The 135,810-nt window shown below is 54.4% G+C and overlaps 35 protein-coding genes across 35 annotated transcripts in view; 25 read left to right on the top strand and 10 right to left on the bottom strand.

Moving 5' to 3' along the window:
- Positions 1–765, top strand: part of CkaCkLH20_05931 (uncharacterized protein) — a gene marked incomplete at both ends in the record, with an annotated part of 8,677 nt that extends 7,912 nt beyond the window's left edge. Inside the window, 2 exons of the mRNA XM_038888648.1 lie at positions 1–234; positions 287–765. The exon at positions 1–234 is cut by the window's left edge and continues 270 nt beyond it. Coding sequence (XP_038745984.1) covers positions 1–234; positions 287–765 — 713 coding nt within the window. The remainder of the gene's footprint in view (positions 235–286) is intronic.
- A 572-nt stretch (positions 766–1,337) lies between these two features.
- Positions 1,338–3,140, bottom strand: CkaCkLH20_05930 (nucleolar protein 12; the record flags this gene model as incomplete). Its single annotated transcript, XM_038888647.1, has 3 exons — positions 1,338–1,859; positions 1,913–2,998; positions 3,063–3,140. 3 exons carry the CDS (start codon positions 3,138–3,140, stop codon positions 1,338–1,340), a joined length of 1,686 nt encoding a protein of 561 aa, XP_038745983.1.
- A 768-nt stretch (positions 3,141–3,908) lies between these two features.
- CkaCkLH20_05929 (transcriptional regulatory protein dep1) lies at positions 3,909–5,998 on the top strand (the record flags this gene model as incomplete). Its single annotated transcript, XM_038888646.1, has 4 exons — positions 3,909–4,854; positions 4,906–4,975; positions 5,034–5,517; positions 5,570–5,998. The coding sequence occupies 4 exons, from the start codon at positions 3,909–3,911 to the stop codon at positions 5,996–5,998; spliced, it is 1,929 nt and encodes a 642-aa protein (XP_038745982.1).
- Positions 5,999–7,824: 1,826 nt separating this feature from the next.
- On the top strand, positions 7,825–10,374 carry CkaCkLH20_05928 (mRNA cleavage and polyadenylation specificity factor complex subunit; the record flags this gene model as incomplete). Its single annotated transcript, XM_038888645.1, has 7 exons — positions 7,825–8,168; positions 8,243–8,408; positions 8,461–8,591; positions 8,653–8,856; positions 8,910–9,261; positions 9,309–10,164; positions 10,229–10,374. 7 exons carry the CDS (start codon positions 7,825–7,827, stop codon positions 10,372–10,374), a joined length of 2,199 nt encoding a protein of 732 aa, XP_038745981.1.
- Positions 10,375–12,841: 2,467 nt separating this feature from the next.
- On the top strand, positions 12,842–14,162 carry CkaCkLH20_05927 (uncharacterized protein; the record flags this gene model as incomplete). The annotated part of the gene is made up of 3 exons (XM_038888644.1): positions 12,842–13,051; positions 13,135–13,778; positions 13,841–14,162. The coding sequence occupies 3 exons, from the start codon at positions 12,842–12,844 to the stop codon at positions 14,160–14,162; spliced, it is 1,176 nt and encodes a 391-aa protein (XP_038745980.1).
- A 1,648-nt stretch (positions 14,163–15,810) lies between these two features.
- Positions 15,811–16,992, top strand: CkaCkLH20_05926 (uncharacterized protein; the record flags this gene model as incomplete). The annotated part of the gene is made up of 1 exon (XM_038888643.1): positions 15,811–16,992. The coding sequence occupies one exon, from the start codon at positions 15,811–15,813 to the stop codon at positions 16,990–16,992; it is 1,182 nt and encodes a 393-aa protein (XP_038745979.1).
- Positions 16,993–18,900: 1,908 nt separating this feature from the next.
- Positions 18,901–20,348, top strand: CkaCkLH20_05925 (uncharacterized protein; the record flags this gene model as incomplete). The annotated part of the gene is made up of 2 exons (XM_038888642.1): positions 18,901–19,487; positions 19,538–20,348. The coding sequence occupies 2 exons, from the start codon at positions 18,901–18,903 to the stop codon at positions 20,346–20,348; spliced, it is 1,398 nt and encodes a 465-aa protein (XP_038745978.1).
- A 4,730-nt stretch (positions 20,349–25,078) lies between these two features.
- CkaCkLH20_05924 (uncharacterized protein) lies at positions 25,079–26,085 on the bottom strand (the record flags this gene model as incomplete). The annotated part of the gene is made up of 2 exons (XM_038888641.1): positions 25,079–25,824; positions 25,878–26,085. 2 exons carry the CDS (start codon positions 26,083–26,085, stop codon positions 25,079–25,081), a joined length of 954 nt encoding a protein of 317 aa, XP_038745977.1.
- Positions 26,086–26,883: 798 nt separating this feature from the next.
- Positions 26,884–27,345, top strand: CkaCkLH20_05923 (uncharacterized protein; the record flags this gene model as incomplete). Its single annotated transcript, XM_038888640.1, has 1 exon — positions 26,884–27,345. The coding sequence occupies one exon, from the start codon at positions 26,884–26,886 to the stop codon at positions 27,343–27,345; it is 462 nt and encodes a 153-aa protein (XP_038745976.1).
- A 1,236-nt stretch (positions 27,346–28,581) lies between these two features.
- On the top strand, positions 28,582–29,739 carry CkaCkLH20_05922 (bnr asp-box repeat domain protein; the record flags this gene model as incomplete). The annotated part of the gene is made up of 2 exons (XM_038888639.1): positions 28,582–29,282; positions 29,343–29,739. 2 exons carry the CDS (start codon positions 28,582–28,584, stop codon positions 29,737–29,739), a joined length of 1,098 nt encoding a protein of 365 aa, XP_038745975.1.
- A 3,418-nt stretch (positions 29,740–33,157) lies between these two features.
- On the bottom strand, positions 33,158–37,282 carry CkaCkLH20_05921 (uncharacterized protein; the record flags this gene model as incomplete). The annotated part of the gene is made up of 1 exon (XM_038888638.1): positions 33,158–37,282. One exon carries the CDS (start codon positions 37,280–37,282, stop codon positions 33,158–33,160), a length of 4,125 nt encoding a protein of 1,374 aa, XP_038745974.1.
- A 7,196-nt stretch (positions 37,283–44,478) lies between these two features.
- CkaCkLH20_05920 (arsenical-resistance protein) lies at positions 44,479–45,821 on the top strand (the record flags this gene model as incomplete). Its single annotated transcript, XM_038888637.1, has 4 exons — positions 44,479–44,773; positions 44,829–44,971; positions 45,026–45,133; positions 45,186–45,821. The coding sequence occupies 4 exons, from the start codon at positions 44,479–44,481 to the stop codon at positions 45,819–45,821; spliced, it is 1,182 nt and encodes a 393-aa protein (XP_038745973.1).
- Positions 45,822–46,539: 718 nt separating this feature from the next.
- Positions 46,540–48,298, top strand: CkaCkLH20_05919 (uncharacterized protein; the record flags this gene model as incomplete). The annotated part of the gene is made up of 2 exons (XM_038888636.1): positions 46,540–46,804; positions 46,854–48,298. The coding sequence occupies 2 exons, from the start codon at positions 46,540–46,542 to the stop codon at positions 48,296–48,298; spliced, it is 1,710 nt and encodes a 569-aa protein (XP_038745972.1).
- Positions 48,299–48,769: 471 nt separating this feature from the next.
- CkaCkLH20_05918 (cystathionine gamma-lyase) lies at positions 48,770–50,026 on the bottom strand (the record flags this gene model as incomplete). The annotated part of the gene is made up of 1 exon (XM_038888635.1): positions 48,770–50,026. One exon carries the CDS (start codon positions 50,024–50,026, stop codon positions 48,770–48,772), a length of 1,257 nt encoding a protein of 418 aa, XP_038745971.1.
- Positions 50,027–56,323: 6,297 nt separating this feature from the next.
- CkaCkLH20_05917 (C6 zinc finger protein) lies at positions 56,324–57,885 on the top strand (the record flags this gene model as incomplete). The annotated part of the gene is made up of 2 exons (XM_038888634.1): positions 56,324–56,392; positions 56,500–57,885. 2 exons carry the CDS (start codon positions 56,324–56,326, stop codon positions 57,883–57,885), a joined length of 1,455 nt encoding a protein of 484 aa, XP_038745970.1.
- Positions 57,886–61,683: 3,798 nt separating this feature from the next.
- CkaCkLH20_05916 (glycosyl hydrolase family 53) lies at positions 61,684–62,797 on the top strand (the record flags this gene model as incomplete). The annotated part of the gene is made up of 2 exons (XM_038888633.1): positions 61,684–62,636; positions 62,698–62,797. 2 exons carry the CDS (start codon positions 61,684–61,686, stop codon positions 62,795–62,797), a joined length of 1,053 nt encoding a protein of 350 aa, XP_038745969.1.
- Positions 62,798–63,318: 521 nt separating this feature from the next.
- CkaCkLH20_05915 (brix domain-containing protein) lies at positions 63,319–64,470 on the top strand (the record flags this gene model as incomplete). The annotated part of the gene is made up of 3 exons (XM_038888632.1): positions 63,319–63,400; positions 63,448–63,514; positions 63,573–64,470. The coding sequence occupies 3 exons, from the start codon at positions 63,319–63,321 to the stop codon at positions 64,468–64,470; spliced, it is 1,047 nt and encodes a 348-aa protein (XP_038745968.1).
- Positions 64,471–69,761: 5,291 nt separating this feature from the next.
- Positions 69,762–70,529, bottom strand: CkaCkLH20_05914 (glutathione-dependent formaldehyde-activating; the record flags this gene model as incomplete). Its single annotated transcript, XM_038888631.1, has 1 exon — positions 69,762–70,529. One exon carries the CDS (start codon positions 70,527–70,529, stop codon positions 69,762–69,764), a length of 768 nt encoding a protein of 255 aa, XP_038745967.1.
- A 1,275-nt stretch (positions 70,530–71,804) lies between these two features.
- CkaCkLH20_05913 (uncharacterized protein) lies at positions 71,805–72,293 on the top strand (the record flags this gene model as incomplete). Its single annotated transcript, XM_038888630.1, has 1 exon — positions 71,805–72,293. One exon carries the CDS (start codon positions 71,805–71,807, stop codon positions 72,291–72,293), a length of 489 nt encoding a protein of 162 aa, XP_038745966.1.
- A 1,768-nt stretch (positions 72,294–74,061) lies between these two features.
- CkaCkLH20_05912 (glutaredoxin domain-containing protein) lies at positions 74,062–75,009 on the top strand (the record flags this gene model as incomplete). The annotated part of the gene is made up of 2 exons (XM_038888629.1): positions 74,062–74,593; positions 74,645–75,009. 2 exons carry the CDS (start codon positions 74,062–74,064, stop codon positions 75,007–75,009), a joined length of 897 nt encoding a protein of 298 aa, XP_038745965.1.
- Positions 75,010–76,381: 1,372 nt separating this feature from the next.
- On the top strand, positions 76,382–77,437 carry CkaCkLH20_05911 (uncharacterized protein; the record flags this gene model as incomplete). Its single annotated transcript, XM_038888628.1, has 1 exon — positions 76,382–77,437. One exon carries the CDS (start codon positions 76,382–76,384, stop codon positions 77,435–77,437), a length of 1,056 nt encoding a protein of 351 aa, XP_038745964.1.
- A 4,607-nt stretch (positions 77,438–82,044) lies between these two features.
- Positions 82,045–82,284, top strand: CkaCkLH20_05910 (uncharacterized protein; the record flags this gene model as incomplete). The annotated part of the gene is made up of 1 exon (XM_038888627.1): positions 82,045–82,284. One exon carries the CDS (start codon positions 82,045–82,047, stop codon positions 82,282–82,284), a length of 240 nt encoding a protein of 79 aa, XP_038745963.1.
- A 1,718-nt stretch (positions 82,285–84,002) lies between these two features.
- CkaCkLH20_05909 (zinc-binding dehydrogenase) lies at positions 84,003–85,169 on the top strand (the record flags this gene model as incomplete). Its single annotated transcript, XM_038888626.1, has 2 exons — positions 84,003–84,914; positions 84,972–85,169. The coding sequence occupies 2 exons, from the start codon at positions 84,003–84,005 to the stop codon at positions 85,167–85,169; spliced, it is 1,110 nt and encodes a 369-aa protein (XP_038745962.1).
- A 1,337-nt stretch (positions 85,170–86,506) lies between these two features.
- On the top strand, positions 86,507–87,565 carry CkaCkLH20_05908 (40S ribosomal protein S15; the record flags this gene model as incomplete). The annotated part of the gene is made up of 4 exons (XM_038888625.1): positions 86,507–86,725; positions 86,894–86,970; positions 87,145–87,441; positions 87,496–87,565. The coding sequence occupies 4 exons, from the start codon at positions 86,507–86,509 to the stop codon at positions 87,563–87,565; spliced, it is 663 nt and encodes a 220-aa protein (XP_038745961.1).
- Positions 87,566–88,034: 469 nt separating this feature from the next.
- On the bottom strand, positions 88,035–89,324 carry CkaCkLH20_05907 (nucleotide exchange factor sil1; the record flags this gene model as incomplete). The annotated part of the gene is made up of 1 exon (XM_038888624.1): positions 88,035–89,324. One exon carries the CDS (start codon positions 89,322–89,324, stop codon positions 88,035–88,037), a length of 1,290 nt encoding a protein of 429 aa, XP_038745960.1.
- A 583-nt stretch (positions 89,325–89,907) lies between these two features.
- On the top strand, positions 89,908–90,598 carry CkaCkLH20_05906 (NADH: ubiquinone oxidoreductase subunit; the record flags this gene model as incomplete). Its single annotated transcript, XM_038888623.1, has 3 exons — positions 89,908–90,042; positions 90,124–90,365; positions 90,460–90,598. 3 exons carry the CDS (start codon positions 89,908–89,910, stop codon positions 90,596–90,598), a joined length of 516 nt encoding a protein of 171 aa, XP_038745959.1.
- Positions 90,599–93,644: 3,046 nt separating this feature from the next.
- On the bottom strand, positions 93,645–94,438 carry CkaCkLH20_05905 (translation initiation factor sui1; the record flags this gene model as incomplete). Its single annotated transcript, XM_038888622.1, has 3 exons — positions 93,645–93,833; positions 94,028–94,095; positions 94,177–94,438. The coding sequence occupies 3 exons, from the start codon at positions 94,436–94,438 to the stop codon at positions 93,645–93,647; spliced, it is 519 nt and encodes a 172-aa protein (XP_038745958.1).
- Positions 94,439–95,005: 567 nt separating this feature from the next.
- On the top strand, positions 95,006–96,779 carry CkaCkLH20_05904 (MYND finger; the record flags this gene model as incomplete). The annotated part of the gene is made up of 3 exons (XM_038888621.1): positions 95,006–95,566; positions 95,622–95,811; positions 95,869–96,779. 3 exons carry the CDS (start codon positions 95,006–95,008, stop codon positions 96,777–96,779), a joined length of 1,662 nt encoding a protein of 553 aa, XP_038745957.1.
- Positions 96,780–96,811: 32 nt separating this feature from the next.
- Positions 96,812–97,756, bottom strand: CkaCkLH20_05903 (uncharacterized protein; the record flags this gene model as incomplete). The annotated part of the gene is made up of 1 exon (XM_038888620.1): positions 96,812–97,756. The coding sequence occupies one exon, from the start codon at positions 97,754–97,756 to the stop codon at positions 96,812–96,814; it is 945 nt and encodes a 314-aa protein (XP_038745956.1).
- A 1,176-nt stretch (positions 97,757–98,932) lies between these two features.
- Positions 98,933–101,005, top strand: CkaCkLH20_05902 (RNA exonuclease; the record flags this gene model as incomplete). The annotated part of the gene is made up of 1 exon (XM_038888619.1): positions 98,933–101,005. One exon carries the CDS (start codon positions 98,933–98,935, stop codon positions 101,003–101,005), a length of 2,073 nt encoding a protein of 690 aa, XP_038745955.1.
- A 780-nt stretch (positions 101,006–101,785) lies between these two features.
- Positions 101,786–103,767, top strand: CkaCkLH20_05901 (tetratricopeptide; the record flags this gene model as incomplete). Its single annotated transcript, XM_038888618.1, has 2 exons — positions 101,786–101,956; positions 102,007–103,767. 2 exons carry the CDS (start codon positions 101,786–101,788, stop codon positions 103,765–103,767), a joined length of 1,932 nt encoding a protein of 643 aa, XP_038745954.1.
- Positions 103,768–106,956: 3,189 nt separating this feature from the next.
- CkaCkLH20_05900 (uncharacterized protein) lies at positions 106,957–110,335 on the top strand (the record flags this gene model as incomplete). The annotated part of the gene is made up of 8 exons (XM_038888617.1): positions 106,957–107,213; positions 107,266–107,704; positions 107,765–108,236; positions 108,288–108,327; positions 109,376–109,490; positions 109,561–109,676; positions 109,742–109,768; positions 109,828–110,335. 8 exons carry the CDS (start codon positions 106,957–106,959, stop codon positions 110,333–110,335), a joined length of 1,974 nt encoding a protein of 657 aa, XP_038745953.1.
- Positions 110,336–110,621: 286 nt separating this feature from the next.
- CkaCkLH20_05899 (polysaccharide export protein) lies at positions 110,622–111,866 on the bottom strand (the record flags this gene model as incomplete). The annotated part of the gene is made up of 1 exon (XM_038888616.1): positions 110,622–111,866. One exon carries the CDS (start codon positions 111,864–111,866, stop codon positions 110,622–110,624), a length of 1,245 nt encoding a protein of 414 aa, XP_038745952.1.
- Positions 111,867–113,600: 1,734 nt separating this feature from the next.
- On the top strand, positions 113,601–114,779 carry CkaCkLH20_05898 (uncharacterized protein; the record flags this gene model as incomplete). The annotated part of the gene is made up of 1 exon (XM_038888615.1): positions 113,601–114,779. One exon carries the CDS (start codon positions 113,601–113,603, stop codon positions 114,777–114,779), a length of 1,179 nt encoding a protein of 392 aa, XP_038745951.1.
- A 5,329-nt stretch (positions 114,780–120,108) lies between these two features.
- On the bottom strand, positions 120,109–123,787 carry CkaCkLH20_05897 (helix-loop-helix DNA-binding domain-containing protein; the record flags this gene model as incomplete). Its single annotated transcript, XM_038888614.1, has 5 exons — positions 120,109–120,607; positions 120,712–121,047; positions 122,202–122,565; positions 122,621–123,607; positions 123,673–123,787. The coding sequence occupies 5 exons, from the start codon at positions 123,785–123,787 to the stop codon at positions 120,109–120,111; spliced, it is 2,301 nt and encodes a 766-aa protein (XP_038745950.1).
- Positions 123,788–135,810: the final 12,023 nt, after the last annotated feature.

Raw genomic sequence — 135,810 nt, 5'->3', positions numbered from 1 at the left:
TGGACATTCCCCGTCCTTCGTACGACCACCTGAACCGCCTGATCGCCCAGGTTGTCAGCTCCATTACCTCGTCCCTCCGCTTCGATGGTGCCCTCAACGTCGATCTGAACGAGTTCCAGACCAACTTGGTCCCCTACCCCCGTATCCACTACCCCCTCATCAGCTACGCTCCCGTCATCTCGGCCTCCAAGAGCTCTCACGAGAGCTTCAAGGTCCAGGAGCTCACCTTCCAGTGTACGTCCCCAATCCCACAAACTTCTGGATCCTAGAGACTGACAGATCGCAGGCTTCGAGCCCAACAACCAGATGGTCGTCTGCGACCCCCGCAACGGAAAGTACATGGCTGTCGCTCTCCTGTACCGTGGCGACGTCGTTCCCCGCGACTGCAACGCTGCCATTGCCGCCCTCAAGGCCAAGGCCTCGTTCAACCTCGTCGAGTGGTGCCCTACTGGTTTCAAGCTTGGCATCAACTACCAGAAGCCCATGGCTGTCCCCGTCGCCGCCAGCGACGGTGGTCTCGCTTCCGTCGACCGCTCCGTCTCCATGCTTTCCAACACCACCGCCATCGCCGAGGCCTGGTCGAGATTGGACCACAAGTTCGATCTCATGTACAGCAAGCGTGCCTTCGTTCACTGGTACGTTGGTGAGGGTATGGAGGAGGGTGAGTTCAGCGAGGCCCGTGAGGACCTTGCCGCGCTTGAGAAGGATTACGAGGAGGTTGCCGCCGACTCTTTCGAGGCCGACGAGGGTGACATCGAGTACTAAGCCGACACCGGACATGTCATTTCTTCGTCATGTGGTATATCGACTGCTGCAACGAACGACGACATACCTGGTGGCAGGCGAAACGAATGCATGAAAAAACTTGTTCTGGCGACCGTTGGAGTGTCGGTTCGGTAGATTTCTCTGTTCTCGTTCTCGCCGAACGGATATGGACGCGAGGCACTGGGTTACCCCCCAAGCCCATGATGGATATTTCGGAGTCAAGCTCGAGTTGATAATAGATGAGACCAAGTCACTTTTTTCTTCACGCGAGTACATACACGTCGTCTTCTGGTTTCCCAATTCTTGAGAACTTGGAACCTTTTACCGTAGTCAAATTGTAACTGGACGTAGCCTGAAACAACTGTCATCGACTTCAAAGTGATCATGGTGATTTGACGTGAGATGTTGCCGAATTTGAAATAATCACAATCATGCATGGATGCCCAAAGTCAATGCAGCGGTATCTAGATTAATTTTTGGACGCCTTTCCGATGCCTTTTATGCCCACAGTGATACCCGGGAAACTTATACATGAGCCAGTCCCTCACCCTTTGTATCATTACACCGCAACTTTACGAAGACTTCTCCTTCTTCCTCCACTCCTGCGCTCTCTTCGCGCCACGACCCGTAGGCTTCGTCGACTTCTTCACACCGCCCTTACCCTTGGTCCGCTTGCCGAACTTGAGGTCCGACGGCCTGCCGTCCTTGGCGCTGGCCCGACGACCCTCGAAGATGAAGTCCTCGGGCGCCTTGATGTCGTCCTTGGGAACGACACCGGAACCGTTGGCCTGACGCGGCTTCCTGTCGCCGCCCTTGCGGTCGCGCATCTCGCGCATGGCGCCGGAACGACCCAGCAGACGACTCGCGCGGCCGGCCATGGATTGCTGCTCGGGCGTGATCTTGGCCTTGTACTTGGTGCTGCCGGGACCGCGGGCGCCGGGACCACCGGCTTGGGGCTTGCCCTTGGCGGAGCGCTCCATGGCGAGGGCCGTCTTGTGAGGGGCCTTGGCGCGGGTTACGCGCAGGATACGCGGGAGCATAGGCGGGTACTTCTTGCCGTCCAGGAGGAGGGCGGCTTCGACATGGTTCGCGTCCTGCGTATTGTCAGTATATTGCGCTTCCGATTTGGGGTCTGTAGGATACTCACGTAGAACTGGACATAGGCGAAACCCTTGCCTACTCTCGTCTTGGGATCGCGAACGACGCGCACGTTCTCGACCTTGCCGGCCTGCTTGCCAAACGTCCTCCACAGACCCTCCTCGATGTCCGCGGGCACCTTCGTCCTCTTCTTCTCCACCCTCTCGCCGTCCTCGCCCTTGGTGACGATGGTCTCGTCGTCGACGAAGCCGAGGTTGCCGACGAAGACGCAGCGGCGGTGGTCGGTCGCAGCGGGGTGGGCGACGCTGTCGACGCGCAGGTGGCGGTCGAGGACGACGGAGCCGTTGAGCTCGGCGACGACCTTGCGGGCGGCGGCCGGGGTGGAGAAGACGACGTAGGCGTTGGCGGACTTTGTCGTCTCCTGCATGATGGAGCTGGTGATGTACGCGGCGCGCTTGGGGAGGGCGCCGGTGGAGAAGGCGAGGGAGCGGAAGCGGACGGAGTCGATCTTCTGCGCGGGCTTGGCGTCCTTGTCGAGGACGCTGGAGAGGTGGGCTTCGAGGGTGCGCTTGGCGGCCTTGTTTGTGACTGCTTCGGCGGCGACGTTGGAGAGGAAGACGGTGCGGTTTGCCTTTTCGATTTCGTCATTCTTGTCCTTGTTCTTGGACTCGGGCGCGAGGGATTCGTGGACTGGGACTTCATCCTCGTCCTCGTCGTCGTCTGCCTCCTCCTCAGCGTCCTCCTCGGATGTTTCTGAAGATTCGTCCTCCTTATCCTTCTTGACCTCCTTTTTGGTGCGCTTCTCGGCGGGCTGTTCCTTTTCCTCGGCTTCCGCGAGTTTGCTCAGGTATTTGCCCTCGATATCGTCCTCCTCCCTCTTGCGCTTGCGCTCCTTCTTCGGCTTCGCGGCTGGTTCTGGGGTAGAATTTTGCTCTGACGCGTCGCTTTCGGAATCTTCCTCGCCATCTTCGTCTTCGTCCTCGCTCCCCTCTGCTGAGTCTAGCTCGGAGAGCTCCTCATCGTCCTCCTCGTCGGCGTCGGGCAGTTCTTCGTCTGAGTCGACAGTTTGGGCCTTTGCCTTTGGTGGAGGTGCTTCAGAATATCTCTTCACTGGCGGCACAACGACTGGACCCGACTGGAATTTTGTTAGAATTTTCGAGGCTCAATTGGTCGAGATATCCAAGTTGTCCGAGACTTACACTGGATGCGAACAGCGCATCAAGGGTGGGGTCGATGGCCTTTGCAGAGGCCGTGATTCTCGATTTACTTTTGTACATGTTAGTCCTTTCAGAATTTCCAGCAGAAAAGATGTATCACAAACCCCTTTGCCATTGTTGCGACAATTCCTTTTTGCTACGTGACGTCCCGATGTTTTTTTTTCTCTGCAACGGGCCTACTGTAGATGCACCGACCCCCCCAAGTCTCGCCGGCAGCAGAAAAAAATCAAGCTCCTCTATCTCTGGCCTGCGCCCACCCCAGCCGATAAGAGATTTTCGGGGGTTCGGAGGCTGATAAGAAACCGGATCAACCAGCAATTGGTGCAAAACGTCAGCAGGCCGCTATTTGCCGAGATCAAGTGCCCCGTGCCCACTGTAGTGCCAGCGCTCACCGCTTTCGCTGTCAGGGCGAGGTTCTGCCGACCGATCCTGGTTCCGCACTGGGAAGACGGGAAAGGCACAGAGAGGGAGCAGGTGAGCGCATCTCTCGCGGAGCGGCAGGTCACTAACGCCTCTCTTCCCATCCCCGAAAACCCACCACAACACCACCATTTCGCGCTCGCCCACGTCTGTTTCCGGGCCCAGGCAATCCCAAGCTTTCATGCTGTCCTCTGCCAGCTTTTATTCACACGACGATTTTGGCAGACACTCTCTTTGCTTCCCACAACGCCCAGCCCACCTCTCCAACCCGCTGCTGGCTGTCCCTCCGCGCCCCGTCCTCGCTCCCACGAAAACTCGTCTCGCCGAATTGCACACCTCCACGACCCATCCTGCCTCCAAACCACCCGACTTGATATCGCACAGCTCTGTATCATCACCTCGTCCTCAATGGCAGCTACGGCGTCAGCGCCGCCTGCCCTCTCTCCGGGCCAGGCGACGCTCGATCACGACGACAGTGCCATTTCCAGCCCGCTAACCGACGGCCCTCTGACCGAAATCGGGGAGGGAGACGGCGCCGAGTCTGTCGATGGCATGCAGCTGGACCCGTCTCTGTCAAATCATGACGACGCGCTCGACTCCGACAGCAATCTGTCCGAGGTTCACGATGAGGCCAACGATACCGAGGCGGAGACTGAGCGTCTTTACGACTCCCCGCAGGCCCAACGTCACAAAGACGTGGTCGTCAATCAGTTCAACGACGGCCAAGTCTTTGAACGCACCCCGAGCAAGCTTAAAAAGACATTTTCCATCGACGGCGCCGACGATGGCGACGACGACAGTCTTTCCGAACGGGACGATGCGTCGATGACCTCCAGCCACCCTGACGAGGCATCTCCCAGCAAGCCCAAGAGGTCCACCGAGCTCCCCTCTACTGAGGACACATCTGAGAGCATTGATAGCAAGAAGCGAAAGAGGTCTCCCGTCGCAGAGTCCTCTGAGCCGGGCCAACCTTCAAGGAAGCGCACCGGCTCGGTCGTTCCTCAAGAGCAGGAGCAACACAAGCATGACGTGGACATGCACCAAGACGAAGCCCCATCCGCAAATTCGCACAGCGGCGATCACTCCGCGACCGATGATAACGCGCCCGAGCTTCCACCTGGCAAGCGTGGCCTGTCGCGCGACGGTCACAGCCCCGTCAAGGACTCGCAAATAACCAAGAAGATTACCCGCAACGGTAGCAGGCGCAAGGGCAATGCTGCCGAGGCCCACGAACACGACAGCCATGACGACCCACGCGATGACGGCCGGGGTGACGAGGAGGTTGGGGTTCACGATGACGATCATGCCGAACATGAGGGTGACGATGACGCGGAAGCGACGCATGACGAAGAACGTAAGAAGCGACACCATCAACCAGGCATACCCAAGCTGACAAAATCTGCAGTAGAGAAGAGGCGTGCAGCCGTCGAGGAATGGACTGACCTGGAAGAAAAGTTTGTGCTCTTCCGTGAGCGGTGAGTCTTGGGTTGTTCCAACGTTCGCTCTCAACACGCGCTGATTGAATTGCCGCAGATTATACAAGGATCGACTAGAGCGCCTCGAGCAGGAGGAGAGTTCTCTGCAAGCCGAACCACCTTCGCACCCCGAGTACCTCAACATGAAGCAGTGCTTGGACGAGAGGCTTGACAAGAAGCTCCAGCACATCAACAGGGAGTACGAGCTCTCGGTTGAGGGGCTCGAGCGACTCGCGGTTGCTCGCCGCGCCCAGATTTGGGATCAATTCTACCAAGGCGTGCGGGAACAGCGCTCCAAGATGCTGGAAGACCTGAACAAGGAGTGGTACGAGACGCAGAATGCCAGGCGGAGCGCGCACAGCGTTCCAGACTATGGTCTTCTGTTCCCCACAAATCCCGCGCAGCGCACGAGGAATGCTGTCGCGTACAACTCGGAGGTCTCCTTCCTCGCAGGCCTTGCCAAACACGAGGGCTTCCCCGCTGTTCCCTCCATGCGAGGCGCCAACATGTCGGAGATCGATGATGATTTGGAGGCCATGAAGGTAAGCCGATGATTTGCCCCTCCCGTGGGGCTTCTATTGACCGCCTTCTTAGCGCAATTCAAAGCCTCGCCAACGATCGATCATGCAACCACTTGAGGACTATCAAGCAGTCGCATTCGGAGGTTCTCTAGGTCCTGCCGGTGAACAGTTCATCAAAGACACCCCTTGGGCAAACCCAAATCACATTTCACACAAGATCAACCCAGGTCCTACGGCGCAGGCAGTTCATGCCAACAGCCCGTCGCAGGGGAAGACGGCCATGGCCGGCCCATCACATCCACCGCCAGCGCTATCTAACGGCCACCCTGTGCCGCAGACGTCGCCGCACACGAGTTTATTCCCCTCGGCATCCCCAGAGATGGTACGGACAGCCAACGTCTTGACGCAGAGCGCTCAGATGAAGCGCGCGGGTAGTCGGGCGTCAAAGGCAGCAAAGGAAACGGCGCCTAAACAAGAACCAGTTTCGGCGATGGCAAGTTAAGGGCGGCATCACCGGGTCACTGACGGCGTTTTCGAGGCTTACTGTACTGTTATGATACCCCACGACGGCTTGGGCGAAGATCGCCCTTCTTTTTCTCTTTTCTCAGTTACGTTGGTTGGGACTGCGCAAGAAGGCGCGGGCTTTTCACTCTTGGGACCGCATAGAAGCGCGGAGACCCTCAGTTTACTAAAAAGTAGGGAGGCTTGGATTTGATTGGGGGCGCCTCGTGTTGCATTGGGACGGACACTTTCTCTCCTGTACCTTGACGAGACATGTACAAAATCACCGCTTGAGGACTTGGTATTTTACATTGATGTACCCCGGCGTAGGAGCGAGTTATGCCTCGCTGATATATATTACACAATGCAAATGCTCATTCGCCTGGAGGAACCACCACTGCAGTACATATCTGCAGCCTCGCCACGGGAACCATTCGCATAATCATCTCTCATTCGTTGCAATTCAGTTGGACTTCGCAGGCTGTCTCGGGGTGTCGGGAACCTTGACGTCTTCGAACTCGTCTTGTCCGACCGCCTTCAGGGTGTACCAGTCTAAAGTGAACATTAGCCACTATTAACCTGCACCGTGATCCAGGACTGCGACATACAGACTGCGCCGGCGAAGCACCACAGGCCAGTACCGACAGCGAGGTTCTTGACGAGGTACGGCTTGCGGGCTCGGATCAGAGCGGGGCCCTGTCGCAGGTTGCGATCGTAGTAGGAGGACTTCTTTGGGCTGTCATTTTCACTTCGTCAGACCACTCATCCGGAGAAAGACGGGGCGAGATCGAGGACGCAATTACATTGCCATTGCGACTGTGTATGTCTTTCGGGGGTGACGAAAAGTCTATCGTGGTCGTAGGAGGCGGGGTGTCGTAGCTTCAAGTGCCCGGGGGCGATCGTGGATGCGCCGTGATGGGAAGTTCGATCTTGGTCGCAAATGATGCAGAGGAAATTCACAAGCCCGAGCATTCCCTCGTCGCTGATTGGTACCTTATCGATAAGGCGGCAAAGGTTCGGTGGAATTGATTGTGACGTAGACTACGCCGATAAGCTGTGACCAGGGACCCTGCCGGCCGGGTGGTGTTTGTTTTTTTGGGCCAGAGCAAGAGCCGCCGCTTGATGCTTCAGCGAGACATTCCTTGCTGCTTTTCTTGCAGTTTACTGAAGTAGCTACGTTTAGAAGCTGCGACGGCAAGCTCAAATCTCCAAGCCAATTGCATTACAAAACAGACGAAGCTTCCGGCTATTTCGTCGTCATTCACGGAGCCAGCTCCTTTTCTCATCACGTTTCGATCCATTCTCTCGCTCTCTTCAGAAAATTGTCCTGCGGCTCTGGGCAGCAAGGACGCTAACCGAATACGGTCATCAAGGAAGACACGCCCCGTCATAATCCGCGTCGCTTGTCACGCAGTCTTTCGACGTCGCCAGACGCTGGAGCTGCCTGCTGGAGAACCCTTCAAACCTACTCTCGGGTAGGGCAAAAACGGGCAATCGCATCTGAGATCAATCGCTTCTGAGTTCGCCCAGTCGCCCACCTCAAATCCATCAATCCTTCCCCAGCGGCTTTGACGATTTCAGACGATTTGCGGCCCTGTGTTTATTTTCGGCGCGTTGGAGGATGGTTATCCAGAAAAGCTTGAGCTCTCCATATTTCGACAAGTCGCGACAAGCTCCTGCCCTCGTGATCTCAAACCCCTCGGCCTTGCCAATTTCCGCCACCATCAGAACAACGACCAGCAATCGCGCCTTGCCTTGATTTCTTGACCTCTTCCGACAAGCATCTCTACCATCCCCGTAGTTCGTCGATTACCCCCGCACCGAACGATGGCGTCCGCCTCTGAGCAGGCGTCCGTCAGCGAGCAGATCCGCCAGCTCAACGACGCACGCAAGCTCGTCCTCGGCGACGTCAAATACTACCCCAACGTCGTCCAGAGCATCCTTCCGATCGTCGGGCCCGCCGCGCGCGTCGAATTACGAAGATGGGGCGCCGACTTTCTGGCAGAGGCCTTTGCGACGCCCGCCCTGCCCGGCAGCGAGAAGGAGACGATGCAGCTTTTCGTGCTGGACACGCTGCAGACCATGGTCGACAACCCCAACGAGGACGCGCATGTTCTGCGCAGCGCCATACAAACTGCAGCTAGCATCTACCCGTACGCGATGCGATGGATGTGCGTGCGAACCCTGGATTGAACTTGAATCGTGTTGGGGTGGGAAGGCCTGGATGCTGACTTTTTATCGGTAGTATCAACAACTCGTACGACACCGTCACATGGGAGCGGATGGTCGCGATCAAGAAGCGCATTCTCAGGATATGGGATGATGCTGAGCCTACAGTGCGGATATGCTGCATCAAGTTTGCGCAGCGAGTTGTACTGGCGCAATCAGCTGCCAACCCACAGGAACCCAGAGTAGGCTCGGCCCGTTGCATCGCCATGCTGATGATACTGACAAACCCGGCAGCGTGGTGACTCTCTGGACATTTCTTTAGACAAGATTCCGCCAAATCATTCGACTCTCGACCCTAGAACGCTCGACGCCGAAGGAGCTGGACTTTTGGACAGAATGCTGAGTGTGTTGCAGGAGAACAGCAGGTAAGGACCGGTCTGGGGGAGTAGACTTGGGCCAAAGCTAACCACAGCGATATCGTGATAGTGATGTCCTCATTGTTGATGCCACCCTCAACTGCTTGTCTGTCTTGATCCGCACCCGGCCTGGCACTGCCAACAGGATCCTGAATGCCGTGCTCAACTTCAACCCACTGAAGCTCGCAAACTCGCCCATGACTCCCAAAACCCGCGTAATGGTCAAGTCCATGGAGAAGACCACCCGTATGCTCTTGATCCATCTGTGCAAACGGTATTCCACACTGTCCATGACCCGTCTACGCCATCACTAACATCGAACCGCAGCGATCCCCACAACCCCATGGCGCCTCGCATCCAGCAGCATGTTGAGAGAATGATGCGCATGCGCAACGAGATCTTCGACGAGGCCGGTCGGAAGCGGGCCTACGAAGCCCAGCATCACGACGGCATGGAGGCGAAACGTCAACGAATGGTGCCTCAAGTCTCGAACGTACCACAAATACAGATTACGCCTCTGCCACCCGGCCCTCACAGCCTGGGTGATGTCTTTACTCTGACGGGTAGTGAAGGCCTGAAGGCTTTCAATGTGGCGACTTTGCCTACTGCAATGGCAGCCAAGATCAGCATCACCACCCTGCTGCGAACAGATCAACAACTCCTCGCCAAAGCCGTAGAGGTAGGTCTACCATGCCGTGTCATGGAACAGTCTTTTAACATTCGCAGGGCATCCGAGGACGACTGAACGCGTTGGCTGCTCAACCGCCGCCAGCCATTAACCCAGAAACTGCTCCCTTGGGCGTTGAAGAGGACGATGACGACTATGAGCCGGACTTCTCCGCAGCCGAGGATAACGAGCAGATTCTGAACAAGCTTGATAATGATAGCGTCACCAAGCTAGATGACGGAGACTTTGGTTTGAGGTCGTTCAAGTTGCCACCTCCCCCAGCGCTCACACCAGAGCTGGCGCTCAGTGCGGGTCAAGGCTCTGTGATGTCTCTATTCCAGTTCGTGAAAACGCTGGAAGACCCCGCCAAGAAACCCAAGTCCGGTATCAACCGGTTAGCGGCCAGTAGCAATGATCGTGAATCATGGATCGCCATCATCACGCGTCTGGCAAGTCGGTCGTCGGCAGGCATGGAGGAGGTGGACGTCAAGGGCGAGGGCAGCAGCTCCGCAGCTCGGCTGTCCCTCAGCAACAGCATCAGAGATTCTCTATACACCTACGTCCTCGAGGACTTCCGTCGCCGGATCGACGTAGCAATCACCTGGCTGACGGAGGAGTGGTACAACGACCAGCTTCAGAAGAAGCAAGAGGGCGACCACCCTCTGCACTACGAGAAGTGGGCGCTGAAGCTGATCGACGGCTTCTCGCAATACCTCACCGCCCAGGACAAGGTACTTACACGCTTCCTGGGCGAGATCCCGGAGCTCAGCCCGGCCATCCTCGCCCGCGTCAAGACTATGTGTCGAGACCCGCTGGTCGTCCCGCTGGCGTTGACGAGTTTGTTGTATCTTGTCATGATGCGGCCGCCTGTCAAGGAGCTCGCTCTAGATACGGTCCAGGACATCTGGACAGAGTGTAAGTTACGGAAACAGCTCTCCGTGGTGTTTATTTAGTCGGCATTGCTAACACCTGATGACAGTCGAGGACGCGCGACCGTTGGCCGCCAAGTATCTGGTCAAGTTTCGCCCGGCCTTCCTGGAGGCCGCCAAGGCTAAGGCCGACGCGGAGAGCAGCAACAACAACAATGCCGCCGCGGCAACCAACAACACGGCGATCGCAACATGAGCATGGCCGCTTCGCATGCGGCCGGCAGGGTCACGCGACCATGGATGATTTCACAAGTACGACCATGCAAACACGGATGTAGAGGGTCGGGCGGCCCAAGACGGGAGACACGGAAGAGGTTGTCGCTACGGAATTCGAGTTTTACGAGAAGGCCAGCTGCTGAGAGCCTCGGTATACCCACACACCATCGAAGAAACCAGAGAGTTTTCGAGCTTCGGAAAGTCACGCACGCGCGGCGGCGGCGGACACAGATTAGCATGGCATTGGGCTGTGGCGTTTTGCTTTTTTGACATCGTAGGACTGTATGGATAACCAACAACTGTACGCATAAGTATACCTCGAGGGGTTAGGACCTGGTCAGGAGAGGCGGCAGGCGAAGACAGGGAAAACGAGCAGAGGTCCGAAAAGCAAGTAGTGGAATTGAAGGTTTCGGGACGGGGATGTCACGCGGCCGAGTCCGCTCCCGCCTGTTATTCATTTTGAATGAAGACTTGAAAAGGATCTGCTGCATGAGAGACGATTAGTGCCCAAGAAGGGATTGAAGATGTGGAACACGCGCTGTGAACGGGTAATACGGATTACGGGAACGACTGGATGTTGGCGACGGGCTCGTTTCTCGACCATATCACGTTGGGCAGCAGTCGTCTGTCAACGAAGACACCGGCCACAAGGACGGTCGGCGCTTGGGCTTGGGGGAGGTGCGTTTGATGGGACGACGCGCCGTTGAGATCGTGGCAGGTACGGGTTTTCTGGATGGCTTTGGAGGTTGTCTGTGTTTTGAAGTCAAGGGTTGAGTTGCCGCGAGGGACACATATCGAGGCCAAGTTCAGAACACCACAAGCTTCTCACTTTGTGTATCAATCTGGAAAGTCGTTCTACGAAACTTGCATTGGATAATCATGAGAAGTCGCGTTTTGCTTTCCAATATTGGTAGTTCGGGGCATGCGCGTAATGACGCGCAGTGCAATACCGCAGTGATGCCTGTGATCTTTACCCGGACGACAACGGTGACGAAGCCGAGGTTGTGACGATGTCTTGCGCCTTGTTAGAGTTGGAGGTCATCGACATACTTTCGGCCGAGGCCTCATTGCGCACCACACGCCAACATCCCTTATGGCACCAAATACCGAGTGCCTCAGTTTCAGGTCCCCGACTTGAACTCAGCATGAACCGCGTTCTCTTTTAGGAAATGCAGTTTAGAAAAATCCAAGTCTCGGGAATGCTTCTGGGTGGTAATCAAAAGACTGGTTATGCGGAACTGGCGAAGGAGTCATCCTCAGGGGAGAGCGCATGAGGCAGGGCGTAGGGTACGTAATGCGCGTGACCGGGGCGTGTTGCATTTTGATGGACGACCGGGCTTCGTTGTTGTTGTTGTTGTTGTTCAGGATTCGAGACAGGCAGACCCTACCGAGGACGATGCGTTGGAGGGCGGGCCGAGGATGGGAGGAACCTTGGTGCTTGGGCGGGATCGAGGGGCTGGATCTGCGCTGGGGTAGGTCGGCTTTTGGATGAGGGGGGGCTGAATGAGGCTGAGCTTGGCTTTTTGGGAATGCAGCTCGTTTTATTGTTCATGGTGGTGGAATCGAAGATGTTGGAAGTAAGTAGGGACTGGTGGGAAGATTGGATTTTGTGACAGACATCTGTACTTCGAGCTTGGATTGCCGGTTTGCGCCCTGGGGTGGGTGCGCTGCAGAAATAGGGGAGTTGCCAGAATAGTGGCCTACCCCGGAGGCGATCCGTCTCCGACTATTCGTGTCGCCTTACCTTAGGGCTGAACTGGGCACCTCACGATGCACTTGGGAGCAAGTCCCGGTCTTTAGGCACCCGTAGAGCTGGTTGGTCTTTACGTGTAATAAGAAGCTAAATGAGTTGGTCGTTGGTTTTATAACTCGTAACAAGCTACGGAAATCATGGGAGTCTCAGTCTCATTCCGCGAATTAGTAAGAGAGATGACGAGAGGAGCTTTTTTGATGCCGAAGCGCTGTGTGATCTTCATTATGCTGAATAACGGCATTGCTGTCTTCTTTTAGATGGACAATCCTATTAGTTGGTAATCCTTCAAATTGGCAAGTTTTGCTTCCGAGATATCATGGGCATACACGGCTTTGACGCGGCGGTCTCGGGCACTAACACGGTGCCGAGTAAGCGGCGTCCGGATGTATAGCGGGTCCAACCCCCGTTGCCGAAACCACTGCCGTATTCTTGACTCCGGCCCCGGGCATCTCAGGTCTGGTCGGTTCATACTGGCAAGACAGCCATGCGATTTTCTTGTCATCTAATATCGATTGCACCATGGATGGCGAAGTGTGTGTCTGGTGATCGTCACAGGGTCGCGATAGGTATATAGGTAGCATGAACATCAGCTTCCAGTTTAGCTTGATTCTTGTTAATGGGCAAGTTGAATCATATTTTACCCGGTTGTGCTTGATATTCATTGAATAATTGATATTGTCCCTTAGCTCTCACCATGTCCGCTATTCCCGGTCTGCTCGAGAGAGACAAGGAATATTACAGACTTGATCTCAGCAACAACTTACCTCCAGGAACCGATACACCAGACCAACTCGACGAGAATCGGAGGCAGCCCCGGCCCCCGGCTCAGCCGAAGAGACCTGTGCCAGAATGGCCTCCCGAAGAGGAGAGGAAAGGCAAATGGATTTCAGCGTATCTCGACAAGGTGAGAAACGATCATGCCGGGAAGCTGGTGGACTGAAAAAGCCGTTGCAACGAGAAGGCTAACCGATGTCCTTTCACTTCCAGCTCGACCCGGAGACCGAGTACGACCAAATCATCAAAACAGCAAACTTCTTCGCCGGCACCACCTTCGCCGTCGCGCTGGGCTACTGCTCGACGTTCGTCATGCTCACCCAACCTCCCGGCGGCGCCGCCGCAATCCACTTCGGAGCCAGGGCCTTTAAGCGGCCCCACCGCCGATTCTACGAGACAGCGGACCAGTTGCTCGACTGGATCTGGTACGGCAGCGCCTCGGAGGAAACGAGACGCGGCATTGAGGCCGTCAACAGGCTACACGGCACCATCTGGAAGAGTACGCCGGGGGCTTTCAGCAACCCGCCCGAGGGTCAGATGTCGGTCATCGGATCGGCCGTGTTCGAGACGTACCTGAGGCGGCTCGTCGGCGCGAGAAAGCGGGAGCCGCATCCGGTCGTGGCGGCGGCGTGGCCCGCTTGGGCGGAGAGGGTGCTGGCGCAGTTTCGAACGGAGCCGGCGGACGGGGGACGGAACTTTGGGGTTAATTTCCCCCGGACGTGGGAGGAGCTCGAGGGGTTTTATGGGTGGTTCCAGGGACTGCCGTTTGACCAGTGGACGAACGAGGAGGACAGAGAGAAGGGACACGCCATCGCCGAGGCCTTTGTGATGCAGTTCAGCACGCTGTGGTTTCCCAAGTAAGTTGAGCTGAAAGTGAAAGAAGCCGACGTCTCGAAACAGAGTTGCTGACTGGGCCTAGACATCTGCACTGGTTCGGCCGCCAGATGCTCCTGACGGTCCTCGCGCCCAAAGTTCGTGAACAGCAACAGCTCGGCCATCCCAACCGTCTGGTCGAAAGCTTGATCAAGCTTGGGCTCAAAATCCAATTTGACGTGATGGACGCTCTGCCCGACCCTGTCAAGCCGGGGCTCTTTGAGGAGTACCAGGCCGTGAAGAGTTGGGGGTGGGCGAGGATAGATGCCGATGTGACGCGGGAGTGGAAGCGAAAGGACCGCATCACCGACGTGTGTCTGATGGTTGTTCTCCTTTTATGCGCAGTTGGGTTCTTCTGGTGTAGATAGAGTGCTCGTAGCTATATTCTGTAAGCTATTAATTGAGCTCATGGCTTTAACTGCTTTTCCCCTTGCCTAGCGCCAGGCACCATCTCGTCAGCTAAGACACCAGGCAAAATTGACAGGGGCGGGCTAACAAAAGCAGACACGCGAAGGGGCCGTGCTGGTCCAGAGCTGCAAGGACAGCAGAGTGACGCAGCAGCGATCTTCGTTGCTGGGGAACAGGGTGATGTCCTGCTTTTAAGTGGGGGAGGACGTCGTCTTTACCAGTGAAATTGAGGGTCATCATGCTGCGGCAGCGGCAGCCGGACAAGCAGGCGTTCGTGGTCTGCTGTGATTTGTCTGTCCAGCGCGCTGGGAGTGACGGGAGTGACTTTGCCCCTCCACCATGAGGCCTGGCCTGCCGATGGTGTTGTGCTGCTGCAGCGGCGCGGTAGTGGTGTTGTTTCTTGACGCGGTGTTGTGTATTGTCTAGGATGTGTGTACTAAATTGTCTTGTGCCTGACTTGGAAAGGAAATGGAAATGGGAATAGAAATGGGAATTGAAAGGAGCATCCACCTCTCTGAAAAAAAAAACCGATGGGTCGCTTCGCTTCGCCTAACAAGGACGGACTCAGCCTGCAAGGAGAACCGCTCTTTCTCTATCGGTCATTTCTCTGATCTTCTGCTTAACCTCGCTAACCCGGCCATTTTCTACACTAATTTATCTGGGCTTTCCCCTTCTCGCTCGACCCTCCTTTCCCACCTCCTGTCAGAGGAAAATGACCTGACCTTGACTTGACTGCCGTGATCTAGGACTGACGTAGCCCACGGCACGGAGCTCACGGCCTCGACACTTCCTGAACATTACGATACCAGCCCTCTTTTATCGTCTCCAGAAGAGGACCGAGATATCCCATATTTCGCCTGCATCGCCATTGCGCTGCATTGCGCTGCAGAGAACACAATCGAATCCCCGGACATCCGCCCCCAACCGAACCAAAGAAAGAAAGAATACCTCATTTCTTCCATTCCATTCATTCCAGCCCTCAAACATCCTCGCTCGACCTCAGCCACACACCTCCAAACGCCGCGCCCGCGACTTCAGACGCACCCGCGCTTCGCCGCGCCGTTTTCGACCACAAGACAATTAAGGAATCCCCCAATCCAAAGACGAACACGCGCCCCCCATCTTTTTCCCTGCCTTGCTGCAACCACCGGTCCATTCACTACCACACACCACACACCACACTCCTACTACCGCCCACGAACTACCTCGACTTGGACCAGCCTACCCGGACTAGATAACCTTAACAAGACGGATCATGGTCGAGAGATATGCCTAGTCGACTCCAAAAACCACAGAAGCAACAGAACCAACGCCTCCCCTCAAATCCTCCCCAGGTCCCTGATTTCGATATCCAGCAAGATTTTGCTCTTGGTAAGGGTCCCCGTCCTTTCCGCTCTTTGCTTGAAACCTCGCCCAGTCCACCCTCCGCCCACTCCTTTAAGCCTCTGATCGGCGACCCTCTCCGTGGTGTTCTACGCCACTGCTTCCAACGGCCCAAAGGGGGCAGATCACTCGGGAGAACTTCTCCTTGGCTGACATCTCTGCCTCGCATTAGATCTCCGCGCCTCATCCTCCACGAACAAATCTTCCCCGACGACATCGACCCCGTTGAACGGTCCCAAATCCAATCGTAACCTCGTACCACCCACAGCAGGCTCCCCTCGCAACAGTGTGAGCACTCGCCTCGACAGGAACGCCAGCATCCCGTCGACGAGCAGCCCCTCCCCGTCTCCCCGAGGCGCCCAAAAGATGGTCCAGACCATCCGCACAGTACCCTCCTTCGAAGCCGCGAGCGACACGAGCTCCGACACCCACTCCCGAAACTCCGCCTTCTCCAGCTCCGTCAACAGCAACGCGAGCAGCATGGCCTCCAACCACCAAGACAGGTCCTCCCCGAACGTCCGGCTAAAACAGACAAACGGCGCCGACGCGACGATGAAGTCCAGAGATGACTCTCCCCCGATCGACGACGAAACCGCAGCGGCGGCAGCGGCGGCGGCCACCGACGGACAGGGCGGCCCGGGATGGGACTCAACGATCGGCAAGGCTGGCCTGGGAAAGACAGGGCGCGTCATCAACAAACTCGTCAGCGACAACGAGGCTCTCAAGCGCGACATCCAGATCGAGCGGTTACGCGCCGACGAGGCGAAACAGGCCGCGAAGCTCGTCGAGGACAAGATGGAGCGCCTCATTAGCGACTACGAATCCCGCCTGCTCGAGGCCAGCGTCACAAAGACCCTCCTGAGCCGCAAGGAACGCCAGGTCGAGTCCCTCCAGGCGAGCGTCGAGCTCGAGAAGAAGCGTACCTCCGACGCCCAGCAGAAAGAGCGCTCCTGGCGCGACGAGATGGAGAAGATGCGGTCCAGCACCACTAAGCAGGTCGAAGACGCAAACACCCACGCCGCTCTCATGGAGGGGAGGTATAACGCCATTAGCTCCCACTGGAAGGACCAGGGCGACGAGGTGAAGCGTGCCCACCTGAAGCTCCGCTCCGAGATCGCCGGGGTGGTCGAGGAGAGGAGGAGAGACGACGACAAGATCACGGCGTTGAGGGACCTCTGTGACCAGCAAGACGGCAACATCAAGGAGCTACAACGGCAAAAGGAGGATATAGAGAAGAAGTTCGCGGATTACAAGGCAGAGCAAGAGGGTGCACTGAAGGGTATCAAGACGAGCGCGGCGGAGAGGGAAGCGGAGCAGGAGCGGCTACTCGAGGAGACGAGGTCGACGTTGGCGAGGTTGAAGTGGGCGCTGAATGTCAAGGAGAACGTAAAAGATCTGCTGCAATGATCTCAGTCTTTTCCCTTGATACCCGAGCCCAGAACGCCAGCCATACCCCAGGCGCACCCACACTTACAATATAAAAGCACACGACGAAGGTTGTGTACACCGAAACACGACGGTCAACCATCCATACGGGACCTCGGATCGAATTTTTACTTTGTCTTTTCTTCTACTTCACTTCACGGTCGACGGCACAAACCCAAAGGAATCGCAACATCCGCACAGAAAGCATCGCAGAAATAGAGACACCGGGCGGATAACGGATACGGGTTTACTTCTTTTTCGTTTTTCCTGGATACAAAACGGACTTGGTCATCTGCATTTCCAACCATTACCAGAAGGGGTGTCGTCTGGAGCATCGGAGACTGCTACTTTACATCGAAAACGATTAGGGAGACCGGAGGAAGCACGTTGCCTGAGAAAGGCCGTCGTCTCCTCACTTGTTGATTGATACACCTCATCAAGATACTACTAGGGATCGGGAGTTTGCGGCGTTGGGAAGGGCGGGTCTGATAACGGGAGATACAGGCCTTTTTGACGTCTGCTTTGTTGTAGTTTCTGGCTTTGTGAGGGATTACGAGAATTGTGGTAATCCTTGCCGGAGCGAAAGCGGACTTTGGATCTGTTACGTTTTATTTCAAAGTGTCAGCGACAGGCTGTTGTCGGGAGACGGCGACTTGCTAGATTGTTGTCGAGAATTAAATCAATTCGAACATGATGGGTGCCGTGGACTTAGCTGTGACGAGTGAGGATGAATCTGAAGTGGAGATGAGGAGTGAACCGCTCTAAATAACGTGACGCTTTCTTAATCCTTCCCAGGCTGCGCTAGGTGTCTAGACTAGTTACATATATTGCTATATCGACTGTACAGGAGAAAGTGAAAAGAGGACGAGCACGACAGATGCGATTCCTGTGTCGTACTTGGGGTGAAGAACACGATGAGAGCAGTTGTTCCGAAAACCCTCAAGCATCTCGTTCCACCTAGCCAGTGTGTTACTACAACCACTAGTTCGAGACAGGACATCGGCAGTATCCTCGGGGTATTCTACGATACACTCAACAAGCCTCCCGGACGACGGCGATGAGCCCGATAATCCCAACTGTTGGTTGGTATCTACGGCCACCCGTCCCGCTTCGTCGACTCTGCCTGCAACACGGACGTCAACGCAGTCGGAATCCGACGAGGGAAGCTCTGGGATTGTAAGAGAAGGACTGAATAACGCCATCATGTTCCCCGTGCTTTCCAAACAGCAAATGTTGATACAAAAGTCGTTTATAAATACGAGGATAAGAGTCATGGAGCAGACTTGCACCATTACTGCTGGCTGTCTGCGTAGAGTTGTCTCGGCGGAGAAAATCAAAAGGGACTATCGGGCCACTGCAAAGGCGTTCTTCTTTCCCAGAGGCTGCTAAGGTGGAAGCGGTTGACGGCCACAGAAGAAGATATCCGGTGGAGATGCCATCAATAACGTTAAGTACGTTGCATTTCACAGGTCCGATCCGGCGGAGAAAGGCTCGGCACGTACAGGCCTCCTTGAATGGTAGTCAAGTGACCCTTGCAGGATCAAGTCGATCCGGCCTTTCGCTCATAATCAACGCAGCTTTACCGAGAGCTAAACCGACGTTGTTGTTCATGGGGCCGATGGCTCCATGCAGACGGCACATCACGACTCCGGTGGGGGTGGGGTCGGCGGCCGGCCATCGCCGTCGGACACAACAACCGAGTGAATGGTATTGGTGCGTTTGGCCCTCACAGGGCGATATGATCCAATAGTCAGAGTCAACTGACTCCCTCAATTCCCATCTTTGTCATGACGTTAGGACCAAGTCAAGAGTATGTTAGTATATTAATGCTGCACGCAACCGCAACATCCTTCAGAATGAGACAACCATGCCCTCCTGGAACTCTTTACCATGACTACTAGGATTCTTTCTCTCGTCGCTACCCTCGTGGGCCTCGCCAACGGCGCAGCCCTTGAACGACGATGGTCACCCGATGCGGTTGCCACCGTTGACCTTGCGATGAACAGGGGCGCACCGCAGCACCTGGCAAGTGGCATCATCTACGGGATACCAGACGTCCCAGACCAGATCCCTGATCACTTTTACACCGACATTGGACTCCACTGGTTCCGCGCCGGCGGCGGGCAGATGACTGCGCCCAACCGCGGCTGGTCCTGGGGCGAGGCCGAGATGGAAAGGAGATGGGACTCGACGCTCAGCAACTACAAAACCGTACGGAAGTACGATGGAAAGTTCCAGCTCCTACTTCATGACCTCTGGGGCACCGACTTTACCGACGAAACTATGAAGTGGCCCGGTGATGGTGGTGACTGGACCGATTATGACCGCTTCCTGGACACCATCATCGGCAGAATCATAGCGAACGATATGCTCCCGGGATTGTACATCGACATCTGGAATGAGCCTGAATGGGGCTTCTGGAAGAGACCTCAGGCACAGTGGCTTGACTTGTTCGGTCGAACTATCAACAGATTTCGGTATGTTAGCACAGCTCTTTCAACGCGTTAATAGTAGCTTACACGAGAAGTTCGGATGATCGTCTTGGAGGGATTCAAATGATTGGTCCCTCTCTCTCACTGCCACCGACAGAAGACAACACATGGTGGTCCAACTTCCTCTCTTATGTCGCCGCGAACAACTCCGCACCGGACCTATACACATGGCACCACATTGAGGCACTGGACAACCCCGCCAACGACCTGCAGAACAGCTTGGCCACTTTCAACAACATGCGATCTGCCGCCGGTGCTCCGGAGAAACCCGTCAACATCAACGAGTACCTCAACCTCGCCGACGAACTCAACCCAGCGGCAACGGTATGGCATCTCTCCCGATTCGAAAGATACGATACCTCGGGTCTCCGCTCCAACTGGCGTGGAGGTCCAGATGGTTCTCATCTGCGCGATTTCCTAGCCAGCCTGGTATGGCGCGACAGCGAGAACCTCCCGTACCACCCAAACGGCGACTGGCAGGCACTGAAGTACTACAACCTCAACATGACTGGCCATCGAGCCGGCTCAACCGGATCCGAGGACCGTATATTCGATGTGTACGCCACTGTCGGGGATGACAAAGTGCGTGCCCTTGCTGGGGTACGGGTCAAGACCGGCACCTGGGCCTTGACTTTCAAGAACCTCAGTGCCGTGGGCCTGCCCCGGGACGGGGAACTGCAGATCCAAACCTGGGGGTTCACTTACCAGATCCCGGAAGCCGAGTTGGATGCTCCCACGGACCGCGGCGTTGTCACACACTCGTACACGAACGACGAGATCACCATAGCGATTTACCAGACGGAAGAAGACTGGAAAACTGCGTGGGCCTTCGAGTTCCGGATCTAGCATGATCTTATGGCGATGATACGTACTGGCTGCAGTGTAGAGGAATCATCCGCATATATGCGAAGAGCGAGAGAATGGCGTTTTTAGTAGGGCTGGTCAAGGGCTTTGGTGTCGGAAATTTCCACGTTTGACCAGCATCGTCGCTGTACATGGTCGGGTCTCGCCAATTAATCCAAACTGTCGTGCTCCAAGATATCTGTAGCTCGTCCATGCGATTTGTGGTTCATTGATGTCAGGCATCATCACTCATAGCAATGTACGTCGGTCTTACTCTTTGCTGCAAAATATGGCCCTCACTTCATACTCAGAAATGCAGCTGTTGGGGATTTTCTTCCAAAACAAAGTCTAATCGCCATTGCTGGGTTTTAATAGCAGTAGAGCAATCTGTGACAGGATATTCTCTAGAAAACTGACCTGCATCGCATTTGAAATTTAGAGGTGATCCATTGGTATGATGTCACATTATCGTTCCATAGCTTCTAAGTTCGTCATCAAAAGCACGGGAATATTCAAGGCCAGGTCAGGCATGGTTGAGACTTCGGATGGCAACTGGATAAGGAAGGAGTTCCTTCAGATGGATGGATGACTGAAGTAAAGCAAAGATGGTCATGATCCAATACCGAGGCCTCGCTTTTCTTGTCATGTCCGCTGCTCCTGGTTGTCTAGTCAACATAGATATCGTTTCTGCGTCATCTTAAGTGTATTGACTTCATGTGCTTCTTAGATTATGAGGAGGAACTAATAAATAAGTCTCGCGAGTTGCATACGCTGTACTGGCTAAAACTCCTTGACAATGCGCACTCACGAAGAGACTCAAGCGGAAGGGAAGTGGTCTTCTATTCTACTACGCCACATATCAACTTTAACAATATAATTCATGAGAACAAATCAGAAAGCATTGCGTAAAAGAGACTGCACAAGTATGCGGGCGGTTTCATCTGTACAATTGAAGTCATCGTGTGGCTTTCCGTTCGGCGCGAAGGTGCTTGCAAAAACTCGGCCTGCTGACATGGATTCCAGGCTCACGTCTGCCGTGCGACATCTTGCAGACCGATCCAATTGTCACGAGATAAACTCGCTTCTTCATTCCCGCTGGTTCAATGGTATTTAGATGTGAATACAAGTAAGCAATCAGCTTGCATAAATACATCAACTGTTGGGCGCAGAAGAATTGACTACGTAGGAGTTGACAGGTGCCGTTCACCTCGCCATCTCTCAGCGATTCATGTCTGAATTTTTCAACTGAAGAGAGTGAGAGGCAATGATATGAACCAACAGCACAACACGTATGCCTGAACTGAACATATTTTCTAATCTTCTGTGAAGTTTAAGACACTTGGCCAAAATCGGGCGAGTTTTGTATTACTATGTTTACAGTTTCCAAGACGCAAATATCTGCGTCGTCGGGAGTAACCGTAGGTAGATGTAAGAGCTGCGGGCCACGCAATCAACCAAACGGAGGTGTTGTCATTAGACAAGCAGCAGCAGATTGGGCCTCCTTCCATTGGCCTCTACGTGACCAGCTACTTCCCCTCCTCGAAGGGAATCCTATTCGTCCTTGATACCTGCCTGCATATGCAGTCTGACAGGTCACGAGATGAGGTTGCTGACCGGAAGCTCTGCGGTCAGTAAGCCTGGGGCACAATCGATGTTACCCCTCTTTGGATTTTACGCATTTTCCTCATATCGATATCTTCTCACCTCCCTAGAAATTGATTGTCATCGTAGCTGCAATACTCTCCCCGATTATCATTGTCTTGCAAAGACTGACAGCTGAGGCGGATGCCCTGCCTTGGTTCGACTCACAGACGACATCGCTGGATGCATCATGATTTGTACTGTCTGTAAAGATGCCATAGAAGGAGTTTGGGACCCGACCAAGACCAAACGCCTTGCACAGAGATCGAGCTTGGCGCACAACGACCGACTTCGTGTCAGAACATACATGCAAGTACCTGAAGCCAGTAGGTCATCCTGAACGCAACGCGGACGTAAGCGCTTCCGGTCCATGCTAAGAACTTTCTCTCTAGACTTATATACCAGCTGGGAAGACATCTACAACACTGTGGAAGCGGAACAGTTTGTCTTTCAACATCATTCCTCTCAAGCGTCTTATGAGGAGTCGAAGCGACAAGGCTGCCAAGTATGTAGCCAGTACCCACCGCACAACCGCGATAGCTCAATGTTGAGAAATTACGCATGCTTCACAACCTTCTGCGTGGATATTGAGAGAAACCCTTATCAACCTAAAGAACACTCACGTGGGTTCAGTATCACCCCCGACTTCTATCCGAACGGTGACTACAGCGTGTTTGTGCCGTGTCCCCGTAAGTAAATGCCATTCTCGAATGATCACTAGACTACAACAGCAAGTGTTGACTGCCGTTTCTTCAGTGGAAGATCGCATCATACACAGCAGTCTTACGAACTCAACGCAAGGCACTGGTACATGGTCCTTGGTTGAGCGTTGGGTGCAAAATTGCGTGTCCACTCACGACGTTTGCTCTGTTGCATCGGGCTATTTACCTACACGATTGCTCAAGCTTGAAAAAGGGACATTTCAACTAGTGTCTAAGGATCAAGTCGAGATCGGATCACGATACGCCGCCTTGAGTTACTGCTGGGGAACCAAGCCTTGGGAACCGCATTTGATCCTCAATCGCAAGAATTTCTCTGCCCTCAGCAAGCAACAGAAACTGGGCATACTCCCTAAGACGTTTCGGGACGCGTTCGAAATTATCCAGCGGCTGAACACCCACTATCTGTGGATTGACCGCTTTTGCATTTTCCAAGACTCCACGGAAGACTGGCGAGCGGAGGCATCTTCGATGCAAGCTGTTTATAAAGGTGCTTTCATCTGCATCTCTGCCTTGGGTGCTGCGAACGACGATGAAGGGTGCTTTTTTACACGAGACCTTCAAGTAGTGTTGCCTACTACTGTGACCCTATCCCTTGATGGCCTCAACCCTCCAGAGGTACACGTTTCAAAGCGTGACCTCGACAGATGGCGCGAACGCGAATTTGGAAGCGAGCCGTTAGTCTCCAGGGCGTGGGTAGTTCAGGAGAGACTTCTGGCCCCAAGAACCTTGCATTTTGGCAAAAGTCAAGTCTTCTGGGAATGCAATCAGGATTACCACTCCGAAACCCAACCGCATTTTGAGTGGTCGAAGAATGGAATTCTTCCACACAGAGACTGGAGACTTCGGCGGCAGCCTCTCTGGAAAGCTCTTATTGGACAAGAAATCCCAGTCCAATACTCTGAAGATCTGGCACTCGCCGAAGAATGGAGCGCCGTCGTACAACTTTACAGCGGAAGCAAGCTTACAAAATCGGAAGACAAGCTAGTGGCAATCTCAGCTGCCGCCAAGGATATGAAGCAACGCCTGGAGAAACACAACTTGTCGAGTCACTATCTAGCGGGTATATGGCACCAGTGGCTACCACAAGCTCTTTTATGGACTGCAAGAAAAGGAGCTACTCGCCAAAAAGCATATCACGCTCCCACGTGGTCATGGGCCTCGATCGAAGGCGAAGTAATCTCAAGGATACAGGATTACTTCATGGGCCATAACAACACGATCCTCATCGCGGCCTTGGAGCGGGTGGAAACTGTCCCTTTGACAGACGATGAAACCGGTCAGGTCGCTCATGGATCTGTTACCCTGAAGTCAAAGTTAGTAGTCGTCAAAGTAGGAAGGACCGCAGTGGAGGAGATAAACGAAGATTCTGAAATATCAGAGCAAATCGTAGGTTTCGAAACAATCGAAGGGGCACCTATTCATTGCTCTATCAATCCGAAGGGGTACTCGTGGGGAGTTCAACTTTACTTTGACTTAGGAGAGGAATTTGCCGAAAGAGTGCTTTTCCTTCCGATCTTGGTCGAATATCCAACATATTGGAGCCTATATCACGGATTACTTCTTTCCGATGTTGGATCTGCATTCATACGAGTTGGGAAGATGGCAGTATTGATCGGAGAGAATAACGTGATGGAGTGGTTGGAAGATGTTCCTGACAGTGAAGTTCAGATCTTGTAGCAGGATATCAATCGTTAGTGCACCTATGCTATTTCGGGGACTCTATGTACTACCGACGCAGGTTTTCATGCAGAATAGGTGAGATAGAGTGAGATTTACGATGCCACGCATGAAGTCATGTTGACCTGTCTTATGGTGGGTTGCTCTCATCAGCCATCGGCTCGTGATCCGTCGTCTTCACGTTGTTACTTGTTCCACGTTTAGCAAGACCTTCAACTTGACGATCCCTCTCGATGAATTGAGTCGACGTAACAGCTAGGTACCCGTAAAAGTTGTGCGTGGCCTGCCATGCATCGACTCAGATCGAATTGGCGGTCTAAGTCTACTACTGCATAAGCACTTAATGGAGAATTCATATATAAATAACCTTCCTCATGCCTAGTGTGACTCAGAAATCCAAGTTGAGAGGATAGTTGGAGAAATATGAGACGAGATCCGGCACAAGGAGAGGAAGCATATATATTCTGGAGAATGTTAGATTCGGAGAGATGGCACAGTCGACGATGATTTGTGCGGAGAAAATCATCTGCAAGTTCAAAGAAATGCGGATCACTTAATCATCAATTAATTATAAATCAACTGTGTGTTATATCGCCAAGTACATCGAGTCATACGGCATCTTTGTGTAGGTTCTGTCCTTGATCAATGTCTCACTCAATCTCTATGCCGAATTCACTCAATCAGCGAAAGTCTCTAAGAGAATAGCTTTGCCAACCCTTCAACTCCAACATTGCCTCCACTCAGTACTAGCCCCAAATCCCAACCTTTCTCGCCGGCCTCTTTCTCGACCAGACTCCGAAACTCTTCATTAAATAAAGCGACAGCTAACGGTACTGCTGCAGCTGGCTCGACCACAACCTTCAATCTCTCTAGAATAAGCTTAGTAGCCTCCAGAATCTCCACCTCAGAAACCGCAAACATCCCGCTGACCAACCTCCTTTCGTATATGATCTCCCAGGGCATTTGCCCGACAACCCCAATGAGACCGTCGGCAATCGTACGCGTGTTGACCTCTGTAACTCTGTTCCCCGAGTAATAGCCCCGTCGCCCATCATCGGCTCCTTCAAATTCGGGCTCCGCGCCAAAGACCTTGACACCAGTCCCTTCGCAACTGAGAGCAACGCCAGAGAGAAGACCACCACCGCTGCAAGGCGCAATGATGGCGTCGAGATTCTGGACTTGGTCCTGCATCTCCAAGCCAACGGTGGCTTGTCCGAGAATCACATCTGGATGATTGAAAGGCGGAATCAGGCGGGCTCCTGTCTCATTGACGATCTGAGCAGCCACAGCTTCGCGATCTTTGGGGCCACAAACGACAACGTTGGCGCCGTAGCCCTTGGTGGCATCGATTTTGTATGGTCTGGTAGTGCTCGGCATGACGATGTGAGCCGTTATGCCATTCTCCTTCGCAGCTAGTGCTAGAGCCTGGGCGTGGTTGCCTTTGTATAGATGTTAACTTCGGCCTCTCCGTTGTGTAAGTAGAACTGTTTACCTGCGCTGAATCCAACTACTCCTTTGCGCTTCCCATCGTTCTCCAGCCACCCCGGCTCCTGTTTCAGTCTTTCGATTGCGTGGAATGCCCCTCTGGCCTTGAAAGCTCCAATTCGCTGCATATTCTCGCACTTGAACCGGAGCCTGATGATTGGCTGTGCGGGCTTACGATTTCCAACTGATGAGGAGCTTCTAGGAGTAGATGCCATTTTGCTGAGGGTCTTGTTTGTCAGCACAGGCGTGTGGTGAATGTGAGACTTTATGAGCTTATGGGCCTCAAAAACCGATTCCCTGGTTAGGGGAGAACATGTCGCTAGATTCGCCATGAGTGGTGGAGTGTTTAGAGAGCAATAGGTCGAAAGAGATCATGTCTCGTAGTCGGCTGATTGTAGCGTTATATGAGTTGGCAATGCCTGCACTGGACCATGGCGTGCTCGAATGACTCGAACTCAGAAACCGGCTTTCCCTTAGATTTTGGCCGATGCCGCACTCTGGTCTATCTTCAGGTGTCATAATGAACGGCGTGAGAAGATAAGCGAGACTTTAGCTACATGTAATCTGCCTTGGGTTCGGTCATTATGCCCGACGTTGAAGGTATCGCCGCACTGACAAGTTTTCGGCGTAGTTGATACGATGCCGAGAATTTGACGGCAACATCGACGACAATCCCGAAGGAGGCAACTCAACATCAGCGCAGGACAGTATCAAGTTCATTAATATGATTCTTGCAAAACAGTTTTCATGGAATTGCAATCGGCATCTGATAAGCCTATCGGAAGCCGTCCCCGAAGCTTGGTGGCCCGGACTTACGTGTCCGTGAAGTTGGACCTCTGTTTGACTCGGAACCATAAGTGCGGCCGTTTCAAACTGCAGAAAAGAGAATGAGCATACAGACTTTCTTCATAAAGAAAGTATTGACGGTCGGACAAAACGCATCACCGAATCGGCACCAGTTCACCCTTCTGTTTGGAAATCAGTTATATCTCTACTCCAGGCGATCAGTCACCATGCCTAGCAACGGTGACGCGATCATTCTTCCTACGGGCACCGTCAAAGGCCTCGCCAACTATCCGCGCGGTCGTCTTGCGCCATCTAACACTTACCGTACTTTGTACATCTCCGGCACTTCTTCCAGGCGCACAGACGGCACTTTTGATGGCGTCAAAACCAACGCCGACGGCCATGTTGAGCTAGACGTACGACACCAAACATCCGCCATCATCCGAAACATAGAAGAAGTAATCAAAAACGCCACTTCGAACGAAGGCGGGCTCCAAAATGTCATCGACGCCACAGTGTTTCTTGTGGACATGAAGAGCCACTACTCCGGCATGAACGCTGTCTGGAACGATATTTGGCCCAATGTTGAGGAGGCCCCGGCTCGAACGACAATAGGAGTAAGAGAGCTCCCCAGTCCAGAAATGATTGTTGAGATCAAGTGCACTGCTGTTGTGGAGGTTACACGGTAGAACAGAACATTGAGGAAGTGTTTGTTGCCAAGAGGGCCTTACCTCCGTATGCTGCATGACGAGGCCATCGCAAATATAGAAGATCACGATCTCATTCTTTTTGCAATTCACTAATATATCATTGAGCTTACGTGATTTGGCGTCCATCAAAAATTCTGTTCTACGCAAATAGCGAGCAGTGACCTCCGACTTTGCATTGGGTGATGGAAGTGAGTTTAGAAAGAAGATGGCTAGAGCGGAGGTTGCTCCCAGAAGCAAAGCTTCCCCATGTTCATTTGTCTCATTCAACTCGTCAATTCCATACCCCATGTCGTTTGTCGTGGAGTATTAGCTGGTGCCTAGAATCCTTCCGTCAGCCGGCATCAGGAACCCGCTACCCCCGGCCGCATAACCAAATTGCTGGGCCCATTCCTCAGCCCATGTCAGAGCAAGATGAATATTTAACCCAAAGCTGGAGGAAATATCTCACGAGACTATCTTGTGTGAGGATGGTTTTTGTATTTGAGGCTCAAGGGAGTTCAGCTGTATCACTCGAGGCATTGTAGATCCCAAATACAGGCCATCTTGCTGTCTAGTCTCGATATCCAGTTGTCAAGCATGTCGAGGCCAGTCTGATCAAGTGATATATAAACATTCCGTCTTACTTCGCCCAAGTGTTATCCAGGGATTCATATCCCTCACCGTCAAATAGCTGGCTTGCACTCATGAGGTTAACTTCGGACTTTGCGATTTCCCCACAGTGAAGGCTCTGACAAGGGTCATCCGAAGTTCTCGATCAGCTTATGGTCACTTTTCAAGGTAAAGTTGCATTGCTATCCTTGAATTTGAATTCAGAGAACCGGGGGTAAGACGAAGGCACAGATAGGGCAGTGCCAACTGCTGTCAGCGACCAGGGGCTATGTGGGCGAAGGATCAAGCGACATGAGCCCAGCCCAGCGCGAACCCAGAACAAAAAGATCTTTCGTCCCTGTCCAGTTTCCACTGCGAAAAGAGCGCTACCTATTTCACAGTCAGGCAGCCGAATTAGAAGGCTAGACAGGAATAACCGTGATCCTCCACCAAGGCTGTCGCCAAACAACCATGTCACCATGCTCGCGCGCTTACAGACATCAATGCCAGAGGCTCCGCCGAATAAGCAGCCAGGATGAAGATCGATACTTAAGAAGACGATGAATCCAACTCGATCTATCCAGACTGCCTCTTCACTCCCAAGTCACAGCAATCACGCCGTCCATCATGTTCAACCTCACAAAGACTCTCGTCGCAACCCTGGCCCTCGCCGGCCTCGGAGCCAGCACACCCGTCTCCCTCGACAAGCGCCAGCCCGGCCGCGTCGTCAAAGCCGGCGAGCCCGTTGTCATCGACCCGAACGGCCAGTACATCCGCGTCAGCCACATGAACGACGGGACTCTAATCGGAGGCTACGCTGCGAAGGAGGGCGACACCAAGATCATGCGTGTCATCCACTCCTCCGACGGCGCGAAGTCGTGGGAGCATATCGGCGAGGTCTTCCGCGGGCCCGTCGCCAAGCACGACATGGACAACGCGTTCCCGATCCAGCTGCCCGGCGGCCGCCTTCTCTACGCCTACCGCAACCACGACCGCACTGGCGCCGACCTGCACTACACCTACTTCCGCATCTCCGTGTCCTACTCGGACGACAACGGCAGGAACTGGAAGTATCTCTCCACAGTTGAGGAGCATGTTCCCAAGGGCGTCAACGGGTTGTGGGAGCCCTTCCTCCGTTTTGCCAGGGACGGCACTCTGCAGTGCTACTATTCTGCCGAGAACGCTGCCAACGACCAGGATAACTTCATGAAGCACTCCAATGACGGTGGTAAGACTTGGTCTAACTGGGTCCCCGTTTCCGGTGGTGACCGAGTCTCCCGCGACGGCATGGTCGGCGTTGCGCCCATCGATGACAACGGTAACTTGATGTAAGTCCCCAGCCATAAACATTCTCATCAAACAATATGAAAAGAACTAACAATTTCCAGTGCTGTATTTGAACACACAACCAGCGGAATCTTCAACGTCGACTACGTCATCTCCCACGACGATGGCTACACCTGGGGAGAGCGCGGAAGCCTCTACACCGCCGCCAACGGCAAGCTCTCCGGTGCACCTCAAGTCTACAACGTCGGCGGCACGCTTGTGGCGAGTTTCATGACCAACGAGGACTATGACAAGGGTAACAACAACGGGTACAACTTTGGCCAAATGAAGGTCGTGACCAGCACAAATGGTGGCAAGTCATGGAGCGGCAGTGTCGTCACGGGCGAGGCCGAAGCCCACTGGCCCGGCATTTTCAACCTCGACTCGACTCACTTCTTGGCTCTGTACGCCAGAGAGGGTGTTGGCGCCGTGAGCCAGCTTTACGAGTTGGTGAACTAGATCTTTGGCGAGGGATTAGGGGTTTACGATGTACATACTTGACGAAAGCGGTCTGCAAATACTTTGTTCGGTTGAGGTTATGAACTCTCCGTTTAATCTGATCAACTTTGAAACTGTACTTTCTATTATTCATGTGCTGAACTGAACGTCATTCTTCTTGGACTTGAATGGTCTACTGGTCTAATGGCCGCAGCTACAACGGCAGGTTGCCATGAATACTTGGGCCTAGAGTCGTGGGTTCAGACCTTGTGTTGCCCTAGCCATGTTGCATGGTGAAAAGGCCATCTAGAGGAGACTATAAATATTCCATGCGCTCAAGATGTTTTGGATCAACAACATGATACCTAATCATAAATCGACATCTTCAAGTACATAAACATCGACACACTTATCACACGAGCTGATTGATACATGGCGGAGCTTCTGGTGAGAGGCAACTAGGTGCGTACCTAGTAAGAGTAGTCTCAACGGCCGTCATCGCCGTTGGTTTAGGTTTATTTCCATGCTGTATTATCATTTTGTTGCTGTTTTGTTAGTTTGACGAGATGGGGCATGAGAGCGTCGATTCGAATCGGATCGGCAGCTAATGCCACCGCCTCAACTTTGTCCCACTAGGACTGCTAGATAGTCTCGTGTTAGATCCATACTCTATTGTCTGACGTTAAGAGAAACAATGACCCGACATGTCTTGTGCACCTTCTCAAAAGCCCTAGGCGATTCAGCATGCTCAGCGAAGTTGTATCTTGCCACCGCCACGCATCTACTCTGATCTTCAAAGCGTGCATAGTAATAAATCTTGATTACTTTTCCACATGAATAACCAAGATGAGTGCCGATGATTTCGTTCGTAGGCACAGATGTAGTTGCCACCCTGTATCATCAGAGCCATTCACATCCCGCCCCAATATACCACAACAGCGGAATGCTTCACATTCCAAGCGTTTACAGCGTCCTTCCACACACGAATATCACTGGAAAGCATGAGCGAAAAGTGACACAGATGAAGGACCAAGAAACTCGAAACCATTAGCGGCCCAACTCTCCTCAACGTCGCCCGACGAATACTGACGGTTATATGGCATGTCAACATCGAAGCTACAAACCAGAAAAGGGTGAAGAGAAAGCATATCCGATTCCCGACCAGAATCTGCTGTGCCGGGTGAGTTATAATCGTTTCGTCATTCAACTCACGTTTTATACGTATCCGGTACCATCTCCTGAGACCAAGTAGCCAGACCAGTCCTCCCGCGATGCCACCATCCATGACCACTCACCATGTCATCTGATCCCACGCTTCCCACAAAAAATGTGAGAGATAAAAGCCCAGGCTTAAAGATTATTAGAATCAAAAGTTGCCAACTTGGTCGATTATCTTCAACAGGTTCAATATGACCATTCCCAAATTCATGCATTCGTCGAGGTCTCCGCGCAGGAGTAGCACACCTCGAGGCCAAATAAGACGTCGAGAAAATAACTCGTCTGCAGTTCCCTTCATCTTCGCCGCTCTGCGTGTATTACCTTAGCCATCTCACTAGCTTCAGGTGAAACGCAATATCGCACCGCGTCTCGTCTCTGATTCCTCATGGCGACCGGCGATGCGAACAAGCAAGCTCACAATCATCTTACTTCTTCGCGGATGATTCCAAACTCCTGATTGTTGCCGTAGAGATCTCGCTCAGAAGACATTGCATGCCATCCTTTTATAAGGAATTTCCAAGGCAGAGCAACGATGTCCCTCAATCCCATCTCTCTCCACCTTCTACATAGGAACTCACAGCTGGGGGTCAACTACTGTTCCGGCCAAATGCCCCCAATTCTTCCGCCGTCTGTCTATATTATAGAGAAACATACGTTTCCCACTGCCCCTCAAGACACAGAAGCAGTTGGTGGGGTCTGGTGTCTTCTTAGTACGTCCAATCGTGCATTGTTGGAAGGCCAACTTCACAACGCCATCAACAAACGTTACAAATCACTTCAAGGCAGCCTTTTGCCTACGTTTGGTCTCCAGTGTAATTACACAAACTAAATACACGCAAAACACCAAAGACGATGCCCAGAAGAGGGGTCCCAGAACTATACATACGCCATCCACATAGGCATCATCAGGACCGACGACCGCCAACACTGAGAGAGCGACAAGATGAGATCAGAACTATTCCAACCTCTCACCGCAATCCCCCTAGGCGCTGCGCACCATTCACAGCACAGAACCTGCATAGACTTTTATATCCTCAGAGCCTAGCAGAGAGATGAGCGGCAGAGGATATCCGCCTACCCCCGTGTCGAAGTTAAGGATACCGGCACGTGTGTTCCTTCCTCAAACGGCCCTCAATGACTCTCAGGAGGAAACGAGTCGAGGCCGATCGGTTACCTGTGGGGTATATATCGTAGCCGGCTTCATCAGCTCTTCCTGTCCTGCGGTGTTCCATGATGGAGCCTCATCCCGTATCTCAGAGCACGAAGACTTCGACCCAGTACCACAAGTCCAGCATTCATCTCCCTCGCCTCGCCGCAAATCACCACCCATCTCACCACGCCGTCATCTATCACCATCCATAACTCATTCCACAAGCATAATCACGGGACACTTTCATACGTATGTGCTCAAAAGGGGGTCAATTCCTCTATTGTATCTGGATATATCCTTCCAAAACAGAACCCACACACATAGTTCACGCAGACACACTTGACACACAGAAAAGCCGTCCCGTGTTCCCCGACTTTCTCAAATAATAACAATGAATGGCGAGGAAAATGAATTTGTTTGTAATCGCGACACACAGAATTCCAAAATAATGTTTCAACCCCCCTGCCTTTAAAACCGAAAACCAATCGCACTTTGTTTGGTTATAATCCGCTCTTCAAGAGAGAGAGATGTATCAAACCCCCGTTTCCCCGGTTTCCTAAAAACGCCTTTTACAGATGGACACACACAGACAGAGAAAGACGAGAAGAAGAAGAAAAAACTATCATTACTTTGATGATGTCTGGAATCAGGAACAATACTGACAACGAAGAAGATTGCTGGTGTCGGAAAAAATGATGTCCTCTAAGCGATAATGGAACAATGGTTGGCAAGCGGCCTGTTGGAACAGGAATCCCAGAGGGAAGAACAGATGGATAAGGGCCGGTTCGTGATGCGGATGATGGAATGGTATAATGCGAGAAGAACCGATTCCCAGAAAAACAAGACCGCCTTCTCTAGGGCGGCAGGGTTGTGGAAGTGGCATACCCGCCAACGCCATACTTTTAATGCTTTTTGCTTGCTTGCTGTAGTCGTCTTCGTGCGGGAGGGGGAGTAGCTCGAGTCCAGCCGTTCTCTCTATCCAGCCCCTCCATGTCGTAACGCTTTTTGGCCGTTCAAACGGAAGAGTATGCCTCAGAAGCGCCAGCGTCTCAAGGTCCCATCAGACGGCGTCTAACCAATCTTTCTGAAACCCTCGACGGTCAGCAGCGGCACCTCGACGTCGCTGAGGCCAAGGACGCCTTCGTCGCGTCTCCGGTCGATGAAGCCGTTGCACTCGGCGACGACGATGCTCCATTCGGCCAGCGCGCGGCCGGTGTAAATGGCGCGCTTGGTGTACATGCCCGCAGGACGCAGAGGCTGGGTCAGGGGCTCGGGGCCGGACCTGCGGCTCTGCATCCGTGATGGGGGCTGATGCGTCGTCTGCTGAGGCGGAGGGGACAAAGGCTGGTGTGGCTGCTGCTCCTCCTCCTCGATCTTGCTGTCCACGGGAGAAGACGCCGTGGAGGAAGATCCGGACGAGACGGACGATGCGGAGGATTTCTCCGCGCCTTCGAAGTCGAACGTCATCAGTTCTGCCTTGGGGTTCTCCTCGAAGTCGAACTTGTTGCTGAGGCGGCGGACGAGAGACGTCGAGGAGACGGCGGTGACTGAGGACTTACGCTCGAGTGTGGGAGAGACCGGGCTGGCGTTCCTGGCTTCGTCGACGAGACCTTTGTGCTTGGCACCGGAGACGCGACGGGTCGGCTCCGGGAGACCAGCGGGGGCGGGCGGGGGATTGCTGCCGCTACGGGAGCGGGCGCTGACCCAGGATTGTGCTGGGGCAGGAAGGCGCGGGCGGGTGAGGATGCGGTCGCGAGGCTGAGTGACGGCGGGAGGTTGCCATGTCAGTGTAAACTTGAAGACGAATTTCTGCTCCATGAAGATGGGTGAGCCTCCAGGAGAGCTGCCGTCCGAGGACGTGGTCACGGTAGAGGCAGCTGAGGTTGAGATCTTGGGCGGCAGGGGCGGGCCTCCCTGGCGTGCCTTTGCGCGAGATGACTTCGACTCCTTGCGTGGCTCGTTGTCCTCGCTGTCAGAGCTAGAACCTGCACCACCAAGAGACAAGACTTTTCCAAACAGGGACCAACGCTTCTTGCTGTTGTCAACCTTTGGAGGGGCAACTTCGGTCGTCTCAGCAGGCGGCGGCGTTGCCACGGATCCTTCTCCGTTCAAGATCTTGGAGAACGAATCAAAGGGCTGGTTGAAGTAGCCCGGCTGTGGGAGATTGACTTCCGTGCGGATGATCATAAACTTCTTTCCTGGCGTCGGCAGGCATGGCGATGTGGAGGGAGGGAGTTTCCCAGTTGCGTCGGCGGTGTTGCGCAGCCAGAGAAAGTGAGCCCAAACCGTCTTGAGTCGGGATGCAGCTGCCAAGAAGATTTCGGCGTCGACTTCGTTGGCGCTGCCAGCGTCCCGACAGATCCGCCAGCACAGGAGGCGCATGTAGTAGCCGCGCACCATAGGACACCAGTGGTTGAAGTAAGTGTCAAAGATCTCTTCCGAGAGCAGCCAGTCCAGACAAAGCACCCTCTTTCTCTGGGGATCCGCGGTGACCGTCTCCCATGTCGAGTAGATGAAGGACAGAAGGCGAACCTCGGTCATGGCGTTGTCGGAAACCAACATTTTCCTGCAGACCTCAAGCCAGAAGGGCCAGTCGATGCTCTTGGCGATGTTCGGGTTGCTGATGTCGTCGAACTGATCGTAGGCGACCAGGGCCTCCTCCAAGAAATCGCAGAGCGTGAAAACGGCGCTGTGGTCGTAGCACGATACCTTACGGGTCGCGGCGCGGATAACAGACAGGAAAGCCTCGGCGAAGGTCCTTCTCGCGGCGCTGATGATTGCTGGTGATTCGCCCAGGACGTCCTTCAGCAACACGATGAGACGGTTCTCTGCCATGTTCTTCAGCAGATTGGCGGGGACGTTCATCGAGGTCGCTGCAGCGTCAGCACCGTAAAATGAGTCGCCTGCCGTAAGCGGGTTCATCATCGCGTCAACCTCGGCCTGTCTGTGGATCGTGGATTCCAAACAAGCCAGGAGCTGTGCCTGAACAAGGACAAATCCTGGCGAGCGTGCCTTCTCAAGCAGTGGCAGACCCTCAGGCATGAACTCCTCCGACAGGATGTGGAAATACTTGCAGAAAATGAAGAAGAGATCGGTTTCGCCGCCGCGCCACCTAGTCACCCAGGGGCTGAACCACGGAATTCTCGCCGCCATGACGGACAGCTTGACCCTCTCCTTGAAGCGCATGCTGATGTACCTCTGCGACTGCCACCCCAGAACACCCAGATTAGGCGGGAAGAGAGCCATGATGTCCTCGCTTTCGCCGCCGTTCTTCTTGGGCAATCCGAACTCATCAGCCGCTCTTCGAATGAGGTCCGGCCGCAAGTCCCAAAGGCGAACCAGGATCTCGGCGACAGACGGGCAGAAGAAGAATCCGTAGGCGCAGGCCTTACCGCACCAATTGACCAAACTCAGGGGCGCATGACGCAGCGACATCTTATCGACCACGATCTGCATTTGCTTCATGAGATTGCTCACGAACATGGTGCGGACGTTGTGCTCGGCGGACTCGGCGAGGAAGGCTTGGCTCGATGCAAGCGAGGAATCCGCCGTAGACTGAGTTCCTGACCGTGGTCGAACGCGCTCGTTCGGTGAGCGGTCGACCAAGGGCATGAAATATGTTGTTGTTTGTCGCCATTCGGATCGCATCATCAGCATCGTCAAAGCCTCAAGCAGGACCGGCCGATCGACACCCGGGAGAGACTGGCCGCCCTGGCCCTCGAGCATGTCGAGCAATCCGCCCCACCATTTGTTCAGCACCGTCGCTCTCCGCTCGACATCCTCGAAGTTGAGTCCCTTGTTGGAGATGTGGTTCATATAGGTCCTCAAAAATGGTAGCAGAGTGGCTCGGACCACCTGCATCCGCTGAGCCATGGTCTTGCTGGGGAAGCCTGCATAGTCGGTGTCGAGTGACCTGAAGGCCGACCAGATTGTGTCCTTATTAGCCGACATTTCGCTCCACGACTCATCCGTCACAGTCGTGTGAGACTCGGTGAAGGACGCTGGCTTAGAAGCCGCCTTCGAAGGGGCCGGTTTCGAGAGGGTTTTTGGTTCAGTATTCTTGTTATTATTAGTGTTGTTATTGCTGCTGGTGCTGTTGCGCTGATCATTCCCAGGTAAGGCGCTGGGCGGCGCCAGGTTGACAGCAGGTGCCGAGAGATTAACCTCGGAATCGCTGCCCGACCCCAGTTTGATGAGCATGCTCGTGGGGCGCTGCTTCATCTTGGTCAGATACGTGCTCGCGCGGTTCAGGGTTCGCGACGTGGGCTTCAGCGAGTCGGTGCTCCGTGACGCGGGAGACTCTGACGTGTCGACGAGGAGCGAGACTGGCCTCTTGCGCGGCTCGGCGGCACCTTTGACGGAATCTTCGTTGCTCGGGGCCCTGCTGCGGGAAGGACGTGTCGCGGGTTTTTGTGCTTGTGTGACGGGTTCTGGGTTCCTCTTCGGAGAGGGGGAGCGCGAGGTAGACATCCATGACTTCTTCGCAAAGGTAGCGAAACTCGCTGAGATGGTCCTGGGGCGTTCGAGCTCTGGTGGTCGCGTCAGCGGTGCCGGCGGGGCGGACGGCAGAGCAGAAGCAGCAGCAGGCGTAGGTGCGGTGACGGCGAAGTCCACGTGGTCTCCGGCATGTGTGCTGGGTCTTTCGGGCAGAGGCGGCTCTTTAACTTTCGAAGGTGATCGCGAGGCTGGCAGCCATGACTTCCGCCGCTCCATCAATGACGCCCTCCTTCCTCTCTTGAAGAGCTTCTCGTCTTTTTCCTTTTGCTTCCCATCTCTCGAATTTTCCTTGTCATCGTCCTTTGGGGCCTTTGACAGCTTCACCGGGTCGGATCGTACCTTGGTCGGCTGCAATTGCGGCTGCGGCTGCGGCTGGGACTGCGACTGCGTTTGTGGCTGTGGCTGCTTCTCGTCTGTTACCGGTGCCGTGGTCGGGGTTTCCTTGGGGCTCTTGACGTCGAAAGAGAGTGTCGTGTCGAAGTCGGGAATGGTGTCGAACGACGGCAATTCGAATGCAGCGCGGCCTTGCTGCTGCACGCTCGGCCTTTGCTGCCGGTTCGTCGGTGCTGGTGTCGTTGTCGCATCGGTCGTGCGGTCTTCGGAGGTGTGTGTTCGGTGCAGGTAAGAACCATTGGATGGTTCGACAACGGCCGGGGCCATCGTCAGCGTCGGGCCATTCATTTCATGGCCAATTCCCATTCGCGGAGTTGTTTCTTTCGATTCCTTCCTTCTTCGACCCGATTATAGCAGCTGCAGCTTGCCTTGGGGGTTCTCGTTGAGATGGTGCCTCGGCCAGCTAGGTTGGAGGGTTGTTTATCGGCGACCTGTGACGACAACGGGCGGCTAGAACATGCGGATGCGCCTGGGAATTAGGTCGAGATATGGCTGAGAAGGGTAAGGGAGGGCGGCCGGAATGCTCGGTGTCACTGTGGCACGACGTCTGCTTGCTGCCCTAGGTGAGGTGCGTAAGGTATGTAAGGTGAAGGTAAAGGTGTAACAGTAGGTGGTTCGGAGTAGTAGGAGAGGCGAGATAAGGTGAGGTAAGGTTGCTTTCTGGAATGCCCCCTCAGTCCGACATGACCATGGGAAAGGAAAAAAAGGACGAGCTGGGGGTGGGCACAGTCCAAGGAACCCAGAGAGGACCACGGTACTTGGTAGGAATGCGGTTGTTGCGGCGCGGTGTTGTCGGTATCTCTGAACCGGCAGAGGGAAACTGGATACCGTTACTGCCAATGGAAAAAAAAAAAAGGCAAGCCTGAAGTTCGTCCTTGCTGAAGCCTGTAGACTTGAAGGGGGGTGTTCGTTCGTCTGCTGTGGAGGGTTGTGGATATGAATAGCAAAGAACGACGAAAGGAAGCCTTAGGAAGGCAGCTGAACGAACGACTGTCGAGACAACCAGCAGCTTTCGTCCGTCCGTGTCTGGGCTGTCCCGGCTATCTCGAGGGCTCTGTCTTTTCGCTCCAGGTGGTTCTGTGGTGTCGGTGTCGGGGATGGTGTGTCGAGGCAGACAGAAAGATGCAGAAAAGGTGCAGCTGCGAGGAATGGTCGGGGAGGGTTCCCTGTCCAAGACTGGAGCTGGAGCGTTTCAAAGAGAGCGATAAAATAGCGGAGCTGGGATATTATGACGAGCCTCCACCTTTTTTTTCTTTCCTATCCTTACTGGCACCCTCTCTGAACAGTCGACTCTCAGGCCGGGGAACGCGCGCCGTATTGCGACAGGACGGAAGATGATGCAAATTAAACGCCTACGGGTCGCCAGGCGAGACAGAAGCTTGTTGTAGAAGAATGGTGAGGTCTGAGACTCGATCGAGTATGTCTCAAAGACAAGAAAACAGGAGACTCTGAGAGAGAGGGGTTAAGGGGGTCAGCAAACAGCTTCGTCTCTTTCTTTCTTCGCTCAGCACCGCAGTGACGGGTTCAGGTCGACAACAAAAAAAAAATGGCGACGAGGTAAGGTAGCGAACGACAGAAGGCCAATGGAAGACTGGCAGATCGAATAATCGGGATACCAGGACGGGGGTACGGGTTGGACGGGGACGGCGTACGGGGGCGTCCACGGACGACAGTAATAATAGAAATCAAGAGGGAGTCGGACACACAAAATACGTCAGTCGGTGCAGGTATTAGGTATTCCACTAGCAACCGTCTCCAGATGAAGGTACCAAGTCCAAAAGTGATATGACACCTCACTACATGGCCAAAGTACCTTACCTCCTCCTCTCCTCTCCTCACCTCACCTTACCATGTGCCCGTACCCGTCTTCAAACAGCGCAAAGAGAACCAACCGCCCGTTCGACATCTCATCTAATAAGTCACCTTAGGTTCCCTAGCCGGGCCACCAAGAGCCAGACCGCCGGGCGGCCACCATGAGATAGGTTGGTATTGGTCGTCCCAGGAAATAAGAATAATCAGATGGTCAGCTTACAACACACAGACACCGTTTCTTCTTGTGTCCGTACCTTTCCCAGACGCGGATAGTCCTGGACTGGCATAATGTTGCGACTGTGACACCGAACGAATACCACCAGCCCGTTTGATCAAATGGCGAGAACCAACGCCGCGGCGCCGCGATACCATCCCGTCCAGGGCAAGGCGAAGAAGCCACTGCTGCAAATCAATAATCACCACAGAGTACTTCCCAGCCTCTCCTGCTCGTAATCATGTACAAGAGGCAGCCCCTAGCGCGATAGCGCTCTGTAGGAGAGAGGGGCGGGCTGCGAGTTGATCGCCCAGGTCGGCGGGGATTAATACGAAAGAGGGTCCGCCTCTCCTTTCTGCCGGCCAAGGAAACAGGAATCCTGCCTTGGTCACGACAGCCCTGCCGGCATGGGAATGAGATGCCTGTATCTTCGCCGCCCGCCCTTCATTCATTGTCTTGTGCTGCAGTGGTTCGAGTGGTGTACTGTAAAGCTGGCAAAGACAAAGGGCCGCCGAGATACCAAAATATGCCAGCCGGTCGCACATCATTCCTCTCTCAGATAATACACTTGTTGCGAACGTGAGGGGGAGGAGCCCCATGATGACCCGAGACCCTGAATATGTATCTCGTCGTCCCTCGTGCCCTCGAATATCTAATTAACTTTATTCGAATCTCTCCCTACGCGCTCACGGCTCCGGTACCTGTTCCCGACCGCAGTGCGGTGCAGTGCACGCATCGAAGGAACCTGAGACCAGGCGTGGGCGATGCGCTCTCACCTCATTCTGGCCCCCCCATACCACCCTCCCATACACGTCAGTCAAACCTTGGTCCTTGGGGATCTACCCGTCGGGCGGCTGCTGGCTTGTCTTCAACCTCCTCTTTCTCCTCCTCCAAACGCCCTGTCCCGAGAAAGGCGCCTCAACCCCTGGCTAAGACTGAACCGTCGGGTCGAGCGTTGTCTCGCTGATCTCAAGCCAGCGCATCGACTAGCGTCGTGAGGCGCCGCAGGCGTTTCTCTCTCGAAATCTCGTTTTATCCTTAGGCTGAAGGAGCTGTGCGAAAAGAGAGCTAGCAGCCGGTTGCTCCAAACCGTCGTCGAGCGATTGGAGAAAATAAGACGTTATTGACACCTGCAAACGCTCGTCCTTCTCGCGCCCCGTCCCCGTACCCGTACCCATACGGCACACTCGCAAAACCATGTCCCTGACTCTCTCTCTCTCTCTCTCTCTCGCAAGGCGCGGGAGGGAAGGAAGAAAGGAAGGAAGGCGGTAAAGAAGGTAAACTCGACCGTCAAGCAAGGCAGAATGCCTGAGGGAGATCAAACCCGGTCGACGACCATTTCCGGACAGCATGTTAATAAACCCGCCCGCTCTCGCTTCATCGGCACTCGGCAGGGTACCGTGGCCCAGCACGCGGCGGGCCAACATTCTTAAACAACGCAGAGGGTGCGCTACGGCATACCCACGACTCGTGGAAATGCGGCGACTCGGCGAGGAAGGGGTCAAGCGCTGTCGCAATGTCGTCTGACAGAGAGAGAAGATTGCGTGCGTGGGGGGAGGGAGACTGATGAGAGTTGAATGCTGAGTGGTGTGGGTGGCCCTGTTAATTCGGCCGACGCTTGTTGAAGTTGTTGTTGTCGCCGCTGCATCTGCATCTACCGCGCCGTATCTGCAGACTGCAGCTGCAATCTGTACGATACCGGGGCGCGGACGTGTGGTGATAATGCACGCGACTTGAACCAGACAAGAGGATACATAGTGATGAGACACTCAGTCCGGCTCATCATCGGCGCGCCCATCGCCATCGCCATCCACTTTGTGTCTCTCCTTGACCAGAAGGGCCACATCTCCGACGACCCGGGCTGTATGAAAATCCCGCCTCCGTCGACGCGAACCGAAACAACTCCTTTTTGTGCCGCCAAATGCTGAAGCGTGTACAACGGCGAGTTTTATACCAAACGCTCGCGTTCCCGCTTCTGGTCAACCGAGAAGCGCCACCACTTCCGTCTCAACGCGGCGACTTTGGCTCGCTGCTTGCTGCCAGTTTCCGGGGCGCGTCGCCGATACGCAAGAGCCGGAAGACAAATTTGTTGGCTGTCTTTCAGCTCGACAGGACGACGCTACTCTCTCCCAAATACCGACCGCCGTTGACGATCAGCAGGCACATTTTTGTGTCAAACCTTGTTCCGGGCGCGACAATTGACTGCTGAATGTCTCGGCTGATAGATATTTCTGCACAATGTCGAAGTGAACACAACGCGTATATATGCTGTCTTGTGCAATGTCCGAAGCGTGAAAGCCACTCTCAGGCGGTGCGGCGCCAATATTCCCAATATCAGCAACCCAGCCCAGCGGCTTGGGCGAGAGAGACACACAGGCCCGACCGGCCTCCTCCGTCAGCTGTCAAATCGCACATCGCAATCCTCGACAATCCAATTGCCCATACCTACCTGAACGCGACCCCCCTGTCCGGGAGTGGGAACCGTTAGCTCGTTCGATAAGTTTCCCACCTGTACGGGCTGTGATACCCCCCGCCGCGGCTTATGCCATGCCATCATGGGCTTCTTTCTTCTTTCAGGGCTTCCCTTCTCAGGTCCTGCTGGCGGCAGCGACTATCCGTCAACTTCTCCGATTCCCCCGATCTCCTTGGGGGATCCTTGGGGTCGAACTTTCAAGAGCAAGGTGCCGGGTTGAAGTGATTTTCCATGAATAGTTTCGCGCCGTTTGTCCAAGTGATGGGACCCGTTCTGGAAAAAGGGTGACAGCTAATTCAACAGGTAAAGCAATGTGGTAGTCGGTCGGAATATGACTCGGAAAGAAATAAGAAACCCCATCTGAGGCGAAGAGGAAAGGCGCGGGTTTTTCGAAGAAATTGGAGAGCGTCCGTGAGCCCCAAATCTCGTGGAGGTCAATGTGGCGTACCAGGTCATTTCGCCCGCGTTCGCCCATTTCGCAATCCCAAAAGAAATCAAGTATCGGGAGCGGCCTCTCTGCCCGAATCTGTCACCAAGAGTCAATAGGTGAGGCCAAGCGGGTTTAGCGAGGCTGGTTCACCCCACCGACATGCTCGACATCAGATCATTGATATGTCGATGTCGGCTGAAAATCTCTGATCTCGCGATTGGCTGTTTGCGGCAGTAGCCAGTAGATAGGCCAATACGCGGACAGCACATGCTCCCGTCCCCAGCCCATGCTGTCGGCCGCAACTCCAGCAGTCGGGGTTGTGCTGAGCGGTGAGCCGGAGAGCCCGGGCGGCGGAGAATGGACTGGGGCAGATTGGTGTGGAGGTTGCTTCATTTGAGCCTCCTGTCTCCGTCAGACTGACTCTGGACGCTGTCAAGCCGCCGTCATTCGGACATTCCCCCCCATGGGAAGAAAGAATTCGCGTTGCCACGGGGAAAGGTCCCGGCCGAGTATCAATTTGTCTCGGTCCAGACGGACGAACCACCATAGAGAAGGGGAACATCATCGACAAATCATGAACATGCTTCACGCGAGTATGTCGCCGGTTCTTCATGCACCAGAGCTATCGAGGAGAAGAGCAACATAGGTGTTTGGTAATGAATTGGCAGATTTTGATCTTGGCACGTTGAAAGTTTCCTTCAGCAAGAATGGCACAGAGAGAGCCCATTGCTGTACACACAAATGCCGTGTTGTAAACCCCATCCCGCCATCTTCGCAGATGACAGGATGCGGGATGATGTCAGAGCAAGCTGTTTGGGATGGTTTGGTTAGCTGCGCAGGTCACAAATCCTGCGTGATGGCGAGTCAGAGATCCCATCGCACTCGCGAGGTGACCAAATGAGCAGACTTGGCAGTCCGGACGGCGACCAGAAAACGTCGTTGTATCGCCCGACAATCCGAAACGAAACCAATGCAAGGCAGCCGTGGAAGTGAATCCGAATGTTTGGATTCGCCCGTTTCCAAGGCAGACGCCGAGCGGCTGAGATGAGAGTGTGCTGAGGTTTGCTGCAGAGACTGCCGCAGAGGGAAATCGGGATTGCTCATCCTCATTTGGCGGCAATGACAGCGGTCGCCTCGTCATCGCGTCGCAAGCTTTGCGGTGCGCTGATATGGGAATGACGGAACGTCGCAAAGATGTAATCAAAGCAGCTTGCGTCGTCGCACGCGAGTGTTTGAAGTGTATTGCGATTGCAACACCCAGATTCTGAGATGATGGTGATGTGAAGGAAAGATGAAGCGAAGGAGAGAGTTCCGCGGCAGAGATTTTTAGCAAAGGACGGGAAAGTGGGTCCCGAGAGGAACCTAGCCCCGCCGCTGCGATTTTTCGGGGCGTGTCTCGGCCCGAACAAAAAACCCACTGGCGCGCTGGGCGTCGGTGGTGGCCCGGTGAGTGCTCCGCTGGAACAGGGGTCTTCCACGTCCCGCTGCCGTTTTCACTCGGAGGTTTCTGGCGGGGTGACGGTGACGGGTTTGTCTTTTCTCGAAAAACAAGGCGCTACAGGAGACCTCTTTTCTCCGGAGTAGAAGGACAGTTGACGGGAGAGACCCTCGATGCGATGATCACTGCACATGCATAAGTCTCCTGGACTCAGCCTCTGAAGATCTCACCTCATCTAAACAACTTGAACAGACGAGATATTACTCGGGCGTTCAACATAGTTCAAACCCATTCTTGAGTCGTCGGCCTTATTTGTTGTTGCTTAGCCATCTCGTTTGAGCAAGTCACTTTGGTCGCTCCAGGGACATCCCCTTTTATGTCGCTGCCCAAGGAACTCGTGTTATGGAAATAGTTCTTCCGTCTTCGTTCTCGCGACAGAGGAAGTCCCTGCGAAAAGTGTGTTTATATATCTTGATTAAGGGGTATTTCGGTTTCAGGTCGACATCGAATCGCTGCCTTGAGTTTCCGCAGCTGAGGTGAACCATCTCGAGCAACGCATGAATGAGGCGGGAGCTGTAGGGCCTGGTCAATTTGACAAGTTCAGGGTCAGCGAATTGAGACGAATGGAACGGTTGGATCTCCTGCTAGCCTCATTCGCATTATGAACAGAAGAATTGAAGGGTACGCGAACAAGATACCGTCGTAGAAGACTGAAGGCCCGAAGAAAGAGAGAGCTTGACGGCACCACAACATCCGATTCCAGTTGTCGTACCAAGATGGGATCTCCTAACAGTGAATGGCGCAGCATATTTCAGATGGGTAGCGGCTGAGGTTTGAGAGCTGCTATGAAAGAAAGCTAAGAGTTGGGTTGAGTTATCTCATCTGTTTCGCGCTTTGGAGATGGACTACAGAAGTTGCCAGGTGGTTGGGGCGCGGAGTTCTGAATGAAATGTCACTCCTTTACTCTGATTGGCCGGTCACGCAGAATCTGCGGGCTTCTCCCCGTCGCCCACCTCAAGTTGACCTGTAGCCGTCCCCCGAACACCATTAATACAAACTGCCAGTGAAGTTGATTTGGAGCGAATCTAACAAGAATTGTTCAATTAATTCGTAATTCTCTACCATAATATCGATCATGTCAGCTCTGTCAACTGGCACGAGCACCAAGTCACACTTGACTCCGAACGGCGGAACTCTTCCCGAGAAGCCAGACGGAAGCGGTGCAGGCCGCGATGTCGAGCAACAACAACCTTCCGAGACTGACTCGACCGGCGAACCCTCGATGTTCAAGTCACTCGGTCTTCTCGACCGGTTTCTGGCAGTATGGATCTTTCTTGCCATGCTGATCGGCATCCTTCTCGGAAACTTCGTTCCCAACGCAGGACCTGCGTTGCAGCAGGGCAAGTTCGTTGGGGTTTCTGTGCCCATAGGTAAGTTGCAACCATATCTGGAACACAAAGCGGCGCATAATCTGACCGACTACAGCCGTCGGATTACTTGTCATGATGTATCCGATTCTGTGCAAGGTACAATACGAGAAGTTGCACGACATCTTCCGCACGAGAGAAATCTGGGTTCAGCTAGGGTTCAGCATCGTGATCAACTGGATCATCGCACCGTTGTTCATGGTAAGTACCGCATAAACCTCTATGTGAACACTCGCAGCTGATACCAGAGCAAAGCTCGCGCTGTCATGGGCGTTTTTACCGGACAAGGAGGGCCTTCGTAATGGACTCATCCTCGTCGGGATCGCAAGATGTATAGCCATGGTGTTGATCTGGACAAGCCTGGTTCGTGCAATCGTCCGCTTTCAAAATCTCCGAAAAGCTGACAGGTTCTTAGGCCAGAGGAGACGGAAACTACTGCGCAATTCTTGTCGCCGTCAACTCGTTCCTGCAAATCGTCCTCTTTGCCCCCGTCGCCCTCCTCTTCATCCGCGTCATCGGCCAAGACAATAGCATCTCCTCGATATCATACTCTACCGTCGCCTCCGCCGTAGGCGTCTTTCTCGGCATCCCTCTAGGCGCCGCAATTCTCACTCGCCTCGCTCTCATCTACACCATCGGCCTCAAGTCCTACAATAGTAAAGTCATTCCCTTCTTGGCACCGTGGTCCCTCGTCGGCCTCCTCTATACCATCATCGTCCTCTTCGCCTCGCAGGGCTCCCAGGTGGTCCACCAGATCGTCTCCGTCGTGCGGGTGGCCGCGCCGCTGGTGGTCTACTTCTCCGTCATTTTCTCCGCCACGCTGCTCGTCGCCCGAAAGCTGGGCTTCCGCTACGGCCTGGCCTGCACGCAGGCCTTCACGGCCGCCAGCAACAACTTCGAGCTGGCCATCGCCATCGCGGTGGCCGCGTACGGTCCCGACTCGGACGAGGCGCTGGCCACGACCGTCGGGCCGCTGATCGAGGTGCCGGTCCTTCTGGGTCTGGTGTACTTTGTGAAGTGGTTCGCCAAACGGCACGGCTGGGAGGACTAGATTGGCCGGCGGGGGAAACGGCGCGATGGTATCAAACCACATGTCCCTGTGTGTCATGAGCCCAGGAGCTGCAGAAGGTTTCTGCAGCTAGCAGAGTTCGCGGGCGAGACCGAGCCGACGGGCTTAGACGGTCCAGAAACCATGGAAGGGATGAGTTGTCTGGCATAAATCTAATCAGTAATTTAGCCTTTTGCGGTTATACGCGACTTAGTTGTCAATCAAACGCACGACGTGGCAGCGTCATTCAGTCTGTTGAGTGAGTTGACAGTGATGGTGGTGTTCCTGAAGAATGATGGATGTGTGAAAAATGTAGGTAGCTGTAGAGAAATTGGAACTTCAGGACCCTGAAGCGAGATGCGGGGACCTCTGACGGGTGAACCCCTGCTCCGCCTTAGCGCACGTTGCACCAAGCTGAAGTGACACCAGAGCCCAAGCTCCCTATCGGACTGTGTCCTACCATGTTCCAGACAAGTCCCGTCCCGATTCCGACCGCTAGTTCTATCGTCACTGGACGGCCTTCCGAACTTGGCCATCTTCAACCTCGAAACTCCACTTGACGATTGACCCAGACAGCACCCTCCGTTGCTTTCCACGTAGGTGACCGGCTCACCAATCGTTCTTTCGGCTGCTCGTGCAGCAATTGCGATACGTCGAAGGCTTCCCGACCGTCGAAGCAGCTCCTCCTCTCGCCGGAGCTTCCCCCCGCGATTCCACGGCAATGGAGTCGCTCCCCCGCGAGCTCATCGATTTGATCCTCCAACAATGCGTCTCGGTAGGCCCCCGGAATAACGTCCTGGGCCTGCGCCTCGTGTGCAGAGCCTTCGACCGCTTCCTCAAACCGTTCGCGTGCCAGACAATCGCCGTCGAATTCAGCAGGTTAAGCAGGACGAGCCGACGGCGGCGGCCCGATTTCGACGCCCTACAGACGATAGGATACCACTGCAAGTCCATGTACATAGACCTCATGGTCCTCCGTGATGAACGTAAGGAAACGACGACAACACTTTGCGCATAGTACCTGACAATCACCAGTGGAAGTCGAGTTCCTATCCACCATCTTCGACCGCATACCCTCCATGAAAGACTTCGTCCGGACCCTCCAGCGCGAATACTGCATGTCGCCCGCCTCCTTCACGACGATCGAATACCGAAAAACCCTCGAAACGATCCTCTTCAACTGCCAATTCGTCTCCTCCCTCCGCCTCAACCTCCCCTTCCAGCTCGTCGGCCACCGCTGCAACGCCGCCACCATGATCCTCGCAAACACCTTCTCCGCCTTCTCCCGACGCCCCGAGGACTCCCTCCCCCTCAAGACCCTCGTCCTCGAGAACGTCTCCGACCAGGCCGTCGTCGACCTCTGGACGAACCCCTCCGACGTCATGGCCATCATGCGCGCCATCCTCGAGCTCGAGCACCTCGTCCTCTCCTTCCGCCGCCACGAGGTCGACCCCCCGCGCGTCGCCTTCTACGGCACCTGCCTCTGGGACCTCATCCGCAACGCCGACGTCCTGCAGACCCTCTGCCTCTCCGGCACCGACGACGACCGCCCCCCGCGCGGCCTCAAGCAGACAAAGGCCTGGAACATGACCCTCGACGAGTGGCGCGCCCGCGCCCTGCCCCCTCCCCAGATCGTCCTGCCCTGCCTCACGGCCCTCGAGCTCAAGCGCGTCGAGGTCACCCCCGAGGTCCTCCGCTGCGCCGCCCGCAACTTCGGCTGCACGCTGTGCGAGCTCTACCTCAACGAGGTCTACCTCAAGACCGAGCAGGGCCAGAACCTCAACGAGGACTCGAAGCAGATCCTCTGGATCGGCCTACCCAACCAACGCCCCGGCCTCGACGACGACTGGATCGCGATGATGATTCGCGAATCCTGCCCCAAGCTCCAAACATGCCGCGCCTCGTTCCTGGGCTACGACCTCTACATCCGGGACGACCTGCCCCCTTCCCCCGCCCCCTCCTCGCCGGACTTCGACTTCGTCGACCCCTGCGGCTTAGGTCGCTCCATCGCCCAGCGCTTCGTGGAGGTCGTCCTCGGCTACGCCCAGCCGCGGCAGATAGACGGCACCCCCGTCTGCTTCCTCCCCGTGCTCGACTCCAACGACCACCTGCTGAACCAGACGCGGCCGCGGACGCGCGCGCTGAGGATAGCCGAGTACGACGTCAACGCGTACCAGACCGCCGTGCGCAACGCGACGAGCGGCTGGCAACGCAGCATCGACGGGGTGTTCCCGAACTGCAACAGCGGGACGCTCGAGGAGCTGCACTACATCGCGGAAACGGCGTGTCAGGGCATGAACGAGATTCAACGGCAGCGGAACGAGCACATGAATCACGGGGAGGAAGGCGGCGGTGACGGGCCCGGGGAGGGGCCCGGCGATGGAGGGAATGATGGTGCTGGAGGAGGCGGAGGAGGAGCAGGCGGCCAAGGTGGTGGTCTCGCCGAGAATCTCCTTAACCTGAATTTCGCAGATAATTGAAGCTGTGCCCATCTGCGCAGTTCACAGGCAAGCAAGGCGCTTGAGACGCGATGCGCCACCAACATTCACATGACAGGAGGTTCATTCGACCAGGTTCTAGACGGCGCAAAAGTGTGTTTTTTGTATTGGCAGCGTAGGCCAGGATATCATGGGTCCCGTTTTTTCGGAGTTTTTTTGTGAGGATATTGACAATACCCACTCCTGTTCTAGAAATTCAATTGCTTATAATGCCCTATGCCCTTCCCGTTTTTTTGTGTTGGCCCTTGGATGAATGATGATGATGATCTGAAAAAAGATGCAAATCTCCCGTCGTAAAAGAAAACCGCGTGAAAGCCCACCACCCAAAATTGTGTCAGCGGCGGCGACATCCAAGGTTTCGCTCGCTATGATAGAATCTTAGATGAATCCATGCCGCCTTAGAAACGTTGATATAAGAAGAAAAATCCCAAAACAAATGCTCCATGATATCTTCTAGTGTCCGTTAACGCCGTTCTTTCCGTTGGTGCCGTTCTGCTCCGCGACAGCCTGCTTCAGGGCGTTGAGGACGTCGCGGCGCAGGTCGTCCGTGTCCTCGATACCGCAGCTGATGCGGACGAGGTCGTCGAAGACGCCGACGGCCTCGCGCTGGTCCTTGGGGATGCCGGCGTGGGTCATGCTGCTGGGGACCTCGACGAGCGACTCAACGCCGCCGAGGGACTCGGCGAGGGTGAAGATCTTCGTGAGCTGGCAGAAGCGCTCGGCGGCGGGGTGGCCGCCCTTGATGCGGAAGGAGAGCATGCCGCCGCCCATGGCGTCGCGGTGCTGCTTCTTCGCGATGGCGCGGTGGGGGTGGGAGTCGAGGCCGGGGTAGTTGACGGCGATGACGTTGTCGGTCGCGGCCTCGAGGGCCTCGGCGACGGCGGTGGCGTTGACGGTGGCCTGGCGGGCGCGCAGGTGAAGCGTCTTGAGGCCGCGGTGGGCGAGCCAGCAGTCGAAGGCGGAGGGGACGGCGCCGATCGCGTTCTGGAGGAAGCCGAGGCGGGCCTTGAGGTCGTCCGAGTTGAAGGCGGCGACGCCCATGACGACGTCGGAGTGGCCGTTGATGTACTTTGTGACGGAGTGGACGACGATGTCGGCGCCGTGGTCGAGGGGGTTCTGGACGTAGGGGGAGAGGAAGGTGTTGTCGACGACGACCTGGATGCCGTGCTGGTGGGCCTGGGTGACGACGGCGCGGATGTCGACGAGGCGGAGGGTCGGGTTGGAGGGGCTCTCGATCCAGACGAGCTTGGTGGCGGGGGTGATGTGGGCGGAGATGTCGACCTCGATCTCGGGAGTGAAGGTGACCTTGACGCCGTGGGCCTTTGCGACCTGGGTGAAGTAGCGGTGGGTGCCGCCGTAGACGTCAGAGACGGAGATGACGTGGGAGCCTGCGGCGAGTGACTGGAGGACGACGGCGGTGGTCGCGGAGCCAGAGGAGAAGGCGAGGGCGTATTTCGCGTGCTCGAGAGCGGCGACGGCCTTCTCGAAGTTGTCGCGGTTGGGGTTGCTGGAGCGGGAGTACTCGTAGACGCCTACGGGCTTACCGACGGCAGTCTGCGCGAATGTGGTAGAGAGGGAGATGGGCTCGATGACGGCGCCGGTTACAGGGTCGTGGGGAGAGCCGGCGTGAACGGCGAGGGTGCCGAAGTTGTGGACAGGAGAGGGCGCCCTCGGGGGGGTCTCGATGGGGTGCTCGGCAGGGACGGTCATGATTGCGGCGGTGATGGTGGTTGTGGTGGTGTTTTGCTTTTGCGACAGACCTGGAGGGGTAATGTTCTGTTGAAGGAAAAAAGTAAGGTGGGGGGAGGGGTCGAGGGTCGACCTGGAGGACCGGGAGTAAGGGGGATGTTGAATCTCTTGTTTAGAACAAAGAAAGAGTTTTGGGAGGAATCTTTCTTTGATCAGATTAAAAGAGAGAGAGAAAACAAGATCCCCGAGAATTATGGGAAGAAATAGTCTCGGCGGATTTGTGCGAATAAAGTCGACGGTAACCGAGTTTGCGGCGCCGCGGGGTCTCGTTGAATTTCTTGTATGTTATAGAAAATCAGAGGACGACTCGTTCGCGCACGACGGGTGGAAATGGCCCCGCTCCCGCCGGCGACTGCACCAGGGAAGAGAAAAAAACGACGGCGGCTTGATGTCGGGGTGCCCCAAGCTCCGAGAGGAATCGATCACGCAATCGCGCGCCTGCTGACCTTTTGTTGTTGTTGGTGAGTCAATGGGCCGGTTTTGGGAGGTCAATTGGCGGTATGACGGGTGGAAGAGGAACGGGCGGTCTAATTGCTCGTTTTCCGATTTCGACTATCGTGTACTTTTGGGTTCGGCGGAGGAGCGGGTGCGACGGTTTGAACGAGGCAAGGTACCTTGAAAGTTGGTTCGCGAGTGGATGTTGAGAATGGCGCAATCCGGAGCTATGCAAGGCACTGGAGGTCGATCGGTTGATCGGGAAGGTCTATTCGACGGAGCGTGGAGAAATCACATTTTATATCTAGCCCTGGATGACGCCTTCGATTTGGTGACGACTCAAAAAAAAAAAAAAAGAAAGAGACACACACCGCCTTCGGTTGGAAGCAGCGAGAGAGCTGAGAAAGCCGAGTTCCATGTTGATGATAAACCGCCGCCGTTTCGACGTGCTTCCGTCATCACAAATCCCGATGATGCACAATGTAGAGTTTGCGCCCTGCCGCCGCCATGTTGGTACGGCTGCAGTCTGTACGCTTCATAATCTGTAAGCTAAGCTGCCTGTTATCTAGCATTGTCTCGGCTGTCATCGCTGCGATTGGCAGCTGCTAAGAAGCAGCGACAAGGGACCTCGGGGTCTTGGTTCCGCATGCCGACATATCGCAAAAGTGTCATGTCGCTAGAATAGGAATTTGGAGCGCGGTAAGGCCGATGGTGGTGGCTCTTGAAGCAGTTCTCATCAGAAGCTGCACTGCTGGACGTTCAAAATCTCGTGAATCGTCAAGTCGCGAGGGCTTCCTATCCCCAAGCTCTCTAACATCAAGCTAGATATAGTCTCCTCGAACAATTGATATATCATCATGACCTCGTTATTGATGTTAGCCTCTCTGTACTTGAGCCTAGCAAACACCGAAAAGTTCATCTGACCCGGATGGACAACGGCACCGGGAGAACTGCGGGAAAGTGGGTCAACGGCCAGCTTCGGCCCTCCGAAGCTGCCAATGTATGACTAATAGCTTCGCTTACATCAGCCTTGGAATGAAAGTCGAGGTGCGTCCCCACCTACCGGTCCAACCCTCCTTCCCGCCCTCTGGCGGCCGCGTCCGAAGTCTCCTGCTTCGAGCTGTCAACTCTATCCCGGCTTTCAAACACCCAAGTGTCGCATGCGCCTGCTGCTGAACCAGTTCTTGATGACAGCTTGTTCACTACTATCGCCTATTTGACAAATACTGCCCAGCGACTTCAAGCTTATCCATACCGCTGGATCCACCCTGTCCTGGAGTCGACACGGAGTTGGAGAGCTTCTTTTTGCACGTGCAAATGAATGCAGCAACGAACCCCGACGGGCCATGAGGTCTTCTGGTTGCCTAACTGGGCAGGTCTTACGCGGATTTCTCTGCGCCAGGATACCAAGGGCCGCACCTGGTCCAGCAGATCTGCGGGCACCATGAAAGAAACGGCAACGGCTACGGCGGCGGACGGTGACGGCGGGGAGAGGTTACATTAAGGTGTGATCTTCCTTGAGGTTGTTTCCTGAAGAGACTTGGAGTCTGGGCAAGGGAACAGGTGGGAGTCGCCGTTGCCCGTTGTCCGCTAGCAGCTGTTGGCTCTCGCCATGCAGACATGCGACGGTCTGGCTGGACTGGGCGATCGCCTTCGAAATAACGTCCCCTTCGTCTTAATTGTTCCTCGCCCAGACTGCGCAAGGACAATCGCCTTCGCCTGCCTTATACAAGAAGACACCCGTCAGAGATATCGCCTCGAACCTTCAGCGCCCACCAGCTGCAGACTAAGCCATTCCGAGCTCTGCTTCTATTTTGGCATCAGCCCGCCACATGGCTTGGACATCCTGGCGTGTCACCAAGTCATCGGTGATGGACGAGCAGTGAGTCAGTCGAGGGACCGTTGACAGGCAGTACCTTTGCTGTCTCGGCCCATCATCGAGATTGTCGCGGACGACGAGATTACTCACTACCATAGTACAAGTACATGCACGCTCGGCCGAGACGGACAAGGGCACGGAATGCCCTACTGATCCATTGTGAAGACGCAATGCGTCTGTTCTGCTTTCGGGGTTTAACTACCTTCTCGGACTTTGAATCAAAGATCTGATGTCGCATCTACGACGGACTTGTCCAAGGTTCGACACGATGAGGCTCTGGCATTGCCTCAGAGCTACTTTGCACACCACCTGTCGCGCCGCATTGCCAATCACAACGGCATTGACCTCCCACCGTCAAGAGTTGTAGCTTGTCAGTCTCGGGCAGCCTTCCGTGCCCGATAATTATGCCATCCTAGACGGCGTCTGGCTCCGCCCATCCACCATGGCATCATTCTTGTCAAGCGTTTGTCAACGTTCCAAGTCCAACCTTGGATGCCACAGGCGGGGAGCCGCGGAGTCCCTGGGGTCTTCCCCAAACATCGCATATCTGTTCCAGCCACGAGCTTTATTACGACGATGCTCTTCTAGAAACCTCACGGGTAGATGGCATGTATCACAAGCGCCTCACGGACCAGGTTGGCCACCTTGGACGCCCCTCCACCCAACCCCAGGATGTTTCAATTAACATGTGCGGTGCGGCTTATCGACACAGCCCACGCCTCCCAGATCTACGTCAGCCCCCAGTCCCGTCACACCACTCGGATGGCTGGCGTCCGACCCAATGGAAGTTTTGGTGTTCCTGCGCGCACCACCTTCAGCCTCTATTCGAGCTCACTGATTTGTCCATGGCCGCCACCGTTCAATCGTGGAGGGCATACCCAGGTCGACACTAGCAGATCACCGATCATATTGGTCGAGATATTGACGACATGTTTACTGGAGAATGCGGAGCGATTCGCGGAGCGCCAGCAGATGAGTCGAAAACGCCGCATTCACGGCCGACCCACGGCGATGCATCAACTGGGAATGGAACTCGCGGGTCAATCGTTCATCTGCCGACGTAAACTGCAGGCCCTGGCTTTGCTATCGTCAGCCGCCTTGCGAGGCTTCGCCCCCCAAAAAAGAGTTCCCAGTCGGGGTTCGGCGCGTCTCTGAGCAGACAATCGGAGTCGGCTTCATCAGTCTCGTTCGTCTGACGTGCCCGATACTCCATGGTGGCACATCTCTGCAGATGCATCTGCAGCCGCCCGGACCGTTCAGGCTCGTCATTCCTTCCCGACTCATGTTCTCGACTTCAGACTTCCGGCAACGGTGCCGACGTGAGAAGTTTTGGAAGTATCGGGCGGCTGCAGAGGCCAAGTGGTTGGAGAACCCACCAGACGTGCTACGACAGGGCTGAGGGGAGCCTGCAAGAGCAGGGAAGGCCCCCTCTGGGGACTTGCATGCAGGCCTGGACTTGACACCGACTTTGAGTGTCTCTTGGGGGGCAGGATCATGGGATACAGGGACAAGAACGACGGCAGCTTGAGTTTGGCAGCGCAACTCACGTCCCCTCCGTTCTGCTCCGTTCCGCACGCTCACCCGCCCGCGCTCCGAGTGGGATGTCTCGCAACATTGATGCCTCGACCAATCCATCGCCTTCTCGGCCGTGTTCTCAGGCCGTCGTCCGCCCCTCGTCCTTGAAGCGAAACGCATGGCGGAGACCCCGGGGGAGTGGGCTTCTCTAAGAGACTGTCTCGCCGGCGCTCAGCGGGAGCAAAGGTCGCAGGACGGGGCCCGGTGCCGGGCATGGTACTGTGGTGCTCTATGCAGTAGCTGGATGCATTGGAAGCGGGCAGAATTCGCGTCGAAGCTGTGGAGGCGGCTATCAAGACCCTGCGGTGGATAAGGTATCCGACGATCCCTGCTACCGATCTCGTCCGGCTCTGTTTGGCCGTTTGACTTGGTTTCTGCGCTTTGCGCTACGCCGCCCCGGCTGTGGTCGTTTACTTCGTTGCCCGAGGGCTAACAGTGCTGTGCAGACAAGCGTCTGTGGGTGTATGTGTTGGCCGAACGGGGACCAGGGCCGATGAACTTGACGTGTCGGGTCGGGTTCGTACAGCGTATTACTCGTACCTTATTTTGTAGTTGACGTGCGCTACATGGACGACAGACACGAGACCAAGGCAGACGCGGGAGCTATGTCATGCGTGAACGCACATGTCAAAAGTACGTTTGATGTTGATGTTGTTGACTGTGCAAGCTTCAACTGACAGTTTCCAGTCGTGTCTTGTCCGGGGAACTCGTGAACGCAGCAGCACAATTGGTGTGCGGAGGGATACAACGGCAAGACGGGATACAGGGGATACGGACGGGAATGAATGTTTGTTGCAATTCTCGGCTTGCAGGGCCCTGTCGACGGCTGCAGGCCTGCAAGTGCCACACGATGGCTGCAGACAACCCTGGAAGACGCATGCTCGTCCGTCGATTCCGCGGTGTGTCGTATCCACCTCTTTTCCTCGCCGGCTCCGTGGATCGTGGATCTTCGGCGTGGGCCATGGCGTGGCTGAGCACAAGATTGACAGACGCAGAGGCCCTTGGGCAGCTGAACGGAGTTGCTGCGTTGGTGCCCTGTTTGAGTAATCTTCTCGTTTGTGATTTCTCACGAGATGAGACGCACAGCAACAGCAACGACCTCAGAAGAAGTTTTGGGGCTTTTGCTACTTATGCTACTCATCCCGTCGGCAAGGTTCCGAATTCCAGTTATTTGGCACTTTGTTACAAGCTACCTACCTATGATAGAATAATCACCAACCTGAGTCTGAAGTGACGAGAAGGTTGACTTGACATGACATGGCCGTGGGCAGTGCCAGCGCAGCTAACCTATCACTGGCAGCTGGTGGCGGGTCTCCACCACACCACACCGCCCGAGTTCCGTTGTCCTTCACCCCTCCATCTGCCCTACGCCGGCTGGCGGGCAATGTTTAACTGCCCGCTACTCCGTACCTAAGGTACCTACATGACAAACCCAAACGCCTTTTTGAATTTCTTTTTTCAATTTCTCACACATCAGACTTGGGGTGAAGACAACTTGACACGACCCGCGACGTCGACATTGGCACACACCTTGGTCCTCGACGATGGCATTGTTGACGGACGACGTACTCCTTTTTGTCAGCTGAGGTATACTTTAATTCAACTTTGGTCACAAAACAACAAGAACACACCTACACCCGGGCTCAACACCAACCCGCAAATTCACACCGAGTCGGTTATTTCCCGACGACAGTGGAGGTATCCGTACCAAATCAACTTGACGCCATAATTTACCCTCCCGCTTTCACTTCGCCCTAAAAGGCATCCCCCCCGGTCTGTGAGACGTGTCTAGGGTGGAGGTGACCCTCTTCAAAAGAGACAACCTACTCTACAAGACGGGAGACCACGGCCGGCGACTCAAAAGTCCAAACCAAACCAAACCAATTACCAAACCACCTGGCACCCACCCCCCAGACCCCCGTCCCCGTTCCCCGTCCGTCCTTGACCCCGAATCGTCATCTCCACCACCATAAACAACTGGTCCAATCTTTCTTCCTTCCTCCCCGAAACTTCAACCTCGACACCGTCGCGCTCCGCCCTTCCTTTTGGCTCTCCCACACTCACCTCCCTCGCTTCATGCGTCCTCATCCGCGTCTGTCAACCCTTTAAAGACACCTGGTTCGCCCCATCTGCTGCTAGCGCCCGCTTCTGTAAAAAGCCTTGAACTTCTGTCATGCGCCTCGGCCTGTCACCGCCGCCTAGCCCCCACGAGTCGACCACCAACACGTCGACGTCAATTCCGCCGCCTTCTCGTTAACGACACGTGAAAAGCAACAGACATCCCTCACCTTACTTTATAGAGTGGACCCACGACCTCCAATTCCTCCTCTGTCTCTGATCACCAACTACCTACCCACTTCCACGCCGATATGCCTCCAAGGAGATCCCACAAGAAGTCGAGAGCCGGCTGCAAACGATGCAAGTCGCGCAAGATCAAGGTAACGTCGCCATATCCCGCACCAACTTGCGTTCCCCTCCGCCTGCGCGCCCCGACCCCCTCGTGTTACCCATAACGAGCAATATCTAACACAATGTCTTGTCATAGTGCGACGAAGTCCACCCGAGATGCGGCAATTGCGTCAAGCACGGCGTGCCATGCGACTTTGAGAACCCCGATATCTTCGAAGACCTCCTCACCGCCTTGACGCCCTCCAACACGACCTCCTCACAATCTCCAATCGATAGAGCCGCTTCCACCGCGCCCTCACCTTCCGCAGCATTCTTGAATCGAGCCAGGACCCCATCCGTCGCAGGAGGCTCACCTCCCACCACGACATGTACGCCGCTGTACACGACACCTGCCACCGCTTCTATATCCACCACGGCGGCCCCGAATAACAGGTTGCTGGAGCTTCGATTGATGCACCAATTCACCTCAATGACCTCCAGCACTCTGGTGGTGAATACCCCCGCTACCCATGACATATGGCAAAACACCGTGCCAAGGCTTGCCTTTGGCGGGGCAAGCTACCTCGCCGACGCCATGCTCGCCGTAGCGGCGTTGCACCTGCGGTCCTTTAACCCGGACGACAAGGCGCTCGTGAGGGCATCCCATTCGTACATGGCGTCGGCGCTGGCCGCCTACTGCTCATGCTTGCAGAATGGTATCACCGAAGCCAACGCCGAGTCCCTCTTCCTGACCGCAGCTCTCATCGCTTTCTCATCCACCGCCACGCGGATCTTCATTCGCGACGAGGCCGACCCGAACGACCCCTCCAGCGCCTATTCGCTCCCTCTCTCATGGTTCCATGCGTTCCAGGGCGTCAAGACCGTAGTAGCAACATCCTGGCCTTGGATTCGCAATAGCGGCATCGTCATCCCCATCATCGACTCTCAGCCCGTTCTCCAGCTCGACCTGGATGCCACGTCACCTACCTCATTCTTCGGCAAGCTACTAGACAACTTGGAAGACGAGTTGCAGGGCGAAGACGCCATTCTGGCCATGTCGACGAGACAGTCATACCAACACGCAGTTGCCGTCCTCAACTGGGCACACAAGCTACCCCACCGCGGGGCCGCCCTCGCCTTCCCCGCCACGGTATCGAAGCGCTTCATCGAGCTGCTGGAAGAGCGCCGGCCACGCGCTCTCATCATCCTGGCCTGCTTCTTCGCTCTGCTGAAAGGATACGAGTCGGCGGTGTGGTGGCTGCAGGGCGTCGCGCGCAGAGAGGTCATGGGCATCGTGTCGCAGTTCGAGGCCACCAGCCCGTGGTGGGCTCACCTCGAGTGGCCCGTCAAGATCGCCCTCTATAAGCACAACGTCATCCCGCCCGACGTCTGGGGATCGGACTGGATCACCGAGGAGAACAAGGCCGAGAAGGGTCACAACATGAGCGCCGAGACCTTTGTCAACCACATCGAGATCCTGACGGGGGTGTTTTCGAGAGCGCAACCGCAGATGCCCGTCCCCGTCTCTACGAATGCAGTGTAAGCGGAACAGCTGGCTACGACGCGAACACGAAGAGCATGCGACGACCAAACGTGTAAATGTCAGGTTGGGAACATCTAGATCGGTTGATCTAACGACACATAAGAACGGGGTGGGAGTTTTGGGGGAAGGAGTTCTCACTGCCGAAGTATGGGAGCGGCTAGAACATTGGGGGCGGGCATGGAGCATGGGAGGGTTTTGATTTTCCGGGACCATCTTTTGTTTTCTTTTTCTTTGCGGATCACAGGCCGCCGGGAGAATTGATCTAAGGCGGGCTTCATCATCAACATACAAGGACATAGGGTTTTTCGGGTTACGGTATCAGCATATTTTTACGGCAAATCTAGGATGGGAAGCGGACTTTCATGGTGTTCTACATGGTACATACACAAACGGGCTGATAGCGGGGTTCTACGGCCTGGGAAACAGCTCAGACAGAGCATAGCGTTTTGACGACTTTCACCATTATGGACAAAAAAATCAATATCATAAGTGGAAATTTTTTGAGATGACATTGGTGGCTCCTTCGGCATTCGGGGACGATTCTGCAACGGAAAAGACGTGCTGGTTTTCCGCCTCTGGATAGGCTCGAGTAGCCTTTTTCGTCTTGCTCTGAAGGGGGTTCCCTCGCCCTGAATAGGCTCGAAAAGCGAGCAGGCTTGACCAGATGCCAGATGCCAGCCGCGCCTTGCGCCAAGACACACCATCTGTGGCCAAGTTGACAGCTGCCTTTTTCGAGGGTTACGTTATTTCTTTGCCCCGGTTCGGATGGCACTTACCTAGCGTGAGCAGCATATCTGCCTTTTCGGGTTTGATTCTTCAATGGCATAGGAGTGGGATGCCGAGGACCGCCGGGGGGAACCGTTTTGATATGACACCATGTGACTTTCACGGGTGCGCTAACCGATCTTTTTCAATCGTCGGGAGCATTCCTCGGTGTCTGGTTCGCGAGGGTTTGGAGTACGTATCGTGATAGATAGACTATTTGGGAGGACAACAACAAGGTTGGCAACGTCATGCTGGGCGTGGGAACGGGCGGATATGCCGCCGAAAAGAGGTTGTCATCTCATCTAATCCGTGTACCTACCTGGAGTAGAGTTGGCGACGTGCAGGCACGTAGAGCGCGTTGCCGATCTCCGCCGTTGAGAGATTCGATTTTTGTTTTTTCTGCCGAGGTCTGGGGATGACCGGCATACTTAACAAACTCTCTCTTCTTCTCTTTTTGGGTGACTTTTTGCGGGAAAAGAGGTACATAGGGATATGCGAAAGGCTGATTGCTTGCGAAAGTCTGTGGCCGTCGGCACCATCAGTGACGTCGGGGAGCGTGAGCGGGAGGACGGGAAGGAAAGGCAGGAGGTCTTGCTCCGGGGGTGGGATTCGCAGCCTTCCGGCCGGGGTTGCCGTAAGGTATGTAGCCCCATTTGCGCCCGCGGGGAATGACTCGGCGTTGTTTGCGGGAGGATCCGGTTGTTTGAGGACCTACCGGGGCCGGAGGGTTTTCCTGAGAGACAATCCCTCGGGGCGGGTAAAGTTGTTTTGTGATGGGCCGGGGGCGTTACGCGTACGTCTAGCAGGAAGCTTAAGAATGCTTCTTTTTTTGAATGATCTGCCGGGCCGCCTTTGGGGGTAAATAATATTCAATGAAGGCGTGGGATGGGTTTGGATGGGATGGCCTTGTCTTCTCGGCGCAGGTTTGACGAGAGATGTACATGAACTGCTGCGTGGTCTTGACACATTTTTGACAGCCCTGTCAAAAGAGGATATTTCTTCGTTGAGACTGATCAGTTTAAGAAGGGTAAGGAAATAGAAACCGAGTTTCCCGACGGGAGAAGGCAAAGAGTTGATTGACATTTTTGACTTGCATGTGAGATCACCGAACCCGCGCCAACCCGCCCGCTCGCTTCGTTTTTGGGTTGGGTTGTAAGTTTAAGCGATGGTGTGTGCTGCTGGTTTGTGTCGTTTGGTTCTTTTTTGTCATTCCATATTTCTAATTTTAAGGTTGACTTTTTCATGGGAGGGAGGGAGGGGAGCTCGTTCAAGCTCGTGTGGCTCGGTTTTGGGTTGGGGTGGTTTCCTGTATGACATCCGAATGGACTGTTCGCGATTAACCTTTTTCCCGGGGCCTGGGGTCTAGGGGATTGGGGGATGATGTTCGACCGGGACATGGCTTAGCATTCATTTCAAAAACAAATCCGTGTTTTTTGACAAGCAGAAAGGGAAACGTAAGACAGTTTACGCGGCGTGAAGGGTTTTAAGTCGACACGTGGGAGAGGCGAGGTGTGCGATGCGTTCGGATAGCGGTGCCATACCGGGGCCCGGGGTCGGGGCCGGGGCCGGAGAGGCGGAGGAGGTCGAACAGGGAGGTGAGTGATCTGTCATCACCTTAGTCGTGAGAGTTCTATTGGTGTTTTGGCGAGTTGGGCGTCGTCGAGTAGATGTGTCTTGATTGGTGCGCATGGGTTGGGCGTTCGTGGTATGGATTGACCGCTGGTTAGTCGTGTTGTATTAGTCAAATTAAGACTGAATCTTTTTTTTTTCGGTTCTGAGAGGCTATGGGTGGGAAATATTTGTGTTCGTGTAACTCGAGGCGCAGGAGAGTTGTATCGCGATGAACGCTGCGAAAGTTGGTCTCTTTTTTGACACGTCGGGGAGGCAAGATTGTTGAAGTCAATCTCGACGACTATTTTTCGTATGAACCGGTAGAGACACTGGTGTTTTTCTTTCATTTTTCGTAAAAGATGGCCTATCGCGGACATTTTGGACGGAGAATTGATAAGGTGAGATGATATCAGAAAACCGCCGAAATTTCGTCTGCCAGCTGGTTCGGATCAGTGCTCCGACCAAGCTTAATCCAACATCGGCCCCTCCTCTTTTGTTCGCTTCCGTGGACTCCGTCTGCTCATATAAAAGAAGGACCGCACGAGCCGTCTGGTAGTATAATAACGGTCGACTGAAACATCGGAGCATCCTGCATCGAAGAGTCGAATTACGGGAGAGCTCACACAAGAGCAAGCTCGGTCCTTTTGTTCAACCCTGCCGCGCCGGGACGGCACATTGATTAAAAAAACGGACAAGCAAGTGCCGAAAAGAGGTTCGGCCGTCACCCCAAGCAGGCCCTGTCAAGACTTAAGCCCGTCCGAGAATGGAGCCAACTGCAAGAAAGGGGTTAAAGAGCGTTCGCCAAGTTCCCAGGAACGGCGGCGAACTGTGGGGAAAGGCAGTGCCGATTGGAGGAGTCGAGATGTTCCTCCCTCCCAGGTGCGCGCGATGAAACGTCAAGCCAGCTGAGCTCTTTTTTGCTCCACCGACATCAACTCGCAACGCCTGTGTTTGGCCGTTGGCGAGCAGGCTGGCTGCTCTGGCGTCAATTTGTCTGAAGCAAAGGCATGCCTGTCCGCTCCTCTGTCTGTCACTCTGGCGAGTTATAGGCAGGGGTTGCTTGTTATACGAGACCGCTACCCGGGAGGGAACGACGAGCTCTCCCGCCTGCTGATGTGCACCTTTTTTGAGATTCTCGCGCCGGTAGTTCGGGAAGTGAGGGTCCTGATGGGGTTTTGAGGATCCCGTCAATTAGGAAATGAAGGGAGGATGATGCGGCTTGGTATTGATGGAGTGACGACTTGTTAGTAGTATATACCAGCTCAAAACCGCCGGAGGAGGAAACTCCCTTTCCCAACTCTTCAAAGTTCGCCTTTCCCACTGCTGAAAAGGGATCTCAGTCCCTTCCCCCCATCCCTTTTCTCGATTTCCTACGGATAATCCCAGAGCAGATCCATCGATCAAGAAAGACGATCCGCCAAGATGCTCTTCTCCGTGTCCTCGGTCCTCCTCCTCGCCCTCTCCACGGCCAACGCCGCCCTGACCTACAAGGGCGCCGACTGGTCCTCGGTCACCATCGAGGAGAAGGCCGGCATCTCGTACAAGAACTCGGCCGGCGCCTCCCAGTCCCTCGAGGTCATCCTCAAGAACGCCGGCGTCAACTCGGTCCGCCAGCGCGTCTGGGTCAACCCCTCCAACGGCGACTACAACCTCGACTACAACCTCGCCCTCGCCAAGCGCGCAAAGGCACAGGGCCTCTCCGTCTACCTCACCCTGCACTTCAGCGACACCTGGGCCGACCCGAGCAAGCAGGGCATCCCGTCCGGCTGGCCCTCCGACATTGAGAACCTCAGCTGGCGGCTGTACAACTACACGCTCGAGGTCAGCAACGCGTTCCAGAAGGCCGGCACGCCGCCCGCCATCATCAGCATCGGCAACGAGATCCGCGCGGGGCTGCTCTTCAACACGGGCCGCACGTCCAACTACTACAACGTCGCGCGGCTGCTCAACTCGGCGGCGTACGGCATCAAGGACTCGACCCTCAGCCCCAAGCCCAGGATCATGATCCACCTCGACAACGGCTGGGACTGGAACACCCAGAACAGCTGGTACACCAACGTGCTCGCCCAGAACGTCCTCAAGGCCTCCGACTTCGACATGATGGGCGTCTCGTACTACCCCTTCTACGGCAGCGGCGCCACCCTGTCGGCGCTCAAGACGAGCCTGACCAACATGGCCAACGCCTGGGGCAAGGAGATCGTCGTCGCCGAGACAAACTGGCCCACCTCGTGCCCGAGCCCGGCCTACGCCTTCCCGAGCGACCTGAAGGACATTCCCTTCTCCGCGGCCGGCCAGGCGACCTTTATTAAGAGGGTTGCCGATGTCGTGGCCGGGGTGAAGAACGGCAAGGGCCTGTACTACTGGGAGCCCGCATGGTGAGTCAATTTCCGTGTCGTGTTGTTTAAATGATCTGGTTTGCTAACCCTGATGTTGTAGGATGAACAACCAGGCCCTGGGATCGAGTTGCCCGTCGAACACGTTGTTCTCCTGGCCCGGCACCGCGCTGTCGAGCTTGGATGTCTTCAAGAGCATCTGAAGTGGCGTGCACCAGATGGTAGACATCAGTGCAGTGAAGAGTTGCACTGGGTCCATCGAACTTATCTTCCTTGGAGATGCATATATTCCGGATGCCGCACCCGAGAAAACGGGATCCTCGTTAAGCTGACAAAAGTGTCAGCAAGCAGTACATGGTTTTATCTTAGCAGTAAATAGTTTGAGCGCTTCTCGTACATACCTACTTGAGCCCGGTGTCAGGAGCACCGACGGCGGTACATAAGATTCAATTTTCTACACTCCAATCGGTCATATAGACCAAACTTACCGAAGAGCATAACTGAGATGAAATGCGATTTCCTGGTCGAACAAGCACTCAGCTCGCTGCCTTGATGAACATGATGAAATAGAAAAAGGGCAAAGGAAAGCTCAGATCAGCCAGGCGGGAACAGCTGGCAGCCACATCAGGAGCAGGTGGATTCCAGCCAGAGCTTCGTCGCGGGGCCGATAAGATTAGATAAGACGGCAGATAACGATAAGCAATTTTTTTGAAAGAAGACTCCAATGCAAGTCGCATCCCAGCCACAAGCAATACACCTGACGGACGACCAACACAACCACCGGCACAATGCTTCGTCAAATGTGAGTCGCGACTGCCATCTGTCGCATAATGGTGACTTGTGATTCTAACAGGCGTTTATAGAAAACCCCGCAACGCCCGCTCCAAGCGCGCGCTCGAGAAGCGCGAGCCCAAGGAACAGTACGCCAATCCGTCCATCCCATCTTCCTCCTCTCGCAAGCTAACGCACCGCCGCCAGAGAAAACCCAAAGACAGCCCTCTTCCTCCGCGGCAGCTCCTGCTCGCAGGTCGCCCAAGATGCCCTCAACGAGCTCTACCAGCTGCGCCAGCCGCTCGCCAAGCGCTTCGTGAAGAAGAACGACATCCACCCCTTCGACAACGCCGACTCGATCGAGTTCTTCTCCGAGAAGAACGACACCTCCATCGTCGTCTTCGGCCACACCTCCAAGAAGCGCCCCCACGCCCTCACCTTCGTCCGCACCTTCGGCCACAAGGTCTTCGACATGCTCGAGCTCTACCTCGACCCGGACTCCTTCCGCACCCTCGCCCAGTTCAAGGGCAAGAAGGTGCCCATCGGCCTCAAGCCCATGCTCAACTTCTCCGGCACCGCCTGGGACAGCCCCATCGCCAACGAGTACACCCACGCCCGCTCCTTCTTCATCGACTTCTTCCGCGGCGAGCAGACGGACAAGATCGACGTCGAGGGCCTGCAGTGGATCGTCTCCATCACCGCCGACGAGCCCACCGGCACAGACGACTCCAAGCCCGTCATCCGCCTCCGCGCCTACACCATCAGCACGAAGCGCAGCGGCCAGAAGGCGCCCCGCGTCGAGGTCAACGAGATCGGGCCCCGCATGGACTTCCGCGTCGGCCGCCAGCGCGAGCCGGACGAGGCCATGCTCAAGGAGGCCATGAAGAAGCCGCGCGGCACCGAGGAGCGCACCAAGAAGAACATCAGCACCGACGCCATGGGCGACAAGATGGGCCGCGTCCACGTCGGCCGCCAGGACCTGAGCGACCTCCAGACGCGCAAGATGAAGGGTCTCAAGCGCAGCAGGGACGTCGCGAGCGACAACGGGGAGGACGACGGCGCGGCGGCGGCGGACGAGGAGCCCAAGAAGAGCCGCAAGGCGTAATAGTGGTTGTCCGGGGCTTTGCGTGTGGTGTATTTGTTGGAGATTTCAAAAGACTACCAAAAGAGTGGAGGGAGATGCGGCGGAAGACTACTCACCGGCGTTATATGTATTGTTTTGGTCAGGAGGCATTCCCACGGTCGGAGTTTTCAGCTTCTTTCAGCAGATGGTCGGCAGATTACAAAAGCAGGAACATAGTCAAAAAGCATTTGAAGACCTCAATTCGCTGAACTGATTGCCCTTGATAGTTAGGGCCTCATACTTAAAGGAAGGGTTGACCTAGTTTTAGGTCCCAGTTCAAGATTCATCCCGCCCAGACTTTTCTTGCGAGTCTCGAGGGATGAGGCCATCTCGTCTTGCTCTTTCGAGTGGCGTCGTGAGGATGTCCTAGGCGGTCTTTATGGCAACTCATAGATGTTGATCCTCCAATGATTCGCTTTCTCCGGTTCTCATCTTGGTTGTTTTGCGTGTATGATGCCGTGTTATCGTACTCGGGTATCAGGCCAGATAGGAGTTGTATCCACAGCATGTGTGACGCGAGATGATGGTCTCACGTGAAGTTCCCTGAAACATTACGCTGCATAGACTGAAGCAACACATCCAGTCTTTAACTCCTTGGGACAAAGTGCGCCTATGTTTCTTCGGCAGCGGCTGGCCAAACATATCCTTCTTTTGTATAGCGAGACGGCGGAGGGATTGAAGGAACGTCTTCAGAATGCAACTCGGCATGGGGAGTTCTCCCCGGAAAGTAGAGGAACTGGGTTTAGATGCCACGTCGAGAAACGTCAGACGCTCTGGTATGGCGATTTTCTTATAAAAGCCTTGAACGGAAGGGTTTGTGATGAGATCAACAATGCGGTCTCTTCCATCACTGGGAGAATATTCCGCTGTCATCCATGGCTCGCTGGTTTAATTGCCAGACATATAGCATCAGAATCATGAAGAGTCCGGTGCGATGTTGTCTCGGTGCGAATACTACTCACTCAACTCGGCGAATACACCGGAAGCGAGGGAGGTGACAAGATCCGGAGGCCGCACGATGTCTTGGCATACCGCCTGACGTGAGCCGTCATCATAACCCCAGAACCCTCAAGTTGTATCCTTTCACAAGGTCAAAAGATACCACAACCTGCAACGAGATCAATTTTGGCCCTTCTCGGGTCTTCCTTACAATGAAAGAACTTTATACACGAGTGTCTAGTGCAGGCGAGACCTAGCGCCTGAGGACGATGACGCTGAACTCATCGTTGTCATTCATAAAGTGCTGGCGACTCGCAACTCCCATTTTTGGCAGTTGCCAGCCCTCAAACAGTGGCTGGTGCTATGTGCTGAGATATTACGAACTCTTTCCCAATGCCAGATTCATGCGCGCTGCGTATGCTGGTGGAAAGTGTCGAGGTGAGATGATGTGGCGAATGGTTCGGGAAGGGCACCGCAAAAGGAGTAATATAAATACTTGGTCTCGGGACATGGTCCTTGATCCTTAAAACAACCGGGCTGTGGGATGGAGTTCATTCTCTGGTAAAGGTCTTCCAGAGAGTGCTGGAGGGGCAATCGCTCTTGTACTTGCCTGTGGGCGTATGTTGAAGTGATACAGGCGATATTGCTTTTGACTCTTCTTTGCCCAGCCCTTCTGTTGCCAGTTTATCCTCTTTGTATATGTTGGCGAGTGATAAGAGGCTTCCGGCGCTTTGGATGTAGTTCTAGCGCGGTGTCGGAGACCTTGCAACACATCATCGTAGGGTCCATGGTCATCAATCTCAAGCTCCACAGCCACGGGTTTCTCGCCCGAGCAGCACATGGTTGGTGTATCGAGCCAGAGCTCATTCTTTTTCAAACCGGCTACGATGAAACCTCTCACAACAACCAGGGACTGTGGTCCTTAAAACCATTTATTTACGTTGCTTGGTTTCCATGGGACATGAGTGAGGTCGCCTTCAAGAAGCCGTCTTAACCAGCTACGGTCAGCGACATTATACATATTTCCTATGCGATGTCTGGTTAATCAGGTATCCAAGCGGTCAGATTTAGCCGAATGTTAATTGCCAAATCGATGGACTCTGATGGATTTGAAATCAAGGCGTTGTTCTGGGTGGTGACGGAGGTCCTGTAAGGGGCCTTAATGCGAGCAGTGAACCTCCGCGCAAACCACAGATAGCTTATTTTTTGCAGAATAACTCATAGATAGCAGTGACAAGAGCCACTCTGAGTTGATTTGTTGTTTTCCCACGTCGGATCTGCCACATGTATGATACGTAGACTGGAACTTGCATTGAGTGCTCCAGTCGCTGCTGCAGATGGAATGCGCTGGGGAGTGGAACTATGTTTGCTCTGATTGAATGGAAAAGTCCTGACTTCGACTTTTATATCAAAAGAATTATCTTTCTGGCATGTCTGGCCTGTCTGTCTGTCTCCATCGAACATGCTCGGATCATCACAAAACCACGCAACTTCGTTGGTCCAAAACTCAGGTTACACGAAGGTGTTTCACAGCGAGCGAAGGGATGTTCCTTTGTTTGTGAAGCACTTCATTCATCCACTGCTTTGACGAGACGCATTCTTCCTGACGCGATCCCAGGGTGCGTAGTAGAGCGCTGGGGTATAAGATAGCGCCGCCTCACCGGAGTCATGTTCAACACAGCAACGGCATTGGTGTAGTGACGTACCGCAGAGCAATGGAAACCATGTTGCTCCCTTCGCGATCCTGGCTTGGACACATCGACAGCGATCTCTGTGGAACGCGTGTCAGCAGGAGAAGAGGTTGGGGTTTCGGGATCGCGATGGCGAATGTTCGTTCCTGGCGGTCTTCGTCCTATTCAGAAGAAATAAGTGGACACGAGCACTGGACATCGACGTCCGTCGCTGCTGAAAGCAGCTGATCTCCCGGAGGTTCGACGTTTGGCATCATCCTCGTACTTCAAGAGCCTCATAGATCAGAGAGCACCACGTCAAGTTACGACAAAGCGCACGTGCAACGTGTCGAAGCAATCCAAATCGACATATTCCGTTCTTTTATACCATAAAAGCCCATGGAATCTTAGCAGCACATATAATGCGCCAGAATGTAGATCACATAAACTCGAGAGATGCGACTCATTCTGAGGTACAAACGTATTTGTTACGAGCTGAAGAGACGCACCCGAGATGCACTACTGTCATCATTGGACCTGGACTGAACCTCTCAGACGGACATGTTCTCGTTCCAAGGGCTCTAGTGACGTTTTGAGTTTCCCTTTCCATTGCCATCACTTCACTTCCATGATCTTCGTTTCGGGGATGGATCCATGAACGTTTAAGTCACCATAGCCTCCGAAAGAACTCTAGTCAAGACTTCCATACACAATGACTTGAGCAATCCATTGAACGTTCTAAAAGACAATCGGGTAGTTCAGTCTTCTGTCTTCTCCTAATCGGTTCCCCTTGCGTCTCGGTCTCTCCTCTCCGTCATCTTTCTTCTCACAGTCGCTTCCACTCCGCCTTCTCCAGGCTTGAGCTCGGCGTGCCTGAGCCTGGCGCGTTGAATTGTCACGATGTAGCACTGACGATCTTCCACTCTGCTTTTCGGCATCATTGCCGACTTATTCTGCCGTAGGAGTTGAATTCGATGCAATTTGCAGATATGAAGAATGATCTTACATACCGCGCCGTCTCACACGCGAGTCAGTCCAGTCCTGATCTCCGATGCTTAACCTCGCAACGTCAACAACAATGTTCCCATTGACTACCGTCTGTCGATTCCCAACCGTTTATATCATGTGCCCCCTAGCTATCTAGCCTGAGGATTTGCAGAGAGGACCCAATGAATCTCTCACAGGACTCACGACTCTCGTTCGCTGTCTTAAGCTAAATACTATGTGAGCGGCAGGGCGCCGGTCTCCTTAAACCCGAGCAACAGAGACAACCAAAGCCAGTGACAAGCATCTTTTGGGTATTTCATCTGCCGCCCGAGTCGACGTCCGGATTGATATTCTGAGGCCCAGGAAAGCTCCGGAGATCCATCACCACGGACGGGCGCACAGCAGTGCAGTTAACATGAACCAGCGCTTCTCTCACGGGGTATCATCAACGTATAAATCGGAAGCAACAGAACGAGATACTGTGAAAAACTCCTGTGTGTGTGCCTCAGCCTCAAATACCGAGAACATTCCATTACGTAGACATGGGCATCATGACATGCCGTCGCTGGAAGCATCTTTTCCTTCCATCTGGCCGGGTCAAGCGTTTTTCGCCAACCCATCGTTGCTGATCAAGCACTAATGAGCTCTGATGCTACCACTTTATGTCCGGTTTCTGCCACCCTCTGCTGCGGATGTCGATACTCTTCTTCACGTCGAACTGCGCTCCTACGCCCCGCAGCCCCCTGTGACAGCAAGCTTATGGTTTTCTAGAGGGCAGCAAGCATTATAAAAGAACCAGTTAATACGTCGAAGGGATTTCTAACCAACCAAGTACGAATCGATGATGTATCTGTCGTTCATCGTAAGGCCAATATCCAACAAGAGCGCGGAATACCCAGGCTTGTCTACTTCATGCAGCTGAAGCAACATAGACCATGAATTTTGTTTCTTCTTCGTCGTCCCTCTTTACTCTTGTGATATCACAAGCTGTATTACAAGCCATCTGATACCACGGTCTCCAGTCCTTCATTCGTTTTGGCCTGCCGTTCTACCAGATGCTGCCTCAATGGATTGGCACGGTTTCAAAACCCCCCCCCCCCCCCCCCCCACGACTCCGGAGAAGAGCAGCTCGGAGAAGAGTAGTTGGCTGAGGTTTGAGAATGAAGCGGCCTAGAAGCGCATTTAAAAGGGGATCATCGTCATCATATTCTAGGTTTCAATGGAGAAGGCGCATCGACGTTTGATGCGCGTGGTTGAGATTTCACCAGGAGACGTTCAATTATACACGCTAGATGCTTTTGTCCTAAAGAGAGAGTCTGGACGGTTGAAATAATTCGGTCTTCTAAAAGAGGGACCAGCTTGCTGAGCAAAATCACGAACTGCCGAACACTATCCCTCGTGAAATCTTTTCAGTGTCATCGGACGCTGAAAGCACTTCTATTTTCGAAACAGAGATACAATATCCCTCAAGCTAACCAGTTTGACGCTGGCGAGAAAGTAACAACATGCCATGCTACAACAGAACACCCCATCGTCTTCGGGAACATCCAAATTACCAACCCCCTATCAAACTAATGACCAACTGCCGCACCTCAAGAAGAAGAAATGGTAAGCTCTTAACGTCAAGAAATGCAACCAACTCGCTCATGACCAGCAAAAGAAGAAGAAAGACTCCACTCAAGCGTCGAGGCCCTTCTCCTTACGCCACGCCTTGATCCTCACACCCAGCTCCTCCCTCCTCACCAGCGCCTCGGGTCTCCAGACACCCTCCTTCTGCGGGTAAAACTCTTCGAAGCGGGGCTTCCCGTCGTCAGGGATCTCGACGTAGGGCAGTTTGCTCCGCAGGAAGATGTAGACGTCTGGACCGCCGAGCAGGGCAGGCGAGTCCAGGGTCCCGACGCGCAGGAATTTGAGGAGATGGAGCCCGGCGTAGTTGCTCCAGACGGCAGTCAGGCACACGGGGCAGCGGGCGATGGTCTGCGGCGCGCCTGACTCGGCTGGAACAGGGAGGAGAATAGGTGAGGCGATGGGAGCGTCTCTGGCGTCTCTCGTCAGCCCATCCGCGCTGCCGGTACCATCCGCAGACCCGGGCCTGGAAGGTCCAGAAGGTCTAGAAGCACTGGAAGGGCCAGAACACTCAGACGGTCCAGACGGTCCAGAAGGCCTGGACCGTCTAGGGGTCTGGTCGTCGAGGATGGCACCAGGGAACGTGACCAGCGGCTGGAGCGTGGTGGTGCGGCCGGGGAGCAGCTCCACCTCCTCACTCTCAACAACGGCGTTTACCGCGAAGGCGGTGCCGGACTCACGCTGGCAAGAGGTGCAGTGGCAGCAGTGTACGACGAGCGGCGCAGCCTTGAGGGCGTAACGGATGTTTCCGCAAGCGCAGCCGCCCTCGAGAGGGAATCCAGACCGCGCCTCCGCAGGCTGGACAGAGTCTTGAGACATGGTCGGGCGGTGATGGCTCGCCTGTTTCGAGGAGAGACCGGATGTTCTGCGTCCGTAGTCGATCAGTTCGCCAAGTCTGGGCCCTGACGGAGAGGGCTTTTGAGGTCTCGACGCTGCCTTGGTTGTCTGGACTGTCGAGGGAGGATTGGGTGGACGCGAAGGGGGTCGGCGGCCTGGACGCAAGAGGCGTGTAAGTGACATGTCTGCGGGGGGCTGGGGATGGGGGCGTGTACTCTTCACCTGAGTCGAAAGTTGTCTTGGAGGGACCCTTAATTTAATCTGGGAAAGATGGGCCTGGATCTGATAGAGGTCGGAGGTTTTGAGGAAGAGAAATCATCAGGAAGAAGAAAGAAAGAAAGGAGGGAAAGGGGATGAAGAGAAGGAGTAAGCGAGCGGAGAGGACACCAGGGCTTTTGGGAAGCGATGCATGAGATTTCCGTCGTGCCAGTCAGGAGCGACGTGATGGCCTGAATAGGCAGGTTCCTTATCTAATCACTGCAGGCAACGGTCGCCCCCTCTTCCTCTGCGTCTTTTTGCAAGAGGAAATGGCGGCATAAGCAGAAAAGTGCTCGATAATAATACGGAAGTTCTTTTCGATGTGGATTTACTACTTCCTTGCGTTCTGTTCTCTCGAGAACATGGGATTTGTTGATCGCCGAGTGTGGTAATGTCATGTAAACATCCACTTTCGCAAGAGGCGCTTTACGAGCGAAGAAGAGGGTGTGCTGCGGCTCTTCAAAGGCAGCGTTCGAGGCAACGCCTGAGACCAAGTAAAGCGACAGCTCACTTTGATTATCCTTGGCTTCGGGGAGCCCAGGCGTTTTGAACTGGTCATTCATAGGCATTGTGGCGCCGTGAAGGAAGGGGGTTGGATGGCCGGCTTAGACAGAAGACCCTTCGGTCTTGGGCAGCCATCACAGGCACACACAGGGTCTGAATCGTGGTCGCCCTCCTCTTACGAGGTCCGCATTCCAGAGGGTGGCAGGTCGTCGTTTGAGGTACGGCGTGACTGATCAGCATTAGGCGCCGTTGAACATGACGTTAGGATGTCTCTTCGTCATAGGCCTGGTATGCCGGTTTTCCAGAATGCGTTCGTTGTATATTAAACCGTTGTTGCCACGCCTTCTCGTTCTAGACCTCGCAAGACATCAAACCCTTCAGTTCTCCAACCTCAATCAGCCACTTTGATAAAGGCAGTGGAATTCAGCATTCCGAAAACACTCAACGATCACGATCAATCTCACGAACTTGCCACCTATCCGAAAATCAGCAATCATGCAGCCCGTTACCTACCTAGGGATGCTCTTCTTCATCTCAGCGTCGGCTCTCGCCGCGCCGCATCACCACCACAACCACCTTCAACGACACAGAGATCGCGTCGCTACACATGCACATATCAAGCACGACCACGCGATGTTGGCGAAAAGAGCAGAGCAGATCAGAGTGGACTCTTCGAAGGCTGCCCAGGCAGAAACGCAAGATTGGTCCGCGGAAAAACAACCGAGACAGTCGCCGTCAGAAGAGGGCCCGATTGTAACGCTATGGGAACAAACGACCGGGCCCAAGACCGCCGCGGCCGGGGCCGAAGAGGTCGTAATACGATCTTCCGAGCCGATGGCCGTCCGCGGGGAGGCGTACGGGAGAAGCAAGGTTGCGGCGCACGGCGACGTCGGGCTGGAGCATGCGGTGGAAGGTCTCGACAGCCGGCACATGAATGCGGCGACGCGGTTGTTGCTGGCTCATGCCGCTAGGAAACACCATTAGGTCTCAGCGGCTGGACGTTGATGGAGTTGGCGCGTGTATTTTGGCTGGAATGGTGGCTTTTTGTTTCTTGACTAATAAGCGGTTGGTGAGAGATCAAAGTTAATGAGCTAGACGAGGAAGCGAAGCGCGAGCGGGCGGCTCGCTGCGGGATCAGCGGGTGATGCGCGCGGGATGGTGCTTCGTAGGGCTGGTGGTAATTTTAGAAATATTTTTTGGAGAAAAATACCATTCCTGTTCTTGAATCTTGCGTGCTTGAGACGATCCCAATTCGCATGACATGGCACCCGGGTCGGCGGAAGGTAAAGTCAATGACGATCTGGTTAAATGGGTCCCGGAATGCTCGTCATCGGATCTTGTTGTCGAGATTGTATCAGGCTCTCGACGAACTTCTCTGATGGTGTGTCAGTCAGCTTCTCACATCCCTGCGCACACCGAGTGACAAGAATCCGCTTCAAGGTCTCCTGGAGACAGTGCCCGTCTCGTCAAATTGGCGGTGCATTTCTCTGATTGTGGTGCTGAAGCGGCTACGGAAACGCGGGCGGGTCGAGCTGCCTCCCTTTGGTCAGATACCGGCGCTGATCGGTGAGAATCCCTCACATATCTGGGTAGTGAAAAGTTTTCGAATGATTGAGGGCGGTAGGGGTTGACATCACATCGCGGTGATTTGTAAGGAGGTTTGCGGCGAGGGCGACCTCTGTTTCGTTTCGAGTCGTGTCAAGTCGTCCCGTCTTGTTTCCTCCGGCTGTGTCAGGGCGACGATCCTCCGAGCCGTCATGTTCGGGTTGAGACACTGTACGGTGATAGCATCGCGTCCGAAGTTTTTGGTGTAGAAAGACAGTGTTTTGTTGATTACATAAACAGTACGGAGTGATTGGTGCATGAACCTGCGATGGACCCACCACAGCTTCCTTTCCTTGACGTGTTGAACTTGAGGTTGCAGGTACGAATATCGAGGTACTTTAATCTTGGCGCGCAGCACCTTGAGGCCTTGAGGTTATTATTTCCAGTCGCGTGCTGCCTCCAATTCCATGGCCCTTTCGGGTGAGGTGCCTTCTCAGCTGAACGAATCGAATCATTCCCGCCTAGTGTCCGCGAACCGAAGCGAACCTGTCACCTCAAAGTCCCAACGAGAGACAGACACCACTGTTCAGTCACGGGAACTGAGTTGTCGATCCCACTTCTAGCTCAAGCTCTCCATCACCGGCTCCCACGCCGCCTCCGTCTGCCTCCACCCGCATCTCCTGTCCGTCTCCTTTTGACCATCACACGTTTCGACAACGACACGATACCAAAGCGCGAAACTCACGATTCGCTGCGCTGCGCTGCCCCTTTTCGACATTCAATAGGTACTCCATCGTCGTTATTGCTGCGATCACGACGCCAAAAGCATTTCGCCTGGTTGCCTAGGAGCCTTATTAATCCGACGTCCACCTATTCGAAACACACAGCACCCCCCATTGCTGGGGAGCTCCGGAACGCTTGGGCTCGCTCTTTTCTACACCACAGACGCAGGGAGGAACCATTTCGTGTCCAACACCCGAATCCCTGTCTTCAGCTGATTTTGTCGCCCGCTTGCTACCGTAGCATTTACGAGTCGACGTCTCCTGAACTTCTTCCCGTTGTTGCACCACATCGCAATTGCCCGTACCCGAATCGAAGCAATCGCGACTCTAATTGAAGCGACGAAACCCGACCGACCTCCTTTGCGGTTGCCTACGTCCCCAAAACATACCCCGACGTACACCGCTCAGACCTGCGATCCCTCGCGATGCCTTCGCCAAGGCAACTCCGCACCCTCATGATTGGTGTGCTGATCGGTGTCGTTTTCGTTCTCTTCTACACATCGTCACTCCGAAACAGCGACGTCAAGGACGAGCGAAGTCTTCAAGACTTCTACCACAAGACAGTCAACGGTCTCAACAAAAAACCGCCCGGCCAGGCGGTACTAGATCAAAATAAGGGCAAGAACTCCGGCCATGTGCCGGTCGATAAGGATGCCGACGGCGACGTCGACGAGGACGACGCCAAGTTGGCCAAGGACATGCAGGATAGGTTGAAGGCCGCCGAGGACAAGGCCAAGGAAGCCGCGAACAAGAAGTCGCCCTTGAAGCCCGATGCGCCGAGCGACGTTGTCGGAAAGGGGAACTCGGCCGCTGGACAAGACAAGAAGAAGGAAAAGACGGGCACCGGCAAGGATGTCGCAGCGGAGGGTGCAAAGGAAGAAAAGAAAGAAAAGGAGGAGAGCGACGAAGAGCACGCTGTCGAGGTTGAGCTCAACTCGATCCTCAAGAAGTCTCCAGGTACGTAGCGTCCTCGGGCGTGCAGACATGCGTGTGCTAACATTGTTGCAGTCATCATCTTCTCCAAGACATACTGCCCCTACTCCAAGAAAGCGAAGGAGATCCTGCTCACCAAGTACTCGATCGAACCCGCCCCCTTCGTTGTCGAACTCGATAAGCACCCACTCGGCCCCCAGCTCCAAGCATTCCTGGGCGAGAAGACAGGCCGCAAGACCGTCCCCAACATCTTGGTCAATAGCGTGAGCATTGGTGGAGGCGACGACATTGTCGAGCTCGACACCCAGAAGAAGCTGCTACCCAGGATTGTCGATCTTGGACAGAAGAAGGTCGAGATGAAGTTATCGACCGGCGATGCGCCGAAGAAGGATGCGTCCAAGAAGGATACGTCCAAGAAGGATACGTCCAAGAAGAATTAGCTCGCTTGAGCGTTTTCGTTCTGTTTCTATATTTCACAGTTTCTGGCCGACATGTTCTAGTGGCAGCAAAATAAGGATACGGTGGGAGACTGGCGGCGGATCCCCCAGTAATGGATATTGCATACTCGGCGTTTGGGATCAATTCAATTCTCGTCATCTGCAGCAAGACCTCAGCGAGCGACGTGGGATCTTTCGAGGGTTCCTATCGCGGACCGATTCCTGGAGACGACGGAGCGAGTCTGAGAGAGTCCGATAATGCGGAGGACTTGTACGATTAGTGTGTTCAAAACATTAACATGGCCACACCATTCAACTAGGCGCCATTTTCGCTATCGGCATGTGCCTGTCCAGACGCCCTTTCATCGTCTATCATCGAAGTCGCCAACAAACACTTGGCGCAGCGCGCTGAATTAATACCTTTTCCAACACGAATTGACAGCCGACACAGAATTTTCAGGAAATATTATCAAGTCGCAATCTGACCGATCGAAAATGAGGGTTAGAAGGTAGGCAGAGGCACTCGAACAGGGTCTTTGCGGATCCAAGAGGCTCTTTGCCATTACCCCGCCAAGATCGGCACCACTTCGAGACCAGGATCAACTACCTGACTTGGCATGGCAGGCCATAGAGGTACCGGGTATGATCTAATCTGGAACTCATCGATTGTTCGGCACGCATTTGTTCAATAAAATGTCCATTGTGACTGCAGTGAGTTGATTGAGTCTTTGTGAGTGCGGGAGTCTTGTTCTACCCCGCGATGGCCGACGATGCCCCTCGTCTGCGCCTACCACAACATCACAAGCCTCCTCAACTCGATGCTGTACAAACAAACCAGCAACGCTCAATGTCACACACATGAGTAATGCCGCATGACTTGCGTCTCTTTTTTCCAAAGATCCATCCTCTGACACCACTTTTTTTGATCTAGACAATTCTGGGGCCGCAATGCAGTCGCCATCATCGAGTGAGAACCCTGATGGCCCCTGGTCGCGAGATGAAAAGGCAGCCCGGTGCGCACTTGCGCCTGCAGCCCGGGTCGATCAATGGTCCTATCTTTCCATCTCATCATTCACCTCTTGCCCCTCGTGCCCCTCGCGCTCTTGGCTTTCGGAAACTTCACGTGGCACGGCTGTTGAACGGTGGTGGCGCCTGACCCTTCGTCCCATATCCGCCTCAGTCGACTTACACCACGGCAGCTACTTCAAGTCGGCGCATCGAGACGCCAATAACTACTTCACATCTTAAACAACACCATCTTTCTCGCTCAACTTCTCCTCGGACATCTTTGGCAACCCCTGTTATCAGACAATATACAACGTACCACTCGCTGCCTCACTCTTTTCAACCTACTTGTTCTTCACAGTTTTGGATAATGTCGCTTCTACCAGGCTACTTACTCCTCCTCGTCGCGGAGCAGGCGGGCTTCTCAGAGATCCAAGCCCTCCGGGCAACCTGCAAGTTCAACCGCTCCCTGCTGGACAGAAATGAGCACAGCGTAACAAAAGCAAACACATCCCGCTACCCATATGCCCCTTGCAACCACATCCTCGCCTCCGACACCCGCGAGCGCGAGGTCCTCCCCCTAGACACCTTCGACACCATCCGCGAGCTCCAGACCCGCCAACGCAACATAGACGAGCTCGTCAATGGCAACTTTCTCGACTTCTGGGACGAGTACGACCTCGACTACCCCTCAAAGGCCGACTTCATCCGCGGCTCTCTCAGAAATGCGCTGTGGCGCTGCTCGGAGATGGCCGACCTCGAGACGCATTCGATCAAGTACAGAGACGACGTCGTGCCGAGAAGAGACCCCTGCGTCAAGTCGCTCATCCACCAGGACCTCATCCTCCGGGACGCGCCGCCGCCAGACGGGTGGCACCTCGCGCTGAAGGAGGTCCACGACTCGAACCGGCAGGACGTGCGGCTCCGACAGATCGCACATATACGGGAGTGCCTCGGGGCGTCGGACCTCGCGGGCATACTCGTCCTCGCCCACCTGACGAGCCAGGGGTACATGCGGTACCGGGCGCCAACCTCGGCCCGGTCAAGGCCCGAGATCGTCGAGATGGGCGTGTGCATGGCGGAGAACGTCCTTCGGCACGGGGTCTTCTTCCTCCACGCCAAGATCAAGGGCGGGGAGGACGCCCACGACCACGCCAAGCTGCTCCTCGACGATACCTACGAGGAGATGCGCAGGTGGGAGACCGGGGATCCTAGCGTGATGGCCGGTCTTACCATGACCGTCGTCGCCAGGTTCTGCGAGGTGGTCGGGTGCGAGCGCAAGGATTACCTGACGGCGGCGTGCACGTTGGTCAGAGGGGACGTGTGGAAGAAGGAAGAGGACGAAGGGGAGGGTGAGGATGATGAGCGGGAAAAGGAAGATGGTTTGCCTGACGGCGAGGGCGCGGGTTTTGGCGAGATGGCGTAGGTTGCCGGAGATATCCACGGTGAGGTCAGTCATTTGGAGTAAGAAGGTGTTGGGATAGGGATTGATGATGGGAGCACGATGATGATCATGCGTTACGACCCTGCAGAGGAGGCCAGCCGAGCCGATGAAGTATTGCATAGCGACACCAAACATAGCAAGGAGCTTTGAATTCTACGTTCTTGAGTAGTCAATACGATCAGCTTTTTGAATATTTCTTTTGCCTGTACTTACTGGAATGAGAGGTCACGCCGAGTGCATAAATCCACACGGATGGACAAGACCAAACTTTCGAATGCTCTTGAAGAATTCATACAACCCTGGCCCTTCTCTCGCGCAGAATGCATTTGTGACTTGTGAGCGTCCCTCAATAAATCGAGCTTTCCAAGTAGATATCTGGCTTCACGACAGCACATCTCGGCCATTCGTGGCAGACGTATTCATAAAGACACGAGCCAGTGGAAAATTCCAGGCTCAGCTACGCAACGAAAGCCAAACCATTTTGAAAAGCCCCAACCTGTTGAACTCAGTATTAAGCCAAGATTCACTGTATCCATGACCTTCTCCACCTCCGAGAAGAAACCTCCCTGTCGGCCTTGTGACTTGTGGACGTTCCTTCCACAGCCACGCGTCACCAAGCTTGCTCTCCGTCGTTGGAGGGTGCTGGATTTGGTCGTCTTGCTGCATGAAGCACCGAAGAGAGGAGACTGGGAAGCTCCCCGTGGTAATCTTTGAAGCGCTGTCTGGTTGCCTCTCGATCTAGGCATCTATTTAGTCAAGAGGTCTGCGCGAGTTCTCGGGATCCAAGTCGGGGAGAAGGTGGTCTATGGATAGGGGGGTGCCGGGATGCTTTGGTAAGAGTTTGAATCTTCGTCGTCGATATTTCCTTGTTTTTAGACAGACGTCTTTGTCTTGTGAAGCTCATAATCATGGGTAGACACTGGCCGTGGATGTCGGGCCATGGCGGACTTCTTCAGGGATGGCGTGTATGGCTCTGTCTTCAGGCATGATTCCTCGCAATCTTGTGACAAGGCTTGACATGGTAATGGATCAATAGCCGAGACTTTCCGTGTTCTCTCTCCCCCTGTCCCTTCCAGCGGCGTCGGGATGACCTCGCCAGAAAGACGTGTTGAAGCTGAAGAGCGGGACAATCTCCTGACGAGGCCATGCGAGGGAATGGGTCAATAGCTGGGACTTTCCGTATCCTCTCTCCCCCTAATCCCTCCAGCGGTGTCGGGATTGCCTCGTCAGAAAGACGTGTTCAAAGCTGATGAGCGGTAAATTCTCTACCAAGGCAGCTGCAGTGAATTCTGTGACCAGAACTCAACGGCATACTTCCCAAGTGCCGACTCTTTCTCCTTCGCCTTGGGCTCGTGACGAAGCATCGAGGGTGTCAAGTAGACAGACAGCTGGTCGAGGTGGACCGCAACAGCCGCAGCCGGGGCATACCTGTCTTCGAAGCACCAACTCGCTTCAGCCTGGCTTGGTAAGGAAGGCACTGGAATTCGCAGACGTTACTCGAGTCAAGATGAGGGACTCGTGGGGAGTTGACGTGGCCTCGAGAGTTTCTTTGCATTTCGTTGGGCCCCTCAGGCAGAAATCAGTTTGTTAAAATTGGATTTTCCCCTCTCTCCCTTGCTACGAATCCTCGAGATTGACAGCAGCGATAAGATTCTCTAGTCTGAAGCTATTCATTCAAAAACGTCCAAAAGCCATGTTCTACCATAAGACAGTCCTGAATCACCTTTGACGATAAAACGTTTACAGGGCAAAAAGGGTAAAAACGGCAAAAGGAAATGGAGCCGGGAGGATTCGAACCCCCGTCACTCTCTCGCCTGAGAATATATCGGATTTTAGGATCTAGGGAAAGAGGGCGAGAGAGGCTTTACCACTAAGCTACGGCCCCTCTGGGTTGTCTTGTTGGGTACTAGGAGGCTGAACTTGGCTATAGGGTCTTGCTGCTGTTGACTTTGTCTCCTACCTTGGCGGGTTGGTGAAGGCGGGTTGGTGAAAAGTTAGATGCAAAAAAGAAAATGGGCCAAAACGACAAAAAGAAGTGATGGGGCCGGGAGGATTCGAACCCCCGTCACTCTCTTGCCTGAGAATATATCGGATTTTAGGATCTAGGGGAAAGAGGGCGAGAGAGGCTTTAACCGCTAAGCTACGGTCCCTTTGAGTTGTGCTTGTTGGGTACTAAAGAGTTGAATTTGGCTATAAGGCCTTGCTGCTGTCGAGTTTTTACTTTTGGGGCTGACGGTTGAACCGTTGAGATCGTGAAGGCTGATCTATCACGGTGACGAGGTGGACCGGAAGCCTAGGGCGGCGTCCACCTGGAGAGCGCCGGAGTTAAGAACTTTGGACAGCAAGGTGACTAAGAAGGCTGTGGGAGCCTGGAGGCATGGATATCGCCGCAGGACTGAAGCGGCATAATCCAGAGTCTGCCTGGCTGCAAAAACCTGCCGAGTTGTAGTTGCCTGATGAGCATATAAGTTAAACCGGGGCGGAGCAGAGGCACGGGTTTCAGCGGCAGAAGGACGGAGGCCAAGCCGGGATGCGATCGCCGAGAGATCGGCTGCTTTGGCGCCAAATACAAGCTTTTCCAAAGTACGGCCGGGGTAACGGTGCCTTGCAGGAGTACACGCGGAAAACGACGAGGACGACGACGTGGAAGGAATGGTTGGTTCACCGAAGTGGATATGGTCGTGATGGCTCATCAAGAGTCACGGGTGGGGTTGGTTGGTTCATCTCTGATACGTGGTGGTTGACTCGACAAAAGACGAAGGTGACGGCGGGAGTTTCCTGACGTGAACGATAGATACCCTTGATCCGAACTGAGAAAAGATGCAGGGTTCCGTTTCGTAAAATTCTTCTCCTCGAAAAAGATGACTGCGTCTGCGATGTTGCGCGTCCGTATCAGCAGATTTCCAGGCTTCCAGATTTCTACGGCGGGAGGGAGTCATCGGGGGGCGCACGGTACTTTCGGGGACCCTGTGCCCTGGGAAGGCCTCTGATTGGATTAAAATGGAGGCGTGGTGAGTGTCGTCACGGGCCCCCGCTGATCCTCTCTGGACATCCTAGTCCCTGTTCTTTAGGGATCTAGAACTTGCAGCATCGTGGCCAGGACCGACGATGGTAGGACTAGTATGTGCTTGTTCGGTGGGTGACTCAGGCCAATACCGAACCATGTCTCTCGAAAGGGGGACGGTAAGCATTGCGAACACCATCTCCACTACTATGTTAGTGGTTGCGACTAGAGTTCCATTTGCCGTGGTGACAACAGGCGGTTTGCGCAAGCAGGGAGCTTAATTTGAGCCCTATTTCGCGTAGGTCGTTGCCGGGAGCCGAAGCGGGACGTAGCGGCCGCGTCGTCTGCCTGCGCTGCACTGCACGCACACGTACGGATACGGATGGCAGGTGGTTGGGTAATCTCCCCGGACGTGAAGAACTCGTAAGGCGATTGCGTTTGTGTTGTTGCGATGCTAATGGGACTTGCCGATGCTCCATCATTTGGCGGCGGGCGATAGATGCCGACGATGTGTGTGATGGCGACGAGTTCTTGGCGGGATTGTGTGAGGCAGGCTGAGTTGTGTGGCTTCCTGCCAAGCTAGCAGCTACCTTAGCTTGTAGCATTATTGCCTTTGTCACCGGCTGTCGAGGACCGCCAGAGGGTTTGGGTACGTTATCCGCTGGTCCTGGAGCGAGATGTCCGATGCAAGCGGCCGCAGTTCGACTTTGGCTGAGGGTGCCAAGCCGACCCTGGATGTCTGTCAATTGATTAGGTTGAGTCACTACCGAAAGGGAGGGGGATCGCGGCCATGAGGAAGAGGGCTGAGAAGAAGGAAGCTTCCGAGTCTATCGGATTGAGGCATTGACGGTCCACGAACCGGCGTCACTCCTGGGTCGTGCCCTTGATGTGGTGTTCTGGGTCATCCCGGCTGTCAAATCCAGGGAGAAAGAACCGGCCTGGTTAAGCTCACAAGCTTCACGATTCCTGGCACGAGCTACGCAATGGTGTGGGGCTGCGCTTGTGTCGCTTCCGGTGTTGTGGTTGGATGCCCAGCTGAACGAGGCGGGGGAAGGGGGGGGATGAAGGTTGCTTTGGTGAGAATGGAAGAAAAAAGGTACACGCAATGAGTGTGAATAACATGGGATGGATTGGGATTGGGTTGTGGTGGTGTGCGAATTAACGGCGCCTCTGCAGGTTAGGGACCATGCCTGTTCTGCGCCCGTTGCACCCATCCCATCACGTTTTTGGAGGGGAACCTACCTAGTGTAAGCATGCATCCCAGATACCTCGACTACCTACGCAGTAGGTCGACAGCAAATACGGGTGACATTGGGCTTGGGGCGGTGCATTTCTTGGTGAAGCATATAAAGACCCTAGGAAACGCCGGATCATGCTGCTCTTTTTTGTTCTTGGCCTGCGTCAGCAAATCAATCACTTCTTCTTCGCAAGACTACCTCCAAACATAAAACAAACAAACAAACCCATTCTTCACCCTCGTCTACATTCTCGAGTCGAGAAACAGCAACATCACATCACCACCCTCAAAATACTACCATCCACCAACACCACAACCATCATCATCACCACCGCCACAACCGCAATCATGGGCAGAGACTCCTTCTCCGAGACCTCCACCATCTGCTCCTTCGAAAAGGAGACCACTCCCGAGGCCGCCCCCGCTCCCACGAAGCGCTCCATGAGACAAAGGGTCAAGAGGGCCCTCCGCGACATCGGCCACCCGCCCACCTACCGCTACGACCTCGAGCACGGCATCGACACGAGCAAAACCGTCCCCGTCGGGCCCACGGGTTCCAACGTCCTCAACCAGCCCTCGCGCATGTGAGAGCACACGCACACACACACACTCGCAGCGGGGCCGGGAAGAATGGAGAATGCGATTTCTCTTCTTCTTCTCTCCGCGATACCTTTCTACGCGGATTTCATGAGCGATTGCGGACGGGACGGCGTTTGACGGAGTTGGCGGGGCCCGTTTTCCTACGGGAGCGGCATCCCGAATGTCAACATTTTTCTTTTCTTATACCACGACCAAAAAAAGACGTATAGGTCGTTTCTGCTGTTTTTACGATGTTGGCGAGCGAGGAGGTTGTCGGCAGAGACGGGCCTTGCGATGCGGGAGATTTTACTGAGAACTGCCGTGACGGAGGCGTTGTGGCTGTCTCTCGGGGCTGCCCGTCTTCCAAGGACTAGTGTCGACGGCCGACTTGCACGCTTTGGAGTTGGGAAATCGACAAAGATTGCTGGATACCCCCAGATAGCAGATGTCTTTTTGATGAATGAAAGAACAATACCACTAAATTATTCTTTACTCTTGGCTTCGCTTATTGCTACGATGATCTTGATTGAATTTCATTTAAGCCACGAGTGCTTGTTTACAAATCGCGCTGGATGGAAAGATATTCTGATGTCACCGACGACATCAACGTTTACTGAATCGATTGAAATAATTGCATAAACAATTTATTGCGCTTATTAGACTGATGATGACGCATCCCTAGATAAAAGGTATCGCGGCACGGAGCTCTGCGAGACCCATCCTGCCGGTTCTGTCCCGAGCGCCCCCGGCGGAGTGGGGCTCTCCAACTCCGTGAAGCGCCGGAGGGAATGTCTTCGCTGCTGGAAGTCCTGACTCCACCTTGATACCCCCTCATTTATCAAACTTCGATGAACATCGAAGAAGCATGTTTTGCTCATTCAGATCTTACGCCGTCGGTACCGTTTCGGCGCCGTCTTGCAGGTCCTTTCGGAGCCTAAGTGTACTGGACCTACCTTACCCAGACGGGGTTAAGTGGAGATACAGCTTCCGTTGCATCACCGAAGACGTGGGAAACTGGATCTACGGTGTTAGCTGCGGCATCAACTATGCAGCATCACCCTTCCCACATTAAGCATCTCTGTACCTCTTGATGCCTCTTTAGAGCAGTATTTGCCTTCATCGATAAATTTTCAGACCCATCATGCCATGCCATGAGTTGACATTATTATTAGACCGCCATGAACACGGCAGTTTGGAGCTCGAACCCTATGCCTTCCACGCATGGAACACTTGACGTAAGCAAAGTCAATTCATCGCTTTTGAATCTGAAATATCCCAACTTTTGAAACCAAGCTGTCAAAAAAGGAGCCGCCTTTCGGAAGTCTGAGCGGCGGGGGAATACGCCGGGGATTTGCGCTCCTTCTTCGGCTTAGAAATCACCACCATTCTCGGCGCCGAAGAAGCACGGCATCGCCAAGCTTATTCAGCATGCACGTCGTGTAAGTGGAATACACAACAGAGCCGCTTGGTGTGATATGTAGAGCCGTAATTTTTCAACGGTATTTTCCAGTTACGACTCAGACTTGAAGAGAATGAATACAAAAGGGACTCATTCTCCCCTCTCCTGTCCAGGGCCTGACGAACTACACGTCACGCATCAAACCGCCTCGACGATCAGACGAACGATATTGCATCACATACACACACTAACTTCCGCATAGCAACAACCCCCTCTCTCCCAAAAGCTTAACAGTCTTCGAGAAAAAACCATCTCATTTTCCCTCGTCATGGTCACCATCCCAAAAACACACAAGGCCGTCGCCACCCCCGCCCCGCGGGCCCCCCTCGTCCTCCTCGACCGCGACACCGAGGCCCCCGGCCCCGGCGAGGTCCTGATCCACAACGAGTGGACGGCCTCCTCCCCGCTCGACCTCCACCGCGCCGACGGCGGCCTGCTCTGCCACCACCCGGAGGTCATGGGCGGCGGCGCGGCCGGCACCGTTGTCGCGTCCGGGCCCGGGACGGAGCATCGGCTCCGGCCGGGTGATCGGGTGTTCTACTTCGCGTTCCACGACTTCCGCGAGCGCGCGCATCAGGATTTCGCCACCGTCCCGGAGTATCTTGTGTCGGCGCTCCCCGGAAATGTGAGGCCCGAGGAGGCTGTGACGGTGCCGACGAATTTGATTACCGTGTTTCATTCCGTCACGGCTGACCTTGGGCTCGAGTTGCCCTGGCCGAGACCAAGTGGTTGGGAGCCGAGGGAGAGGGATGCGCCGGTGCTGGTTTGGGGCGCGGCGAGTAGTGTGGGCGTGTACGCCGTGCAGGTGCTGCGGTACTGGGGGTACGACAACGTGATTGCCGTCGCGAGCGAGAAGCACCATGCGTACCTGAGGGAGATCGGGGCGCGGGAGACGTTCAGTTATCGGGACGCGGATGTGGTCCCACGGGTGTTGGAGGCTGTGGGCGAGGACGGGGTGCCGTTCGTGTTGGACTGCATCGGGTCTGTCGAGGGCACGCTGAGGCCGTTGACGAAGATCGCGAGGAGGGGGACCAAGGTGGCTATCATGTTGCCTGTTATCGTGAGGGATGCGACGGAGGAGGTCGAGCCTGAGTATGAGATGGACGTGGGGAATGTGCTTGTCGGGGAGTGGGATGAGGGTGTTGAGTTGAGGGGCGTGAGGACGCATTTCTACCTGGCGGTAAGTTGAATTCTTTTCTTGGAGTTTGGTGATGATTGGTGCTGACGATGGACGTAGAATGAGTTCTTCAAGGAGAAGATGCAGAGGGAGATCGTGCCCAAGTTGCTCGAGGATGGCATCATTAAGCCAAATAGGCAGAAGATCGTGGAGGGAGAAACGATGTTGGAGAGGGCGCAGAAGGCGATTGAGTTACTCAGGAAGAGGGATCCTTCTGGGGAGAGGCTTGTCTGGAGGGTGTCGGATCTGAAGTTGTGATGAGTGTGAACAGCATCCACATATGAAAAGGAAAAGAGCTTAAATAGTAATGTTGAAGGATCATAAGAGATCTCATAAAGACTTGGTGTAGTTTTTACGGTGTTAAGAAGACCACTAGACAGCGAGCGTCCACGCATATCCATTCCTGCAGATACCATATGTCTGTAGCATCGTGTTAATATAGATGATCCCAGTACTCTAGGTTGCACTTCAACTTGGACTCATGCCTTCGCATATCATCATCAATAGTGATTGGTTCAAACCAGCCCGCTCCCCCTTGTGGAATGGTTGGATTTACTCTATGTCGTCAGCTTCCGAGGGTCATTGGAGTAGCAGCCTCCAGCAATGTGACACACTTCCAGAAGGGGGCTTAGAATATTCACTGCATTTTAAAACTGCACAGAGGACTTGTGTTTATCGCATCTCACCAGCCTATCGTATTGCATCGGCCTGCATCTTTCCTCTGATCACCTCCTTGGCAAATATATGATCATCTTCACTGCATTTTAAACCCACCTAGAGGAGGCCGTTTCCTTCGAAGTTCTCTTGGTCGCTCAACGAGACGCAGCCTTCTCGGAGCAGGTGCAGCTCGGCTTCAGTACATTCAAAACCCGTTTGGGGCAGTTGAATCCGTCGTTCGAGAATGCGCGGCTCAAATCTCAGACTCGTAATGCAGCCAACATTGATTGCATTTCGAATACACTCGAAGCGTTTGATGCATTTGCTGTATCGCGACGTTGATTACTGCAATTTCAACTCACGTAGTTGAATGTGGTGAACCCCCTTGCTTGTCGCTCAACAAAGCGCAGCTCGATTTCGTTATTCATCTCGGCCTCACCAAATTCGACTGGCCTGAGATAAACTTGGAGTGTCTCTGATGAAGTTTTGACGTCAGTTAGTACGCGAAAGTAAGAGGGGGGGAGTAGGAGGGGGAGCCGCCTTCACGGAATTTTGAACCTGCCCCGAGTATTTAATGCAATGGATGCGACCTGATTGCAGCACTTCACTGAAGGGAGGAAAACAGCCTGAAAAGTGATGGAAAGTAGAAAATAGTGTTTGTCGCTCAACTCGCCCCCTCGTAATCGCCGAATCCTACTTTCAATCATCACGCTGTGGGGGGATCTAATCTACAAACATACGAGATGTTTTTGTCGACCGTGCTTCACAGAGTCATATCCACCGGCACGGCTCCAGCTGTGGATGCAAAGTTCAGAGCACTCGCATCGGCGAAGTGGACCTGAACCGGGCGACCGGTGATGTCAAGCAGAACGGGGAAGACGGAGTGGACGGAAGGTCCGTGCACCATGGTTCCTACCTTTTTGGCCGCACAAAATCACATGACTGCGGGGCGCAGGGCAACCGAACCCTACAGACCAGAAATTTTGGGGCGGGCGTGGGTGCAGGTCAAGCGAAACCCCCAAGCGACCGAAAGCCCCATTGCCTCCCAAAACTTCAACCGCACCGGCATTTCAGCTTATTCGCTCTCGATAGACCGCATCGAAAGCGAATTCCCTGACCTCACAACACCGCAAAGATGGCTGACGACGAATACGTACGTGCGACCCTGCTCTTCCCTCCCCCGCTCGATGGAAAAACAGACAGACACCGCGCCGCCGCGGCGATGACGGATTGAGGAGGAACACACACGCACACGCCCGGGTGGCGCGACACACAACGAGATCATCACGAACAATTTTTTTTGGCTGACTGGAGGGATAATACAGAACGCCGAGGAGGCTGCCGAGATCAAGAAGAGAAGAGCCTTCCGCAAGTTCTCCTACCGCGGTGTCGACCTCGAGGCGTACGTTTTCCCCGTTTGAGAACCCTGTCCACAAAAAGAAAAAGAAGCCCGTCCATCACGCAACCCCCTCGAGACCGTCTCCGAACACACCCCATCCATCCCACGAACACCGAACGAATCAATCGCCATCTCGAATTGGAACCGTCCAGGCTAACGTGATGCCCTCTCTCACAGTCTCCTTGACCTCGACTCCGAGCAGCTCCGCGATGTCGTCCACGCCCGTGCCCGCAGGCGCATCAACCGCGGTCTCAAGCGCCGCCCCATGGGCTTGATCAAGAAGCTCCGCAAGGCCAAGCAGGAGGCCAAGCCCAACGAGAAGCCCGACCTCGTCAAGACCCACCTCCGTGACATGATCGTCGTCCCCGAGATGATTGGCAGCGTCATCGGCATCTACTCCGGCAAGCAGTTCAACCAGGTCGAGATCAAGCCCGAGATGGTTGGCCACTACCTCGGAGAGTTCTCCATCTCATAGTACGTCCAATACGCAGCTTCATTCCAGGAACCGCATGTCTAACATGATCGCAGCCAACCCGTCAAGCACGGTAGACCCGGTATCGGTGCTACCCACTCTTCTCGTTTCATTCCTCTCAAGTAAGAGGTTGGTTGTGGGCTGTCTTAGGGAGGTTCTTGCATTCAACGGACATCAAGGCGAAATGGGAAATGGTTTTGGTAGCATGGCAAGGCCACTATCATGTTGTTTGGGCAATGGTAGTTCAATCCAACATCGTTGTCCGTAAAAAAAGTTTGAGCCTCAAATGGGAATGAAATAAACGACATGGAGATACCAAAACTACCTGAACTTGAAGAATTTGATTCGCCGTGAGTGTGATAACGTGTCGCGCCAGAATGCTGGAGAAGACGGACCCCGCGCAAATGTTTGAACCAAAAACTTAAAACAGGCCCGCCATGATGCAATTTGTCACTCGTCTATCTTAGCCCTTGTGGGAGACCCGCTGAGGGCCCGATATCAAGGACTCGTGCGTAACACGTCCAAGTTAGGAGGATCGATCATGGACAGTAAAATCACGTGGGTATATCGTCTAAAGTAGCACTACGTCTAATCATTACAACTCCTGCTTGCCCAGCTTCTTCAGCTGCGCCTGCTCGTGCGCGTCCAGCCTGTCGTACAGGTCCTTGCTCCAGTGGCTCTTGTCTCCCTTGTTCTTCTCCATGATGGTCTTGGCGGCGGCCTTCCAGTTGCCGTCGCTCACGCGGTCGGCGATCCTCTTGGACGCGTCGGCCTCGGAGGCCTTGAAGAGGGGCCACACGCCGACGTCGGCGCCCATGGTCTCGTCGAGGAAGCTGTCCAGCACGAGCTGGCCCGTCTTGCGCTGGGCGCCGTCCCACCGGGCGTCCTCGGGCGCGAGGACCTCGAGGAGCCGGTCCATGCCCTTGCTCGCGATGAAGTCGTCGCGGATCGCGGGGCTCTTGAGGAGGCCCCGGATGGCGGAGACCTGGGCCTTGGCCTTGTTCGCGGCGCGGAGGACGTCCTTGTCGGCGGTGCTGGCGGAAGCTGCCTTCTCCAGCGAGGGCATGAAGGAGGCGTAGAACGTGTCGCGGAGCTTGGGTGCGTCCTTGGACTCGGTTGTGGAGCACGAGGCGTCCATCAGTTGAGACCAGACCTTAGAAACCTCCTCCAGAGCGGTGGGGTTGTTCTGGAGGGCACCGGAGATGATGGCCGCGGCCTGCTGGTCTCGGGGGACGGTGCCCTCGCTGGGTGCAGGCGTGTTGGGGTCGGTCATGAGGCAGAGGAGGGACTTGACTGTGTCGAACGTCTCTGTGATCTTCAAGCCGTAGTAAATGTCGTGAGAGATGTCCTCCAGAAACTCGAGGACCTCGTCGATGGGGAGGTCATTTCCGTTTGCGCCCTTCTTCACGTATTCGAGGTTGGAGTAGAACTCATTCGACTCCTGCGGGGGCTGCTTGACCGCACCAACAGAGTCGTACTTTGGCGCGCCCTTCGGCAGCGGCTGCTCGTCCTTGGCCTCTTCGCCGTCCACGACCACAATGGAGCGGTCCACTGGCATGCCCTCCAGTGCCGGATTCTTCTCGGTTGGGTCGTTGATCTTAGCCTCTTTCTGGCCGGTGTTGATGTTCATCCGTACGTGGAGTCCATGGGGTAGTTCTTGGTCGTCATGAACAGTCTGGAATTCTTCTGTTGGTTGGAAGACCTTAGGGTAGCATTCTGCCGAGTTGTCTGTGTGGCAGATGAGCTCGACTTCAGCTGCTGGTGATGATGCGGCTGGTGCTGGTTTTGAGGCAGCGACGGCGGTTGCCAGAGCTAAGAGGCCGAAGAGGACCATGAAAGCGGTAAACGGGTGGAAATATGCGCGAGTGGGGGATCTCGACGCCATCTTGAGAATGGTTCTGTGTGGTGATGTGTTGTTGAGGAACGAGGTTGTGGTCCTCAGGCTTCATGCTGCCCCGTTGCGGTCAATTGTGGTGATGGGCCCAGTTACACAGGACACTAACAAGTGAACTGAGATGTGAAGTGAGTTTAAGAGAAAAGAAAGTGGGTTTGAAGACAACAGCAATGTGAGATAAAACTCGGAAAATGCGCGCACTCTTATAATTGATGAAATGAACAAATCAATCTTGTATTGTCTTTCGAATGAGTCAACCATTAAAAAAGGACAGTTTACTTCAACGATGGAAATCCATCGAAATCACCCGTCTGGCCAACTTGTCTCAATTGCCCCATGGTATCCATCTTGAGAGGCGATTCTCTTATTTGAATTCGGCAAGCTGTGATTGGCCAAAACAAACGCCCCAGCCGCCGAGCGCGCTAAACCGCGAAAAGTGACGCTCCCTCCGGCTACCGAGCCTTGGATAACCTCCACACCCGGAAAGCTCCCTCCTCAAAGCCAACGACCTCAATTCCGAACCCCCCTCGTCAATTGACATCGACCGACCGACCGACCGGTAACGTCATTCACGATGCAGGCCATTCGAACGCGGGGTGCCTGCATCGCGCGCCAGTCGCGGCTGACTGGCCTGCGCCAATCGAGATCCTACGCCTCCGGAGGTGACCACGGCCACCACCACGCCCACGACGTCCAGGAGCCCATCGGCGTACGTTTTGACGGCCTCTGCCGCCTCAATTGCCGTCACACTCTCGATTCAATAAGCTGACTGTTGTGTCTGCTGCTGTAGAACTTCTTCTGGGCGACCGTCGCCATCATCCCCGCGTCATACTTCGTCTACAAGATCACCCAGCCCGGCGAGGACGGTGAGGCACCGTACCTCACCAAGAAGATCCACGAGGCCTGGCACTGGCAGGAGACGTGGGCGGAGAGGAGCCACTTGCACACCAAGGCCATCGAGCAGGCCGGTTTCGACAGGTTGCTCTTCTTCTCCACCCCGGCCAACCGCGATGTCGACCTCCGATTCCCCGAGTGAGCCGTCCCTACCCATCGACGATATACCCGACAGTCGGCCCTAGTTCGTGTCGCTAGAAAGAAGCAATGGGCTAACAAATTGTCTGCGCAGGGCCATGTCGAACCACGCCGCCCGCAACGTTGTTGCCGGCTCCCAGACCAACCTGGACCACGTCGTTGCCCACTACAGGAAGCTGCACCTTGACGAGGAGGAGCGGAAAGCCCAGCTGCTTGCGAAGAAGCAGGAGTAAAGGGTTGTTGGTGGTGTATGATACCGTTACATAGATCGACTCGAGGTTGAATCAAGGCTTTCAGTTCATTTGTTACGTTGACGACTCACCAGATGCTCGGATGGTACGTACCGACTTGTCTCCCATATGAGCTCTTTCTGATGCTCTCTAAACGAAGACGTCTGAAGGCTCATAGACGCGAGTCGTTGGTGCCATGAAGTACCTGAAGCCCTTCATGTTGAGATGAAGCGCCGCTGGTTGGCAGCTGCTCGTGTACCCCTTTCCTTGGGGTATCTACTCGAGCTACATCGCCATTGCACGGGCAGTTTGAGGGAATGTTCTCTTAAGAAAACCTATGTAGGTATTGATGCACCTTCAAATAGGGCAAGACCAAATCATGCCGAAAGGCGGCCTCATTACCAGAACAAGCAAGAGACGACCGTCGTCTTCTAATGTGTCTACCACCTTTCCGTAGAATCAGCATTACGTAGAAGGAGACATCCTTCCGAACACCTTTACCACAAGCAACAACTGCTTAGCTCTTTCCAAAGACGCAACCTACTGCTCTGAGGGCAATGATCGCTCCTTACTTTTATCCCAGTCACTACCTGATCCTGCAACGGCATTGTCCGCCAACTATGGTGTCCGACCTGTGTCACTCGCTGCCTTGAACACTGCCCCCGTTTCCCCCGTCTTCTCTTCTGCAACTGTCTGCTTCTTTGCATTATCACCATCAGTCATCGTCTCGTCATCATCAACCATCAGTTTCTTGGGCACCGCAGAGTCATTGCTCGCTCCAGCACTACTCCTTGCTATAAATCGCCTCTTTTTTGTTTGCTTTCGCCTTTCGAAGCCTTAACGGAAACCACCGAAAATGTCTCTCGTACCTTTTTCAGATATCAGTTACGCGCCCATCAACAATGCTTCACCTCAGATTACGTTCACAGAGGGGCGGAAGTTCATCGCTGAACGACGCTACCTTTTCGGGGAAGTTGTGCTGGATGTCAACCCCCTTTGGTATTATCGCGAGAGAATAATGGCCGAAGATCTCAACCGATTCTTCCACGTTCTCGACAACCCAGAAACGGTCCGGGACATCTGCGCCCAACTAGAACCAAGCCTTGCAGACATTCCCGTCAGTCCAGACGAGATGACTGCCGAGCACCACAAGAAATTATGTCAGTTCATGAACCGATGGGGGTACAGAGTATGGACTTGGTCACATCCAGAAAGAAATCATCGCGTGTCATTCGGGGAGGCAGACAGAAGTGGCAACTTGAAACTGACCAGGCTGTATGGCGGCGAGCGTCAGACAGCCATACTCGTTGCTACCGAGCCCATCCAAGAGGGCGATGTGCTTCGGTTGAAGCCGAACTACTATTCGTGCAGGTGCAAAATGTGCGAAGCGAACCGACGGCTGAGTTCAAATGCATCCTCAAGGGAGAACGACGACCGACTCCTGGACGACTACGGCAACGAGAAGGGGGAGAAGCCAGTTGATGGGTCGAACCTGTCTTGGGGGGAGCTGACTCGAAAGCAAGCGAGCGACGCACCGCATTCGAGTGATTCGGACGCCCGTGTCGGTTCTTCAGGCCAGCGAAGTAGCCTTGCCGGAAGCACTCCTGGCTTGGGAGTAGGAACCGAAGCGACGTCCTCCACTCAGAACCCGGCTGCATCACAAGACAGACCGTCTCGAAGTACTGAGAGTACAGATCATACACATGTCGGCCTCCCTGACGCTCCTTCAGACCAGCACAGCAGCCTTGCGAAAAGTACTTCTGACGAGGGAGGAGCTGAAGCAACAAGTTCGACACAAAACCAGCCTGAATCACAAAGCAGACGGTCTCACAGTTCCGATTCCGAACGTACGCATGTCGACCCCCCTGGTGCCCCGGATATCAATGGCCCTGGTGGAAGCCTAGAGTTATATTGTACGCAATGTAACACAGTGATATTTGAGGACGAGCTACCTGTACCGGACAATTGGGACTGTCCCGATCCCGATTGTGAGGGAAGACTAGATCCAATCAACGGGTCCCAAGCCTCTGTGAACTCCTTCAGCGTAGGGGGGCTAGCCCTCGAAGAGATAGCAAACCAAGAGGTACACTCGCGAATCGAACAGCAGCAGCAACAGCAGGCCGGTCATAACACGCAGATTGATCAGGACCAGCATCAGAATGATCAGAACCATCATCACCACCACCACCACCACCAGACCGACCAGAACACACAGAATGACCAGGGCCATCAGCAGAATTATCAAGACCAGCAGCCCCAGCAGACCGACCAGAACACGCAGAATAATCAGGGTACACAGCAGAATCAGGCAAAATGCCCTTGGAGGGATGTGTCGGATGTGAGCACGCAGAATAGTCAGGGCCAGCAGACTGATCAAGGCACGGGGACTGATAAGACAGCTGAACTGGATGGGAAACGTAAGCAGCTGCGACTGGGGCAAAACGATGGGCAAAACGATGGGCAAAATGATGGGCAACAAGACGACAAGCCAAGAAAATCCCTTGCAAAACGTCTGTTTGCCAGAATTTCTCGTAGATGGAAAAAGATGATTGGGAAGTAGCACGACGTGAGACTGATGCTCACGGCTTGCTGAGTTGCAGGAAAGTTCCTGTAGCACGTTAGCGAAATATCTACTATGCGTCAGCGTTTTTTGTAATTGGAATGCATAAGGGATAACTAGCGAAGAGACAGAAATGAACTTGAGTATTGGATTCTGTTGGGCCTAATCGCCGAGTGCCAATGTAACGAGTCCTTCGAATGGCCCGGGATGGGTCATTTTTGGCTCTTCCAAAATCACGATATCACACAATTTACGGCATATCTTGCATAGCTTTTGACGGTTTAATTCCCCGGCCCAACGCTACTGATAGTCATCTCCATATCTGATGCTGCTTTGCTACTGATACTGCGTCGAAGCATGGCAGCATCGGGAAATACCGAGAGCGGTAAACTGTCAAACTCATCAAGACAGCAAGTCCCATGCCATTCGTCGCGGCGCCAATCCAGTCTTGCTCTTTGGCCGAATGTAAGATGTCTCCCGCAAGCACCTTTAAGACTCTGCTGTGTCCCTGAACTCGACCTTTCGGACCGCACGCACATTCCAAACGATATCCTGGGCCTTCTTCACGAGGCCCGAGGTCGCAAAGAGGAACATGCCCGGTAGGTACTCGCATCGGCTCGGGGATGCCGGAATCCGGTCGGCTGCGAGGGGGAGCCGGCGCCTCCTGGCGGTAACGGCCTGTTTAGAAGCCGTGGACTTTGACGAGCTGTGTGGGAAGAGAGAGAGAACGTCAGCGGTGTTGTCGAATTGGTAATGGGATGGAATGTGGTGGTTCATTATGGACGGGTAAGGTAGGTAAGGAGGTAGGCAGGTTGAAGCTGCAAATGTGGGGGTCTTGGAGGGGTGAATGTGTGATTGTGTCGCGTGCGTACCTTGGAGTCCATCTCGAGACCCTCCTGCTTGTCAATGAGGAAGTCGTGAATGTTCTTGCGCTGGTCGCCTGTTTGTCGCGCAAGTCAGCTTTGTTCATGGCTTCTTTTGGGGAAAGCATATGGGGGGGCGCATGTGTGCGACGACGCACCCTGGAGCTGGATGACCTCGCCGAGGTCCATGTCCTCGACGATGGTACCGTTGCAGGCGAACTTCTTCTTGATGACCTTCAGGATCTTCTTCTGGTCGAAGCGCTTGGGCAGGCCCTGGATGGTGGTGAGGGTCTTGCGGCCATTGCGCTGCTGGATGCGGATGTGGATGTAGTCCTGGCCCTTCTTCTGGTTGTTGATGCCCTCGCCCTCTTCGGCATCGGCGAAGGGGTCGATCGTCTTGAGGTTTTCGATGGTAGTCATCAGAGCCTGCGGTGTCGCGCGTCGCGTGTGTTTTGTGGTGGGGTTTTTTTGTTGGTGGGATTTTGTTTAAGCTGGTTGAAATTGGCGTTTAGTTGCGGATGCGATTTTGGGAAGGTGGTTTTTTTTTACTCACGTTGGTTCCTCGGTGTGAACTGGTTTTGTTTCGGTGGACTTCTTGGAGTGGAGTTTTTTTTTCTGTCAGATCGATTTCCTGTCAATGAGGAGCTTGAATGCGCGTTTGGGCGGGGGAAGCTTGTCAGCTTTTTTTTTCGGTGTGAGGCTTCGGACCAAACGACGATGAGGGGGAGCTGTTGGTGAATGGCGGGGTTGGCTAAGGTGGGATGGAGGCCCGTGCGAGAGCGGTGATCTGCCTGCCACAGGCAGGCACTGGTGTGAGATCTCCCGGCAGTCCACTGACCTGACCAGGACCTGGCAGATAACATCAGCCACATATAAGTGGCGCATTACAGAAACATTTCCAGGTTCACTTGCGTGCTATGAGCTTCTGCAATCAACGTCTATCAGCTTCTGTACGTCTTTAATGAAAATTCTCGCCTGAAAAACGCCATGGCGACAGTGAACAGCGGCTTCGAAGTCCGCGGCGCAAAAGGCGGCGCCAAGGGTGGCCGCTCCATCCACGCGACGCGCCGCTTCGACCCGGGCGACGTCATCGCCCGCTTCGACGACCCGGACATCGTCCTCCCGCCGGGCCACCGCGCCCTCGAGTACTGCAACCACTGCTTGCGGAAACGGGGCTCGCCGGGCCTGGCGGGGAGGCCGCTCCGCGCCTGCACGGGCTGCAAGACGGTGGCGTACTGCGGCCCGGCGTGCCAGAGGGCCAACTGGACCCTCATCCACAAGGTCGAGTGCAAGGCCATCCAACGGCTGCACGAGCTGAAGCCGGCGCACCAGCCGGACTGGGTGCCGACGCCGATCCGCGCCGCGGCGCAGGTGGTGCTGAGGCCGAAGGTCGTGGAGAAGTTCAAGGAGTTGGAGGGGCACGTCGAGGAGTGGAGGAAGAATGACGAGATGGACCTGCAGCTTCAGGCGCATGGCGTCGTGAGGTGTATTGGGGTTGAGGCGGTCACGTTTCAGGGGCTGGAGGAGGCTTTTCAGGTTTTATGCAAGGTGTGTGTTGTGCTTGCGCAGAAATGGTGAGGCGCTTGGAGCTAACGTCTCGCAGCTTCAGACGAATGCCTTCAGTCGTACGGAAGAGTACTACGAGACTGGCGGCGTGTTCCTTGACACGACGTTAGCCATGATCAATCACTCTTGTGCGCCGAACGCAATGGTGCAGTTCAGTGGACGGTCTGCGGTTCTCAGGTCAAGTGCCTTCATTCAAGCTGGAGACGAGATTGAGATCTCGTATATCGGTAAGAAACTCCTCCCCAACCAAAACAACCAACGTTCCACCTAACTCATAATACAAGACCAAACGCAACCAAAGGGGAAGAGACAAGGCGAGCTCGACCTCTATCATTTTGGATGCGCGTGTCGCAAGTGCGAGGGTGACTTTGACGAGTACCAAATGGCCATGAAGGACCCCACCGTCGACCTCAACAAACTGAGCGTCATGCCTGACATTGAGCGCTTCAAGAATCCCCCCGGCGGCGGCTTATTCCACGAGCCGCAAGGGATGCAGGGGCTCATCGTCAAGAAGATCATGCCAGTGTTCCCGCGCGACATGAAGCCAAAGGAGAAGCACGAGTGGCTTAGGAAAGCGTACAAGACGGGGTCGTACTTCGTTGAAACGGGGAAATGGGCCATAGAGCCCTTTGCGCAGGTCGTGGACGAGGCTTCGTTTTATTTCGGAAAGGATCGAGGGAACCATGAATGCGCCCTCGCCGTTGCTTGCCTGTCGGCGTACGAGATCGAGCCGTTCAAGCACGTCGCTCCATTCCACCCCCAGAGGTTGAAGGGGCTATCTTCCATTGCCATTGCTTTGTCCAACACGGCGCCCGATCCAGGGAAGCTCACTAAGCTCGCGAGAGACATGGCTTCGTTGAAGAAGTTTGAGCCGAAGCACGTCAAAGTTTTGGAAAACCTGGACCAGGTGTCTATGTGCCAGATGGTCTTGTCAATGATTGACATGTACAGCCATCTAGCTCCGTCGGCCGACTGGGAAGTTTTGGTGTTGGCGAAGGAGATGTTGAATGACATCGAAAGCTTGCCCGGTCGAGAGAAGGAAAACAGCTTGATCCTTGCGTGGAGGAAAGACCCTAAGGACATGGATGAGTTCTTCAGATTCGGTCTTATCGAACCGATCAAGGCGTTGTCTGAGCTCGGAAAAGTTGTGTTAGAAGTAGATCTGGGTATGGACCGCGATCTGTCTGCCAAGTGATACCCACATGAGGATTTGAATAGAAACAATCCTCAGCGACGCTTGGAATTTGGCGTAGCGATTCCCGGCATCTCTTCCGGGTTGTCTTGACTGGTGGGATGATTTTTCTCCTGTCTTTTGATGGTCCTCTTGTCAATGGCACCTGACTTGGTCAGTTTGGGAGCGGTAACATTCCCCTGACAATCTGGTAACCGGTCAGAAGGGGCCTTCCTCTTCCTACTGCGAGGCTGCGAAGAACTCCCATGACCATCGCCATCGTTGTTCGATCGGATTTGGCGTTCCACGGGTACTGCTGACTGGCTGCGAGTGCCATCCGCCATTACCGATAGTCTATCGCGTTCTCTTGTGGAGGGTTCCATGGTCGCCTCAAGACGTAGGACTCTGCTCTTGAATAGGTCAAGCTCCATTTGCAATGGTTCGACCAGGCTTGCTCTGTTTCCAATCTTTGTGATGTTGCTTGCTAGTATATCCAGTTCGCTCGGCAAAAACAAGTGGCCTTTGGACTCGTATGCCCTAGAGCGGTCTTGTTCCAGGCTCTGCTTCAACTGTTCAAACTCCGTTCGCAGGTTCGTAACTTCGTTGGCACTCTTCCTGGCCGCACTGACGGCATCTTTTGCGGTTTTCTTTGCACTCGCAAGCTCTGAGAAGATGGTCATAAGCTGCTTCTTGGTATTTTGAAGCTCTTCCTGAAGCTCAGCGTTTTCGCTCTCAATAAGCTGGGTTCGATTCGTCACTTCTGCCACAGCAGCACTTGCTGTTTGCATTGCGTTCTCTAGGTGTGTGAGACCACGGACTTCAGAGATGTTTCGTTTGACATCTGAGATACTTGTTTTGACGGAAAGGAGATCTGCTTTCTGGGCATCCATCACTCGGCGCAGCTCGGCCATTGTACCGTTTAGCTTCTTGACGTCGCGGTCGATACGAGTGATGGAGTTGTCAAACTTCGATACTGCCTGGTTTCCGGCAGTGTTGATCATGTCGATGTGTTCACTCTGCCTGTTAATTTCAGCCTGCATTCCGAGAAAGTCGACGTCTTCAGGATCGAGAGACGGCTGATCGTTGCTGAAGCCTGAGCTGTGACGGTGGCCAGCTTCGCCTGGAAACGCTCGGCGCGGGTCAGATTGTACTCCAGCGCTCTGTCGCAACTTTAGCGTTCGCCGTATATCCAAGTCTACTTGACGGCCATTATTTCCCAGAAATAAGACAGAGGCCTGCTTAAGCAGTATCTGCGAGCTGAACATGGTGAGCACTTGTATCATGTAGAAGTAGGTGACTTACTCCTCAAGCACATGGTTGACAGGAGTAGTTAGACATTTAAGCCCAACAGTTTTCTTGCATTCTGCGCAAGCAATGTCCTGTAACTCACTACATAAAATCACAATGTCAGTCTCATCGAAGTTCATCTGAGGTAAGGTATCTCAGAGACGATAAATATTGACGTACCATCCAGCCACCAATGTTTGTGTGTCTCCCATCCTTATCGGCCCTTGAGTGATGATGTTCAAAGCATTCGTAGCTTCGAGAAGCGGACTGAAGTAGGACTTTGCGATCTGAGTCCACAGATTTACAAAATTCGCCAGGTGCGCGTGGCAGCTTCCGCATTTGCACAAGAGAGTTTCCATTATGCTCTGTTGTCAGAAGGCATTGGCCGAAATGACTAGTCGTGAATGAGTGTCGTATTTGTGCGACGGAGAGAAAAAAATGCTGGTCTATAGCAATGATAATCTCTGACCAGGTACTGGAAGATGGCCGAGGAGTAAGGGTGATGTCGAGTGTGAGGCCTGATTGATGCGAAGCAGCTCAACCTTCAGGATGTCGAGGTCCCTACCTGCATTGGCAGGGGTCCCCTACCCGCCCAGGCGACCGTTGCTTCCTTATCTTATCAAAATAGCCTGTGATTGGCTCACCCCACAACGGTTCCATAACGGAAATCGCATCCTGCTACTCGATTGACAGAATGGATATTTTTTGGCCTCCCCGGTTGCAAATTTCCCCGACCTCAACTCAACCCAACCACAATCCCTTGGAAGAGCAGCACTGCCTTCCTCCTCCAGCCAAGCATCAATACACTCTGGAGCCTGGGATCTATGGGGAGAAATCGCAAAAACCGCCAGCGCAACGACGCGCGACTTGCTGCCGAAGAAGCCATCGAAATGGGTTCAGACTCCGTCACCCAACCGACCGACGCGGCAATGGACGCAGCGACCGACAACCAGACACAGAGTGGCGAGGTCGAGGTTCGTGAGAGCTCGTCGCAGACTCAGAGCAGTGGAAGTCTTAAAAGATCTGCCCCGGATGACGACGACGATGATGGAGGTTGGCAGAAGGTGGAACGATCGAACAAGAAGCGCAAGAAGGTCCCTCGCGAAGGCTCAAACAACTATCCCGCCATCACCTTCTCGCCGAGCGCCAAGATCTTCAGCAAGATCAACCTCGCGATGTTGCGCGACCTGATCCTATACATCTTCGCGGACGGTACTGGGCCCAATTGGGTTTCGGTCTCCCACAGGCCAAACTTTCGAAAGATTGTCGTTCTGATGATACCCGGACTTGAGGAAGCCATGTTCAAGGCGGCAGTGAACTTTGACAAATACAAACCGGGCCCGGATAGCACCCAGGACCGGGTGGAGTCAACGCCTGACGACTACTATCCTCGGCAGCTCGCCGCCGAAACACTGCCACCTGCGCTTCAAGGATTCGCCAACATGTTTCCTCACCTGTGGCCAGTCAAGGCTCCTGGAGACGACAAATACATGAAACTTCATTCGCCCCTGGGCACGTTCTTGACAGCGCCGATGCCGAAAAACAAGGACGACAGGAAAGGACCCAAGCCGGCGAGGGAGCCCAATGGATGGAAGAACGAGCGAACTCCGATCACCGAGTTTCTGGCCTCACTCGAAGAACTGGAAGTCGCCGGCCACCTGATTCATCCAGCTCTCATCGAGAACGAAGAAAGAAGAGCGGAAACCAAGATTCCGGAGGGGTGGGTGGTCTCAAAAGTCGACAAGCTCGAGGACGGCGACGTTCCCGAGGCTGAGATTGAGCAAGGCAGTGTTACGGCTGGCCGAGAGTGCTTGGCGCTGGACTGCGAGATGTGCATGACGGGAGAGAGCGAATACTCTCTTACGCGCATCAGTATCATCTCTTGGTCTGGAGATCTAATCATGGACGAGTTGGTCAAGCCCGAGAAGCCCATCATCGACTACGTCACCCGCTTCTCTGGTATCACAGAGGAGATGCTGAAGCCTGTGACGACAACTCTGCAAGACATTCAAAAGAAGCTGCTCGAGCTTGTCACGCCGCGAACCATCCTTATCGGACACTCGCTCGAGTCTGATCTGAAGGCTCTTCGGTTTTCTCACCCTTTCATCGTCGACACATCACTCATCTACCCTCATCCCCGAGGACCTCCTCTCAAGTCATCGCTCAAGTGGTTGACCCAAAAATACATCAATCGCGAAATCCAGAAGGGTGGTGCTAACGGACACAACCCAATTGAGGATGCTCGTGCATGCCTTGACCTAGTCAGACAGAAATGTGAGAAGGGCAAGCTTTGGGGCGCCTCTGATTCTCAGGGTGAGAACCTGTTCCGTCGGCTGGCGAGGGCTGGAACAGCATACAAGGCGCAAGGCGGCAACACAGGAGGCGAAGCTACCGGCAAGACAAGCGCAGCAGTCGATTGGGGCGACCCGTCCAAGGGACCTGGTGGTGGAGCAACGCACAAGATTGGCTGCAAGTCCGATGCAGATGTCGTCAATGGTGTTATCCGCGCCGTGAAGGGAGATCCGGATGGACTGGAAATTCCTGGTGGTGGTGTTGATTTCGTATGGGGTCGCATGCGAGAGCTGGAGGCGCTTCAGGGTTGGTGGAACAAAAACAGAGTCGAAAACGCCAGCAGCGATGGTGGTCCGCCCGATTCTACGGAATTTGATGCGCAATTTGGCAAATCACCTCTCGAGCAGTGCTTGGCCCGTCTCACCAAGCGCCTGCAAGAGATCCACGACAGCCTGCCGCCTTGCACGGCTTTCATCGTGTACTCGGGCTCCGGTGACCCACGCGAGATGAGCAGGCTCCAGGCCATGCATTCTCAGTGGAAGCGGGAGTACAACACCCCTGGCAAGAAGTGGGATCAATTGTCTGTCAAGTGGACAGACGAAGAGGAGCAAGCTCTCCGACGCGCAGTCAAGAGAGCCAGGCAAAGCGTTGGTTTCATTGGTGTGAAATAAGTATGCCTCAGCGCCTCAAGGTATCGGTCATGAGCTGGCGAAGAGCTTAGACTTTGTAGCATTTCACGAGTAGACAGCGTGGCATATATAGTATCCGGGGATACTCTCGAAGGAATGGGTTTGTACTGAGGCGGGCTGATGGCTGGTCACAGGTGGATGATACCCCTAAGGTAGTTTGACGATAGAAGCAGAATGCCCCGCTGCAAAGGACTCGAGGTCAAGACGACCTTTTAGAGTCATATTGAAGCACGAAATAGCAGCCAAACTTCCTGGGTCTTTTGACATGATGTTTGCGCTTTTAGACTCCGCCCCATACCCGATGTCTTGCTTTAAGCTTTGGCATGTAGTGAGCAAAACACCCTGTCGGCTTTCTTGCAGCAGTGAAGTGTTTCTTCCAGTATCCATGCACAGCTCACATGCCGCCGCATCGGAATTCCAAGGTTCCTCCAGCCAGGGTCCACAGTATCCCCGCTGCGCTTATCCGCCTTGAGTGCATTCTGATTGGTCCCCCCGCCTCCGGCTGCGGAGAAAAGCCATGGCCGAGCCCCACGCCGGCCTGCCTCGGCATCTTTTCGGAGAACTTGACTGCTTGCTGCTTCCCCAATTACCAACCAACTCATTCCGTCCGCCTCTCATTCCCACCCACGACGCGCACGCTTTCGAACACGCCACCCCCAGCCGATATCTATATTCCTTAGCTCGCAGCCATTAACCTGTGGTGTATCTTCACGAATACCTCCTCTACCCTACGCCCTCCCAGCTGTCCACCACGCCGCCAAGATGTCGTTCATGGGTGGCGCTGAATGCTCGACCTCCGGCAACCCCCTCAGCCAGTTCCAAAAACACGTCCAAGATGACAAGACCTTGCAAAGAGACAGGCTGGTGCAAAGAGGACCGAATGCGCTCGCCGGTGGCTTCCGGAGTGCCGGCGCAAACGCTCCGCAGGATGAGGTACTCGGACCCCGCATATCCGAACCTCCATCGACTGACTGATATGGCAGATGATGAACGGTTTCCTGAACAACGCCCCCGGCCTTCAACCAGAGATTCCGATGCAAAATGGTGCTGTCCGGATAGACCCTGCCCAAGGCGTACACCTCCGCGCGAACTCGACATCCCCGACATGGGCGAATGATTTTCAGAACCAGGCCGCCATGGAATCGGCGTTCAACGCTCCTCCAGGAACACAGTTTAGCCCCGAGGAATTTTCGCGCTTCAGACAAATGAACCAGCAGCCCTCATCGGCCCGAGCGAGCCCCATGCCCAGCCAGATGTCTCAGCAACCGAGAATGGGAATGAACATGGGAATGAGCATGGGTATGGGATACAACAGCATGATGGGCTCCTCCATGTATCAGCCCATGTACCAACAGCACATGCAACAACAGCCGATGCAACAAGATGCCAAGGGAAAGGGAAAGCTGGTCGAGTTGGATGACAACAAATGGGAGGAGCAGTTTGCGCAGATGGAGCTGCAAGAGAAGGAGGATCAGGAGGCCAAGGCAGCTGAGCCGGAGCTGGAGGAGATGGACAAGGCCATGCAGTCAGAAACCGGTTACGGCGACTTCGAATCAATATGGAAGGGCATCGAAGCGGAGACAGCAGCGGCGAGAGGCATGGTCGACGACTCGACATTTGACAAGTTCGACAGCGAGGACTGGGGTCCTGATTTCACCGGTATGAACAGCGACTGGGGACGTCTCGGCGACCCTGTGGTGGAGAACTACCTCTTTGAGGAGGACAACTTTTTCAGTGAGGAGAAGAACGCTTTCGACGAGGGTGTGCGGATCATGCGCGAGGGCGGTAACCTGTCTCTCGCCGCACTCGCCTTCGAAGCTGCGGTGCAACAGAACCCAAATCACACCGAGGCCTGGGTCTACCTCGGCTCGGCACAGGCGCAAAACGAAAAAGAAACCGCGGCGATTCGTGCCCTCGAACAGGCACTCAAGCAGGACCCCAACAACCTGGCTGCTCTCATGGGACTGGCTGTCTCCTACACTAACGAGGGATACGATAGCACCGCCTACCGCACGCTGGAGAGATGGCTGTCAGTAAAGTACCCGAACATCATCGCCCCGAAGGACCTGCACCCCATGGCCGAGATGGGCTTCACCGACCGCCAACAACTGCACGACAAGGTGACTAGCCTGTTCATCAAGGCTGCCCAGCTCAGCCCGGACGGCGAGCACATGGACCCCGACGTTCAGGTCGGACTTGGAGTCCTCTTCTACGGCGCCGAGGAGTACGACAAGGCTGTGGATTGCTTCACCGCGGCACTCCACTCATCGGAGCTCGGAACCTCGAACCAGCAGGAACAGCTGCATCTGCTGTGGAACCGTTTGGGCGCCACCCTCGCCAACTCGGGCCGCTCCGAGGAGGCCATCGCCGCGTACGAGAAGGCGCTTAGCATCCACCCCAACTTCGTGCGCGCGCGCTACAACCTCGGTGTGAGCTGCATCAACATCGGCTGCCACGCCGAGGCCGCCTCCCACTTCCTCGCCGCGCTCAACATGCACAAGGCCATCGAGAAGAGCGGGCGCAACATGGCGTACGAGATCCTCGGCGGCGGCGACGGTGCTCGCGGCGGCACCAACACCGCCCACCTCGACGAGCAGATCGACCGCATGACGGCGCAGAACAGGAGCACCACGCTGTACGACACCCTGAGGAGGGTCTTCACGCAGATGGGCCGCCGGGACCTGGCCGAGAAGACGGTCGCGGGCGTCGACCCCGAGATCTTCAGGAGCGAGTTTGACTTTTAGAGCCCCGTCTTCTATCCTGGAGATTGTACACTAGCGAAGTCTCAAGCGCCCAAGCGGCGATGCCTTACCTGGTAGGCGTCGAAGCAGCGCACCCTCATGAATTTGGATGTACTCATGAATGACAATCACGTTTTACGAGGCTCAAAGCCGCCTGTTCGGATCCCTGCCTTAGTACGCTGGGACGGGAGGTACACTCATTCAAAAAGCTGTCTTGCACATGAGCGCTTGTAGTTTTGTACGGTAGTAGTAGTAATCATGCCTTCTTGCCATCCTCGTCGTCTGCGAATGCCCGACGTCTGCCGCCAACGTATTTACACCGTGATCCCCAGACTCGAGTCCGCGGCATGCTTCGTGAGATCCCTTGACAGTCCCTGATACTATTACTAAAATGATCCTTTCGTTACGAGTTTGACCAAATCTACAGCTTGGCTGGGATGGCACCAAGTGCAGTCTTCCCCATCTACAACGCCAATATTCATTGATGAGGACGAGATGTCGGTTATTTGATCCCTCATGAACAGGCTCCTGCGAAGAAATTGTACCTTTGCGGCAACTGTACACTCAGCTGTCTTCGAACTGGTGGGAGGGGAGGAGTCATTACGCTCTAGGCACCAGCCACATCAAACACCCAACCCATCACCACCATCATCATCACGATTCCGCTCGAATCTTCAACCAAACAAACACACAGAAGCAAAAGAGAAGATCACAGATTAACACACTAAAAAGACAAAAAAAGTTGAACAACGCGCTGTATTTCAAGCGCGCCACCTCGAGCTTGTCGAAAAACACACAAGGCACTGGAGACTCGAACTTGGGTGGTATTTATGCGGCCTCCTAGCTTGGCACCTTCCTGCTTTTGCCGACTGAGCCAAACGGCTCGCATTATCGCCGAACTTGTGGTGACGGGACTGCTTTTTTTAGGGGGCATATACCTTTGAGCGTGGCGGGTGGTCTTTTCTTTTGGGGTGGAAGGTGAGGGAGGGAAGGAAGGACGGGAAGGTGCGCGGGTTGGGTGGGGTGGGAGGGAAGCAGACGTGGCTTCCTTTTTTGTCAGGTTGCCCGGGACGATTAAGGCGATAAATGGAGGGGAGTTTACGGGGACCTTTCAAACCGGGAACCAGACACAATGCTTTGGGTCTGGCATATGTTTGCTTGATATCATGCCAGTCCAGACATCTATCTCCAAGAGAACGTGGTTTTGTTACAATGCGCTCATGGAGAACGACGGTCTGGTAAAGACTATCTTCTGTAATTTCTGGGGTATTATTACCTGTTGAAACTGAAAATGACAAACAATAGATCTAGTGACTGTTCACTCATAGACCTTGAGTGTCTCGGTGGAAAATTAATGAACGTTTAGTGTACTTGGTCAACGTACTCGGACGCCTCGCAACTCGCTTCCCAACAACTCAGAAGATCCCTTTGACAACGATTTCGCATGCTTGTGGACAGTAGGCGATGACTCTGCGTTATTATATAACATCCATGTCGCATATTTCTAAGCCCAGCCGGCTTCTTAATGGACTCGATACGCAAGCCTGCTATGGGCTGCGAATATCCAAGGCCAAACACCAAAGGCCTTTCTTCTACTGTGTCTTCGGTCTATATAACCAGAGCTAAGAATAACAGAGCCGGAACTGATCACCCCGTTTTGTTCTTGTCTGCTCCGAGCAATCCAAGCGCTCCAAAGCGATTTTCTTCTCGGCGTCTCCCATGCCATTCAAAATAGCCAAAACCAATCGATATCAGCTACTTAGAAAGTTTCCTTTTGCGGTTTTTTGGTTACCCAGTGACCGCACAGCCTCCATCTTCCAGTACTGTTCCTCGTCAGTGGATGTTTATTCACAACGCCCTCTTGAGATACTCAGCTTCTGCTGTCGTGGGAAGATGAGCATGCGCTGCTCCACTGAGAAAGTGGTCAGAGGTCGGTTTGGTCTGATGAACTCAGGAGAAGAAACATAGCAGTTTGTCTGTCACTCTCGTAAGTAGGCGCGGGACTCAGATTTAAAGCAGGCCTCCCGGCTAGTTTGAAGCTGGAGTCAGGTGTATTTAATACGCTCGTAGCTCGTCAGAAATTCCATCAAGCCACAATAGTCCTCAACCGGTTACGATGGAGACCCAATCCCATTCAAAATTTTCTATACTGTTCCATCAGTTTCAATATCTTGCATGATGTCGCGTTGTCTTATTTTCAGTGCCCGTCCATTTTGCTGTCGTCCAGCCAATGTGTGTACAGTCGTATACACCACGGCCACATTGCATGAGACAGACTTCGTTGGCAATATGCGATTTTTCCATACTTCACAGCGACTGCATTGGATTTATTCTAATCTGGGGACCTACCTATGCACTCTTAGGGGCCAGATCTGGTAGATCCATTAGTTGGCAGAATACATACCCTGAACATACTCGTTTCTGGACCCCAACTGCGCGGTACACATCTTGGGAGTCGGCTCAACCCGCCGAAGCAACTGCCGAGGCAAGACAGTTTGAGATCACACCGTCCTTAACTACATCGTTGCAGAAATGGTCGGATGCAGAGATCAGCTTCAGGGAAGTTCGAAGTGAATCTTGGTGGCTTCAGATCATGATATCATTTCATGGTAAGCGAAAATGCACGAAGAAGCTTACAATGTTGTCCGTTTTTGACGGCTACCGAGGCGAACTGTTTGCCTCTTTTATTTGTTTATTGACTGTCGAACTGGGAATAACTACCATATGGCACGAGTGAGCCCCAGCACTTGGACGGAAGCCCGACCTCTCTCTGGGTGTGGTGTAAGTCGGAGATGCCGGCCGGGATGGGGCGGGTGGATCGGGGTCAGCATCCCGACGGAGGCGGGGCCCGAGGCCGGGGTCTGGCCGCCCCGCCTGAAGTCTACCGAAATTCGGTTGGCAGCTTCCAATCCGAAGACGAGTTCATCCCACGCCTTCTTCCGCTCTTCCGCTCCGCTGGTGAACCTGCTCCCAATTTTTCACTTCAGGGGGCTTCTTTGCGCTTCAGACCACATCCAGCTGGATTCGGGATTCGACAATATCCCGCGCAAACCTTGTCGGTAAGCTCTAAACGGTTGTCCCCGAAGGATCGCGACCCCTGCCGTCTGAACCTCAAATTCTCAGTCCACATTCAAGCTGCGCTGACTGTCACCCACTAACAGTCGTCTCCATCAACACACTTAACCAGACATCATGGGCTTCATTCTGCAGACCGGCGTGCTATTCACCATCCTGTTGGCGGTGGGCTTGCAGCTCGTACTCAAGGATCCCATCAAACTAGGCCTCGGCATCGGCAAGACATTCCAACCACTCTCCGACTTCCCCTACTCGTGCCGTCGCATCAAGGACCCCTCATTGCAAGCATGCGAAGACATGTATCTGTTCGAGCCGACGCGCACGCTTTTCCTGGCCTGCTCCGACCCATTGGCGCGTCAGCAATGGATGCCCAAGTGAGTACTTCCGCGAGACGTTGAGGCCTCGAGACTAAATGCACATCTGAAGTGGCCACCACTTCAACATCTCCGGTCGCTCACACCGGGACGCAATCATCGCTCTTGACGTCGATAAGCCCACGGGCGATGGATTTCAAATACGCAGACTGGTGACTCCGGGGTTTTCTGGCACTGCCGGCGACGGTCTGCTCCAGCTCGTTGGCTTCACGGCATTCCGAGCGCCTGGTTCGCAAGAGAAGGAGCGTGCAGAGCTGCTCATCGTCAACAATCGCCCGCCAATTGACCCAGCCACCGGTGCTTTGCTCCAAGAGGCTCATGAGGGCGCCAATGCTACAATTGAGCTCTTTGAGAATACTCCCCCGTCGCCGGAGTTGAAGCACATCCGCACCATTGCCAGCGCGAACATTTCTACCCCGAACAACATCGCCGCTTTATCCAGCGATTCGTTCTACTTCACTAACGACAGCGGCGACAAAAAGAGGGGGCTGGTGAGTACTTTTGATCGTTATTTAGCTAAGAATATGTCGTTGCTGACTTGTTTACAAAAGGGATTCTACCTAAGCTGGCTCCTAGGCCACGGCGACGTATCGCACTGCAACAGCCAGGGATGCAAGCGCGTCTCCGCGCACCACAAGATGCCCAACGGCCTGACGTACGGCGCGGACGGCCACATCTACGTCCCGAGCGCCATGGCCGGCGGCGTCCAGGTGTACCGCGTGCGGCCGCAGGACGACGGGCTCGAGAAGGTGGCCGACATCCCCGTGCCGTACGCCATCGACAACCTCTCGCTGGACGGCAACGGCGACATCTGGGCGGCGGTGTTCCCGCGGGGGATCGAGATCATGAAGGCGTCCGAGGATCCGTTCAACGTGAACCCCAAGAGCGCCGCGGTGCGCATCCGCAAGGACGGCGAGGGGGCGTACACGTGGGAGAAGGTGATTGAGGACGGCGAGGGCGAGGTGCTGCCCGGGTCTACGACTGTGGTTCACGATGCGAAGACGGGCAGGCTTTTCTTCAGCGGTGAGTGAATGTTGCGTCTTGCCGTGAGTAGTGGTTTTGCTAATTACTTAGGTGTGACGTCGCCCTTCATCGCTGTGTGTGAGCCCAAGCAGTGAGTGAGTGAGGTGATGGCGGTGACATTTGATGATTCAGAATCAGACCCTCTCGCAATTGTCGTGGTTTAGAAGTCTAGAATGAGAATGGGCATCTTAAAACATCAGGGATGGAATTGCTAGCTGGGGAAATTAAGAATTGCGATGAATTTGGCTCAATCGGACGGCCAAGTCTCATGAATTCGCTCCTGTACCTTACCATATCTCACCTCCAAGTCAGTCAAACTCATCATATCTCATAAGGATATTCTAGCGTATCAGAAATGCCAAAACGACAGAAACGGAATTGAACAACTTGAAGCATGTGGGAGGCGGATTTCCGGAGGTAGCCCCGTTTTCAGACTGTCTACTACGTAGTAAGCAGCGCCAAGTGACATAGCGAAATTCACATGGAATTCGACACCACGTGGGGGATACACCGAGACACTGACTCTTGTATCTGCAGCAATTCTTCTCACCAATGTTCTCTGCGAGATTGCTGCGTACGGTATGAGAGCGAGGTGAGCGTGCTCGCAGACAGTGAAAATATTATCAACTAATAGGAAGCACTCAGAAACCACCGTCTGAAGTTCGCAGGAGCAACACCCTAATTGACAACACACATCTTCTTCTGCCGGTCCTGTCACAATTCGCATCTCTCATCACATGCCAAAACCAAGCCTTTTTCCCCGGACGGGCATCCCTGGGGAAAACGATTAGCGCCATCCCGACCGTGCGTCATAGGGGCATGTGGGGGAACCGGGGGGCTGGCCGGTTCTGCAGTGCTGCTCAGTGCCGCTCCAGTGCTCTGAAGCGACGCAGCTCCAGCGCCAGCGTGACTCGCCAGAGCCGAAGCCATGGACATCCGAGGTACCTTTCCCGTCGCGGCCGTCTGCGTCTGCCGTAATCAATCAATCAACCACGTCCGCCATCCCATCCTCTCCGACAACTGCAGTATTCCCAGACACCGACATACTTCGTTCTTACGCCGTCGCTCTTTATTATTGTATGCAGGCTTTTAACATCATACTACGACCCATGCGCTGAGAACACGATTGCCCATTGAAGAGCGACCTTTCGTCGTCGCATACCCGCCGTTCACGACCTGCCAATTGCCGAGGCTAGCCACGACACCCCCATCGTCGTCGCCAACATGTCGCTCGCCGCCCTCGATGGCCTCAAGGTAGGCATCCGAAATGATTTCTGGAGGCAGCAGCATCTCTTCAGACTCCAGGAGCTGACGCGCAACCCAGGCCGCGATCGAGCGCATCATCCTCGACCCGAAATACCATGACATCCTCGCCGTCGTCAAAGGCGCCCGCAACGGCGCCGTCTACGGCACCAAAGTCCGCTTTCCCCATGCGCTCGTGTACGTCGCGACCCCTCGATCACATCCAATATTGCGAACACTGCTAATGCTCCATGTTCTACCAGAATGATCTTCCTCTTCCGCTCCGGAACGTAAGTCCATCCAACCCCAACTCCGGCCGGCGACCACCGCTGACGCCCTCCTCTCACAGGTTCCGCCAAAAAGCAAGCCTCGTCTTCAAAGCGACCCGAACGCACGCCCGAAACCTCGCAAAGTTCGCGACAATCTACAAGGGCACAATGTACCTCCTCAAGCACTACGGCCCCACGCCCGGCAAGGAGGGCCCCTACGACTCCTTCTTCGCCGGCCTGCTGGGCGGCTACCTCGTCTTCGGCGGCCGCTCCCCGCGCACCGGCAAGATCTCGAGCGTCAACCAGCAAATCGTCATCTACGTCTTCGCCCGCGTCGTCCTCGGCCTCGCCCGCCTCGCCGTCGCCCCCGGCAAGGGCCTGCCCGTCGTCAGCCGCGAGGACCTCTCCGCCAAGATCAGCTACTACGCCTGGCCCGTCTTCGCCAGCACCTCCTGGGCCATGGTCATGTACCTCTTCCGCCATCACCCGGCCGACTTGCAGCCCAGTCTGCGCAGCAGCATGAACTACATCTACGTGCAGAGCAGCGAGTGGGACTCGCTCCGGAATTTTATCTGGCACAACAAATAGATGCGAGGCGTTCCGGAGGCGTGTGTTATATCATGACGGGGATTGGGTAAACTGCGAATATTCTTATTTCGGCGAGGCGGGCGTGTATTATCAAGAATGGATCGGCGTTTTGATGGAGGTGTACTTTGGGCCGCTTGGTGTCTCGACAAGATGAACGGATGTCCGCGCGCATACTTGGGGGAATCTTGATTTACTTCTTCAACTCATGATCTGGCATTATAGACCAGTCTATCAACCATATACAATGACGAACTTGATCTATCAACAATGCCTCGCATGCAACGCTTTATATATGCTTCCATCCATTCATCCACATAATCTGCATCTCGTTGATGAGGCACATCTCCCCTGGCTCCGTCCGCGGAAGCTCACTCGCTGGGGTCTCATCAACCCACTGCCTTAACCTCATCTCAACCACGCGGCTCTCCAGCGCGAACTGTACACTGTTCCGCACCCTCAGATACCTGTTCGCCCAAACACCAACCACCGCAGCCCACGCCGTCGGAAACCTGTCTAGCTTCGTCTCGTCAAAGACCTTCTCATTGTACCCGACGCGCACATTCGGGTTCAGCCAAACCCCCTTCTCCCGACTCAGGTAGTTGTCCGCATGGACCAAGCAGCACTCGGAACCCTCGAGATGCAACGCCGCAAGGCTGTCATCCACGCCACGGAACCGCAACGGCTTCTCCGCATAAAACGGCGCGGCGTCGAACGCCACCATGCCGTTCCAGCACGACCTCACCTCGACGGGGTCCATGGCCTCCGCCGACGCCCGCGCCCGCGCGCTCAGGAACCACGGCCAGTACCACGACGCCGTCTTCAGGCCGCGGTCGTCCCGCAGCGCGAACGTGTCGTAGTAGTACGGCCACAGCGTGAAGTCCATGGCGCACGCCGCCGCGAAGTCCCCGCCGCGGGTCCCCAGCAGCATGGCCACCTCGCGGTTCTCGAAGACGACGTCGTTGAGCCAGAGGACCTTGTCGAAGCGCCTGCCGTCCCGCGCGAGGAGGTCCGCGAGGGGGTCCATGGCGCGGTTGCGCTCGCGTGCCAGGTACGGCACGCGGCGCACGTCGTACCGCGCCTCGTCGGCGTTCCAGATCCAGCCCGGCGGCGGGGCGGCGGCGGAGGGCGGGGGCCGGTCGTGGATCTCGTCGAGCTGCTCGTGGGCCGTCTTGCCGAGGGAGATGGTGTTGGACACGCCTTTCGCGTCGAGCTTCTTCTGCAGGAGGGACAGCTTGGCCTTGGTGTCGTCCTGGGAGCCGGACTCGACGGCGGAGAAGTGGACGCGGTCCGGGCCGAGGTAGTCGACGAGGTTCAGCAGGTTCTTGGACATGGACTGGCCGAGGACGGGGCCGTTGTTGCGGTGGATGCTGGCGATGAAGAAGGTCTCGTTGCCGGGGTGGCGCGGGGCCACGCTGGCCGGGTACTTTGTCAGGGGCCGGTTGCGGACGATCAGGAAGGCGTCGAGGACGAGGAGGGCGAGGAGGATGTGGAGGAGGTTAGCCCGCCTCAGGCGACGGGTCGGGAGGAGCATGGCATTTGGCACGGGTGTTTTTTTTTTTTGAAGGTATTCAGACGAAAGACAGACGGAGGGAGAAAATGCGACTCTGAACCGCAGCAAAGGCCGTCATTGGGTCGGCAGTATTCTCAGGCAGATCTTGTTGCCTGTTTCTCACAAAAAAAGCAGCGTCGACGAGGCTCTGAATTTCGTTTTTCCTTTTCGCCGTCCTCGCCCTCGTATTGGGGGCTGACAAGGATGGACAGCTGATTGAAGTCGTCGTAAAGTTTCTCGAACTTGCAGATCCGAATCTTCGGACGCACGTTGGCACGTTGTCAGGCATGTCATCAGCACAGCGGAATTTTACCCCTGACAGGGACGGATTGCCTTTCCGCATCATGCATAAAAGCGGGGAGTTCGGATCGTGGCGCGTACCAAAGTCACCTTATCCTAGTATCCGTACGCCACATTGGATTTCAACGCCGACAACACCGTTACAGAGCGGTGAAATCTGTTGGAGAAGAGACGAAAATCCCGTCAAGTTGCCGGACCCAAGTTACGAATCAACGAGGAAGTTTTTTTCTTGCCGTTCAGATGTTTACGTGCAGAACCAACTTACCAAGCAATGGAGACTTTGGCAACAATGCCATCTAATCACCTGACATTGGAAATCTCTGTTAGGCAGAGAACCCTGGATCCTCTCCACTTCGCCAACAAACCAACTCACGAATGTCACAACAAGCCTCAACTCCAGCTCGCAGTTTCACGACGGATCTTGTTGTTCCCGGCGCAATCCCGAAATCGGCATTGGCATGCGTTCTATTAGAAAACAACAAGGGGTGGGTCGCATCGTCGGGCCGTCGCATGCTGTCCTCGTGGCATTTCTCAGCACGTCAGAACTTTCCTCCGAGCTTAAGGTTGCCGAAAACCTCCCTTCTCCCGTCCCGGATCTGAACCCCGGATCCTTGAACACTGGAGACGTCATTCCCGTCCCTCTTCAGACTTCGACCCCTCGAGCACAACCGGCCCCCACCACGGCCCCGTCTCGTTGCCTCGCAGTTTCTTTGGCGTCGTATCATCGGATTTCTAAGCAAGCACGCTGCCGACGTGGCTCCAGAGCCAATTGTCCACGATGATTCGCTGCTTCAGGTTCTTTCTCTGCTCGCAGCCCCCCTTCTCCCGTCCAGACCCTTGCGGAGCCGCAATCTTTGAAAAGCCTAGTGGCTTGGGTTCGTTCGAGAATGTTTCCTCGACCCAGGAACCCGCGGCTAGCGCCCTGTTGATAGGACGACCTGCTTACTGACCGTCCAGTCGCCCTTGAACCACATGGCACATGCCTTCGCTGTCGGGTTCACCGCTCGGGAGCTTCACAGAGCTTTCTGTCGGACCCGCTCCTCCGAGTTGTCGCCGTGTGGTGTACCACCCGCAGAGGAGACCCCATTTCTAAGCTGTTCCAGGGAGAAGAGAGAGAAAACTTCTTCGCCCAATGGATTAACAAACCCATGCGGGTAGATCTGGTTGTGGGGCGGTTGTTGAGAATCTCTGCGAGCCAGTGGGACTCTCCAGATGATTCCACGATGGTGGGCTCTTGTTGACTTACACGATGTTGTCTAGACATAAATACCCTCAGGCCGTCCGCCTCAAGTGAATGAGAGAATTCCGAGTAGGCAGACACAACTACAAACCCGTCTCTAATATCTCATACTACTTTCTCACAACCTTCTCTACTTTGATACCCCCTCGAGTGCTAGTTTTGTCCAAACCGCTACAATGGCCGCCGAGAACAACACCAAGCTCTTCCAGCCCCTGAAGATGGGCAAGATGGACCTCGCCCACCGCGTGGTCATGGCCCCCCTCACCCGCTACCGCGCCGACGACGAGGGAGCTCCCATCCTCCCCATGGTCGCAAAGTACTACGCCGACCGCGCCTCCACCCCGGGCACCCTCCTCATCACCGAGGCCACCGCCGTCTCCACCGACGACATCGGCGACCTCAACCTCCCCGGCTTCCAGACCGACGCCGAGCGCGCCGCCTGGAAGGAGGTCTTCGACGCCGTCCACGCAAAGGGCTCCTACATCTTCCAGCAGCTCTGGTCTCTCGGCCGCGCTGCCGACCCGGACTTCGTCAAGGGCCGCGGCTACAAGTACTGCTCCTCCTCCGACATCCAGATGACGGGACGCCCCTGCAAGCCCGACCCCCTCACCGAGGACGAGATCTGGGAGAAGATCAACCACTGGCGCCGCACCGCCCGCAACGTCGTCGACGCCGGCGGCGACGGCATCGAGATCCACGGCGCCCACGGCTACCTCGTCGACCAGTTCACCCGCGACTCCGTCAACAACCGCACCGACAAGTGGGGCGGCTCCGTCGAGAACCGCGCCCGCTTCCTCCTCGAGATCGTCAAGGCCTGCGTCGACGAGATCGGCGCCGACCGCGTCGCCCTCCGCCTCAGCCCCTTCGCCACCTTCCAGGAGTCCTACTCCACCGACCCGGACACCTGGGAGCAGACCGCCTACGTCGTCCGCGAGATCAAGAAGGCCGGCCACAAGCTCGCCTACCTCTCCCTCGTCGAGGCCGTCGGCAACCCCGTCAACCTCGGCATCGTCCCCCGCCAGCCCACCGACGACGTCCAGCCCTTCGCCGAGGACCGGCCCCAGACCCTCGACTTCATCCTCGAGGAGTGGGACAACCTCTCCCCCGTCGTCGTCGCCGGCGGCTACCTCGGCGACAGCGCCCACTGGGCCGTCGACGAGCGCTACAAGAAGTGGGACGTCGCCGTCGCCTTCGGCCGCTACTTCATCTCCAACCCGGACCTCGTCTTCCGCGTCAGGAACAAGCTGCCCTTCACCCCCTACGACCGCTCCACCTTCTACCTGAAGAAGAGCAACGAGGGCTACAACACCTATGAGTTCAGCCAGGAGTTCCTCGAGGCCAACGGTTCCGCTTAGAGGGAATTGGTAGTCGAAGTATGATAATATGATCAGAGTCATGGGCATTGGAGCATTGCATCGGAGTTTGGGTTTCCTTTTTAAAGATCACATCACATAGCATTTTGACAAATACACTTTTCATTTCTTCGAAATAGTGCCCGACTGTGAGGATGTGATTCGTTAGGTAAATAAAACGCTGCGCGACTGTCGCCTTCAACACTAGTAGGAGGTAGAGGTTTCCGAATTTAAGGTTTCCCTCTACCTCCGGGATCTGTTGGGTATATATATCCACCGCGAGACATGCTAGAACTTTCCAATCTCGTCATTGATGGGTTCAAAAAGGTCTCCCATTCGATAGAGCCAAAGGCAGAGAGAACCACTCGTCAAGCATCACTCGCTAGGAAAGATAACACGGTTGACCTAAATGTTGGTAACGAGCAACTGGTTCTATCGCTCATTGTTTCCAACGTAAACACCGGAGAATACTCGAAGAGCATTAGAACTCATTTTGAGTCTAGGTTCCATCGCATAATGGCTCTGCCAATCTCTAGTTGGTGAACAGCTCCAATCGTAGACGCTCACAGCTGAGAGGGAAGACATATTGCAAATCGCATAGAAAAAACGATCAATCTTTCGCGTTGAAAGAAAAATGCATTACTATTTGGCTATAGTTATATACTATAGTAAGCCCCTCAATTCGAGTAAGTTATGCGAAAATTGCGTGACAATACCACATAGTTTACTTCCAAGATCCAATGGTAGAAGTTTCGCGCCTAATGCCAATATCTGAATACAAGAACGCCAGGCGAAGTACGCGAATACCAATGAAGTAGTCTACAGCGGATATCAAGAGGCGGATGGTAAACTGGGGGGCGGCCGATGGTGCTATCGGTAATCCCTGTGGCTGTTCAGGAGTCGATGGGAAGGCAGAAGACTGGGGGTGGACCAAGGGAGCGTATGCCTGTTGCAAAGAAGACTGGGGAATGATACGTCGTGGCAAGTTCTTCGTCTCTCTCGCGCCTCCTCTCACTGTCGCTTCTGACTTATTAAATTGAATACTTCATCCTCTTCAACTGGCCTTAGAAGCCAAAGCCACAATTATAGCTTCAAGCAGACGCATATTAAGAGCACCCGGAGTCTCTACCGCCCATACTTGGGCGCAAACTTTGGAGCGAACAGGGCTCCTTAACGTCATTCCGACTTCACTCGAAGCCAGAACTACTTGCAGTACATAGATCTGTGCATCCCACTGTGTATCTTAAATACGAGATCCGAATCGGGTTCGAAGAGAGTGTTTTTGGTTGAAGGCCTTAACCAGAAATTGAGAGGAAGTGTATGAATACACCAGTCACTTGCCCATCTCATCAACTCACAGATCAGATCAATAAGTGCCACGAGACCGTCGCCCGGGCTTCCGAGGATCTTATGGAGGTAAAGATTCTAAAGCGATGCGGGCGAGAGTCTAAAGACTTCACTGGCAAATACGTGTCGCGCGTGCAAGGAATCAGGCAGGACATTACGAACTGTTGGTGGCTTCGAAGTATTCAATAGCAAACACTTCAGAGGACAGCGACGATGACGGATGGATCAATGAGTGTGAGAACAACTTTGCAGCGAGAGAATCCGACCCTTTTGAAACCAGTACCAGAACTGAACTCGCCTTCATTCTCCATCTATAACCCCAATGATGATGACGACATAATTTTCGCTACATTGGAGCCGAGTACCTGAGCAATGACCCTTCAAGTTCTCGCGTTCTGTATCTAATCTTTATATACTAGTCCGTGTTCACATCTACATCATTTTCCACTTCGTCTATAAATTCACCGAGTCTTTGGCGGAATCCGGCCAAAGGTAGACATCATCAGGGCGGCCCCCGGTGTCAAACATCGCAAATGCCACAGTGCTGTCTCCGATGACAATTCCTATCAAGTGATTTTCTGTGGTGTCACCATGATAATGAGTTCCACATAGGTACATGGACTTCCTACGAATCAGTCCTATGAATACCTTGACGATGAAGGATGGCATCGAGAGACGGCGAGAAAACACACATCGAACAACCTTTTCGTTCCATGTAGGATCAACGTCGTTTCCCTAGCCATCTGTCAGGCTCACTAGACAGTTTCATGGCGAGGAAGGGCACGTCACTGAAATACTGCGAGAAGCGCAATTGTGGTTTGAGCACATATCTCACGATCGAGATGCTGATTTTATACTCCTTCGGGAGGAAAGAGAGTGTTTGCCCGCCCATCTAGCATCTGGAGTCGAACGCCGGCATCTTTGCGGATGCCATCCGTGTCTAGATACCGAAAGACTAGCTTCAGCGAGTGCTTCAAACCGGGATCTCCTCGTTTTCTTTACAACCACATCTTATTTCGAAGCTGATGAGATCAAATCGGTAAGTAAAAAAAGGCTTTTCTGCTACTCCGTTCGGCGGGTTATGGCCAGAGCATAGTAGGTACGCAAAGCCACCGCAGGAGCATGGCGTTAACGTTCATGTTATACTCTGTGCGCTTAACCAAAGCCTTGAAGGTTGGATACTTGTCAACCAAATAACGACCAGGCAAATTCTCGACATCCCAATTCCAGAGCTATTTTTCATCTCTATCGTTTTGGAGCTCTGGCTGGTTATTACACTCGTATCAAGGGGAGAAGAACTTCCTCGTCCTGGTCCCCCCTCGAATGGTAGCGAACATGCCTTCTTTCTCATCTTGACTCTGAGATCGTCAGTGAACTAACGGCCAGGGCATTTATTTCTAACAATCGATCAACGATTCAGCCTCAATCTTAGTACAAGGAAAGACAGGCCGCCGACGCGAGTATATATACAAGAGCTCAAGAGATCAGACAACAACGCTTCAGCTGCTGTCAATCAACCCGTCTGGCCACACTTAGGCATATGTCGTAGTCACTTTCGGAGGTCGCTATCATCGTAATCGGGCGGCATGTTGTTCCTGGTGGGGGAAAAACGGCGCGGATCACAGAGTTATCCTCATTCCGATGCCGCACAAGGTGCCCTTCTACCAAAGTAGTCCCAATAAGTTCAGATTTCTGCCCCATCTGTCCTATTCTAAGACGAAAACGATTGACGTAAGTTGTTGCTATCGTCGTATCAAAACATTTCTTGACTACCGTCTGCCAGGTCTGGAGACCTGAACGCGACTAACACAACCCTCCTGACAGAATCTCAACATCTCCGCCCCGAACGGCATCTCTCGGGTTTGTCGTCTCTGAACGCCGCTGAGTTATTCCATTAGTATTCCGGGGATATCCGGAGGGCGACCAGGCCCATGACAGCCGGTGGATGAGATGCAAAAGGTCCTTCTAGGCCGCCTTAGCAGTCCATACCATGCTGTTTTGTCTCTGCGAGTCTCATGAATGGTCGGCGGGATGTATGTCGCTGGCGTGCTGTTCCAGTTCTTGCGCCATGTCGACTTTTATATACTCGTGGGAGACAATCCTTCAGGGCGCCGGTAGAAGAAAAGTTCGGCAGCAATTCCAGCTTGAAAGCTGGTGTAAATGGCCCGATCTTTTGCTCGGAATCCGGGACATCCATTTGACTGTGTGAAATTCCTCACAGGAGAGTACTTGAATTATCAAAGATGTCGCTGCCATTTATCGATATGATCCCAATGTCAGACTCGTCTGCTGCATATGCTATGGCTCAAGAAACGAAACTTCCTCGTCGCATCTAACATCGCGTCTTACAACCCGGGAGCAACAACAAACACAAACACACCACGAAACATCTACAAAGAAACCACCCATCACCTGGGCACTCCCAAAAACGAACAGACCAGAGCACCCAGAGAGACAAACAAACCCACCCTCCTCCCACAAGCAAAACCCTGCCCTTACCCCCCTACCCACCTTCATAGTCGCCCTCCCCCTCTGACTCACAAAGCAACCAAGCAGTCCCCATCAAGGACTACAAGGCCGGTTGGCCCAATGGCAAGGCGTCTGACTACGACTTCGTACGGAGATCGTGTAATCAGGAGATTCTGGGTTCGACCCCCAGGCTGGTCAATTTCTGTTGTCAATTTCACTGAATTTTTTTGGTTTGGTGCGGGCGGATAAGTGCGTTGTTGGGCGGGTGGGTTCCCTTATTGTAAGCACCCGCGTAAGGAAAAAAAAAACATTTTTTTTAAGAGCGAAAAACTTGATATTGATCCACAACGCTGACCGACGAATCGCGCATACCCAATTAGGCATCCGGATACGACCTGACTAACTCCCGCCGTGCCGGCGAAGCGGGTCGGGGTCCCGCCGAGTCGCACAAGCTCAACCTCCGCCCGCGCGGCCGACTCGGGTGCGGGCATGCCTCGGCGGGCGACTTCGGCGGGCGATCTCAGCGGGCGGCCACGGCGAGGCCGGGTATATACTTTTTCGCATCGGCGGGAAAACCCAAATCCCCCACACACACCATCCTCGCCATACTTCCTCCCCTTTACATAGGTAGTAATACCAAGACAGGGATGTAGAAACGGGCGTAAAGGGAACATGTTCGTCACGTAATCAACAAGAAACGGTGGGGGTGTAAGTTGTTGACAAACATAGGAACAAGAGGCACGAGGACGTGGATGGTGTCTTTTCGAGATTTCTCTCTTAAGACTGACTCAGCCGGTAACTGCCTACCAGAAAAAGGGTCGACCGGCATCGCCTTGACCACCAGCACAGAATAGAAAAAAAACCAATCATGGACCCCGCGAAACCGAGGATTTGGGAACTTGGTCCGTGGAGTCCGGGATCGAACAAAGAACGAACAAAACATGGAACAAGGCCGGCAAGGCCGTCCCCCTCAGCGTCGCAACCCGATGGACGAGATGTTTGCTCCGCCGGGGTGCTCCCCTCCACTGCCGGGGCCGGGGACGGCTGTCCGGCGTTCGTCCCGCGCCAGGAACATTCAGGGGGGAGGGAAGACGAACAAGAGGTTTGTCGACCGGAGAATTTAAGACAGGAGATTATTACATTCTTTCGGGAAGGGTTATGTCACATAACTCATGTCCCCCCTAATTCTTTTCTTCTATTAATCATACATCGCCACCAATCTGACTGAGAAGGTATTTTCGTGTGTTCGTTACGGGGGTGAGGAAGACAACGAGTAAAGCGACGGAAATTTTTCTTCTTTTCCGTCAAATCGTCCTCATCAACCGTTCTTCCCTATTCTCTTCAACCAGAAGATGCATTCCAAACCGCTCAACCCAAAGAGCCCACATTTGCCCCACCCCGGTCGTTGCGTGAAATAGTCGTACAGATCAGGAAACCGTGAGAACAGGCCGAGTCAAATCAGAGTTATACACACGCGTCTTCCCAACCGCATCCATGTGCATCATGATGGATCGCCTTAAGCGTTCCAGTCGGTCTTTTGGTGCTTGCTCTGCTCCGCGGCCTGGGCGGCGTCCGCGTCTTCCTTGCGCTCGGGGGCGTAGTTGGCGATGACGTTGCGCCCGCGCAGCTCCTTGCCGTTGACGGCCTCGATGCCTGCGGCGGCATCCTCGAGGGTCTTGAACTCGGCGTGGGCGAAGCCGCGGGGCCAGCCGGTGTGCTTGTCGACGGCGACGCGGACGTCCTTTACGTTGTTGAAGACGCTGAAGAGCTGGTTGAGCTCGGCGTCGGTGGCGTCGAAGGAGAGGTTGCCGATGAAGATGGTGTTGGTCGGCGGGCCGCTGTATTGCGGCTTCCTCTCTCTCCTGGTGTTGTTGTTGCCGCTGGCCGGTGATTCGCGGCGGCCCTTGGGCTCCGAGACCTTGACTACGATGCGGCGGCCGTGCCAGAAGGTGCCGTCCACGTTGTCAGCGGCGGCCTGGGCCTCCTCGGCGGTCTTGTAGTAGACGAAGCAGAACCTGTTCCATCGCAAAGCGCCATCTTGTTAGTCGACTGATCTCTTGTCTTTTGCTCTTCTGTACGTGGTAATGCTTATGACCATTTATATACGGGGAGAGCTTACGTCTTCTTCATTGGCGTGTGAACGTGCACGACTTGTCCAAACTTGGAAAAGGCCTCGGTGAGCTCATCGCGCGTGATTTGGAAGGGGTAGTTCTGGACGAAGACGCAGTGCTCGCTGACGGGCATCCGGCGAGCGTCCGGTGATCTCTGGTCCCGCTGCTCCTCAAGACGAGCAATGGAGTTGGAGAAGGCTCTGGGGGCGGCGATGGAGAAGCATCGCGCGGCGTTCACTGAGCGAAGGGCGAAGGCGATGGATTGTGTCTTGGGCGCGGCCGAGGTGGCGGTCGAGACGGCGCGGGTCAAGCTGGCACGGGTGGCCGTGCGACGGATGGAATTCCTGTATCGGAGAGATTCAATTAGCTCTGGTTCGTGAGGTAATCATAAAAACACATATCGACGAACGATTCCGGGTGGGCAGCTTACATATTGGCGTTATGGGGGGTATGAGATGGTGGGAAGGGGTAGAGAGTGAAGGCGATGTGAGCAGATGGAAGATTTTACCGTCGTCGACAGATGGAAATTTTTGGGTGACCGTGTCGAGGGTCTTGAGATTGCTACGCACTAGTCTAGATTGGGTCTTAGCGCTTCTGACCTTGACCCACCCGACCCCACTATGTCATCCCTGCAGTATCCAGTAGAAAGAGACGTTGTGATTCTTCCCGTCGTCGTCGTCGTCCACGACTGTTTTCCGACACTCAGGATGCCTTAAGGCGATGGCATTTTGACATGCTAGATTGACACGATGGTCTTGGATTCATCTAGGAGACTATAGCTGGGGACCCGAAGGCTAATCGTCTACAGAGCCGAGAACCACGCTCGTCTCTGAGTATACGGGTGTCAGTGGCGGCTGACCGCTTGTACATCCCCGCTATCCCCGACACCTGAAAACCTGTCCACAGATGCCGTCAATCATTGAACCCGCCCTACAGTTTCCCCCAAAACTTTTGTTTTTCTTCCCGACGCAAAGCATTGTAGTTTTGTCAAGCTTCAAGCCATCATTGCTTTCCCATGGACCAACGCGTGGGTATATACACCAGACTCGCCACCCCGATCCCGCCCTGGCCTACCTAATCGATAACCCCGTATCGATATTGCGACCCCAAATAAAAGAAAAAAAAATCTCGGCGCCGTCCGACCTTGATCGACTGACAAAAGACGAGGGTATTGGGCCGTCCTCGCTGCCAGTGTTGTACTGAAGCACGATTGAACTGGATATAAGCCTTTTGCGGTGGGTGTTATTCGCATCCCCGACAAGCCTAGAGAAACAAGTCTCCTAAAAGCGCCGTAGAGCAAGACGCGTCTCTGAAAATAAAAGGTACAAAACTGTAATAGAACACGCAGACCTGACGTGTAGGCCGCGGATATTGCGAAGGGGTCTTAGACTGGTTCTTCGGGCCAGGCCTCTCTCCTTCGCCCTCGTGATGAGCGTTAGGGAAGAGGTGATTCAATGTGGCTGAAGCAGTGGTGGACAGACAGAAACACCCCTAATACCTCTCGGGACGGTATCCGTTCATCCTCGGAGCCTCGTACTGAACCCCGGTCATGGATTCGGGCCCGTTAGGCATTGCACCATTCAAACCCCTGATCGGCGGGAGCTCGCGGCGGTTCGCGTACGGGTCCGTTTGGTAAGAGGCCTGCTGCGGGGGCGGTGGCGCTACTTGAACCTGAGGGGGAGGAGCCTGGCCCGTTGGTGATTGTTGAAGCCGCAGATTGTGAAGCTCGTTCTGAAGGCGTTGAATGTCGACACGAAGGTTGTGGTTGTCCTGTCGCAAGCCCTCGTTCTCCTGAACCACGCTCGTATTTTGACCCTGCACTATGCGGATGAGCTCCGCCATTCGCTGGTGCTCCGAAATTGCTGCATCGGAATCGTTAATAGCGTACCGAGACGGGCACGTGTCTCGTTGACTGACCTTTGGTGAGGATTTCCCACTTGGATGCCTTGGAACCTCGCTCCTGTGGCATCAAATCTCGCAACTGATCAAACAGCTCTTTCATCTCTGTCCTCCTCTTGCGCTCCGCCAGCTTGTGACTCTTACGCAGTTCAGGTGTGCGGCTGTAAGGCTGAGAGCCCGTCCGTGACGCGGCGTCGTCGTCGCGAAGGTCGCCGATCTGCTTGTGTTGCAGCGAGTGGTGATGCACGGGTGGGAACTCGGACGATGTACTCGAAAGACGGTTGTTGTAGTCGGCGGGCTCATCGAGGCGTCTTTGACCGGGAGGTAATCTCGATTCGGTGGTGAACTGACTGCTGGCGATGGACTCGGCAACACTACTGCGCCGAGAGTCGAGGTAGGCGTCGTGAGGCCCAATTCGCTGAATCTCCTCCTCGGGAAACGCCCAGGCTTGACCCTTAGTCGGCTCGGCGGCCCTCGCAATGTTGCTCGTCGCGGGGCCCGTAATAGCGGGAGCGGTTCGGATTATCTTGGGATTAGGGTCAGGATTTCTGTCATTACTTGGCTGGTAGCCGTTGGAGATGCGGTGTACCGATAGATTATCCAGACCAGGACGCGGGTTCCGTTGCTGGTTGAGAGTATTTTGTATCGACGTCGTAGATTGGTTGTGGCTCGCGTACGGGGAGTTGCCGCCCAGTCTCATATCGTGGAAACCTTGGTTTATCCTACTGTCGACGCTCTCTCTTCGTGATGCGGAGCCCAGGTCATGGGCTAGAAGTTGATGGCCCGAGTCCAAAGATATCGGTCGCTCGAATCGACGAGGGTCGGCACTGCCCGGTGTCGTTGGCGAGACCATGGAGGCGACGCTCATGTTGCTCTGTGCAGGCGACACCAAAGGATGAGGGACTAGGTTCGCAGTGATGGGTGACGGCGTCTTGTCGGCCAACGAAGACTGGTAGCCTGATCCGGTAGGGCTGAGGACATTGGCACAGGAAGCGGCAGAGTTGTCTGTTCAATATTTTGTTAGCTTTGTCGTCGTCACACCCGTCGCCGTAGCTCCGGTGCCAACGTACGCTTGCTGGAAGCATCTGTGCTGGAGAAGTAGGCCGAGTCGCGGTTTTCGTCCGGGTTGAGGACCCCTGCTAAGCCAGCGGGCAGCTTCTGAGAAGCTGGTCGTTGCGCGTCCATTGCGTGCGTGTTGTGATGCTGCTAAAATGAATAGGCGTGTAGAGTCACTGTCGAGCTCGCGAGGTGAAGCGCGAACGCTGGGTTCTGTGGGCGGCTCGAACTGCGGGATGAAGGAACCGGGTGATGTGTAGGAGGGGTTAACCGGGCGGTATACGCAACAGACGCGTTGCGAACTGTTGAATAGTCTGACACTCAATTGCGCTGAGCATACGAAGATGACAGCCACTACTCCAACAGGCGTCTAGTGTTTGCAGGCTGCTCGGTTCGTCAGATTGTGAAGTAAAGAACGTGTGTTGATGGAGGCAGAAGAGGTGGTGAGGTGAGGAGGCCAGGCGAAATCGAAAGCAGGGGGGACAATGGCGAGGATGAGGAGGTTAAGTTGGACGAAATGGAAGAAACAAGGAGGATAGGTGTAGCGAACTCGAGGGTCGGCGTAGGCGAAGGCGAAGGCGGGCTGGAGGAGAAAGACGGCTCTCAGCAGTCGGTTTCAAGACTGGGAAGAGCTGGGGGTGGAGGGGATAAGATGGAATTGAACGAGCAAGCGGCAGCGCTAGGGTGACTTGGCCTGAGCAGAGCAGAGCAGAGCAGAGCAGAACAGAACAGCCAGGTGCAGGCCCAGATGCACATGCAGAGCCAGAAATGCCCACAAAAAGGGCGACCAGGCGGGCTTCATACCGTGCCTTCGTACCGGGGTAGACGACAGCACAGGTCACTTCAACAAGCCAAGGACAGGCAAGACACGCAGGGTTTCTGGGGGCAGGGGTGCGGTATTCGTAGGGGAGTGAGGGTAAACTCTGTTCTGTTCTCTTCTCTTGCGCCTCAGTTGAACGAGGTATTTCCGTACCTCTCATAAGGTAGTGAGTGACAGGGAGGAAGCAGAAAAGGTAACCTAACGTCCACACAGAACAGAGTGTAGAAGGTACCAACTAGTAGGTCAGCTACATCCCATCTCAGACGACCATCACACACAGAGCCAGAAAGACAGAAATACCATCCAACCTACACTGCTTCAGTACAGTACCTTACCTAGCACGAGGCCAGGCGAGATGGCGTCCGGGAAATACCTTACTTTAGTGCAGCGGTAATGGCAGCAGGAGAGAGGGGAAAAGGTGGACAGGCGCTGCAACTTGGACGCTGGAGTGGCACTGGCGTTCTGGCTCTCGCTTTGCTACTGGAGTACAGAGCAATGTCAACCGTGAAAGGCCGGGCCTGTCAACCTCATTCTTCTTGCCATCCCCTTCCTTGTTGCTGCTGATGTTTGTGAAGGTGCCTTGCTATCTATCCTCTGCCGAAGAACCATTGCCGATTCTCTCTTCTGTTGTCCTCGTAATACCATCCCCCCTTCATTCCATCAACATCCCCAACCGGCTTACCAGCCAGCCCATCTTTAGAGAGACTTGAAAATAAGGCATCGTGGGGAAGCCATTGTAGCACTGCGCTACCACCACGACAGGCACCTTGGCCAAGTGCCTTGATTAAACTACACTTGTGCCTTAGCCCGATCGAGTGCATGTACCCGTGCCCTTTTGGGTGCCGCTGCCAGCCCACTCTCCGTCCACCCACGCCTCCAAGAACAGGGCATGGGGGGTTTGGCGTCCGTGTCGAGGCAGGCGAGGAAAGTACTCGACGATCAGGTATTGTCGACTCTTCCTCTCTCTCGACTACGCAGTAGCGTCCCTTGAGAACCAACTTCTTTGTCCTACGCCCATGCTAGGTGCGAGGATGGCGGCGTGCGCGAACCATATTCGGCTGTTTTTGGACACGCATGGGCACTGTTCACGTTTCTTATTCCCCGGGCTGGGCGGTAGTGTATACTTGACTTGTTTGTCTCGTCCCGGCTCAAATCCCTGTCCCTGTGTGTGGACGGTCAGCCACAGCACCTGGAAAGGCTGGTCTCGGGGAGGTACTGATACGCACGCCCTCGTGGATGTGCCAAACCATCGAGGACGACTTCTCCGATGAGGGTGGGGTCGTGGCCCTCACATGCATCGAGCACCTGCTTGTCGTGTGGCATCCTAGAGAAACTTTTGTTCGTAGCCGTTGGGGTGCCCGTCAAAGCCTCTGGTGTGTGCTGTGGATGAGAATTGAGGTTCCTCCAGAGAAATGAAGCCGTGGCTTTGCATTGCTGAAGTACAGGTTTCGCGACTGAATTTTCTGTTATATCTGAGATGCTGTCGATCTCTCTATCCGTGCGCACTAGACCCTGCCTTGTTCGTTCTCTCCTCGTTTCTTTTGGGGCGTCCTGCTGGCCCTCTGTTCCTGGAGATTGAGTAAAAAAATGTAAGCAGAACCCTGAATTGTTGTGTTAAGGATGAACACCCCATGAGGCGCAGGAGCTCATGGCATAAAAACGGTAACATCGGCAGCGGCAGTAAGCGGCAGCAGTAACCGCGAATTGCGAGCTGAGCGACAGGTTTAATCGCACAATTTTTCCCCCAGTGTCCATGAGACGAAATTGCCCATCGCATGTCATCCCACAACATGCCGTCGATGCCCAATACAAGGCCAGACCAAACCAAACCTGACCGGCGTGTTAGTTGGGACAGGCCTCGGGCAGCATGGAGTCAGCGCCTAGCAGCAAAAGGAATGGATGATGATGGTGGTGGAATCTGATGATAGCTCCGCTGTGGTCATGTTTCGTCTCACCGTTGATCAGAGACTGAATGCCATCCGCTATCGGGGCTTGCGAACTGGCGGGGGCTCAGAAGAAAGCTGGCGGGCCATCATGGTCAAGACAGGCCGGTGAAGAGAGAGAAGAAAGGCGGACCGATCGTGTCTGATGTCTGCAACTTGGATCTGGCGCCATGTACGACCAGGCGTCACTATTGTTGTTCGGGCTCGGAAGCTGGTCCGGTCGCTGAACCAGACGGTGATGTTTTGGGTTGGCTTGTTCGCAGCTGGGACAAGATCGCCAGCATCCGCACCAGCGGCAGGGCAGGTACGGACAGGCCGTGCTTTACAGCATCCGTACCGCAGCAGGTGCAAGGCACAGCGGTCTAAGGGCCGGCCGAGAATTCCAGCGCCGTCGTCAACAAGGGCCGAGGCCCGTCAAGTGCTTTATGTGGCACATTTTACCGCTTGTATACTTTATATATAGGTCGGGTACCTGACGCATGTGAGCAAGTGCAAACGGAGTTGATCAATATTAATGTGCAATTGGATCGAGCCAGGAACCGCGAATAAGGCTTCGGGGTGATCGAGGCGTCGTTCAGCATCTACCTTGTGCAAGAAAGCTGGGCTCCTGACACTTGTGCGTGCGCTCGTCTCGGGAAGCTCGTGAAAATGTGGATGGCTTGGGGATAAAGTGCCCTGGTTGACTGCCTTGGCCCGACCTTGAAGTGCAGAGCAGAGGAGCGGATGGTGTTCCCGGGGGATACGCCGCTGGTGGTCGATGCCGATGGGAATTAAAATTCTGAAGCCCAGGGACCCTTTTCATGACCGAGCCCCTATCCTCACCGAAGGAAGGGATCGGGGGGGAAAGGACAGGGCTGGCAAGCGGCAGCCCAGAGACAAGCTCCCGGCACCGGGGACGAGACGGAAGGGGATGGCGTTTCTCGTCATCCCAGCAGGAAACCTCGACAGCCAGTGGCAGGAAGCGGAGCCGAATCCAGGTGCCAGCACATGGGTGGATGGATCATGGCCCAGGATTGAATAAGTGGTGGATGTTGAGCGATGGACGATCCAGGTTCGGGGCACAGCATGGCATGGCCGCGTGCGGTGCTGGCAGCGGCCAAAGCACTTTGATGTCTCTCTGTGCTCTGTATCAATTGGTGGCTTTCCGTGATGGATAGGTTCTGCCTTTGCCGCCTTGGTTGCGTGCCTCGTGGGCAGCGGGCCCATGTGCATTCCATGCGTACAGTGCCTGCGAGGATTCCGTGCCAATGGTTTCGGTTTGTTGCTACTGTCATTGGTGGTTAGCCTAGAGGGAGTTGAACAACGTAAGCAGAGGCAGAGCAGAATGAATACGTGGAACGCCTTACTGTGAACGAATGATATAGTATACTGCGTAGTCGGTGGGTGTTGACTCGACCAAGCTTTGACGTAGTCAGGTTTCCGTATCCCGTGTCCTGTGTCGTATTTCTGTTTATCCCTCGAACCGCGTCTCTGGTGTCTTTGCCATTCCTTTGTTACGAGCCATCGAGGGTGAGGAATTGGGTTTTTGTCTTTGGGGAAGGAGGTGAGAGGTAAAACAAGGTTTGCGGTCACGATAGCGAAGAGGATGGCGGCCTCAGCCTGCAATCAGGATGTGGTGTTGAACTCAACGCTGGAGAAGTTGGATGCTCGGTTGATGCACATGTCGACTATTTTTGTCCGAGAGAAATTTTTGGTGGAGGTTCTTTCCATCGGTTCCTGACTCTTGGGAGAGCACCTTCCTCTCAGCGGGTGCATGTCAGGCAGGTAGGTGCCTTCCGCGTTTTCAACAGTTCGTAGGTCCTGCTCTCAACCAGGACGAATCCAATAAACCTTAGGTATCTATTATGCAGTATCCGTACCTACCTACCTAGACAACGATGCCTATGCAGAGTAATGAAGCAGTGATATTAGGAGGTACACTGTAGCGTTGATTGTCCGGCCGGCATGGCAGGCAAGACAATGAACCCCACGTTGGGACACATTTGACTCGCCTTTTCCAAATACCTACACTAGTAGGCGCTTGGTAGCGACATTAAAAGTACATTTGCGCTCCAAAATCCAGGCCCCAACACAACTTACTGAAGCACACTATCATTGCTCTGGCCATCAAGTGTCTGGAGAGAATCAAAGAAGTCAAGACCTCTTATGCATTCTGGAACGGCCATGTTATTCATCTTCCAAAGCCAACGTACCTATCCACACACATAGCAGTCGTCCCGGAACCGGTGACGTCCGCGCCCTCACTGACTAACTAGTCTAGTGCACGGGGGCCTGCAGCCAAAAAGATGCAGTCCCCCGGTGTGTCTGGATAAGACGGCGCTAGCTGCCAGGAACTTGACAAGGGAACCTCGTGCGAAGTGGGGGAAGATTTCCTTTTTTTTCTTCTTACTTTTGCCTTTTGCCTTTTTTTCCATCCCGATCTTTTTTCCGCCTCTCATTCTGAAAGTCTCGAACGACGGCTTTTGCAAACTCAAAAGCCAAAACGAAGCGGACCCCGACTATAGGTAGGCAGTATATGAGATCCCGACGACATGACCAGGAATCTATGGCGAGGTGGCCATTCTCGCATGCGATCAGCATATGAGATACCTCAGAGAAGACTGCAATTGGAAAAAGATGTACATATTTGCTGGAGCGTACGTAGTAATGAGGCGGTCATGGCGATGGATGCAGCCAAGCACGTTTACCTTGAACCGCTACGGACACGATTGCACGTGTCGCTCTTGGAGGGCACCTCTGTACAGAGTACTTTCCGTGTAAGGCGGACGTGTGGGTTGTACAGGGAAGTCGTGGAGACGAAAGGGTGGGCAGCTCTCACCTGATTAGGTACTGAGGAAAAAGTCACCTTACCTAAGGTTCCCGGATACTTCACTGCCAAGGTACACTGTACATTCATCGCCTTTTTGCTTCCTCTTTCGTTCTTCCTTCCTGCTGAACTTTTCCGCGCCCAATCCTTCAGTCCACCAACCCACATCGCAGATACTACCTTCACTCACCCAGAGATTTTCCCTTCCGTCCTGTCTGCAATGCGCGATCTCCCGACCACCACGTGAGAGCTGTACTGAGTACGGGCGGATACATGCAACGCTACCCTAAGGTATCCCACGAGCCAGTGTACGGATACCTGACATGGACTTTGCTCCGAGGCACCTCAGCCGCCGTCTGGCAAAGAGGTAACGACACCACCATCTTCTCATCAAATACCCGCATACATTGTACGCCGTACATGACGCTGTATTGCTGTACTATAGTACGGCAGACGCCCCAAGACAAGATTCGACACGTCTCGTATTCAGCCAGCATTCTCTTACCACGAAGTCGCTACGGCTCAACAAGTCCCTAAGTTTTTGACACCCGAAGACACATCAGAAAAGCATCACCAACATGCCTGTCAATCAGAAAACAAACCTCTCCTTGTTTGCCACATTCTTCCACCTGGAACCTTTTTCTTTCTTTTCTTTCTCTCTCTACTTCACTATCTCTATGTTGCCTGCCGCGCCGCGCACACCCTCGGCAGTCGCGACACCACCGCCCCAATAGCCTTGGAACGAATGCGGTCTCGCACTGTCACCGACGACATCAACCGGGCGTCCGAAGCCAAAATCCAGCATCGACCAATAATTATCTGCTGCGGCATCCGTCCTTACACCATCCTGTTACGCCTGCACACGATCATCTGCCAGCCACGTTTCTGAACATGCAGTCAGCCAGACTGCTGGGTCAGCCCCAAATTCCTTCTGCCACGACCCAACCCGGCCCAGATCCAACTACCACACGAAAAAAAGGAATGATGAGATCGACATCCTTCAACAAAACAAACCACAGCCTCGGGGCTTGACTATGCGCTGACGAATCCCCATCTCGGTTTTACCGCTGGAATAAACCTACTACATCATCAGCCACCACTTTTCACGAACGGCACTCGACTTCGATACTGGGTTCCCGAGCTGTTTTCTACTGAAGTAGGGGGCAGGACCCCGTCTTTCTCGCCTGCCGACAGCTCGCCTGAACCATGAGGGTACGAAGTACGCTGGCAACGCCCACCGCCCTTCTCCATCTGAACATGACCCAGAGCTATTCAAAGTTCGGCTCGGAGCCCCCCACACTACGGCCGGCAAGACTGACTGCACTGCTGGACAATTTTCCAAGGGAAAGCGTGCTGGGAAAACGTGCTCGGGTGTTGGCTGCTAATCGGGTAAAGGCTTCACAACTGCTGTTGTCGCAGTTACGCCGATCTAACATTGGCTATCTCCGATGTGAAACTGTCGGAATACAGATACATCGACACACGGCGGCAACTGTATTCAAGTGCCTCATCGACCTCGTGGCTAATAATTGACAGCCACGGCATGTCAATGCAGCTAAGGGGATCCAAAACTACCGAGTTCATTCGGCGAGCCTCGCCGACGCTATCGAAACCACGAACTTACCTCATGGCCATGCCACGGCATTAACCGCCAACCAACTGCCAATGCCAACTCCCCCTTCCCAGCAAGCTACTCACGGGCCACGGCGAATGGGCCCGTCTCGCCTGACTCGAAGGCAATCAGTCTTCTGTTGCTCCAAATATGCAAAAATTGCGTCAGGCCCGAGGCAAGGCCGAGTTTTGACGACACCTAATCAATTCTTCTCCTAACTGTAGGAAAAGGAGACCAGTCCACTCGGTCAACACTAACAGACAGCAGAGACAACGGAATTGGGATTGATAACGATAACCACACAGCCACAGCACGCCAACCTGCGGAATACTGCAAGCATGGATCGCGTTGTTTGTCAACCTCGATCAGAATAAATGCCCTTCCTGAAGAACGGCAACAGGGACACAGACCTCGAGTCCTAGCACTCACTGCGCGTAACACAGGCGTGCTCCCCGCTGTCACTTCTCCATTTCCATTCCCGGGCGGGAGGTTGCAACAAATCAGATCACCATTCGAGTCGAGTGAGCACTCACAGCACACATCAGCGAACTTTGTTCGTTACAGCCGCTATCCCTTCTGTCAAAGCCGTCACACGTCTCCTGAGGCTCAACGCATTCTGCACATGAGCACTACCCAGCGAACAAATCGACGGCCGGGTCTTCGCGCGAACGACTACCTACCGGGAGTCTCGAGAATAGTGGAATCATATCAAGATCCTGGCATGCGCTACTTCAGTTGACGGCTAGCCTGCCTTGCCTCTAACCGCTGGCTAGAGTCTTTATTCTCGCCATCCCAGGTTTATTCCCAACGATACCTTCCGCTCAGCAGCACACGCTTCAAAAGGCCCTCGTTTGCATGCCAGGACGGACATACCCCCTCCCCCTGTCACCCACCATCTCCAGGATGCGGCACCTTGCACATCATCATTAAACGCAAAAAGGTGGGTTACGTTTAATCGTCCCACGTGGATGTGCACTGAGAGGAATCTGGAGGCGCCATTATTTCCTAAGACATGCACATCGATCTCTTGACTTGGACGGAAAAATAAGACAAGTTGCTGCGTAGCCGCGCAAAACAAGACAATCAGCGCCACCACCGCATCACGCGTCGACAAATCGCAGCCTGGTTCGTCTGTCGTACACCTAAGAAGAATCAATACGAAGATACCGTGTCGACTGCACAGTATCATTATTGAACGGCCACATTCTCAAAGGACAAGGTAGTGCGGGGTCCGTCTCTGGGTTGGTGGGAAAAGGCTCCCTGCGTTGCCTTTTCACCCGTGTGACGGCCCATCGGTTCCTCAGATTTGTGTGCCACGTTTCTCCCACCTGCTAGTGTAGGATCTTCGCTGCCGTTCATTTTGAGCGAGCGCGGTGGGCGGCTGCTAACTCCCAGGATCTTACAATGCACACGGGCAACTTGGCAACTTGGATACCACTCACCCGCGCCGGCGACCATTCTCGGGGCAATATCAGGGTAACCAGGACAGGCCGTTCCCTTGGTCCTTGTCGGTTTGCAGCTCCGGCCTTCATGTGTAACGTACCCATTCACCGAATATCCATGGCTGATGCTAGCCCGAACGGAGCGTCGAACCGAGTCAAATTACAACTCGCTATTTGATCGCTTCTATGCGTCCCAAGAGAGATTGTTTTCGCGGGCGATCTGCAGGGACGTCTTCTGGCTTGACACACGGTTACGGGATAATGTGTCTCCAAAACTTACAGAAGGAACTGGTGGCAGTAACGGGCCTGCTGAATCCGAACCTCGGCAGATATCGACATAGGAAAGCCTACTGGTAGGAACTTGGAAGGCTTACGTTTGCTCCAAAGTCCACAACCACACCGAGTTTGCCGGTCAATCTGTTCTATTCTCGTGGATTTTGGGGAGCCCGATATCCCCGCAAGTTGACACCTGCTGGTTAGTCCCATCTTGTGGCTTATTCGAACCCGGGAACCCTACGCTACGAGAAAGGCCTAAACGTAAATCGTACTGAACTTCAGGAGCGAGTCGTTGATGCCGGCTCGCCTCAGGATCGCCCTTGGGAGATTTCAGATGGATGCAATGCCAGCCATGCTGGCTCAGTCTACTGAAGCTCAGTTCTGAACCTGGACCCCTGAAGGAAGGGATTTACTGGTCGGTCGACATCCGTTTCTGGCCACATGGAATTGTTACGGCGGGGAATTCTACCGATCGGGACGATCGTCGCAGTGGTACGTTGGGTCAAACACCGACCAGTGCAGAAGCAGAAGCTGACAAGCCAGGACTGCTTTGCTAAGTACCATCGTCATCTAGGTTTCATCTACATGGCCATGCAGTCCAAGAGTATTAGTCTTGGTAAGTCAGTCAGAATCCAACATCAAGGTTATGACTTGTTATTGATTGCTGAGACTATCGTGGCGACAGCCGCACTGACAGGAACAAGATGAAATCAGCTTAAACACAGACTATGACGCAGTCGACGCTGCAGCTGACTTCACCATCTGTATCCCAGCAGAAATACCTGAACGGCGCACCAGCAGCAGAGCGGACGTTCGCACACGGTATTTGTAAGAGGAAACGCCTCTGGAATGCGTGCGTTTCTGTTCCTGATGTACGTCGGCTCCGAAGTCACAAGCGTTCAATGACAACAACCCATTACAGGAATGTTGCCTCAGCTGGCGTTGACACCTCGGCGTATTTTGTCTTTGAGTACGCGCTCGGATCAAGACTGACCCTTCTGACCAAGCCCAGATCCGAACCACTCTTTAGCTTTGATGATGAGCTTCCGCGTATACATTGAGAAGAGCTATTCTCTATCACCTCGGAATTCATATCTCGAGGGACGAATGTTGACTTCCAGACTTCAGCCCAGGGTTTTGGTTTTCAATCGACTATAAACACTTTGACGAAAAGCTTCTGGCCCAGCAAGATAATCGGCTATGGTTTGACGACCCTGTCGATGTCCTATAGATATTACTTCGTCAATATCTTGATCGTGTGCACCGGTACTCTGCCGCTACAGGGTAGTACTCGAGATTTTGGGTGTGGTCGAAAGCCTCACAGTGTTGCAGCTGGCGAGACTCATTTGTCGTCGAAGCGTAATGCTGCGTGCTGCAACAGATACTTGCACCTGTTTACGCACCGATTTACCAACGGTCATCGTTGCGGATTTTGGCAGGTTCCATGGGGAAGTCCTCACATGCGATATGCGGTTTATCTGGGTTGGCGCACTGGCAGCAAGATCCGGTACCCGAGCGACACTCCTCACGGCTTCTGATTCACAAAGGAAGAATGACTTCAATTTCCGCCGTTTGAGCGTCATTCGTGTCAACGGCAAACGATGTTAACTCGAAGCTTGTCTGGTACGTGTTGACAGTCTGGCCGAGTATCCAAGTGTCGAATCCGGTGATTGCCTCATGGCGTTGCAAATGGGAAAAGATAGTCAATAAACAAAAGGGCTAATGCAGGCGTCACTAGAAACATCACGGCTCACACTCAAAAGAACAAAAAAAGGCCCGAACCTGCCACGAGTGGAGAAACCAGTGGCGCCTCCCGTCGTAACTCTATGCTGTCGTAAGCACATGGGCTACGAGCGGGTATAAACAATTCTGCTAGGTGCCAAACACATAGTTGCCGAGTGGCTGGCAAACGGAATGCCGATGTGTCTAGGCAAACAAACTCGAGACTTGAATGTCGGGCCTTTGTCCGCCACAACTACGGAGCAGTACTTTACGTGCCCAAGCAAAGGCTACTAGGTAAGTTCAGATGAAATAGCCATGTAGCACTACATGCATTCAACTCTCATCTAAGCTTCAAGCTTTCACCCCATACGATATACAACGCACCACGCCCAATCGATCCTCAGACGGCACCTGCGCCGTCGTTCTGCATCCCCCGTCCAGGATAGATGGCACGTTGCTTTCGGGCCCAACTCCGCGTGTACGAGACTTGATGGCAAAGACCCTCGATCCCCAGCAAAGTATCGCGTCAAGGCCAAAAAGATGATGCCTTGGAAGATTGCGCGGCCGCAAACATGCCGTCAACGGCTTTTAGCTTTGTCGCTTTCAGACGATGTCTCACAGAGCGTCAAATACAGCAACGATGATCAAACGGTCAAACCACGGCGTCGTGCTTAACTTCCTCCCACGCGAACCAGGCGTGCGGGAGCCAATTGATTCCATCTGGACGAGAAATTTTCGTTTCCATGTGTATGGACGATGTCGACCATTGGTTTGCGGATAGGCAAACAGCGAGTATTGCGGTCGTCTACCTTCCGCAACATACCGAGACGATGACGACCGGTGTAAGCGATGGACGTCTGGGCTGATGATCGACGCCAGGAAGCTTTCGCACCCCTGGAGCAAGGCACATGGCACAGAGCAACAAAGGACCCGGGCGTCCCGCAGCTTAATGGGAGGCTCCAGACTTGCCGCAACTGAATCCGATCAACCTCTGCTGGCGAAACAGGGGCGGCTGGACTATCCAAATAAGTTTCATTATCACGGTCGATTCGTGCTTCTGGACGGTGTGCACACTCGCTGAATCGCAGGTGGTTAAGCTTCACCAGAATCTGCCAGTAACGTGCCGATAGGCTGATTTTTAATTTATCGAATATTTCGCACAGAAGAAACGAGGCAAGCATACGCGCTCACGAAGCTATTCGCAGCCGAACACCCGATGGAACACCTTTTGTTGGCCAGGACGGGGAAAAGATCACTAGCAAGACCGTGTCCTGTCCTGTCCATTTCGTGCTAGTCGCGTTGATGGGAAACTTTCTTCTTAAGTTGGCGGGATCTACTAACCGCAGGGCCGTTACGTTACGGTCTTTTCTGCACGGGGGAACTACGACACGTTTTTCCTTTTTTCTCCGACTCGAAAAAGCAGCCCGCCTCTAGCTCTAGCTCTGTCAGAGATGGACGGCATCGTCTCAAACTATCTGACCTGTCAACCGCCAGGTGAATGGCTTGCTCTCTAGCGGAATTGGCTGGAATA

Source organism: Colletotrichum karsti (genome assembly GCF_011947395.1).
Source record: "Colletotrichum karsti strain CkLH20 chromosome Unknown Scaffold17, whole genome shotgun sequence".
Taxonomy (NCBI): Eukaryota; Fungi; Ascomycota; class Sordariomycetes; order Glomerellales; family Glomerellaceae; genus Colletotrichum; species Colletotrichum karsti.
The sequence above is the reverse complement of the archived record's forward strand: the minus strand, read 5'-3'. Positions and strand labels throughout refer to the sequence as shown.